At 65.1% G+C, this 134,981-nt stretch overlaps 4 protein-coding genes, 3 long non-coding RNA genes, 2 other non-coding genes and 1 pseudogene across 18 annotated transcripts; 4 read left to right on the top strand and 6 right to left on the bottom strand.

Annotated features, from left to right (window-relative positions):
* Positions 1–39,916: 39,916 nt before the first annotated feature.
* LOC132663774 (uncharacterized) lies at positions 39,917–43,037 on the bottom strand. Its single transcript, XR_013551616.2, has 2 exons — positions 42,965–43,037; positions 39,917–42,871 (listed from the first exon to the last, which is right to left on the bottom strand). It is a non-coding gene; the product is annotated as an uncharacterized LOC132663774 (long non-coding RNA).
* Positions 43,038–51,671: 8,634 nt separating this feature from the next.
* EGFL7 (EGF like domain multiple 7) lies at positions 51,672–59,228 on the top strand. 5 transcript variants are annotated; one of them, XM_060610356.3, is made up of 9 exons: positions 51,672–51,762; positions 55,343–55,464; positions 55,583–55,699; positions 56,601–56,716; positions 56,944–57,036; positions 57,176–57,340; positions 58,057–58,121; positions 58,654–58,816; positions 58,989–59,228. In XM_060610356.3, the coding sequence occupies exons 2-9, from the start codon at positions 55,385–55,387 to the stop codon at positions 59,009–59,011; spliced, it is 822 nt and encodes a 273-aa protein (XP_060466339.1). In that variant the 5' UTR covers positions 51,672–51,762; positions 55,343–55,384; the 3' UTR covers positions 59,012–59,228. The 5 variants fall into 5 exon arrangements, with proteins under 5 accessions (XP_060466339.1, XP_060466338.1, XP_060466340.1 ...); XM_060610355.3 differs by having other exon boundaries at positions 56,941–57,036; XM_060610357.3 differs by having other exon boundaries at positions 56,941–57,036; positions 58,616–58,816.
* An 829-nt stretch (positions 59,229–60,057) lies between these two features.
* On the bottom strand, positions 60,058–72,535 carry AGPAT2 (1-acylglycerol-3-phosphate O-acyltransferase 2). The gene is made up of 6 exons (XM_078436250.2): positions 72,131–72,535; positions 64,175–64,308; positions 63,587–63,762; positions 62,855–62,950; positions 61,233–61,305; positions 60,058–60,404 (listed from the first exon to the last, which is right to left on the bottom strand). Exons 1-6 carry the CDS (start codon positions 72,310–72,312, stop codon positions 60,229–60,231), a joined length of 837 nt encoding a protein of 278 aa, XP_078292376.1. The 5' UTR covers positions 72,313–72,535; the 3' UTR covers positions 60,058–60,228.
* An 8,218-nt stretch (positions 72,536–80,753) lies between these two features.
* Positions 80,754–80,876, top strand: LOC132675464 (U4 spliceosomal RNA; annotated as a pseudogene).
* A 7,887-nt stretch (positions 80,877–88,763) lies between these two features.
* On the top strand, positions 88,764–97,354 carry DIPK1B (divergent protein kinase domain 1B). Of its 3 annotated transcripts, none has more exons than XM_060610338.3 (5): positions 88,764–89,036; positions 92,351–92,485; positions 95,178–95,285; positions 95,399–95,575; positions 96,175–97,354. In XM_060610338.3, exons 1-5 carry the CDS (start codon positions 88,974–88,976, stop codon positions 96,982–96,984), a joined length of 1,293 nt encoding a protein of 430 aa, XP_060466321.1. In that variant the 5' UTR covers positions 88,764–88,973; the 3' UTR covers positions 96,985–97,354. The 3 variants fall into 3 exon arrangements, with proteins under 3 accessions (XP_060466321.1, XP_060466322.1, XP_060466320.1); XM_060610339.3 differs by lacking the exon at positions 88,764–89,036 and adding an exon at positions 90,039–90,806 and having other exon boundaries at positions 96,331–97,354; XM_060610337.3 differs by lacking the exon at positions 88,764–89,036 and adding an exon at positions 90,042–90,806.
* A 931-nt stretch (positions 97,355–98,285) lies between these two features.
* On the bottom strand, positions 98,286–101,634 carry LOC132663786 (uncharacterized). Of its 3 annotated transcripts, none has more exons than XR_009603270.2 (4): positions 100,976–101,634; positions 100,545–100,634; positions 99,734–99,845; positions 98,286–99,019 (listed from the first exon to the last, which is right to left on the bottom strand). It is a non-coding gene; the product is annotated as an uncharacterized LOC132663786 (long non-coding RNA). The 3 variants fall into 3 exon arrangements; XR_009603271.2 differs by having other exon boundaries at positions 99,734–100,634; positions 100,976–101,023; positions 101,364–101,634; XR_009603269.2 differs by having other exon boundaries at positions 99,734–100,634.
* LOC132663963 (small nucleolar RNA SNORA43) lies at positions 99,536–99,671 on the bottom strand. Its single transcript, XR_009603350.1, has one exon. It is a non-coding gene; the product is annotated as a small nucleolar RNA SNORA43 (small nucleolar RNA).
* LOC132663965 (small nucleolar RNA SNORA17) lies at positions 100,711–100,844 on the bottom strand. Its single transcript, XR_009603352.1, has one exon. It is a non-coding gene; the product is annotated as a small nucleolar RNA SNORA17 (small nucleolar RNA).
* A 3,133-nt stretch (positions 101,635–104,767) lies between the features above and the next one.
* Positions 104,768–126,212, bottom strand: LOC132663788 (uncharacterized). Of its 2 annotated transcripts, none has more exons than XM_081790984.1 (3): positions 125,803–126,212; positions 105,645–105,894; positions 104,768–105,342 (listed from the first exon to the last, which is right to left on the bottom strand). In XM_081790984.1, the coding sequence occupies exons 1-3, from the start codon at positions 125,938–125,940 to the stop codon at positions 104,786–104,788; spliced, it is 945 nt and encodes a 314-aa protein (XP_081647110.1). In that variant the 5' UTR covers positions 125,941–126,212; the 3' UTR covers positions 104,768–104,785. The 2 variants fall into 2 exon arrangements, with proteins under 2 accessions (XP_081647110.1, XP_078292378.1); XM_078436252.2 differs by lacking the exon at positions 125,803–126,212 and adding an exon at positions 106,338–106,537.
* LOC144614095 (uncharacterized) lies at positions 118,290–119,383 on the top strand. Its single transcript, XR_014136022.1, has 2 exons — positions 118,290–118,478; positions 118,785–119,383. It is a non-coding gene; the product is annotated as an uncharacterized LOC144614095 (long non-coding RNA).
* Positions 126,213–134,981: the final 8,769 nt, after the last annotated feature.

Here is a 134,981-nt window from a genome sequence, read left to right as displayed (position 1 = left end):
CGCACCCAGAATGGGAAGCGGGGATGCGCACCCAGACTTGCTCACCCTGTGCTCACAACAGTAAATCGGGGGAGGCGACCCGAGTGCCTGTCACTTTATGAATGGGTTAAAGTCACGTGTGGTCCGTCCACACCGTGGACCATCACTCAGACTTCAAAGGAGGGAGATCCCGGCACCTGCTGCGACGTGGATGAAGCTGGAGGCCGCCGTGGAGACCATTTACCGGGGTGTCTCCTCCGGGGGGGGCAGCAAGGCACCCGGGGGGCCGCCAGCGAGGGAGCCGTCTCACCCGGCGAGACCCGGCCGGAGCTGGGGTTTCGTCCTCTGTCCCCCGGGCCCTCACAGGCGTGGGGATCCTGAGAACACGAAACGATGTTGGAGAAAGCGCCTGCCTGGTCCCACGGCCGCGGCCCTGCTGAGCTCCCGAGGGACTGGTGCCACAGACGGGGCTGACTCTGTCCAGGGACAGAGAGGTCCCCCCGCTCGGGGAGCTGGGAGACCGTATCGGCTGCTCAGGCCAGCGGACCGAGTGCTCTCACCGGTGGGCAGAGCAGGGGGTCTCTTTGACCCTCTGTCTCTTCATCTGCAGGGCGGGATTAGCAACAGCACTTGGTCCACGGGCTGTGCCTCGTACGCAAGCGGTGGCTTTCACATTAGGCTGCACTGAGCACAGGTCCGTCCATGGGAGCCGGCACGACTCCTACACCGCGGGGCGCAGAGCACATTTAACAGAGTGCCGCGGCCAGCGGGCCTGCGGCAGGAGCCGAGGGCTGACGGGGCACGGGGCTGCACCCCAGCTCGGTGCCCTCTGTCCCTTCTGCCAGGCGAGGAGGGACGTTCCCAGCCCCAAGGGCGGCGGGCGCGGAGGACTGTGTTTATTTAAACCCCTCCCCACACCCGCATGCACACACGGAGTGTCCCTCCCGCCCACCCCCTGCCCCTCCCTCCTTCCAGGGCGCACAGGACATTTTGCAAGGGGTGAGACTGACAGAGCAAGGCCCTCCCTGCCACCATGTGCTGGCCCTCTGGAACAAAAGTGATCTGTACTCGAGAAAAGGCGGGGTTATGAGAAAAACTTCCCGTTACAGGGTCTTACATTTGGAGGGAAAATGCCGGGCCTCGCAGGGTCGCACCAGAGCGGTCTCCACAAAAGCCCCTTTGTCCCCCCACCCCCGCCCCAGCGCCCGACAATGGCAGAGAAAGAAATTATCTTTTCAGCAAAAGATTAAGCAGGCGTCCGAGCCCCGGGCTGGCTGGTTTCCATGAGGCTGGGGGACTGGGCGGGGGGGGGGGGGGGGGGGGGGGAGGGACAGACCCCCTCCAGGCCTAGATCCCGGTGGGTGACCCGGAGACCCCGGGGAGGCAGCGCAGCTGGGGGCAGAGGAGGGAGACCGTCGTCAGCCCTGCCGACGAGACGCCGTTGCCCCAAGTTACAGATGAGGAAACTGAGGCAGCCCGTCAGCTTCCCATGCCCCCAGGCTGGTTCTGTCAGGCGTCCCTGGGTGGAGGGGGCCCTCCCTGCCTTGGGAAAAAGGGATGATACCAGAAACAGAGGGGCTCGGGCCACCCAGGCCGGCGTCAGGTGCTGAGCCCTCCAGGGGATCAGGAAACCGGTCTGCTGTGCTCACCTGCCCGCCTGGCCCCCGCCCAGCCTCGTACCTGAAACTCCCAGTTTCAGTCTTTACTGCGTCCAAGACTGGGGGCTGGGGGCCCCGCCCCGTCCCAGCACCCACCCCCCATCGCTCCCAGGAAAGGGGTGCCAGGGGCTGGGCTCTGCCATGTGAGGCAGGTCCGCGGGGCCGCTGGGGAAACGTGTTTCCAGGAGTGGGGACCAGTCTGGACAGGCCTGGACCACCCTCAGCCCCAAAGCTGCTTCTAGAGACCGGGCCCAGTGGGGGCAGGGGGCACTTGCAGGGGAGGGGGCAGCCCCGAGCCAGCCTCTCCAGCACCAGTGGGAACCAGGGCCAGGCCGGTGCAGGGCTCCCTGGCCGCTCTCTGCTGAGGCTCCCCTGTCTGGGATGCGGGCCTTTGGGGGGGGGTCTTTGTGGGCTAGGGCAGCACTGAACTTGGTGGAGGGGCTCGGGGAGGGGGGCTGGCTCGCACCCTGCCGACCCCTGGCAGGTAGCACACGCTGCCCTCAGGCCCTCGGAGGGGAAGAAGTGGGGACCCAGGTGGTGGGGACCTGGGGGTCATCAGTGCTCCAGGACTGTAGGGGTGGGTCGTGAGGGGAGGGGTGGGGCTCGTGCGAGAGTGTGAACCTACCCCTGGCCTGGGGCTGCCCACCTGGACTTTCTCGGGTCGTCCGTCACCTCTTGCCCTCCCCCCACCCCACAGTCCTCTCCTCCAGGCCCAGCAACTTCCAGAGCAGGGTCCCGGACCATTTTGGCCAGGGAGAGCATCTGAATCCTGGGATGCCACTGCTGGCCCATTTACAGATGGGGAAACTGAGGCCCAGAGTAAGGCGGGCTGAGGGAGTGCCTGGTGAGAGCAGGTTCCTGCTGCTGGCCTCAGGGTGGACACGGGACCGTCCGGGTGAGGAGCTGGCCCCAAATGCTCACCTTCAGGCTCATGACGATAGGCGGGCGGGGCTCTCGGTCAGCAGGGCCCGGTTGTGCAGGCTGAGTCCATCCTGCCCTTTAGGACGGGCCTCTGGGGCCCGCAGGGTTCTCCAGTCCCTGCCATCACCCCGAATGCTCAGCAGAGACAGGCTCTGGCCAGGCACACGCTGTTCCCGATGAATCTCGGCAGTGGACGGGTGCCTGGGCTGGCAGGGTCATCGCCCCACCGGGCAGAGTGGCCTGGGGTCCTGGCCCCGTGAGCAAATCGGACGAAGTAAGTGGCAGGCAGGGGGGTGGGGCGCAACCCGCCCCTGCCCTCTCCCCAAGCCAGGGGCTCCCCATGTGCTTGGGGACTGCAGAACAAGCCCTGACGGATAGGAGCCGGGGGCTGAGCCTGGTGTGGCTCCTTCGGAACCGTGACCTCAGGGCAGCTCCCCTGCTTTGGGCCGAACCCTGAGAAGCAGCCTGTCCCATCTGGTCATGAGGGGTCAGTCCCGGGGACAGACAGGTCCCCACGGGAGGCTGGCCCTCCTGCCTCAAGACGAGAGCGGGGAGTGGGGGTGCAGGACAGACCAGAGGGGGTCTCGGTGCCACTCCCTGGGTGTCTCCTTGCCTTCCCCCCTCCCCCACCCCAGCCCGGAGGCCCCCGTGACGGGGGGGGGGGGGGGGGGGAGCGCGCACAGCCAGGCCCCACCCTTCCAGCTCCAGGAATACACGCCCTCCTCTCAGCTCCCCCTTCCTTCAGCTACTCTCCCACCTCACCCCTCACCCCCGCCTTCCTCGCGCAAGCCGATTGCTGGGGTCTCGCAGGGAAGACCCCACAGGGGAGGCGACCCAGCAGCCCCTGGCCCTAGAATGGGACTGCTGGGATACTGGCCTCCCGGCGTCCCCGGCCTCCAGCCCTGAGACCTGATCTTGGCACATCCCGTGGCGTTTCTGCAGATGGTGGGGCCCGGCGCCTGGAAGGCACCCCAGGACCCCGGGAAGGGGCAGCGAAGGTGGGAGCCAAGGGTGGTCCTGGGAGGGAGGGAGAGGGGTGGAGGGGCAGAGGTTCGGGGCCCAGCACCCACCCCCCTCCCTGCCAGCCTCCGTTGGGGGTGGGCAAGGTAATGGCCACTGTCCCCTCCCTGGGCCTTGGCATTCAGAGGGGTGGGGCGGGGGTCAGCTCCGAGGGGCTCGTTCGGCCACCTTAACCCTGGCAGTGAGGCGCGTGTAATGGCAGCACAGAGGGCCCTTTGTCCCGGGCCCTGTGGCCTCAATGGTAGCGGCCGGGGCCCACAGCCGCCTTTAAGGGCCATCGGGGCAGGGCAGCGCCTCCTGGCACCTTGGTGCCCCGCCTTCCCTCCGTACCCCGTGTCCCAGCCCGCTCGGGCGGCCCCACTGGGCTTCAGTTTCCCTGGGCGGCCTCCAGACCCCAGGGTGAGAGACCCCTCAAAACCCTGGAGCGGCTGGAGCGGCAGGGGGAGAGGGGGAGATGGAGACAGGGTGGAAGGGGACCGTGTGTGTTTGTGTCTGCCTGCACCCGGCAGCAGCGTGTGCCCCAGGGGAGTGCGTGTGCAAGCGAGTGTGCATGCACGTGTGCACTGGGAGAGTGGGTGCGAGGGGAGTGCTAGCGAGTGTGTGCACACACACGTGTGCCCCAGGAGAGTGCGTGTGCGAGCGAGTGTGCGTGCACGTGTGCACTGGGAGAGTGTGTGCGAGGGGAGTGCTAGCGAGTGTGTGCACACACACGTGTGCCCCAGGAGAGTGCGTGTGCGAGCGAGTGTGTGCATGCACGTGTGCACGGGGAGAGTGTGTGCGAGGGGAGTGCTAGCGAGTGTGTGCACACACACGTGTGCCCCAGGAGAGTGCGTGTGCGAGCAAGTGTGTGCATGCACGTGTGCACGGGGAGAGTGTGTGCGAGGGGAGTGCTAGCGAGTGTGTGCACACACACATGTGCCCCAGGAGAGTGCGTGTGCAAGCGAGTGTGCATGCACGTGTGCACTGGGAGAGTGTGTGCGAGGGGAGTGCTAGGGAGTATGTGCACACACACGTGTGCCCCAGGGGAGTGCGTGTGCGAGCGAGTGTGCAAGCACGTGTGCACTGGGAGAGTGGGTGTGAGAGGACTGCTAGCGAGTGTGTGTGTGCACATCCACACCAGGGAGGATGTGTCCCGCGCTCTGGTGCGGAGACACCTGCCTGGCACCTCTCCCCTCCGCCCACCCCCCTTCCTCCTGCCCTGGCATCCGCCTGTCGCGACCCATGCCGCCGGGCCGCTCCCAGTCCGGGCTCTGAGCACCTCGGACGGCTCTCTCCGCTGACAGGAGACCCCAGTGCAGCCTGACCCCAGCTTCCGGGAGGTGTGAATCGGCACCACTCTGCATCCAGGGGCTCCCGGGACCCTCAGGGCAGCCTCCAGGCTGAGGACCGACCGGGGGAGGGGGCGGGGACAGGCCCGCTCTGGCCAGGTCTCCCCGACTCACGGCCAGGGTGGGAGCTGCGGGGCACCTGCCGTCCCTCCGGGATCCAGCCTGGGGGAGTGCGGACAGAGCCTCTCCCCGGGGAGCGGGCAGCCTGGTGTGGCTCAGAGACCGAGGCCGAGCGGGGTCGGGGCCCAGAAGTCCCCTTGGATGAGGGGGCCCCAGGGCGGCTTCCGGGGGGCGCGTTTGAAAGGTGCATCGGGACCCCCAGCAGTGCTCCCGGAGCCCCTGGACTCGGGTGGACTCAGCGCCTGGGAGTCAGTCGCAGGCCCAGCGTGCCGCACGGTCGTCTGGCCGGCCGTCCACTCGCTCTGAGGACTGGCAGATGGTGGCAGAGGACAGGCCTGCCGCGTCTCCCGTGTCTCCGGGCGCCGATTTTTGGAGCTGGAGGGGTGGGGGAGGGGCGTCCCCAGAGCCCGTGGGCCGCGAGGGGCAGGCCGGGAGGGGCGGCGCACCTGCCACCAGGAGCCTGGAGACGTGGGACGAGCTCTGAAACCGGGAGGAGGCGGGGTGGGCACCCTGGGGCGGGGGGGGGGGGGCAGCATCTGCGGGGCCGGTGGTCCCAGGGGCCTCCAGGTGGGTCCCATTCTTGGCGGAAGCCACACCCCGTGCCCGCTCCTCAATGTGTCCTGGGGAGAGTCGTGGCGGCATAGACCCAGGTCTCCGGAGACACTGGGACCGGAGGACCCCTGCCCCAGCTTCCCGGCTTGCCACCACCCGCTCCCCAGCGTCCCGCGGCTTTGGGTTGAGCTGCTCCGTTTGCTTCTACGCACACCCCATCAGGGGCGGTTCTGAGTGCCTGCACCCGCCGAGTGTCCCGTCACTCCGGCTGGGTCACAGGCCCGGGAGGGTGGAGTGAGGACGGGGATCTGGACACCGCTGGTCACCCCATTTATGGAGCGCTGCCCACTTTGTGCACAGCAGCTCCCCAACCCCGCAAAAGCCCGCATTTGATCCCCCTGGTGTAGCCGGGGGTGCTGAGGCCCGGGGTAGGGGGGTCCAGCCGGCCGCCCGAGGGCACCTACCCGGCGAGGGGCAGAGCGGGGCTTGCGGCCAGGCGTAGCATCTCCCGGTGTTTGTTCTTGAAACGTGACTTCTCCTGTCCCCAGTAAAAGCCCCGGGGCCCAGGGCTCGGTCAGGTACTAGGGGTCGGCTACTGTGAGTTGGGGAAACCGAGGCCAAGGGAGACCACGGGTGACTCTAGTCCCCACAGCCAGCTGGGGGTCGCAGCTGGGGTTCGAGTCCTGAGGCCAGGCTCTCATCCGTGCTGGGGGTCCTGGTGGGGCCTGGGCCGGGCCGGGCGGGGGAGGACGGGCGTTCTGTGCTTCCTGGGGCTGTGGCCGGGCCAGAGGGCTGGAGGCCGTCCTCTGGCCCCGCATCTCCAGGCAGGGTGGTGCGGCAGTCCCGGCCTCTGAGCACCCCCGTGGGAGCCCGGAGAGCTGTGGGGGGGCTCCCGCCCCTCTCTCCAGCTGCCAGCAACCCCGGGACTTGCTTCACGTCTTTGTCCCTTCTGGGCCTCTGTTTCCCCACCTGTCAGATGGGAGGGACGCCTCTTTTCCTGGCGAGGGCCTAGCCTGAGGCCCGCGGACGCCTCCCTAGCTGGTCTGTAATCCCCTGACCCTCTGAAGATGGGGCGTGAAGTTCTGTGCTGTCGTGCACTCTCCCGGGGAGGGGGTCCCTAATGCGCATCAGCTCCTGAGGCGTCTGCGGCCCACCCCCAAGTGGCCGTGGGAGCAGCCAGGAAAGTCGGGGTTGGAACGGCCCCTGTCACCACTCCAAGGAGCTGGCAGGGTCTGGGGGCCGGGGGGATGGGGGCGCTGTGCCCCCAGTTGAGGGGGGGCTGGGGGCCTGGGCCCATGGTAGGGCACGTGGTGTGGGCCACGGTAGCTCTCGAAGGACCACGGGCTGTCCCCCACGGGATCATCCCTTCGGGCTCCAGCCTCCCTGAGCTGGGGGCTGCCCCGGGGCCAGGATTTCCTGACGGAGCGTGTATCAGGGCTCGTGGCTGGCTGGGGTCCTCGACACCGTGGCTCCCGGACAGGAAATCCGCGTCCCTGTGGGCCCCGATCCCCCAAGCCCCCAGATCAGCTGCTGGGCGGGTCCTGGGAAGGGAGGAAGGGAGCCTTATCAGCCTCCAACTGCAGGCCCTCCCGTGCTCAGGAACCTTACAGGGCTCCCCTCTGCTCACAAGAGCCAAGTGCCCCTGCGGAGAGAATCCCCCTACCCCAGCCTCACCTGTAGCCCCTCTGGACAGGGCCCCAGGGTCCCGCACGGCGCCCGACAGGCCCCACGCTTCCCTCTTCTGCACCTCCGGGCACCTCCTCCATCATCTCGGCTGGTACCCTCAGCCCCCAAAGGGCCAGGGCAATGCCTCCTCCTTCAGGAAGTCAGCAGTGACAGCTCATCCACTGATGGGCACAGCCATCAGTGGTCCTTCCGCCCATTTGTGGGGCCTGGGCTCTGAGGGTCTCTAGCAAGTCAGAACCCAGGCTGAGCGGTGAGACGTGCTTCTGCCGTCCCAGACGGGCTCAGAGAGGCGCCTGGGTGTCAACGGTGTAGGGAAACGGGGCCGGCGCATCCGGCCCTGAGGCCCCGGGGGTGCTGGGGGCGGGGGCAGGGGGCACCTCAGCAGGCTGGTCAGCCCAGGGCCTGCAGGGCCACACCACCATTTCCTCAGGATCTCGAGGTGCCCCGTCCTTCACAAGCGTGACCCAGGGCAGCCAGCAAGCACCGGGCCGCGGGCGGTCCCCCAACCTGCCCCCCACCCCCGGGCTAAGTGGCGGTGCTGGGACCTGCCCCAGGCCATCTAAGCTCTGACTGTCCACAGATGTGATCCTGTGGACTGTCTCCACGTTTGAGCTCTCCATCTGTTCACTTAACATTCACTTATTAAGCTCCACTGTATGCACCCGCTGACCCTCCTGGGGATGAAAGCCGCGGAAAGCCGAAGCCTCCGACCCGGGGACGTGGAGCCAACCAGACGCCGTGTGGACTGGTCCCTTGGCCGAGTGGGTGCCAGAGAGGCCGGAGCCGGCCCGGCCCGCCTCGGGCGGGCTGAGGAAGTTTCTGGAGGGGTGAGTGTCTGCCCAGAGCCCGGCGTGACCGGCATCGTGGAGTCAGGGCATGTGGGGGAGCCGGGGTCGGAGGGGGCGATGCACGTCTGCTCTTAGAAGTCAGGACTGGCCCAGGCAGGGTTCCGGCAAAGCCACGGGGCTGGCGGTCCGAGTGGCTGACCAGGCGCTTCCGTGACCAGGCAGAGGGTCAGAGCCCCGCTCCCACCTCAGAGGACACGGCTCTCCCAGCTACCCGCCCACAGCGGGCCTCAGTCTCCCTCAGCCCGGCCGACCCCGCCCTGAGGTCCTTAACCCCCAAACTCGCTGCGCTCCTGGGCCCTTGCAAGGCGTGGGGACCCCCCGCCTGGGGCCGCCCGCAAACCCGTCCTTCCCCTGCCCCCGCCCCCCTCATCTGAAAAACGTCTCTCCTTCTGTCGACGCACGCACCCCCAAGTCTTCCATTCACCTCCTTCCCAGGGAGGCCAGGTGGTGCAAGGCCCCCACTCGACACCCCTCTGTCCCTCGCCCTCCTCCTCTGCTCTCCTGGTCCTCCCCGCTGGGCCCGGGCCTGGGGGCCGTGGTGTTCTCTACCAGCTCCCCGGTGCTCCATCCTGCAAGGTTGAGCAGATCGATAGCCGACTGCCTTCGGAAGTAAGGAGGGGCCCGGGGGCAGTTCTGGCAGCTAGAGTGACTTCCCCTTTCAGGGCCCTGTCCCGGCCAGCGGCCCACCCCCGCTCCTGCCCCTGGGCGGCTGAAGCTGGAGGGGCTGTGGGCAGGGCACGCTCCAGGGGTCCCTGGGACAATCCACTGTGCCCTCGCTCTGACGGGGGAGGGCCCGCTTTCCTGGCAGTGCTGCGGGGACAGGCCTGGGGAGGCCAGGAAGGAACTTGCTGTCAGAGGAAGGGGACACGCCTGGCACTTGCCCCTCATGGCAAGGGGTGGGGGAGTTAGGGCTGCCTGGAGCGGGCAGGAGCCCCAGTCCAGGCCCTCCTCCTGGCCTCGCGCTGGTCAAAAGGGCCTCGTCCTGTCGCCAGCGGCATGGGTAGACCACTCCCCAGGGCTCTGGATGTCCGGTTCTGGGTGCTGGGCTTGGGTCCGGGCAACGGAAGATGCGAGAAATGATATGTGCGTGCGCCCACAAGGGACTGCTGGGCGGGCACACACCTCCCCTCCCACCCCCATAACAGGTCATTCCCTGAAGTGATGTATTGTAGGTGACCTCACACTGTGCTGGCAGGCACCGTTGTCCCTGAAACAAGGAGCCAGGCCCCGCACTCCGGAGCACTACAGGAATAGGCGGGAATTCACCCCAGTCCTTCCCCAGTCCCGGCTTCAGCGTTCCCTGCAGAGACCCGGCTCAGGTGGCCCCTCCAGGAAGGGCTGCAGGACGCCCCTGAGAGCATCTCCTCCATAGGACTGCCTCTGTTTTCTCCTCGGTGTCACCTCCCTCAGAGCAGAGCCCGGCCCAGTGTGGATACTGCAAGAATCTGAACTGAGTAAATTGAGAAGTGGATGGATGGTGGATGTGGATGGACAGATGATGGATGGATGGATGGATAGATGGGTGGATGGATGGATGGGTGGGTGGATGGGTGGATGGGTGGATGGGTGGGTGGATGGATGGATGGATGGATGGGAGGATGGATGGGGAAATGGACAGATGGATGGATGGATGGGCAGATGGGTGGATGGATAGATGGATGGATGGATGGATGGATGGATGGGCAGATGGATGGATGGATGGATGGATGGATGGATGGGTGGATGGATGGGAGGATGGATGGGGAAATGGACGGATGGATGGATGGATGGGCAGATGGGTGGATGGATAGATGGATGGATGGGCGTATGGATGGATGGATGGGAGGATGGATGGATGGATGGATGGATGGATGGGAGGATGGATGGATGGATGGATGGATGGATGGATGGATGGGCAGATGGATGGATGGATGGATGGATGGGCAGATGGGTGGATGGATAGATGGATGGATGGGCGTATGGATGGATGGATGGGAGGATGGATGGATGGATGGATGGATGGATGGATGAGCAGATGGATGGATGGATGGATGGATGGATGGATGGATGGATGGGCGTATGGATGGATGGATGGATGGATGGATGGATGGATGGGTGTATGGATGGATGGATGGATGGATGGATGGATGGGCAGATGGATGGATGGATGGATGGATGGGCGTATGGATGGATAGATGGATGGATGGATGGGTGGATGGATGGGCGTATGGATGGATGGATGGGAGGATGGATGGATGGATGGATGGATGGATGGATGGGCAGATGGATGGATGGATGGATGGATGGGCAGATGGGTGGATACTCTCCTCTGGACTGCACAGACCAGTGGGAGAGGAGGACAGTCACTAGGATTTATGCTTAGTGTGGTCAATGCTATGATGGGGTGCACAGGGATGGAGGAGTGCACAACATGCACTCGGGTGGGGGTCCAGGAAGGCCCCGCGGAAGCCCCCATCCTGGGTGAGACCTGAGAGATGGGTAAGAGGTAGCAGAGATAAGGAGTATTTGGGCAGGGGGCTCAGCACAGGCAAGGACCCCGACTTTAGGCAGAAAGGGTAAATCGGGAGTGGCTGGAGCTCGGGCCCGCAGCCCAACCTTCCGGCCCGTTCTCCTCGTCGACCCAGGATCCCCTTGTTGACTCGGCCGTTGGCCTCCTTCCCTGGCACAGGCCCTGCCCGCCAGAGGTGGGGGGACGGGGCTGTCGGTACGTCCTGGCCCCACGCCAGCCCTTGGATGGGAGGCTGGGCTCCAGGCCCTGTCTTCTGATCTGTCCGGGCAGGGACGTTCTGGCCTGCAGAGGTGAGGGTGGGAGCCCCATCCGGTCCCCACATCTGCTCACCCTCGCCTGAGCCCAGCCCCCTCCAGCTGCAGCCCAGTGTGGGGGGCAGCTGGGCCCGGGCCAGGATGGAGGTTACCGGCACAGCCCTGGGACCCTGGCCTCCTGTGGGTGCCCCGTTCCCTGGGGAAGGAAGCTCACCAGGGTTTGGCCACGATTCGGCCTAAAGCTCCAGGGGTCCCCACCCCACCCTTCATTCTCCAGAAGCAAGAGCTGGACGCCGGGTGGCAGGGTGCTGCTGAGGGACAAAGGGAGCACTCCCAGGCCCTGAGGTTACCCCAAGGATCCCCGAGACCACCGAACAGCAGCGAGGGAAGGGCCCCCCGGCCCCCCGCTACGCGGTCATGAAACGGGTGGGCGGCCCTGGGGGTGCAGATCCAGCCATCCGCCCCCCAGGGGTGGGGGCCAGGGAGGCGCAGAGCCCAGAGACCCTGCCCGGGGTCCTCTCTGGGGGGCCGGGCCAGCCGTGCCCTGGGCGTCCGCAGCTGGGTTTGCTCCGCGTGTGTGTGAGAGAGTGAAACCACCCTCTCTAATTATACCCCTGGACCTTCTCATCCCGCCTCCGCAGACCTTCCCACTTCAAAGGCCATTGGCTCCTAGTCAGGGAGGGAAAGTTTCTGGGTGTCCACGAACCTCCCCTCCACCTGGGAGCATCGGTCCCTGGCTGCCCGTCTCTGGAGCTCTCACCCTTCCAGGAACAGGCCTCCAGGGCCTGGGGGCTCTGACCCAGGCCCCAGCTTACCGGGCTGCGGAGCGGTGCCGGTGGGGCGGGCGCTCACCTCAGGACCCCAGCCGGGCTCCTCTGGCCCTGGGCGGGGCGGGGCTATTCCGGCCCAGGGACACAGGGGTGGGAGCCTGGTCCCCTCACCTGCTCCTTCTGTGTCTCTGGCTTCAGCCTCTCTCCGACCCTGAGCAGCCCCCCCCGAGCAGCCCCACCTGAGGCGCAGGCCCCGGAACCTCTGCTCTCTGGAGCCCGTGGCCCCGGTGCGGCGAGCCCCCTACCTGCTCGTGGCACTTCTGAGTCTAGGTCCGTTCTGAGTTTGCTTACGAGCCCGGGCTGCCCTCAGGGCCCGTGCCACAGACACACAGAACAGGCACCTCCAAGACCACACGGCCACCTAGGGCCGGCGGAGGGGGCCCTGCTGCCCGAGGCCGGAGCCGGCCTGGAAGTAGGAGGCAGGGGCCAAGCGACAGGGGCGGGCCGGGTCGCAGGCTCCGGGCGGGGTGCCCAGAGGATGCCCAGGTGGGCAGCTGCTCCTGATGGAGTGTGGGGGGGAGGGAGAGCCCGGGTTCCCAGGCCGGGGATCAAAGCAGGTGGAAATGGCGGCTAATTATAGAGGGAGCCAACACGCACCTGGGGAGGCTCTGTGGGCAGGGCCGAGATGGTGACGTCCCTGCCCTGGGGGCAGCTGGACAGTCCCCCGTGGACCGTGCAGCTGGCAGGTTCCCACGGGGCCCAGCCCATGGGCCTGGGATGCCAAGAAGAGAACGCCAGGCGTGGGTGTGGGGAGAACGCCAGGGTGCGAAGGCCTGCTAGGTGGCGTTAATAGAGGTCCAGTGTCCAGAATGAAGGAGGTGATTCCCTCTTTACGCTGCACGGACCGTGCAGGCTCAATCCTGCTTGTGCTGTAGGCTTGGTCCCAAGCGCGCTGGCCAGGAGGCCTCCCCCAACCCGGAGCCATCCCCCCGCCCCCACCGGCGGCTTCTAGGCTGCTGCTCCCAGCGTCTTTCTGCCCACCTTAGAGCTGCCTGCTGGCCTGGCCTCCGTGTGTGGGGCTGCCCGACAAGGTGTATGTTCAGTGTTGGCTCAGTTGAGACAAACAAACCCTTCCCGTGAGGCATCCTCCTCCAGGAGGAAGGAAGGAAGGGAGGAAGGAAGGGCTCCCAGACCCTTCAGGCCTTGAAAGTGGGCCCGGCCTCGCCGGTCCCCCCACACCGTGCCCTGAGGCCTTGAGACCAGCTTCTTCCAGGGCTCCAGTCAAACTCCGAGCGTAAGAGCTTGACTCCAAAGGGACCTTTGTCTCAGCCTGGCTGCTGCAGCGTGGCCTGGCCCTCTCCTGATCCACCTGCCCCTGTGCCCCGAGGCTGGGGCGGGAGGTGGAGGAACAGGTAAGGCCTGGCGGGTCCCTCCTCCGGTGTCTCTTTCCTTTTCCTCTTCTGTGCCTTTTATCCCTGTCTCTGGATGTTCCTATGCACCCCCCCCCCTTCTCTCTCTGGCACCGGCCCCTCCCCCTGAGCAAACAGAAGCCACGGGGTCTCGGCGAGAGGATGGTGCCAAATGGGCCGATGCTCTCCTGGTGCGGCCCCGCACAGCTGGGCAGAATCGGCAAATGGTTCGTGTGGTCGGGGCCTCCCTCCCGCTCCGGCCGCCCCTCCCCCGGCTCCCAGCCCCCCACGGAGCCCTTCCACGCCCCCCACCCCGTCCCCGGGCTGCAGAGGGCAGTGTGCACAGCGGCTGGTGACCAAGAATCAGGCGCCCCTGCTCTGAGGGGGTGTCCTGGGGATGGGCAGGGTCTCCCGGCCTCCGACGGAGCCCATTCCCGGCCCCATCGAGGGGACCCAAGGCCTCCCAGGCGGGGCCACCAGCAGGCAGGCAGAGGGGCCAGGGGGCTGGCGACTCCCCAGCACCGGCCCCGGCCTCTCCCTGCAGCTGCCCCTTGAGGGCATTCCAGGGAAATGCCCAGAACGCCAGGGCCCCACCCTGCAGGCTCGTCCCAGCCACCTGACGTCCGGGTCACCCTCCTCTGCAAGGGATGGCCCCCAATGCCCACTGCCTGTCCTTTCTCAGATCCTTCTCCCCTGTCGAGGGGGCCTTCTTTGTGGGGCTGCTTTCCACCAACCACGCTGAGAGCTGTGTGCCCACCTGCTAAGGGTCCCTTGAGCCGTGGGCCGGCCCTGGGTCCCTAGTGACTGTGTGGGGCGGGAGGTGGGGAGCAGCCTGTCCAGCAACACAGTAGGACACGGTGGCCTGGCCCGGGGAGCTGGGTGTCTTGGCCCCTCATCCAGCACATCTCTCCTGGGTCTCTGCCTTCTCAGGCCCCTGTGAGGTGCTGGGGCGTCCGGGGAACCGAGCACTCCGATCCCACGGAGCTCTGAGTGTGGGGTGGTGGCCACAGCATCGTGGGAGCGGAGGGGGCAGGCAGCAGGTTGCAGTCAAGGGCAGCAACTGTTAGCTGCCCCATAATAGCAGGGCCGGCCAGGGTACCTTGTGCTCCAGTGGAACAGGCCCCTGGCCTTCCTGGCGCCCAGGGCTGACCAGAGGGGCTAAGGCACCGTCACAGTGTGGGGGTCCGGGGTGCATCCAGCCCGGCCTCTCCTCGGCTGGCGTGTGCCCGGGAGAAGTGAGGACACGCGTGCACAAGGCCCCAGTCACCGCAGCCCAAAAGTGGGACCACTGTGCGGGATAAACGGACACGCTCGGCCCGCGCGGTGGGGTCTTACTCAGCCAGGGAAGGGATGGCCCCGGAGGGCGTCGCGCGGAGCGAAGGAAGCCGCTCACAAAGAGCACGGTGTGTGCATGTGATCGCATCTGCACGAAATGTCAGGACGGTTGGATCCGCAGAGGCGGAGGGTAGCTCGGGGTTCCTTAGGGCGGGGGTGGGGGGAGACAGCCAGAGGACTCGGATTTCTCCTTGAGCCGAAGAAAATGCTCCAAAATTGATTGCGGTGATGCCTGCCGGTGTTTGTGAACGCACCGCAGTCGTTGACTCGAGCACTTTAAGTGGGGAAATCGTATGCCACGTGAACTCCATCTCGATAAAGCTGTTAAAACAACAGCAAAGACGCGCGAGGGTCCCGGGGACCTCCCACGGGGGCGGGCGTCTGTCCTCTTCGTTGCCACCGTGGTCCCTACGGTGGGCTAGGGTGGGGGGGCCGTGGGAGGCCAAATGGGCCGGGGAGGGGGTCGGCCCAGGGCCGGGCTCCGGTTTGCCGCGGGAGGCCCGGGCCCTGCTCCCGACCTGGCCAGAGGCCTCCTCCCCTCCTGCCCTTCTCAGAGCCTTCCCAGAAGGATGTTTTTCCAGGGACCTGCTGAGCAAACGGCATTTGGACTGTGGCCTGGAAGCCTCGTGGGGAGGGACCCCGCATCCCCGCCCCATCTAGGAGTGGCCTGCTTCCTCTGGACACTCAGATCTGGCCGGAGCCTGGCCCTGCTGCTTCTCGGCCCCTCTGAGCCGTGGGATCCCAGGGCTGCCGGTCCCATGGGCTATCCCGGGTGTCAGCGAGGCTGCGTGCAGGGCCCGAGCCCCCGGGTGGCAGTGTTTTTATCACTAGAAGGGCCCGGGAGGGGCTCGGGCGGAACCTCATGTGGTCCTCCTGGGGACGGCCTGGGACCCTGGCTCAGTAGGAAGGGCCAGTGTGCAGAGCTGGGGAGGTCCAGGGCAGCGCGGCCTCAGCCTGAGGCCTTGAGACCAGCTTCTTCCAGGGCTCCAGCCAAACTCTGAGCGTAAGAGCTTGACTCCAAAGGTCCCTTTGGAGCCTGGAGGCTCAGAGAGCACAGCCCAGCGGCCCAGGAGGGCAGGAGGCCTCCTGGCGGGCATCTCGTCACACCCCTGGGCCCCCCTTCTGCTCCCCCGGCCCCCGGCCCCTAATTATAACCACACTTCCCACAGCTAGCCCCGGCTCGGCCGAGCTCCACGCCATCCGGATCTGGTTGGGGGGCGGGGGGAGTTTTCCCAGAAACGGGACTGTGAGTCACCAGCCAGCCCAGGAAGTGGCCGCCTCCTGTCCAGCCAGCTGACAACTAGGCCTCGATTTGGACCGTAGAGTGAGAGGCCGTTCACACTTGACCTCAGAGTTGACCGAGAGCCTCCTGCACCCGGGAGCTCCTCGTAGGCGGGCTCGCCAGGCAGCAGCGGGTTGATCTGCGGGAGCGGCAGGCCCTGGGGGCAGGAGAGGGCCCCGGGGACCCCTGGGGGGATGTGGGAGGAAGGGCCTTCCCAAGGGGACCAGCTGGTGGGGAGCACTGAGGTCAGAGCAGACAAAGCCCAGAAGAGAGGCCCAGTGGCTGAGCTAGACTGCTTCCCAGGCTGAAATTCGGGGACCACCACGGCGGAGCCCAGGCCTTCTTCAGCTCCGGCGACCAGAGCAGCCCAGGGCCCCGCTCTCCCGGCACTCGAGGCCCCTCCACTCCTGTCCTGCGGCCAAGCTTCCCCTGAGCACCCTCCTCCGGCCCTACCTCGGGACCTTGCCCAGTCTCTCCCGCTCCCGGGAACGTGTCCTTTGGCTCCGGGCAGCCTCAGTGTGCCCGGGGAGACTGAGGCCCATCGGTCCGAGGGGTCCCTCCACAAGGCTGACCCCTGCTTGCCTCACCAGCCCAGGCATCCCCGTGTCCCGAACCTGGCCGCAGGGCGGGGGTCTGCACATCCTCCCGGTGTCCCGGGAGCACACCCCTCCACCCCGCTTTCCAGAGCCCCAGCCTGGGGTGTGGGGCGCCTGGCAACCCCTGCATCCTCTCAGCACCCCCCCCCCACCCCACCCACCGGGGCAAGAATTTCTCCATCACATGCCTGGCCTTGGCTCTCCCTCCAGAGGGGATGGCGGTGGGAAAATGTCGAGGGGCTTGGCTCTCCCCCCACCATGTTCCTGAAGGCCAGGGAAGTGAGTCCTCCCCGACCCCCAGCCGACGGCAAATTCCAGAGCCCCCTCCCTTCCTCCCCAGCTGAGTTATCCTTCCCGATGGAGCCGATTTCCTCGGCTCAGGCCCTCCTCCCGCGCCTGCCTCCAGAAAGACCAATTAAGACTGAAGCGGGGCCGGGTCGCAGGCCAGCTCCTGTGTTTCCAGCTGTGCAAACATTCTGCTCCCCGCAGGGCGACGAGTGGGGGGGCTCTGGACCCAACTCCTGGCTGTTGGGCGGTGGCCAGGGTGGGGGATTAGGAGCCGGGGGCTCGGGCCCCCTCCTGCCTGCAGTAGCCTGGACTCCATCCTGCCCTGTCCCGACGGGGATTTGTCACCGTGGTTGGATTTAAGCGGTGGCCAGAGAGGGTGGCATGGGGAGACCCTCAGGGCTGTCGGGGGTGAGGGCGAGAGCTCTGGGCCACCACGAGGGTGCAGAGGAGCGGGGAGAGTGACAGGATTTGGATCTGGCCGTGTCCCCGCGCTCCCCCCCCCCCCCCCACCGGACCCAGGCAGGCCCGGGAGACACGGTCCCTGAGGAGGGAGGCCAGAGTGATGGAGCGTGGGGCTCTGAGCCCAGGACAGCACCCGAGGCGGAGAGCGGACACGTCCGCCCGTGCCTGTGGGTCTGCGGGCTCTTCTGGAACGGGGCCCTCACCAGGCGAGCTGCTGGTGCAGAAGGAACGGCCAGTATCTCAGGCAGGCGCGGGGACCGGAGCGGGTCCAGAGCCGGTCTCCTCTGGGAGGGTTTAGGAGCTGAAGGTGCCAGGACAGTGGTTCCTGAGCCCCCGAGGAAGGAGGCGGGGCAGCTGGCTCGAGGACTCGACGAGCCCAGGGTTCGGGGCTGGGGTCGCTGGGAGAGGCAGCCCCACTGGTGGAGTCAGCCCACGGGGAGCCGGCTCCGGGTGGGTCTGTGCTGGGGCTGCCGTGTGGACGAGCTGCGGGGTTCAGGAACGAGCCCCCGGCCCCGGTGCTGGCTGTCGGCGAGCTTCGCGGTGGGGGGGGGGGGGGGGGTGGGGGCTGGTTGGAGCCGTGGGACTTTGGTGTGAGTCTCGGTGCCTCGCGGAGACCGTGAGTGACAAAGGGACCTCGGGAGAGGAGGCCCCGTGCGGCTGGGTGACCTTCCGCGAGTCTGCCTCTCTGGTCCCGAGAGCCTCACCTGTGAGCTGGGGGCAGCTGTTCATAAAGGGGATTGTGGACAAGAGGAGGCTCCCCTATCAGGAGCATTTGCCGGATTAGGGGTTATCAGGGGTCTCCCCAAAACAGCTGGCGTCTGAGCCTGGCCCCGGTGCTCGGCTGCTCCCTGGATGGGGCCGAGCGGGAGCGAACCCGCGAGGGCTGGAGACAGGTGCAGAGCCAGCCAGGAAGGGCTGGGTAGAGCACCGCGTTGCAGGGCAGTCAACTCCCCGCCAGCCGCCAGCCGAAACGGGAGAAAGGACACGGGGGCCCAGGCCTGCCCGGCCCGAGGCAACACACTTCTGTGGCTGCCCCGGCCCCCCCTGCCAGGGGCCCGGGATGGGAACTCCCGGGCGGGGGTGGGGGGGGCGAGGGCGAGAGTGGGGTGCTAGTCTGCCTGGCTAATTACTGCGGGAGAGGCGTGGGAGAGGGTCTGGTCGGAACGGGGATTCATTCTTTCAAAGGAAAAGATGCTGTGAACTCAGGTTTATTGTCGGGCAAGATGCGTAGGACCCGCTGTAAAATGGGAGGAAGAAAGGCGGCCGCGTCCAGGGCGGCCTGGCTCTGTGGGAACCGTGCCGGGCGGCCGGGGGGCAGGGGCAGGGGGCGGCCGTGCCAGCGGCGGGACCTCTGTTTCCCCTCTTCCCGCCTCCGCGTCTGCCCGTCCGTCTACCCTGAGCAGGTACGGCCTGGCTGTTCTGCAATGAGGCACCTTGAGCTGCCAGCAGGAAACCCCCACACAGTACCGTCTGTCCTGCTTCAGCAGCAGGTCCTCACCGGGTGACCCTCCCCTCGGGGAGCTCCCAGGCCAGAGCCCTCCCCCTGCACGCTGACCCAACAACGTGAGCACCCTCACCCCTTCTGCGGGTGAAGAAACCGAGGGGATCGGCAAGTATATAGGGAGGGCCTGATGTGCACCGAGTCCAGCGGAGAAAGGCGAGGAAGAGCCTGCTGTCCCCAAACTGCCCCCGAGGGGCTACTGCTGGGTGGGGCGAGGCCCAGCGTGGCTGTGAGCCGAGGGTAGCAGCAGGTAGGGCAGGGGTCCCCTTCTAGGGAGGCTGAGACCCCTTCTAGGTGGTGTGGTCCAAGAGGGCTTCCTGGAGGAGGAGGAAGAATTTCGGGGGCCCCTGGAGGCTGGACGTCTCTTTGTGGACCCTAGTTTCCTCCCCTGTGAGATGAGAAAAGAGGCCTGTCTTATTTGCTGCATGCGATTTTTATAGAAAGGAGCAGATGTGCCCCTGGACAAGACGGCAGAAGAGGCTCTTCCCCCCGTGTGCCTCTGTTACGCCATTTGCAAAACGGACCCCGGAGTCATCGTATCCCAGTGACGGCCGGCAACCTAGAGGCCGAGCCCTGGGCGGACCAAGGCTGGCTGGTGCCAGGCACCACCCCTGGCCTGTCTCGCGGAGCCCGGGAGGCAGCTTCGGGGACTCGCCAAGGGCTCGTGACACCGGGCCGTCAGAGGTCTGCACCCCGACGAGGCCCCGGCCGGGAGAGCCGGTCTCTGCTCACTTCCCGTAAGGCCGACGGCGACGGCGAAGCAAAGAGGAAGTGGGGCCCGGTGCAATTCGGTCCTTCGTGTCTGCGATCTCGGGAGCTTGTGAAATGAATGGGGGCCGGAAAACCGGCTGCCTGTGGTGCCTCACGCAACGAGCGGGCCCAGGGGTCACCCAGGAGGCGAGCCGCGGCCACGGGTCACCCCCCCACCCGGCTGTGGCCTGGGCCGGCCAACGGGATCCCAGCGTCTTTGGCTCTGCTGGCCGCGGAGGCCCGTGCCCGCCCCAGCTTCAGCGCCCCCCCACGCCGGGCTCCCGGGGGCCAGGCCATCCCCCACCCACACGTGCGGCCACCGTCCTCCCTCTGAGGGAGGCCTGCCCCGGTCACGTTGCCCTTGCTGCCTGGATACCCCCTGTGCCCCCAGGAGTGACGGTCCCTCCAGAGGACAGCCCTGGAGAGGGGGTGCAGGGGCTGCGGACTAGCACCCGAGGCCCCCCTGGGCCCAGGCTAGGTTGGGCCTGGGGTTGGGAGGGGCTGTTTGAGACCTAGTTATCCAGGCTCCCTGACGGGGTGCTGGACACAGAGCCCAGAGCCCCCAGCCCAGACGGTCACCAGGGGCTGCTGCGTGACCTCACTCGGCCCAGCTTGGGCACTGGGGCGGGGTGCCCCAGGCGTTCCCGGCCCGCCCGATGCCCGCTATCTAGGGCAGCCGCGCCCGGCCGGAGATAGCTGTCCAGAGCAGAGATAGGCTGGGAACGCAGAGGCGAGGCCGGGCCGCTAGAAGGGCTGAGGGCGCTGGGAGGCCAGGGCGGCAGCAGAGCGAGGGCTTGTGGGGCAGAGAGCAGGGCCCAGCCCGGAGCGTGGCATCTGGCCGCCTGCCTGGGGAGCCCTCCTCCGCGACCCTGGCACCGGCCGTCGCTGCTCTGGCCACACCGTCCACAGGCCTGGCCGGTGCTCCGTCCGGGAGGGAGCTGCGGGGGACTGGGGACATCGCGCTCCCACGGCGCCGCCCCCACGGGCGCTCCCGCCGAGCAGCTCTGCCCGGACCGCTGGCTCGAGCCGGTGCCCGAGGCAGGGTCTCGTCCGTGCCAAGGCCAGCGTGGGACTTGTGCCCCGCGGAGGGGGAAGGCGACGCCTGTCACACGCCCGCCCGGAGCCCCGGGGGCCTGGCCTGGGCTTCGAGAGAGCGGAGCGGGGCCTGCCCGACTCCCAGGGGAGGATCCCAGAAAGCCCCTCTTCCCACGCAGAGGGCCCGCAGGGCCCCCACCTCCACCCACCCCGCTGCCGCTCTCGCTACCCTGGAATGTGTGCTGTGGCAGAAACCCCCAAATCGAATTCAGGCCCCAACATGCCCCCCCCGACGTCCCAGGCTCGTCTCCCTGGGAAGGGCAGCCGGTGGGGACAAGGCCTCAGGGAGACCCGTGCGCTCTCGGGGGAGACTCAGTGCGCACTGTCTTAGCCTGCCTCCCAGGAAAAGGCACTGGTCGCACGGACCCCCTGCCCTGAGGCCCCCCGGGCCCCACAAAGGCTGGGTCCCACCGGGGGGTAGGGTGTGAAAGAAGGGATCTGGGTCTGAAGCAGCCCCACTCCTACACCTCAGTCTCACCACCTGCGAATCAGACATCTGCCCAAGAACCTCGCCATCTAGACGCCTCGGGCGGGCACCCCCAGCCTCGGGTGAGGGGGGCAGCCTGTGGCTTCCCTGCCTTCTCCGGCACCGGCCCCCCACATTCGGGACCCACGCGTTTGTCTCCTGGGAACAGGCTTTCAGGTGGGGCCCATGGGAGAGGGACCCCGGGTGCACCGGGTTCTGCCCGGGCATGTCCAGGAAGCTTCTCCAGGACAGGTGAGATCAGAGCTGGGGAGAAGCGGCAGGTGTGGGTGGGTGAATGCGAGTCAGGGGCCCCCAGGACTTTCCGACCAGAGGCCCAGCCTCGCTGGCCCTTCCTGCTCCTCCTGGGCGGAGAGACAGGCGGCCTGGTGCCCCTGGCTTCCTGTTTCCAGACCTGTCCATCGCGGGTGGGACCGCTGACAGGGGCCTTCCTTCCTCTACTTGCAGATGGAGAAGGAACAGAGGAGACCGGAGATAACCAAGCCCTGGGCCCCCTCCCTGCGGGGGCGGGGGGGCTGCTGGGCAGGGTCCCCACAGGTGGGCTCAGTGGAGGAGGGGAGCCGTCCCTCCACACCGGGGCCAGGTGTGCTGGCCAGGTGCTGCTCTCCCCACCGAACCTGGCAGGGTCGCCCTGTGTGATTGTGCAGGTTGCGCACTGCTAACAGGACTGGCGGCCCCGCCTACATGAGGCATCTTCCTAAAGTGCTTTCTAGAGTGGCTCGGACCCGGCGCGGCAACCCCCACCCCCTGCTGCCTGCTCCCCTGCTCATCCGAAGGGCTCCTCTGTCCCGGCCCCACCCACCATGGCTCTCCCCTGGTATCAGTTTCCCTGCACGTAGGCCCTGCCGGCTCTGCTCCCCCGCTGCTTCTGCTGCCTCTCCTGGGCTTCGGTCACATTGTGCTGCCTGGTCCCGGGTGAGACATCTCTCCCCTCTGACCCCGGGACCGGGGTGAGGAGCACCCAGGTCCAGGGGGGCCTCTGGGCAGGGCCCAGCACAGTCCAAGGGCGGAGGACCACGCACTGATGGAGGGGTTCCCCTACGTCAGCCCCTGCCCTGGGTCCCTGAGGCCCCCTGCCACCGTCCTGTGGGGACAGAGCCGAGACTTTCTGTGCAGGGGCCTAGGTGTCCCCATGACCCCAACCTGGGCCGTGTCCACCCACACACGGGTGCAAACCCTGCCCTGACTCCCAGCTACATCTCTGCCCTCGGCCCCCACTCCCCTCATGCAGGGCCTGGACCGCCTCTTCCAGGGAGCCCCCTGGGGTTCCTGGGCAGAGCCCATGTGTCTCCCAGGGTTGCGGGAGTCCTGAGGGGCCTCTGTGGGGCCTAACTGGGCTCTTGAGACATTTGAGGCCTAGGGGACATGGCACGCCCTCCACCGGGGTCCCACTATGGGGCGGCCGTGCTCGCTGACGCCGCCGGGCTCTCGGGTCTGCCCGGCCCATCCTCCCAGGCAGCTCAGAGTTCGGAGAGCGGGCACATGCCCGGGCAGGGCCCTCTGCGGCTGGCAGAGAGCTCCGAGAGCGGCACTCCTATCCCCCCACTGGCTCATGCCCCCTCAGGGGTCAGCGTTCAGGGAGGTGCCCACCCGCAGGTCACACCCACCTGGCTCCGGGCCCCCTCTTCCTTTCTCCCTCCCTGCCTCCAGCAAACCAGGGATGCCAAAAGGACCCGGCGCCACTCAGGACACAGAGACTGGACCTCGGTGCCCCTGGGCCCCAAGGGACCACCGAGGAGCTGACGGCCCTCTCTCTTCCCCTCGTGTTGGGGAGCAGGGACCTCTCGAGGGACGCCCCTTAGGCCTGCACACCTGTCCCCAGGGGCCAGCCCAGCTTCGACTTCGGGGACCCTGGCCAGGGAGGAAATGCTCTGGCGACTGGCCTCTCTGCAGACCTTGGCCAGACGGGGCCAAATTGCCCGCTTCAGGCTCCTGGTGGAGAGGGCACCGAACACCTGCTGAGCGCAGCTTCTCAGGGCGGGGGCGGGGGCGGGGGCAGCTGCAGCCGGGGGCCGGGCCCGGAGGGGCCGCGATGACAGCGGCCCGCAGGCCGGATCCTGGAAGGGCCGGGGCTGGGGCTGGCCTCCCCTGGGCACAGGGAGGGTGGGGACCTGCTGGTAGCCACAGCCCGGCCACCTGCCACACCACCCGCCTCAGCTCAGTATTTTCTCACGCTCGGAGCTGGCAGCGGGGAGCCCGCCAGGCCGGGACTTGTCCGCCTGATCCCGGGAAGGTGGGCGAGGCTTTCCTCTGGGCCCCGGGGGCAGGGGCCAACGCAAGTCCAGACGCGGCCTGGGACGGGGGGGTAGGTTTGCAACACCGGCTGAGCAGCTGCCCAGGCCGGCCCACGCGGGCACGCGTCCCGGCCCGCCCGGCTCGCCCTGGCACCCGCCCCTGCCGGCGAGGGCAGGGGACACGAGCCGGCAGGGGGGAGAGACGTTCCCATCCTCCCTAGATTGGATCCAGGCACCTGGGCCAAGGCCCTGCCCCTCGCTGGCCCTCAGTTTCTCCCCTTTGAAACTGAGGATCGTTGATCGAGGCCGGTCGGGACGCCTCCGTGCGGTGATGCGCGCACCGGGCTCGGCACCTCGTCAGAGCTGCGGTGCGGTCACCTTGCTGACCTCAGATTTCTGCTCCGGAGGGTGGGAGGCTGGGACCGGCCACCGTGGCGCTGCGGGGAGCCTCCCACAAGAAAACCACGTGCTTAAGGTCCTCATCCTCCTGGTGTCCTGGCTGTGCCCTTTTGGGACATAAAGTGAGGCATTCCTAAGGGCCCCCCTGGGATGAGCTGGGGGCGCAGAGGCCTGTGGCCTCTGATCCCTGGGCCTCACGCAGCCCCGGGCTGAGATGTGGGATCCATCTGGCCAGAGCCTGGGGGCTTCCCCTGCCAATGGGGCCCCTGTGCCCGTCACCAGCCAGTCCTTCAGGAGCAGCCGATCCCTCTGGTGACAGACCGTGATCCCTGAGCAAACCCATTTCATTTGAGGTCAGGCCAGCACGTGGGTCTCTGTGCACCCCACCAGGTCCCAGGGCCGGTCTGTGGCTCCTCTCTGGGCACCGCCCCTGCAGGGCTAGTGGGGACCCAGGCCAGCGGAAGCTTCCAGGCACCCCTGGCTGGGCAGACTTGGCACAGTGAGTGTTCCGTCTCGCCCGCCTGCCTCACCGGGCAGGAAGGTGGGCACCGGGACACGGGCCTCTGGGAAAGGGGACCCCACAGGCTCAAAGCTGCTTCTGCAAGAGTCTCGGCTGTCGTCAGAGGCTGGGAGGGTGAGACGCGGGTCCCCCGGGAGGCGGCCCCATGACACCCCACTGCTCTCCGGCACCCCCCGGGCAGGCGTGGGAATGTGACTAGCAGGAATAAGCCTGCCCCCCGGGACTCAGCTGCTGGGCCCCGGCCAGGAACGCTCTGATCCAAAGAGGAAGCGAAGGGCCCTACGGCAACTCGGCGTGAGCCCCTGGGGGCAGACACCGGCGGATCCCGGGCTGAGCCCCGATCCCAGCCACATACTGAGTCGTCACCCCAGGGACACACTGACCCTTGACCGTAGCCACGGGCTGATCCCTGACCCCAGTCACAACTTGACTCATCACCCCGACCACAGACTGAGCCCCGACCTCGGTCATGGACTGATCTCCAGTCCCCGCTGTGGAGTGAACCCTGACTCCTACCAGGCCCCCGTTCCCGGGTGCAGACTGACCCTGGCTCCGAACAGAGTCCCGGCTTCATCCTCGCGGGTCTCAAACTGCACCTTCACCCCCTTCCGGGCTGTTTGCGTCCTCACCCCCAGACCGAGACCACCCTGGGCTGCATTAGCAGAGGCCAAGCCCCAGAGTCCAGAAGGCGACAGTCTAGTCTGCTGGGTGCTATGTCCCCTCCTGGTCCTGCACTTTCAAAGGGGACTCAGACCAGCTAGAGTGGAGTGCAGGGGGCAGACCGGAGTCCAGAGGGAGCGGGGGCTGGGGGGTGAGGAGGTGAGAGGCTTGGGCCCCCCCCCCCGGGACCCACTGTTTGCTAAGTACTCTCTGTGTATCTTCCTGGCAGGGGGGTGGAGAGTGCCCGCCTGGCTTTTCGGAAGGGGAACCTGGCTAGACAGGGTCGGTGGTTTGCGGATGTGCACGTCACGTGACCCAAGTCGGTCTGACCCAAAGCCCGAAGCCCGGACAGTCAGCTGCTTGCCGGAGACAGACCTCGGCCCCGTCCTGCACAGACACCTGCTGTGGGGGCAGGGGCCGCCCTGAGTGGACGGGCTGCCTTCAGGGGAGGGAGGTGCAAGCAGAGACCAGCGGGCTGGGGAGTCCGAGCCAGGCCCGGTCCCCGGGGGTCAGCCCGGGCTCTTAGGTCCTCTCGGCCACCAGCTTCGGCTCCCTGGACCTCCCAGGGTCCAGACTGGGAATCCTGCGCTTGGGGGGGTGGGGGGGGGGGCGGCAGGGGAGAAGCTGTGTATTCGCGGCCCTGATCTCTGTGCCTTATCGCTGCCTGTTTGCCCATCGAGAGTTCAAACACGGCAGAGGTCACAGGGGGTGTAGGGAGAGGCTGACAATATTTGCTCAGTCTCTCCCAGCAGTGTTACAAATAGCAAGGGGCGTCTCAGCTTGGGGGGGATCCCCCACGGGCACCAGATGCCAGGTGGTGTTCCTGAGTGTTGACATTCCCCAGCTCCAAGGTTGGCTTCCCATAGCGATGGACCACGAGGGCGCGGCTGGAGGGGCTCTTTCTCACAGGAAAGCCCTGAGAAGTGGCCACACCCCACGCCGTCCCAGCTGGCACCTGGACGGTGGGAAAATCCCCTTGGAGCATCCGGGGCCTGGGCCGGCCATCAGGTCCCGGCCCCCCACCACCCCCCGCCCCGTGCTGCCACCAGCACTGTCTAGGGCCGGGGCAGAGAGGTCCCTGGAGGAGGCCGGGTCCAGCCCAGGCCAGTGCCCATCCAGGGCTCCGTGCTCTAGGCAGTGTACTCTGGGGGGTAAGGCACTGGAAGGTTCTGCGAGCTTGGGCGGTGTGTAACCTGTGCAGCCTCAGTGTCCCGGCTGTTCAGTGGGGTCCTTACGGGCCCCACACCACGTAAGTGTGGGGAGACTGAGCCCGGCAGACGCTCGCCACCTCACCCCCACAGGCTGCCCCGGCCCCGAGCCCATGCCCTCTCCCCGAGGCACCCTCAGCAGGCCAGCCCCCAGCCACTCCACAGCTGCTTTTCCTTCTGGGTTTACTGGGCCTTAATCATCATCACCCAGTTTATGTGGCCTCTGGGTGGCTTCAAAGCCCTCCTGGTACCAGCAGCATAGGGAGCCCTCTCAGTGCCCCCAGGGACGGGCGTCTGCCTGTCGCTCCTCGAGGCCGATGGAGCCCTGGGGCCGGCTCACAGGCTTTAGCGTTAAGGGAGCCAAGGAGTGAGTCAGGGACCCGCCTGTGCTCAGGGCCTCGGAGGGCCAGGGGGGCCCCCACACCCCCGTCACAGCTGGCGCCGCGTGGGGCCTGGGCCAGGCTCACAGGTCTGGGCAAGCGGGCCGGTCCCAGGCAAGGGAGCCGGCGTGGCCAGCGTGGGGCTGGGCAGCTCAGGGCCAGGCTACAGCGAGACCCGGGCGCACCCCTACGTCAGTGAAAACCAAAAATAGTAAAGTAGTGAAAATGAGGACTTTACGGCTGCGTTGGTCTCAGAATAAATATATTAATGTCATATGCGAAAGCGTTTTCTTGTCCTAAAGGCTTCATATTTTTTTCTCCCGATTTTGAAAGACACTAAAACATGACCGCGAGCCCCTGAAAGTCTCTTGGGCCCTGGTCCTTGGTCTTGGGGACTTGGGGGTGCAGAGCGGGGGGGGCCACCTGGGCTGGGGGTCAGGGAAGCAGCTCAGAAGGTGTGACAGCAGAAGCAAGACCCAGATTGGAGAGGAGCCGCGAGGGAGGAGAGCGGCTCCGGGTGGGGCCTCTCGGGGAGCCACCTTCTCCCGGGGCTGGGATTGCTTGAGGGGAGGGGGGGGGACGCAGGGGACCCAGGGGGGTTAAGCAGGAGGCCGCTGGACAGGTGGGGGTGGGGGGTGAGGGTGGGGGGCCCAGGTCACAACCCAAAGTCGGGGCGGATGCTTCCGCAGGTGTTGGGGGTGAGGCAGGGGTCCCCGCAGGAAAGGGGCTGGCTGCCGCTGAGGGGGAGATCAGGAGGCTGGCTTAGCCCCAAGCCTCACTTTCTACACCTGCACAGTGAACAGTTGGGCCAGAGGGGCTTCGGAGAGGCTCCCGATGGCTCACGGGAGGAACCGGGCCCGCGGTGGGGGAGGCGGCGGTTATCTGGGCTGAAGGGCCTTCGCCCAGCATTCCAGGAGGAAGATGGGGTGAGGGTAGGGGCAGGGCGCCTCGCCGTACCCCCCACCCCTGCACTGAGGCCTCCCAGCTGCAGAGCTCTGCCTACCCTCTGCCCGCCCCTCCTGGGGCTTGCCTCCCAAGGCCCAGCAGCCCGCCCCTCCCCCGCATGCAAGCCCCTCCCCTCCCCCTCCCCCCTCCCCCCTCCCCCCTCTGGCTCCTTTGGCCAAACTGCCATCAATCAGGCCGCAGGCAGCACCTGCCGGTCTCTTTCCCACGTTCCCCTGCCTGCCCCGCCTCCCTCGGGACCCAGGGGAGCACCGACACCCAGCAGCCCCTTGAGGACCCCGAGGCAGGACTGACCAGGCCTGGAGGCTGCAGGAGAGCCCCCGACCCGAACAGTTACCAGGAGAAGCCAGGCCCTGCACAGCCTGGCCTGGAACTAGCAACCCATTTCACAGAAGAGAAAACTAGGGCTCCCCCGGTCTCCCCTGTCCTTGGCTTTGCACCTGCAGGGGAGAGGGACACAGGTGGGAGAGGGCCGGAGACCCCGGACGGACGGGGGTGGTGAGGAGGGGGGCTCCTTGTGCTCACTGAGATGTGCTTAGGGGAGCTGGGCAGGTGGGAAGGGGCTGTGCCTGCTTCAGGGCTGTCTGTTCTGGGGTTCCCTGCATCCTGTTGGGGGGACCCCGGGGCTAGCCCAGGCACTGCTCCAGCCAGCTCCCTACTCTGCACCCGTGTTTCCCAGGCAGCCCTGATCCTAAGCACAGACTGGGCCACCCGGGGTCCGGCCCTCAAAAGCTTTCCAGCAGCTTTTTTCTTGGCAAACAAAGGCCCTGCTGACCCTATGCTGCTGCTCTAATTTGGGGGACCGGGGCTGGCATATCCCACCCCCCGCCCACCTTTGCAAGACAGAAGCACTCCTTAGCCTGCGAGGCCCTTCCTCCTCAGGGCTCCCCAAACCCCAATTCACCCCACCCGACCAGGGGCCTGAGCACCGCAGGGAGGAGGGAGAGTGTTGGCTCCCTCAGGCCTGGCCTCCTCCCCAGAGCCCCAGCCCTATCTCCCTCCCCAGGGACAAAGCTCCCAGCCACTGGCCACGGAAGACTGGGATCCCCACCTGCTCTGCCCCTCCTGAGCCCTAAGCTCCCAGACTCCCCTCTCTGCCCATCATCTCTCCAGCTCCGCCCTGCCTGGGCGGGTCCCACTGCCCCCCTCCCCCAGACCAGGGGGAGGGTCCCCGTGCTCTGGTGTCTGCCTCTCACCTGGCAGGTGCACCCTGGGTCCTTGCCCTCAGGCTTGTCCCTCCCAGCCCCCAGCCCCTCCCCCGAGGGTGATTTTAGTAAGACTGTGGGTCGTGAAAACAGCTCAGCGAGGCCTGGCAGCGCCCCCACACTTCAGATAGCTCTTGGGGCTCAGCCCTCCGCCCAGAGGAACAGTCTCTTCCTGCAGAGCCCTCCCCATCGCAGCCCTGCACCTGCCCACAGGATCTGTTCCCCAAGCTCCAGACGCCACCTGGTGGGCCAAGTTGACACTGCGGGGGCTCCTTCTCCTCAACCCTTGATAGCCATGTGGAGGCTGGGGAGAGGAGGGGTTCAAGGAGGAGAGGGGACCGGAGGGGAGGGGGTCAGGCGGGGAGGGGCTGAGATGAGGAGGTGGCTCAGGAGGGGAGGGGCCCAGATAAGAGGGATCAGAGGAATCCTGTGAGACGTGGATAGTTTGAGGAGCCTTAGGCACACACACACACACACACACACACACACACACATGCACACACGGCTGTTCCTGGGCCGCACTGCCCACCCATACTCTACTTCCCCACCACAAACCCCTGACTACGGGCAGCTCAGCTTCAGCTGCCCAATCCCAGAGAACCTGCTAAGGGTGCCCTGGGGGTGGAGGCCATGTGGGTTATGGGAACCCCAAGGTCTGGATGACGGCAGAGCCTGGTGAGACAGGGACCCCTTGCTCAGACAGTCTGAGGCAGGGACTTGCAACCCTGGATTCCACGTCTGGCTGCCCCCGCAGCCCCACTGCAGGAGGAAGGGGACCCAGGACCCTCTCCCCAGACAAAGCCTGGTCCAGAGTCAGGACCCCGGACAGAGCGCAGACCTGCCCCTCCTGGGGACCCAGGATAATCAGAACAGCCTCATATTTATTAAAGAGATCCCATTCATCATTTAAAATCTCGCCTCAGGGGCGCCTGGGTGGCTCAGTCGGTTAGGCGTCCGACTTCGGCTCAGGTCACGATCTCGCGGTCCGCGAGTTCGAGCCCCACGTCAGGCTCTGGGCTGATGGCTCGGAGCCTGGAGCCTGCTTCCGGTTCTGTGTCTCCCTCTCTCTCTGACCCTCCCCCGTTCATGCTCTGTCTCTCTCTGTCTCAAAAAATAAATTAAAAACATTAAAAAAAAATTAAAAAAATAAATAAAATCTCGCCTCAAAGAAAACTCGTCCAGATGGCTTCGCCGGTGAATGCGACCAAACATTCACGGAAGAAACATCGATTCTACACCGACCGTAACAGAAAATAAAATTCAGTGAGGCCACCATATCCCAAGACCAAAATCAGACAAGACACCACAAGAAAAGAAAATTGTAGGCCAATGTCTTTCATATACATGGACACAAAAATCTTTTAACAAAGTATTGGTAAATCGAATTGACCAATCTATAAAAACGGTTCTACACTTTGACCGGGAGGAGTTTATCCAGGGAATGCGAGGCTGGTTCAACATTCTAAAACCGATGAGCGGTGCCTGGGTGGCTCAGTCGGTTGAGCATCCAACTTTGGCTCAGGTCATGATTTCATGGTCTGTGGGTTCGAGCCCCGCGCCGGGCTCTGTGCTGACAGCTCGGGGCCTGGAGTCTGCTTCAGAGTCTGTGTCTCCCTCTCTCTCTGCCCCTCTCGTGCTCACACTCTGTCTCTCAAAAATAAATAATAAAAACATTAAAACAAATAAAAGATACAGAAAACCGATGAAAGTAACCACTCTATTGATAACCAAGAAAATCTGTGTGATGTAATTGACGGATGAGCAAAGACATTTGACGAAACGCGGCACCACTCACGGTAAGAATCAAAAGACATGGTGCCGTATGCAGACCCTCCCTCAAAAGACAGAGACAGCTGCTGGAACTAATAAGAAAATTTAGTAGGGTTGAGGAGTAAAGGGTCGGTTCAGAGAAATCAATTACACGACGCATTGGGATGCGGCCTTTAATTCATTTTTGTTTAAGTTTATTTATTTGTTTATTTTGAGGGAGAGAGAATGTGTGGGGCAGAGAGAGAGGGAGGCACAGGATCCGAAGTGGGCTCCAGGCTCTGAGCAGTCAGCACAGAGCCTGACGCGGGGTTCGAACTCACGGACCGGGAGATCATGACCTGAGCCAAAGTCGGACTTAACTGAGCTTAACCGACTGAGCCACCCAGGCACACCTTTATTTGAGATTTTTGTTTGTTTGTTTGTTTGTTTATTTTTGAGAGAGACAGAAACAGAATGAGAGTGGGTTGGGCAGAGAGAGGGAGGCACAGAGAGGGAGGCACAGAACCCGAAGCAGGCTCCAGGCTTGAGCAGTCAGCACAGAGCCCGACGCAGGGCTCGAACTCACAGACCGTGAGATCATGACCTGAGCCGAAGTCGGACGCTTAACTGACTGAGCCACCCAGGTGCCCCTTGATGTAGTTTAACAAACATTGTTTTTATTTTTACATTTATTTATTTTTGAGAGACAGAGAGAGAGAGAGAGAGCACAGCAAGGGAGGGGCAGAGAGAGAGAGGGAGACACAGATTCCAAAGCAGGCTCCAGGCTCCGAGCGGTCAGCACACAGCCCAACGCGGGGCTCGAACCCACGAACCGCGAGATCATGACCTGAGCTGAAATCAAGAGTCGGACGCTTAACCGACTGAGCCACCCAGGCGTCCCAGAAAGTGACATTTTACAACATTTTACATTTTACAGCGACCAAAACATCACATACATAGGAACTAAAATAATATATATATATATATATATATATATATATATATATATATATAAAACAACAACCAGAGAAGAATTTCAAATAGAAAACTTTACTGAAGGTAGGAAGGCCTCAGATGTTAGAGAGAGAGATTAGAAAACTCTGTATTTCTAAGATAATAAAAAACAGACAACCCAATTTTTTGAAGCGAGCAAAATATCTGAGTGGGCGTTTCACAAGAAGAGAGGTGCAAATGGCCGGTGACTCACGGAAGGTGCCGGACACGGGTGGTCATGGGGGTAATGCAAATTAACTCACGGTGGGGTCCCAGCACGCGCCCGGTGGCGGAGCTGAAATCCACAGGCTGGCAAGGCCGCCTCGCGGTAAGGAGGGTGAGCTCCGGAGTGCACAGATTTTGCCGGCGGGAGCCTAAAATGACACACCCACTCACGGACTCCTTGGGAGATTCTTACTGAGTTCGGTAAGAACTGAGGGTCTGCCCCAGTGGGCCTGCCCCAAACCCCGAGCGGCTCAGCTCCCCGGCATGCGTCCCAGAGAAATGAAACCACGTCGCTGCAACGCTTACCTGCTTCGGCGTAGCAAATCGCCACGGGCTTGGCGGCTGAAAGCAGTACCCGCTGCTTAGCTCACGGGTCTGTGGGTCCGAAGTCCCGTGTGGCACCGGACTCACAAGGGCGCCATCCAAGGCCAGCCGGGCCGGGCTTACCCGGAGGCTCGGGGAACAGTCGGCTTCCACGCGCGTTCAGGTTGTGACCAAAGCCGGCCTTTGCTTTTAGGACCCAGGCCCCCGTTTCCTTGCTGGTTGCTGCTGTGCTCCTACAGGCCACCCTCGTTCCGCGGCTGATGCACCCTCTGTATTTAAAGCAGCACAGAGCTCTTCTCTGGCTCCCCTCCCCGCCTGCAGAGAAAACCCTCTGCTCGTAAGGAAACCGTGTGATGAGATTATTCTCACCCGGACGACCTCCTCTGTCCCCGTGATGCAATTTGATGATAGGAGTAACCCCCACCGCGCTCAGGACGGAGGGTTCAAGGGCCGGCGCTAGAATCGGCCTCCCACAGTCACCGACAGCCTGTGCGAGAATGTTCCGGGAAGCCAAGGCACAGAAGCCCTCGAAATGTCCGTCGGCAGGTGAGCAGCTCGGCACACGCACCACGGCCGCTCAGGGGACGGACTCGGCACCGAAAAGGACCTTAACGGGGATGAGCGCCCAGGACTGCCCCGCGGGACGACAGGGTAGCGGCTCGGGAGCCACCGCACGGGATCCTGACACTGTTGTCTCTGTTGGAGCGGGGGAGGGGGGTGCTGGCATGACCCGTGTCGCGAAGGGTCACCACAGCGCACTCACATCAGCCGCGTGTAAACGCAGGGGTCCTGCGGGCGTCCGTGCACATCCACCTCCCCGCTCTGCCGGAGAGAGGGCCTAGAAGCGCGAGTCCCCAACCGCGACTGGCACACCCGCACCCCGACCTCGTGTCCAGGGGCGATGCCCGGTGTGCCCCCGACACGGCAGGGCGACGAGGGCACCTCGGCTCCGGGGTCTCCCACACTCCCGCCCCGGTCCCGGCACGAGGAACACATCAGACAGATCCCAGCTGAGGGCCGTTCTGCGAACCGCCTGGCCCGACCTTCCCGGAACCGACAAGGTGGTCAACACCAAGGGACTCCGTCCCCGCCCGGAGCGGCTGCCTGCAGTGGGGGTTCTGGGGGGGACCCTGGGACAGAGGAGGATGCAGGTAAAAACGGAGAAGATCCGAATCAAGTTCCAACTTAGAGTGATGACAACGTATCAGCGTCCAGTCCTCGGTCTCAGCCAACGCCCCACACAGTCGCGGGGGCACTGGGGGGCGGCGTGCGGGGGCTGGACCGTCTTCGACGCTCTGGCGTGAGTCCGAACCAATTCTTAAGAAAGTCCACTTACACGCTGACAGCGCAGGCTGCGGCCACGCGGGGCGCACAGGGGCGGCGGCGAAGGGGGCACCTTCCTGAAACCCACACCCCGCTCCTCACGGATGGAAAAACGTCAAGATGAAATTCCGCTGGGGATGCCGAGGGCTCGTCTTCCTTTCTGGAGACGCTCAGGACGGGGTTCGGGTCTGTTTTGAAAACTGTCCTCGTGGGTCGCCCTGGAAGTGTCCTGCATCCGTTTGGTGCCTGCGTGGGCCCACGTGGTCTCCCTCCGTGGTAGGGGGCCCCCTTTCTCCCCGGGGGGATGCCTTCTGTGTCTCTACTTAAGTTTTTAAAAAATTACCATTTCTAATTGTGGTGAAATACACATGACGTAACATTGACCGTCTTAACTGCTTTTAAGGGCGCAGGTTAGGGGCGTCGAGGGCATTCACGCTGTCATGCGGCCATCCCCCCCCGTCCGTCCCCAGAACGTGTTCATCTTCCCAGACGGGACTCTGTCCCATTACACTCGGGCCCTCCCCTCCCCCAGTCCCCACCCCCCCCCATGTCTGTGGGTCCCTCCCCTCCCCCAGTCCCCACCTCACCCCGTCCCTGTATCTGTGGGTGCCTCCTCTCCCCCAGCATCCACTCCCCCACCCCATGTCTGTGGGTCCCTCCCCTCCCCCAGCCCCCCCCCACACCCCCCCGTGTCTGTGGGTCCGACTCCTCCAGGGCCATTACTGTGTCAGTCAGGGTTCTCCCGAGAAACAGAAATGTATTATAAGGGGTTCATGCACCTACGAAGGCTGACAAGTCCCCGGGTCTGCAGGTGAGTCGGCAGGAATGAGAAACGAGGTTTCATTTCAAGGCCGAAGGCAGTCAGGCCGGAGGCGTTCTCTCCTGCTCAGGACACGTCCACTGATGCGGTGACGCCCACCCACATCAGGGAGGGCATCTACTCATCTGCTGATTTACACGCTGCTCTCAGCCAGAAAACTCTCACAGAAGCAGCCAGAATCCTATCTGGCCAGATATCGGGCATCCAAGCGAAGCTGACCGGGCACGTGAGGAAGCGGGCGGGCAGGCGTGTGCTAAAGCGGCCATGGCCCCAGCCCGCCAGAGTGGACGCGGGCGTCACAGCGGGGCAGCGGAGGGGGGCGCAGGGTGGGCTGTCGCGGGTTTCCATGGGTTCAGTGTCAGGTGGGACCACTTCGCACCGTCAAACCCCCGGAGGTAGGTGCTGGCGACGGCGTAGAGGATGCGGGAAATCGCCTGCAGCTTCCCCAGAAAAGAAAAACCGCAATCACCACGGGACCCAGCAATTCCGCTCCCTGACGTGCACCCAGAAGTGTTAAAAGCAAGGTGTTGGACACCTGAGTGAACAGTCGCGCCCACAGCAGCCAAGAGGTGGAAACAACCCAGATGCCCGTCAATGGCAAACGGAGAAGCAAGCGTGGTCGACCCGCCGTGGACCCGGCGTGGACCCCCCTCAGCCGTAGCTCAGGCGCGGATGCCCCCAGAGGACACGCGCTCCGTGAGAACGGCCAGACGCCAGGGACGAACGCCGTAGGATCCGCTCACCTGCGACCCTGGGGCGGCCGGACCCACGGACACAGAGGGGGAGCTGGGGGCTGGGGGCTCCTATCTGCCCGACGAGCGGTCCCGGGACGGAGGGCGGCCACTCGCGGGGCGCCCCTGAACTGCACGCGTCAAACGCTCGGATGGTGGACGTGATGCTCTGTATCGTTCAGCACAGTAAAGGAGGGAGAGGGAAAGAAAATTCCAGATGCGGGGAGGGGGCGGGGGGAGGGGAGGGGGCCGGTGGGACCAGGGGGAGCCTGGGGGGGGGGTCCGTGTGTAACAGGGCAGAGTCCAGTCTGGGAAGACAGACGCGTTCTGGGGACGGACGGAGGGGGAGGGGGCGGCTGCCCGACGCCCCTGAATCGCGCCCTCAGAAGCAGCTAAGACGGCAACTGCTGTGTCACGTGTGTCTCACCACCAACGTTGCAGGGACACCTCAGCTCTGCGGGGGGACATCGCCGCGTGCCGCGGCCACAGCCCGGGGTCCGGACGTCACTGCTGCAGCAGACAGGGAGGGCCCCGTGACCTTGACCTAGCTCGCCGGTGGCAACAGCCTCAAGATGGCTGGTCTCCCAAATTTCGATCCGGGTTCGCCGACCGGGAGCCAGGACGGCGGTAAGGCTTCCTTCGCCGCTCGTCGCTCAAAGCCATTTTGTTCCCCAAAGCCTGTCTCCTGGGGCCTTGGTCCCCCTGTCCCCTCTGCAGCCGTCACCCCGAAGCCCGAGGCTCACCTGTGATCCTGGGACTTCTTTTCCCCGTCACCTCGGGAACGCCCCCGTGGGTTTTCCACCTGTGAGTTCCGGAAACTTAGAGCCAGTCCCCCTGGAAGGGACACGACCTGTCGGGGTGGAATCTCCCACCCGGCAGCAAACTGCATCCCCTGGAAGCATTTGGCCGGCGTTGGCCGGGCACTTGGGGGAGCCGTGAAGATGCCGGGTCCAGCCTTCTGCCCTTCCTGCTCCTGCTGTGTCCCCTGTGACCGGGCACGGCCCAGCGTGGCCCCCATGTGATGGACAGCAGACCCTGAGTGCTGTCACAGAGCGAGTGGACAGAAGAGGGCAGCTACCAGGGCCAGCGCCAGAGGCCCCGGGGGCCCAGAGCCGTGGAGCCCCAGCCACCCCCGGCTCCCCCATGGGCCCTGGGGCTGACGCGCTCCCAAGACGCTGAGATCCAGCCAGCTGGGACGCTTGCAGGTGGCGGGACCTCAGGCAGGGGGTGTGGCACGGCTCCGGGAAGCCTCTCAGGTGAGCTCCCTGGGAGGGGGCCCTGGCCCTTCGCGGTGGAGAGGGGGTGGCCCACGTGCAAAGGGAGGGTTCTCGCAAATACAAGGAACTGAACTTGGCTTTCTGGACCCCTGTCCATCCTTTAAGCACATTTGGGAAGCAGCAACACACAGGGCTGCCCTGGACAGTTGCACAGGTTGGCAAGGAAATGTGCCTGGCCATACGTTTCCCACACTCGGGGTCCCAGGCCTGCCCAAAGCCCGGTCCAGGGTTGGGGTGGTGCTGGCTGTACCCACCAGGCCAGGGCGGGTTCCAGCCTGGCCCACGCGGTGGAACACCGCCGCCCGGTGGTCAGCGGGTGAACGGCATGGGGCCCCGCCCACCCGCTCCTCGCAGATTACTGTGGGAGCAGCAGCAGGGCCCGTGGGGACTACCAGGATGAAAACCGGGAAGGGGTCCCTCCCAGGCTCCGCTCAGAGCCGTCCCTGCCCCCCACCCTTCCTCCGGGCCCGGAGGGACAGGAATGGACGGGCCACCCTGAGTGTCAACACAGGGCAGGAAGGCCTGGGTGTCCCTGAGTGCCAGGCCCTGTGTCTGGGGTGTGGGCTGAGACCCCTGCTCCCAGTGAGCCCCCCAGCATGGAGATGGGAGCCAGATGTCACGTAAGCCCCTGATGCTTCCCCAGGGGTGTGGTCACAGAGGTGAGCAGACGGCAGGGGGCAGGACACAGGGCTCCCGGGGACACCCTGGGTGCTCCCCGGAGCGGCCCAGATGGATGGTATCAGCAAGGGAGGCTGGAAAACACCAGGGACTTCCTCTGACCTCTCGGGTCAGCAGCAAGGCATCCAGCCAGACGGGTCCCGAGTGCGGACGTGCTCTGGACACAAGTGCTGGGCCCGTCCTGGGCCCCGTGCACACCCCATCCGCCAGCTCAGCGCGTGGCTGAGGCCAGCACCACTGGAGCCGATGCCCTGGCCTCATGGGATGGGGAATCAGGCACCCTGGGCCCGGCAATCCTCGGGGACCTAGCTGACCGCTGCAGCAGCCGAATCCTGGGCCGGGGCCCTCCCTCTCTGCTCCGTGGGTCACAGGCCCCAGCCGGGACCACCAGGAGGGACTCTCACAGCCAGACACTGGCCTAATGCTGCCCATGGCATGGCCTGATCCTGGGTGAGGGCACAGAGGTCACATCCCATAGCAGAGCCAGGACCTGAGCCCCAAGACCAGTCTCTCCCTGTTCCCATGCCTCGAGTGACTGATCAGCCCCTCTCCACCCAGGAGAAGCCTGGGATCAGAGACATGTAAGCATCTGGGGGCTTTCCTGGAGCCCTTCCTGCCCTATGCGGAAATGGGGGACCCTGCCGCGGGCTCTGGGTGCCTTCAAGTGGCCCGTGTCATCGGGGCAGCCTGCATGACCACGGAGGCCCCGGGCAGTGACCACCGGACTCTGCTCCCCGTGGCGGTGGACCATACCTTGTCAGGTCCCACCGGGATGGGGACTCTCTACCCTGGCCTCACCCTGGCACCCTCCAGGAGCTCGAAAAGTCCCCGCTGCCAGGCCCCTGACCCTAAGGTCAGGTTCCCCAGGCACCAGAACTGAGAAACTTCTCTGTACGCTGGTCTGTTCATTCTGGAAATGGGAGTAATTAACCGAGCTCGGCTTACACGATTACAGGTTTACATGCCTTGTCTGAAGACAAGGCCTCAGCCCGGCCACAGAGGCACCCAGGAGAGACTCTTGCCCATTTCACAGAAGGGAAGCCTGAGGCTCCAGACTGACTTAGCCGCCGCCTGGGGCCTGGAGCCCGGGACCTGGGGCCATTGGGTGTGTGGGGGAGGGGCGGAGCAACCCTCCAACCCAGGGTCCGGTGCCGGGGAGGGCGGGGGGTGCAGTCACACCCAACTCTGGGTTTAACATGCTGGGGAGATGGTGACAGTTGTTCGCCTGGTCTTGACGAGCCCCAGAGGACCAGCAGTGTCCTCCCCGAAGCGCCCCCCAACCCCGCCTGCTCCTGTGTCCTCCCGGGCAGTGGTGGGGTGGGAGAGGGTCTTGTGGGTTTTGTGGGCAACGGGACAAATGCTGGGGTCTCGCTGGGAGGCCTGCGCAGCTGAAGCTCTGGGGATGGCTCTGAAGGCTGGGCCTGGCCCCCCTCCTCAGAGTGCGGCAGCCCTCCCGCAGATTTCGTGCCACACTCGGTGGGCAGAAGGTCCCAGAAGCCGATCATGAAGGACCAGTGACCTGGCTGGTCTGGGTCCCCCATTCTCCCCAGCCTGATGTCCCGCAGGCCCGCGCTGGGGTGGGCGGGGTGCTGTGAGCGATGACTGCCACCAGCTCGGCCTCAACCTGCCCCGCGTCCACCAGGGGGCAGCGGGGGCCTGGGCCGGGGCTGGACGGCAGGGGCAGGAGGCTGGCATGGCCGGGACACTCAGGCTGTGGCACCACAGAGCCCACAGCGCCTGCCCCCAGGGGTGGTGAGAAGGGTCCGCAGGACAAGGCCCCCTGTACCCCCACCCCCACGCCGACCGTGGGTCCTGGTGGGAACACCGCCGAGCCCCGTCCCCCGCGGCCTGCAGCAGCGACCTCCTCGAATCTGTTCATCAGGACACGCTTTTTGCCGAGAAAACACAGCGTGCAGATCCCCGGGGAGTGTGGTGGGCTACAGTGTGTGGTGACCCCCCCCGGGGAAGCCCCACCTGCCTGTGCTCATCCCCCCCCCCCCCCCCCCCCCCCGCCCCGGGCCGCACAGTCCCAGCGGGGCCCGAGCACGAGCAAGGACCTGGTCGGCCACAGTCTCGGGACTGCAGGGCCTTTCGATGGCCCGGGGCGCCTGCCAGACGGGGAGAACATTAGCTGTCACGTCACAGCACGCGGCAGGCAGAGAGAAGAATGCTCACGCTTCCTCCAATCTCCGTCCGGAGCCCCGGAGGCCAGGGGGCCTGCGCCGGCTGCCCCCACCGCCTCACCCCTGCCAGCCTCCCCTCGCCCCTGCACAGCGCCCGGCGGGGTGGCCGGGCGCAGGCAGGAAGGCGGGCAGAGAGGAGCGTTTCCGCAGAGACCCTGCGGCCCGGCGGGTGCGGGCCTGATAAGGGCCCACATGGCCAGCCGCACGTCCGCCTTTTGTCCCCGGCCCCGGTCAGCCTTTCCTGCTGGGGCGGGAGGACCAGGGCCCGGTGGTGGCCCTCCTCCCCCTCCCCCTCTGCCTCCCCCTCCGCCTCCTCTCCGCCCCTGTGCTCAGAGGCCTGGGGGAGTTTGGGGCCCCGGGTGGCAAGGGCTCCTGGCCCAGCCGGGACCAAGCTGGCCACGGCCACCGAGGCTTCCTTCCTGCCCGGCTCCCCCGCCCTGGGGCCAGTGCTCTCTCTCAGCTCTCAAGGAGCAGGGGAGTGGGTCCCCACCCCTCCCAGCGCCTCTGTGCACAGTGTTCCTGTGGTTCAGGCCTATCCAGGAGGCCCCCAGGAGCAGAGGCTGCCCGTGTCCCCGCTTGAGGTCCCAGGGAAGCTCGGGCCTGGCTCAGCCTTTGTGCTGACCCCCGGGGACCCAGCTCCCAAGCCACTCTACCTGCCATCTGACCTAAAATGACCTCGTCATCATGAGTCTGACAACGGGCAGAGGGGACTGTTAGCCGTGCCCCACTGCCCACAGTGACCACAACCCTTGGCCGCACAGCAGGTCTGGTAAACGGGCTGTGGAGGACCTCGGGCCCCAGAAGTGATCTCTCCCAGCTCCGGGAGCTGCCCCTGGCTGGGGAAAGGGCACGAGGGTGAGCACTGGGCCGCGGAGGGCGCTGCAGACCGAGCCGGGAGGGCGGGGGCCGCACCAGGCCCCCCCGGGAGCGTGGGACAGAGGGCCTGGGCCCAGGAGATGCGCCCTCCTGGGCTGGGGTCCCCCCAAATATGCCCCCCGTGTCTCGTGGGGTGAGAGCCAGTCCCCGGATACCTCTCAGGCCATCGGCACAGCCCGGCGGGCAGCCGCTCTGAGGCTCCGGCAGGGCCCCACCCGCCTGCGGGTGATTCTTTTCGTTTCCAGCTTCATCGAGATGAAGTCCACGTGCCTAGCAGCTCACCGTGAGAGTGTACGAGCCTGGGGGCTGGTATATTCCATTAAAAATTTTTTTAACGTGTATTTATTTTTGAGAGAGAGAGAGCGACAGAGTGCGAGCGGGGGAGGAGCAGAGAGAGAGAGAGAGAGAGGGAGACACAGAATCGGAAGCGGGCTCCAGGCTCCCAGCTGTCAGCCCAGAGCCCGACGCGGGGCTCGAACCCACAGACCGCGAGATCATGACCTGAGCCGAAGTCGGACACGTAACCGGCTGAGCCCCCCGGGCGCCCCTGGCACGTTCCATTATGAATTCTCTCAAGTCGTGGGAGCGCGTACACGACACAGGTTGGCCGCATTGGTTGCACTCACACCGCTGTGCGGCCCCTACGGGCATCTGGCCCCCAAAATGCATCGTCTTGCCAGCCTGAGGCTCCGCACCCAGCAAGCGGGCCGCCCGGCCCCCGGCCCCCCACCCGCACCAACGCACCAACGCCCTTCCTATGTGCACGTCGTTGAGGCCCATCCACGTGGCGGTGCGTGTGGGCGCTTCAGGCCGTTTTGTGCCTGAACAATATCCTGTGGTGTGGCAATGCCACCTCGCCAACCCGCACATCGGTGGGCGCACAGGTGGCTGTCGTGAACTGTAGCCACGGGCGGCAGGTGTCCGACCATCCGTCTTCCAGTGCCCGCCGTCAGCGCCTTCCTGCGCGGACCCAGGAGCGGACAGGCTGTGCCGCGTGGTATTTCCGTGTTTACTCTTGGGGACACCGTAAGTGAGCCACTTCTGTTACAAACCGCGGTCACCGTACCGCGGAATCCCACTTGGCGGCGGGCGGGCACCCGTCCTGGGCCCGCACACGGCACGGACACGAAACTGTGTGCTCGGGACGGTAGGGCGGCGAGCACACCGCGTGGGAGACGGAACGGCAGGTGCGTGCCATTACACGTCTGTCCAAACCCACGGGACGGACGGCCCCGTGCACACTCCGGGCTCTGCGTGACGACCACGCGTCCGTGTGGGTCCGCGACAAGTGCAGCACCTGGTGGGGTGTCTGGCAGGGAGCCCGCCGTGAGGGCAGGGGCCCACGGGCAAACGCGGTGCTTTCCTCTCAATATTGCCATGAACCCAAAAGCGCGGTAAAAAATAGTCTTGTGGGAAGTGTACGTGTCCTGTTGTAAGTGTTGAACGTAACTCAGCCCCCAGCACGCTTGACCTCGAGGACGCGCTGGCCTGGCGGGAGCCGCTCTGTGCAGGCCCGTGCACCCTCGCCCCTGTGGACGGCGGGGCGTCGCGGGCACGCAGGAGCCCTGCAAACGCCAGGCGGTGGGACGCGAGACGCACCGCTTTCTCGTCGGCTTTCGTGCTTCCGATCCAACGGCTCTTTCAAAACCAGCACGTATCACTTCACGGCCCTGACGATACACAGAAAACATCTATTTCCATTTTGGAGCGGCAAAATACAATCCCAGTCGGTGACGCGTGGCCCAGAGAGACCTTCCTGTCCCCTCCCAGCCACAGGCCAGCTGGCTTCTCCGCCCCTGGAGGGATCACGTCCTCTCAGCCTCCCGGGGCAGAAGCCTCGTCCCTGACCTGTGTCCTCCCGCAGGGGCGCTGGGCCCGGCTGGACCACGACTCCGGGCATCAGCCCAGTGAGGAAGGTGCTCCCCTCCCTTCTGGATACTGGTCCTTTAAAGTGGGGGGGGGAGCTGAGTGGGGCGAGGTTCGGGGCGCTCCTGTACCCCCTGAGTCTGACCCACTAAGATCCCGTGGACATCGGCACAGACTACAGCCCTGAGCCCTCTACGCTTCGCCCTACGAACCTGGCGGAGCCTCCTGGCTGGGCCACGGTGGGAGTGGGGCGTCCCTTCCTGACCACAGAGCGGGGTGTGCCTTGGGCATGATGGCCAGCTGTGGCCCACGTCCCGAACACCCCGCCAGCCCAGCCTTCCGTGGGGAGGTGGCCATGGTCCGCCCAGAGACAACAGGCCGGCGGGGCTCTCAGGGCCACCAGGGGGGCTTGGCGCTCACGCAAAGCAGCCTTCCCAGCCCTCCCAGGGCCACACATGGCCGCCTGGACCACAGCCCGAGCAAGGCGTTTCCGGCTATTGTGCAGAACGGGGTTGGCTCAGGAAGCTGCGATCCCCAGGCGGGCCCGGGGGTGGGGGTGGGGGGCCACCACGGGCTGCAGGGCATCCTGGCTGAGGGTCTGGCTGGCGTCCTCGGGGCCAGGATGGCGGTCTGAGGCAGTGCCACCGACCTCTCAGACTCAGGGCGGCCCCCACACCTGGTACCTGCTCACAAGCTGCCACCACGATCGCCAGGCTGGAGGGAGGCCTGACTCCAATCCCCTCCCTTCCCAGGGAAGGACACCGGGCCACCTTCCCAAGGTCACGCCCGGGGGCGAGTGACCCCGGAACAGTGGTGGGTGTTGGTGGAGAACATGCAGGGGGTCAAGGACACCGGGAACCCAGGCACGGGGCGCCTGCTCACCAGGGAGCACTCTGATCCTAGAACGCGCTTGGGAGGCAGCGAGCGGGTGCCGGCCACGTGGAGGCCTCGGGGGGCCTGGACTCTAAGCCCAGCTCTGCCGTGTGCCAGATGGCCTCGAGGGGCGCTTGCCTCTCCGGACCCCAGTCCACTCCTGGCACAGCGGAGGTCAAAGGGGAACCCTAAGATTTAGCTTGGGGCGTCTGATCATTACCATTACGGCCCGAGGACACTGGAAAGGATGGGGGCTTGCCCAGGACTGGCCTGGACCCCAAGAATCCGGAACACCTGCATCTCCAAGGGGCTCCAGGGCCGGGTCTGGGACAGCATCCTGGGGGGTCCCTTTGACTCCCGGCTCCACGTCTGCAGAAAGGCGACAGCCCACAGGCCGAGTGACGTCCCGAGAGAGCCTTCTGGGGCTGAGCTTCGAGCCGGCCCGGAGGAGGCCACGAGCTCCACGCCATAGGTGCCCTTCCTATGCCGTCCCAGGGTCCCCGTAGGACCTCAGTGGCTCCTCTGGCCTTCCTGGGGCTGGGCAGAGGAGTGTGATCACAGAGGCAGAAGGGGGCAGAAGGGGGCACAGAGCCACCACCCGATCCCATGACCCCACGCCCAGGTCTGTACCTGAGAGAAGTGAGCGTCCGCGTCCACGGAAAAATCTGGGCGGGCGTTCGCAGGGTTCACGACAGCCAGAGGGTAGAAACGACCCGACGTCTGCCGGCTGAGGAACAGACAGGACGAGGCAGACCCACACCGGGCGGCACGGACACGCGCCACGGAACCCACGAGCCTGGCACGTGCTGAGAAGCCCGACGCAAGGGCCACACAGCATGGGATCCCACTCGTGTGAAACTCCAGAACGGGCACGTCTGGACACGGAAGGCACAGCGGGGATGGGACGGGAGGGCTCCGGGGGCGACCGCTCAAAGCTCCAGGCTGGTTTCGAAGCAAGGGAAGGGCTCTGAGATCGGCCGTGATGGCGGCCGCTGGGCGTTGTCACCAGACGACGCTCCGCAGACTTGCACCGTTGGAGAGAGGGCGCCGTGCGCCGTGCGACTTACGGCTCCGTGGGCCCGCGCCAGAGACGCCACGCTGACCCATGGGGCTGAGGAGTCACGGCCCCCCTGGACCCGGCCTGAGATCGCGCCGCCAGGGGCCCAGAGCCAGGCCTGGCACGGCGCCCGTTCGCTGCTGCCCTCCCTCCGCCTCCGCCAGGCGTGTTTTCCCTTAACGGCAGGGCGCGAGGTGGTACGTTGAGGCAGGGGGCGTGAGGGGAGGCATTTCTCCTCGCGTTCTGGGCCTGGGGCCCCTCCGGGGACGACCAGCAGCCCTGACCACACAGGCGCTGGTGTGCCTTCCCCACACCGCACGGCCCCCAGGCCAGGCTCTTCCCCCCTGGACCTCGGTTTACCCATAGGGGAGAGGAGGGCACAGCTGGATGGACCCTAAGGGGCCAGGAGCCCCGACACCCGGGGGCCACAGTGGGCCTCGCGCCCCCTCCCCCCAGCAGCAGGGCACTGGAGCTTTTCATCAGGAAAGACCCAGACTAAATTTACGCGGGGCCCCCACACGGCTGGGAGAGGTCAGGCGGGCCCCCCACCCTGGCTGCTTGCTTGACGCAGTTCCCCTTTCCCTCGGGGGGGCCCCATTGTTCCTGCAGCCTGGCTCGCAATCTGCCCGCACACTCACTTCCTGTTTCCTGGCTGAGAGGAAGCAGAGATTTCTGGCCTCTTTCCTTTCTCTCTTTACGTTTTTAAGGATATTGAAAAATAATGATACTCACAGGCACCTTTGGAGCTGAGGTCGTGGACGGGGGATGCTGGAGACGCTTCGAGGCCACCCACCCGGACTCCGCACTTGGGGTCACGGGCCCCCTGGGGACCTGGTGGAAGCTGCCGACCCCTCCTCCCCCCACCCTGGGAAGGCCCAGCACAAACCACCCAACTTGGTGGAGTTCGGAGGCCTCTGGATCCCCCCCCCCAAGGGCCCCCAGACCCTCCACACTCTGATCTGACACATGGGGAAACTGAGGCAGGGAAGCCTTCCAGCTTCTAATGCCCTTGCCTTCACTGGCGCCCGTGACAACCCCGAAGGTGTCACGGTGTCCCTGGGGAGGGGACTCTGATGCCCCTCCTAGCAGCCTCAGCTTCCCCTGGCCGCTGGGACAATAGGCAGTCACAGATGACGTACCAGGAGCCTGCCTGGGGACAGAGACCGGCTCATCTGTCCCTCACGGCCCCTACACCCCTGCCTGCCCACGCCCCGGGAGAGCTTCAGCTCTGGGTCAGAGGTCAGGCTTTTCCCGCGCCAGTCTCTGTGGCCCCGAGAGGTCATTCCTCCATAAAGGGGGTCGGATCCCGGCCCGGAGCTGGCAGGGCAGGCGTGAGAGCCCACGAGGACCCACGTGCACGCGGCGTGGTGCCAAAGGGCCTCAGTTGTCCTTCTCGTCGGCTTCAGAGGGCCTGGCTCCCTCTCTCCCTGGTGGGCAGGGCGGGGACAGGATGGCCCCCTCAGGCAGGGCTGAACGGTCACCCACCTCCATCAACCTGCCCCCCTTCTCAGGAGCTTCCCTTTCCGTCCCGGGAGATAAAGTGTTTTTTCCTCTCGGCGTTAACGGCCGCCCCATCCGCCGGGCTTCGCAAATTGCAGGCCGACTGCGAGTGGGGCTTCCGTCCGGGGAGCCAGGCCGGGGGTGGGGGTCCGGGGCAAGCCCCCTTCCTCAGCCCCCACGAAAGAGGGAGCCCCAAGGGGGTGGGGGCTGCCCCCAGGGCCCAGAGGAGCCCGCACTGGGACAAACCCTGGCCAGGGGGCCAAGCACCCCGAAGGTGACCCTCGAGGGCCTGGCCGCAGTACTGGGGGGAGGCGGGAGGGGTCTTGGATTCTGCCAGGGGCTCTCCCTGCTCAGCAAGAGGCTCTGGCAGTTGGGCCCTGACCACAAATGCCCGCCCTGTGAGCCTCCAGGCAGGATCTAGTGCCCACCTCGTGGCCATGGTCAGCACCTGGACCCCCACCTGGCCAACAGCCCTTGCACTACGGAGGTGGGTGTTTCCTGGAGGCTCCTGGCAGCGGGAACACAGAGCACAGCCACAGCAGAAGTTGCACAGGGGGACCCCTAAGCCCACTCCCGCTCCCCAGCGGGCTGCCCCTTCTCTCTCCACCGCCCAGACCCACTCAGTGCCCTGGGACGTCCACCGTGCCCGCAGCTTGCAGACTGCTGGGCCCGCCGAAGCCCGGAGCTCGGCGCCCTGGGGGCTGTGCTGCTCCCCGAGAGTCCTGTGCCTGGCTTTCACCCTGCCTCGGTGTCTCCACTACAGGATGAGTCTTTCTCCCTCCGTTAAAGGAATAATAATCCAGCGATACCACAGCAAAACCATCAGAGTGTGCCAAGAGGGCATGAGGCACCGGGTACCCTGGCACTGGGGGAGTGACCAGGAGTTCTGCTGGGCAGTCCCTGGTGTTACAGGTCTCCCCGGACCAGCGGGTCCCCCAAGACAGTCCCAGGGACAGGCGCCCGGGAGCCACGCCGGAAGGCGGGCACAGAGACCACCAAAGCAGCACCACGGGTAAGATCCAGGGCCGGCGGTGTGCGTGGCCTGCTCTGTTCTCCCTGCGGAACACGGAGCTGCCCAGAGGGTGGGCACACCGCCGCACCGGCCACACAGCAGCACCAGCCGCCCACAGACGTGCCACGGAGCGGGAGAGGCCAACACCACTCGGGCACCGTGCGGCGCCGTGGACTTGAAACTCCATGAAAGCAGGCGGAACCACGCCGTGGGCGCCTGGGGCGGACTCGGGGCCTCTCTTGGAGGGGTGCTGGCTGCCCGTGCTCCCCATGGTGCGCATCTTTCTGTGAGGACGCACGTGTGCAGCAGCCCGGGGGGGGGGGGGGGCGTCTGGGTGGGCTTGTGATGGGTGGCCCGCATGGCCTCTCCCTGCCCTTTGCGCACCTGCTAGGGGGCCAGCTCCATCCCCGTGTGAGCGGCACAAATGAGGTCCCGCTCGGCAGCATGGAGCTGGCGCTCAGGGAGGGGCATCGGGACACGAGTGAGGGATCAGACCTGGTCCGAGTGTGCTGGGAAGCCTTCTGTTGTGCTTTACAGGACGTCACACGATCTGATGTCACCCTTCACAAAGCTCCCTAAAAACCGGGGTGGGGGACAGGGCTACCCCGTGGGCCGAGGAGGAGGTCACCCAGGTAAGAAGCATGGTGGCCTGGACCAGAATGGGGCAGTGGCAGGAGGGACGTGTTCTGAAGGCACAGCCCGTGGGGGTCTATGGGAACGAAGGACGGGGCAAAGGTGGCATCCTGGGCCTCCGGCCTGAGCAGTGGTGGACGGGCCGCAGGAAGGGTATCGTGACGGCGTGGGCAGTCCCCAGGAAGTGGGGCCCCGGGGGGCAGGGAGAAGGGACCAAGCGTCCCCCAAGGGTGTCCCGCTGCTCAGGCCCCCCTGGGCCCCACGACCAGGGCTTTCATTTCCCACTGGCTGCCCCCGGCTGCCTCCGATGCATCATCTGAAGGCTATTTCGTGAGTGCCGTGCACGGTGCCTGGCACGGGGGGGGTTCCAGCAGGCAGGCCGAGCGGGGGCCCGTGGGCAGTGGGGTGGAGGACGGAGCACTGAAGACCCCAGGCTCCCTAGAAAACGTCAGGTTCCCTTCGAGACCTTGCCCAGCTCAGGCATCGACGGCTCACCCGGCCTGGGGGTGCCCAGCCCCCACCGGGGACAGACAGGTCACCGGGCTCCGCGCATCCCTTGGTGAAGGCTCGGCACATCTGGCGAGAAGCTGGACCCCGCCGTGGTGACAGAGTCACCCTATCCCGAGGCCAGAGGCTGCTCCGGGGGTAAACAGGAAGGCCCATCTCTCCTCTGCTCTGCGCTCTCGTCCCTCCTTCCTGCAGCCCTGGTCACACGCCTCGCCCGGTGCCCCTCGGCCTCAAGCCGCCTGAGCCGGCCTCTGCTGGGGGCTCGGTCTACCCTCTCCAGGGGCTGCAGAGACCGAAAGCTCGGTGGTGAGGGGTCCCGGGAGCTCCTGGCTGACCTATGCCACGCCCCACTGCCTGACCGGCACGCTCAGGGAAGGTAAGGCAGCAAGACCCCTTTCCAACCAACTTCAGAACTTTCAGGCAGACTGGGAGGCAGCTGCAAGGATCCAGCTCTGCTGTGCCTGGGGTGGGTGGGGGAAACTGAGGCCCAGAGTCTCCAGCAATGGAAAGCAAGCTTTCTCCAGCCTTGGATGCCATGCCGGAAGCCGGCCAGGCTCCAGGCCCAGGTCTCTGAGCTGGCTAGGTCTGCCCGGGACCCACCCTGCTCTCAGGGGATATGGGCCTGGGGCACAGGAACAGTGACTCCTCTCAAAGATGACTCCGTGAGGGCAGGCTGTGTGTTTCGTGAGTCTCCACGGGTGGCATCGGGGGTGGGAGGAGAGGCCGGGTGGGGGTGGGGGTGGAGGGAGCCCCAGCCCACCCCTCCAGGAGGCCTCCTTCCACCCATCCATCACTCCGGGGCGGCCGTGGGGCAGAAGGCACGCCTCGCCCCTCTCCAGGCCCCCCGGGGCCTCCCGGAGTTCCCCCACACCCGTCTCCTTCCTTCCCGTCCCTAACGGGCCGTGTTAGGGCAGGACCCCAGCCCTCCTCCTGTGTCTGCCCCTGAGGCTCCGGGATCCTGAGAGTGGAGGGCACGGCGGGGTTTACATGACAAGTCAGGGCGAACCTGGGCCCTTAGCGCCTGGACCCAAGGCCTCCTTTCCTTAGACCGGTTCCGATCTCAGCTCAGGGAGGGGCTGGAGGCAGGGCAGTGGGGGCTACAGAACAGGTGGGCAGCAGGCAGAGCCTGGGCCCCACCCTGGCTGGCACCCAGGGGCCAGGGAGCCCGGCTTTCTTTCCTCTCCCCATGTTTGTTTGTATTGTACTTCTGTGCTCTGCGGCATCCTTCCAGAAAGTTCCCTAACAAGCCCAAGCTTTAAAGGGAAAGCTGAGCCATTAACCATTCCCATAATTGGCTAATTAGCTACACCCAAAGTCAGCACCCCCCTCTCGCCCCCCACCCCCACCCCCCACTCCCCGCACTGACAGGGAAGGTCTGAGGGTGGGGGGCTGACCCCCTGAGGGAGCGGGGAGGCAGTCGTGGAGAAAAGAAAGGCAGAAGGAAGGAGCCGACCAGTCCTGCCCCGTTCCGGCCCTGCTCTGTCCCACTGTTCACCTGGCGCAAGTCTCCCTCCCCTGGGTCTCAGTTTCCCCATATGTACACAAAACGGGGCCGGATGCAGCCAACCCTGATGTCTGCTGGTCTCCCACCCAGGGGCTTGGAGCACATCTCCGGGTGGGGGTCTGGGTGCGGTGGGCCGCGGGGGCGCCTCTCTCACGCTCTGTAGAGTACATTCAGCCATTGCTGAATATGGGGCGAATGTGGGGGAGGGACGGCGCGGGCGGGTGGGGGGACAGGGAGGAGGGTTTCGGCTGCCAGCTCCAGCCTCGGGGCGGGAGGGGGGGCACCACCGAGAAAGGCCCCCCAGTCCTGTGGCTGCAGCGGACCCTGCCCCAACCGTGGGGGTGGGGAGGAGGCCGGTCGCTCTGGGGGAATTTTCCAAGCTGCCCTCCACCTGCCCCTCTTGGCCAGGACATCCAGCTGGGTGGGGCCGGAGGGAGGTAAGGGCCAGCAGAGGCGCTCAAGGCCAGAGAAATGAGGGTGTTCCAGGCTGCGGGCGGGAAGTGGCCGACCCTGGAGCAAGGCTCGAACCCCCAGGACAGCTAGGGTTTGGAGTGGCCCTGCGTGATCAGGGACCCTCTGCCAACTGTGTGGTCTGGGTGTGTCCTCAGCGGCTGCCCAGCCCCGCCTTGGGCACCCACGCACCCCGATCACAGCAACTGATGCCCAATCTGTGGGTCCCCAGCACCACCTAAATGAGGAAACAGGGTCAGTCCGGGGGGCTGAGGGCTGAACCCCCTGGCCAAACCGAGGAAGCACCCCCTTTGGCCGCCCAAAGGTTCCTGCATTCCTCCATTTCCACCCTCACCCCTCCCAACCCTCAGCCTTCTGGAGGCCGAAGGGGGCAGGAGGGCCAGGGGACACGCTTTCCCTGCCCCCAAGAGAGGCCCCGTGCTGGCACAGCTCCAGGACTGGGGGCTCACTGCCCCTTGGGGTGGCTTTCCTGGAGAAGGCTTCGAGCTGATGACTGTCCCTCCCTGTCACTCCTACCGAGCCACGCTGGGTCCCCGGGACACATCGAATGGGCTGCTCTCTGACTACCGGCCTACCTTGCCCATCCCCAGGTCTCTTCTGGCTGGGTGTCCCCGCCCGGGGCTGTGGGCCCTGCCTCCCACCCTGTGACACGCACATCTGGGGGTGCGGGTACACGCCCTAGGGGAGAGTCCAGGGGCACAGAACAAACAGTCCCTTCTGCAGAGCTGCAGGAACGTGGCCTGCGGTCCCACCAGGTGGCTGGGCCCAGGGCCTTCCCAGCCAGGTCCTCTGCCACACACAGGGACCAGTGGGTCCCAGGGTCGCCAGCCGGGCCTGAGGCTGGTCTCCAGCTGCTTCAGAGTTAGAGGTCCCGGGGGACGACTCCCCCACCCCTGCCCACAGTTCGACCAGGCCACCCCCTTGACGGCCCCCGCCTGCCCCTGGGCCTCCTGTTTATTCGCTGACAGCTCCCTGTTATCAGCGGGGAACACACACAGGAAGTCCGGCCGGGAAGGGCCCATCCCAATCCTGATTTACACGGGACGGTGCATAAAAAGCCGCCCTTCCTTGCCCGGGAGGAGCCTCCCTGCCCTGACGGCTGCCCGCAGAGCCGAGAGGGAAGCTCCAGGGGGCAGGCCAGGCAGGCGGCCTCCCGAGGTGCCTCGGGGCGGCAGGACAGGGCTGGGGTCCACCTCTGGCCCCCGGAGGCAGCGATGGTGGCCACGGCCAAGCCCAGGCCTGGGCAATATCAGGTACGGCAGGGGTGACGTCGGGGGGGGGGGGGGCAGGGAGCGGGCCCCGCTGACCACAGCAGCCGTCGGCTGGCGTGCACCCGTGTCACCTCTGAGCTTCAGCCGCCACCTCGTTTCTTCCCGATCGGTGCCATTCCCAACGCATGGAGGGCACCCGGGCCCCTGGGCCGAGGGCGCCCGCTACTGGGTGGCCCAGTCTAGATGGACTCTGGGGCCCCGGCTTGAACCCTTGGCCCTGGGTAGCCGAGCCTCTGCTGTGACCCCTGAAAGGAGAAGCCAAATGTGGCCTGTGCCCCCCACCCTCCACACACCCTCCTTCTGGCTGACTCTGCTGTCCTGGAAAAGCCCCCCGCCCCCGAGACTGGCTCAGCCCTCCTCTCAGGGAGCCTGGGGGCCCGGGGGCATCCTCAGGGGTGGGCAGGCACTCCCGAGGCAGGTCTGGGAGGGGAGGCGGAGGGGGCACTGGGCTCACAGGGAGGAGCCCCAAAGCAAAAGTGAACATGGGACCAGAAGGAGCCCCCCGCTTCCTGCCAGGCTGGCTTCAGGAGCAGGGCTGGGGGGCCTCAGGCAGAGAGAGGCTGAGGGGGGCCTGTTTTTCCTCTACCCCCTCCACCCAGAGGGCCCGAGTCCCCACCCAAAGACCTCAGCCCACGTGGAGGCCCCTCTGGCTTTGGCCGCTCTGTTGTCCCACGGCCCCATCAGCAGTGTGTCTGACGAACCCCCATTTCTCAGAGGAAGAAGCAGAGAACGAGGCCTCAGCCCGGGTTACCAGCAGAGTGAGGACCAGAGGACCCAGCCAGGCTGCAGGGGCCAAAGGGTCAGGGACAGGATGGGGGCAGGGGACAGGGCAGGGAAGGCCTCCCCAGGCCTGGCTCTTAACTCTTTACCGCTTGGGTCTGAGCGAGGGCTGCCGGCTTGGGTATGGGGGCCGGGAGACCTGAAATCCTTCCGCAGCAGGACCCCTCTGTCACCCTCTATATCCCAGTGGCAGCTGCCCCCACTGCCCTCAGACTACCTGCCAGAGGCTTCCGGGGCCCTCTTGTTCTGGGGGCTTCTGTTCAGGCACGTGGGGTCCCTCCCTTCCTTTAGCCCCCCCAGAGTGGGCCATGCTCAGACACCCCACAGCCACTGGCTCTGCAAGGAGCCCTCGCCGCGCCCAGGAGTTTGCAGGACCCTCCCCCAGCAGCCTGCCCGCGGGGACCCAAGGCCGGTCTGTCTCTAGGCTGACGGTGGGAGCACAGGCAGAACTGGAAAGACGCATCTGGCTTCAGCCATCACGGGGGTAGAGTCTGTTAGGGCAAATGCAGGCTGAGGCCCCACAGGGGCAAGGAGCCTGGCCCCCTTCCCAGTCGGGGTGACCAAGGTTGTGCGCCAACCCACGCTATGTCTCTGACCTGCAGACCTCAGCAGGAGGGAAGCACGGGCAGCCCCCGCCACCCGGAAGAGCGGCTGCCACGCGAGCCCAGGGGATGACGGAGCCCCCTCCTCCAGGTGAGCCCACAGCAAGCTTCTGGGCAGCAGCAGGGGTCTGGCTGTGCCTGGGAATGTGTTCCACACACACGTGCACTTAGGTGACCAGGGCCCGGGCTCTGCTTCAAGCGCCCCCCCCCAGCCCCCACCGTGCCTCGCGCATGATGATGGCCGTGACAATCGTGGTACAGAAATGACCCACTAATACCAGCTCTCCCAGGTGGGGCGTATCTACACCCGGTTCCGGCTGCGTGAGCCACGTCTTGCACTGGGCACTGCTGCCCCTGGGGCTGCCTTAGTCTCATTACAAATGCAGAAACGGAGCCCGGGAGTCCCCGCTGGTGACGGTGGGATTCGGGTGCGGGGGCTCCCTGGGGGCCTGAGGAACACTCAGGGGTGGTCCTGACTGTCCTGAACGGAGGGGGGTGCCCAGTGGGGGTCCCGCAGGCCCCCTAACCTGGCACTCTGGTCGGGAGGGTCGCTGAGTGTCACACTCAGGATCCAGCCGGGCTCCGGTCTAAGTACGGGGTCTCCGGGCCACCGGGGTCATTATGTCCACCCCGCGTGGGGCTGCAGGGTAGCGGCCAGCTTCAATCAGCCCCGGTGCCTAGCGAGCTGGCCACCCCGTTGGGACGGCCATCCCCAGCGTCTGGGGCTCAGCCTGCGGGGTCGAGGGCTCCCCACGCGGCCTCCCGGCTGGCTGGCGTCGCGGTCCTGCGTCCCCTGCGGCCGCGCGCCCCGCCGCGGGGCCTCGGAGCGGGCTCGGGAGGGGCGGCGCGCCGCGGCGGGTGCGCGTCCGAAGCCCCGGGTTCGGGCTGACTCACCGCCGTGCCCGGGGTGGGGGGTGGGGGGCGCCCTGGCCGCGGGCCTCAGTGTCCCCATCTGCGCAATGGGGGCGGGCGCGGGGCCTCGGGGCCCACCCGGGGCGTGCCGGGGGCGGGGGCGGGGCGGGGCGGAGGGCGGGGCCGGGGCCCCTCGGCGCGGCGGCGGCGGCGGCGGCGGCGGCGGTGGCGGCGGCGGCGCGTGCGCGCCCGGCTCGGGCGGTGAGTGCGGAGGGAGCGGGCGCCGGGCCGGGGGGCGCGGGGAGCGCCGAGGGCGGGGTCTGCGCGCTGGGGCGGGGGAGGTCGGGGGCCCTGGCGCGCGCGGAGCTGGGGGGCGACGCGGAGCGACCGCGGGGAGTCGAGAGGTGAGCGGGCCGGGGGCGCCGGGGCTGCCGCGCGGGGACGCGACCCCCGGCCCTGCCCGGATCCTGCGCCGGGTCCGGAGAATGGGCCCGGCGGCCTCGGGAAAGGGCGCCCCCTGCCGGTAACAGGCGACGAGCCGGGCCGCGCGGGGGCCCGAGGGGGGCGGGGGGCGTCGCAGCCCCTCACCCGCGTCTGGGCCCCGAGCGTCGCCCCCCACCCCGACCCAGGGCCTGACTCAGGGCCTCGCGGGCCCCAGACCCCGTGTCTCTCCCTCCTCACCCCCACCCCCCGCGGGGCCGGCGTGCAGGGGGAGGGGAGGCAAGGGGCAGGCGGCTGAGAGGACGCTTCCCCGGTGCCCCGTCACCCCGCCTTTCCGCCCTCCCAGGGTCCTAATGTCCAGGGCACCCCTCTCGGTGGAAGGGGGACCCAGGGCCGTCGCTTTGCGGCGAGTCGGGCCCCTCCCTCTGCGGACCCAGCCCTCCCCCGGGTGGGCGCTGCGGGGATGCCGCGCAGGCAGGTGGGAGGGAAGTGGGCTGGGCTCACGCTGACCCTCCGGGAGGGTGGGACGTTATCGCTTCGCAACCTGAGTCGCTGCGGCCACCCCCGCCCTGGCTCCTCCGCCCCAGCTGGGCTGTCACCGCGAAGGGAAATGACATTCTGCCAGCCTAGCACAGGCCAGGCAGCACCCTCGGCCTCCCCCAGCCCGGGAGGAAACATGACTTCAAACACTGACTCTCCTCTTTTAAAGCATGAGCAGGGGAGGTGCTGGGGCGGCTGTGTGTGGGGGGGCAGTTACATCTGCAAGAACTGAGCCCCGCCCCCCCACCAGGCACCTAGCCCGGGGGGGGGGGGGGGGGGGGGGGGAGAGGGGGGGGCACAGGGTCTGTGGGCCCCTGGTGGGCTCCTGCCCAGCTCTCTGACCCACCTCTGCCTTCCCAGGGCCTGGCCTGCTCCCCAATGCCACCTGCTCCCATCCTCTCCTGCTTGCCTAGACCTCCAGGAGTGCGCCCCCTAACGGTGTGCTGTGCTCCCCCCCCCAGGGTCCACTCCCGAGCTCCTCCTCCCTGGCTCTGACAGGACATGCCCCTGCCCACAGACTGCTGAGAAGCACCACACAGCCCCCCAGACTAAGTCCCAGCACCTCGGCTTCCCCCTGCCCTCCCCGCTTGGCCACCGACCAAGAGCAGGGGTGCGGGAAGAAAGGACTCTCGTCCGGCTGCCTCCCCGCCCCACGTGGGTCCGTGTGACGCAGGGGGGAACAGAGCGCCGACCCCACTCCCAGCCGACGGTGCAGACCAGCTGTGGTAGCACTCTCCCCTCGGGGTGGGGCTCTGCAGGCCTCACTCTTTATGGGACCAGCTGTCAGAGCCAGAGAAGGGGCCTCTGAGACCCTCGTGGTGTCCCAGAGAAGGGGGCGACCTACCCCGATTCTACCTCCTGCCCCCACAGAAGTTCAGCCTTTTCCTGTGTGCTTTCCTGCTGAATGCCCCGTAGGGCCAGGGGCTGCCCACCTGGGTGGGACCCAGCCCCTTGGGGGCCTCGGGTGGGGTGCCTGGAGCATGGGGGCGGGGAGCTCCCCGTCTACCCAGACGCTTGGCTGCACACATAGGTGGTAACCCCCCCAGACCGCACGGCGCCCTCAGCATGTTGTAGACCAGTAATTCTGGGCTGGGGTTTCTCACATTCCCAGGAATGCTCTCCCAGCCTCCTTGACTTCCATCCACAGCACAGAGGGATGGCCTCTGGCTCCACTGGCATGTGGGAAGGGCTCCTCCAGTGCCCCCCGACCCGCTGTCCTGGGGTCCCTGGGCCAGACCGGTCAGACCCCAGTGTAGGAGTGACCCCCTCCTATACGCAGGCTCTGCCCCGTTCTCAGGGCTCCCGCATGGCTCCCGCATGCTGAGCGCCTGCACCCTCATTGCCCCCCCCGACGGCTGGCTCCCCATTTGGCAGATGAGGACACTGAGGGCCCGAGGGCCAAGCCAGCTGGGCTGGGTTCCAGCTCTGCTCACTAACGCCCCGTGTGCAGACTGAGATTGGTACTGTCCTGCCAGGACAAGGAGGGCGCTAGCCAGGGTGTTAGAACGGGTGCAGAGGCTCCCCTGGGCCCCCACCTTCCCAGGTGAACTTTGCTGGAGCCGCAGACACCTTCACGGTTCACCCAGACCAACGTGCCTCCGCCCCCACCGTGAGGGTGCCGGCTTCTGGTCCTGGGCCCCTGTGACTGGCAAAGGGCCGGCCTCACCCGCTGAGACAGGTTGGGGGAGGACGGGGCTGGCACTGGCCTTGGGGCTCTCCTGCTGGCGAAGTGGCTGCGTGGGACGGGTGTCACAGACCCAGGGTGCCGTCGCCCGCAGAGGTACGGGCTCAAGGAGGGGTCCGCAGAGGGACTTAGGGGGTTGTGCCTTGTGCTCCAGGCCACCGTCAGGAGAAGGCCAACCCGCTGGGACGCACGGGCCATGTGTGACTCCAGGGAGCTGCTTCTGGGGTGGCTCCTGGTGCTGGCAGTGGGTGGCACTGAGCACATCTTCCGGCCTGGGTGAGTCAGCCCTCTGGCCACTGCAGGGGGGCGGGGTGGGCACAGGAGCCCTCGGCCCCTCCCCAGGGTCTGGGCTCCGGGAGCCCCGGGCTGATACGCTGCTCCCCCGCCTCTGTAGCCGCAGGGTGTGTGCCATCGGGGCTCCCAGGGGCCCCGAGTCTGAGTCTTTTGTGCAGCGGGCGTACCAGCCCTACCTCACCACCTGTGACGGGCACCGAGCCTGCAGCACCTACCGGTGAGTGCCCCCCGCTCCCGGCAGGGCCCCCATCTGCCACACGTAAACCCTGAGGCCCAGGAGGGCGGGTCGCCCCAAGCTGGGAAACCCGGGCCCGGAGGGGTCAAAGGACTCACTGAGTGGACGGCAGAGGCCGGCGTCCCTGTCAACTTGGGCCGGTCCTGGTCCCGGGCCGTGGCTGTGGTTAAGCTCAGACATCATCTCCTCCCTGCCCGCCCCCCCATCTCCGGAGGGGGTCACCCATCTTGCCTGCTCCCCTCTGCTTTCAGGGGGGCTCACCCGCTCCCGGCATGGCTGGCTACAAGTTCTTACCGCTTGAGATGCCTGCCTCCCCGACACCTGCCTCGGAGCCCCAGTGGGTCCCCCTCTCCCCGTGACAGCCCCAGTGGTCACCAGACAGAGACCCTGCCCCCACACACCCAGGACATCCCAGTGGCCAGCACGAGGGGGCGTGTCTCCCGTCTTCGGCTGGCAACTTGCCTTAAAAAAGATTTTGCTTTCTGCGGGGGTTCTCAAAGACCTCCCTGTGGGATATCCCTGCACCCCCAGCTGGCCAAGAAGGTGGGGGCAGTGTGGGTGGGGCCCAGGCTGAGACCCTGAGATGCACGCCCAGTGAGGGGTGGGGCCCTGTCCCCTGCACCTGCCACTGGGCAGGCCGGCCAAGGAGGGGCTGGCAAAGCCCCACTCGGGAGTCACCCCTTCCTGGGCCTGCTCGGAGCGGGGCTGGGCGTCCAGGATCCCAGGCCGCAGGTGGTTCCTGCACTGGGGGCTTGAGCGGTGCTGGCCCAGGAGGGCACCCTCAGCATCCAGGGGCCCGGCGCCCAGGGAGGGAAGGCCGGCGAAGAGCTGGGAGGACCAGCCCGGGTCTGCTGACGCCCCACTGCCCCCGCACACCCCGCAGGACCATCTACAGGACTGCCTACCGTCGCAGCCCCGGGCCGGCCTCCACCAGGCCTCGCTACGCTTGCTGCCCCGGCTGGAAGAGGACCAGTGGACTCCCCAGGGCCTGTGGAGCAGGTGAGAGGTGCAGGGCCCCACAGCACCCAGTCAGCCAGTTAGCCAACTGCTCCTGCGGCCTGGTCGTGCCACACCCCATCCCCCTTTCCAGACCCCGGGCAGAGCACCTGTTGCTTTCGCCTGAGTGGAGCGCCTCCTTGCTGCACGGCGCCCCTTCCCCGGCTGCCACCCCTGCAGGGCCCTGGGGCCCCCCCTCAGTCCGTGACAGGCCTCTCCCTCAACAGCAGTATGCCAGCCCCCGTGCCAGAACGGAGGGAGCTGTGTCCGGCCCGGTCACTGTCACTGCCCTCCAGGATGGCAGGGTGACACCTGCCAGACAGGTGAGGCTGGCTCCCGTCCCTCCGGAGGGGAAGGGTCCTGTGGACACCACCCTGGGTGTCCCGGGTGGCCTGCCGACTGGCGGGTGTTAAGGGGGCTCAGTGTGGGTGCCCCTCCCTGCCCACACCCCTCTTCCCGCAGACGTGGACGAATGCAGTACCGGACGGGGCCCCTGCCCCCAGCACTGCATCAACACCGCGGGCAGTTACTGGTGCCGGTGTCAGGAGGGGCACAGCCCGTCCGCAGATGGTGCCCTCTGCCTGCCCAAGAGAGGGACCCCCCGGCTAGCCCCGAACCCCACAACAGGTAAGCTTCCCCCTTGCCCCCGCCCACGTCCTTGCCGCTGTGCTGGGAGGTGGGACAGGGAGGGCCCGAGAGGGGGCTGGGCGTCACCCTGCCGATCTGTGCCCGCCACCGTGGGGGCAGCCAGCCCCGGGCGGCAGGCCATCTCCCTGACCCGGGCAGAAGTGGGGGGTCTTCCCCAGGGGAAAGGCGGGTGGCCGTCCCCCCCGGCGCATCACGGAACGGGTTGCCGAGAGGGGGCCTCATCTCAGCTGAGAGAGCGGAAGAAGGCCCCCACCCCGCGTCTTCTCCGCGGCCCCTGCCCGGGCAGCCAGGAGACCCACACCTCCGCTGCCGACGGGACATTATTACTTTTGGTACGCGCTGTGACACTTCAAACTCGTACCGTGAGTAATAATGCGCTGTCGGCAGCCTGGCACCAGGAGCGCAGTGTGGACCTCGGCCCGGACCGCTCAGCACCGCGGGGCCCCTGGCACAGCGTGGGGGCCGGGACGGGGGGGCACCGAGGTGTGCGGAGGTGGTCTGCGGGCCCGCCTGGGCGCCTGCCGTAGGGGTGGGCTCGCGACGGCAGCTGGGTCTGTGACCGCTGGGGCTTGAGCCCCCGTCTCCAGACCCGTGCCCCACGCTCGGCGGAGGCCGGGAGGTCTCCCGGGGGAGGTGAGGAGCCAGCCTGGGGTGTGGGGCTGGGCCTGCCCGACTCAGCACCGGGATCTCCCCAGGACCAGACGGCACAGTCGAGGAGGAGGTGCGGAGGCTTCGGTCAAGGGTGGACGTGCTGGAACAGGTGAGGCCTGGGCCGGGACCCCCCCCCCCCGCCCCCCGGTTGTCTCCCGTCACGTAGCTCAGACCCTCAGAGTGGTCGCGGGGTTCGGTGGGGGTGGTCCCGGGAAGGAGGCCTCCTGGGTACTGATGGCCAGGGCCTGGCAGGGGCAGCGGGCTGATGCCGGGGAGCCCCAGGGGAGGAGGGACCATGCTTGGCCACGCCCCCTCAGGCGGGCAGAGGGCCCGAGCCCAGGTCCACCCCTACCCTCGTCCCTGCCGTCTTTCCATGGGCCCGTTGGCTCGATGACCCCTGGAAAGCTCTGGTCCACCCCTCCTAGATCCCCTGACCCGGGACCCTGGGCCTTGGGGACCGTCACTGGACTGGCCCATGTGGTGTCCCCCGGTGCCCCCCTGTCTGGCCCTCCCGGCCCAGAAGCTCCCTCGGGCGAATACCCAGGGCCCTGCAGAGCTGGGTGTGGGCGTCGGCAGGCCTTACCGGCCAGTGCTCCCTAACAGCTGCGGAGCAGAGAGGGTACCTTCTGCCTGCCCCACAGAAGCTGCAGCTGGTGCTGGCCCCGCTGCATAGCCTGGCCTCGAGGGCCCTGGAGCACGGGCTCCCCGACCCCGGCAGCCTCCTGGCTCACTCCTTCCAGCAGCTGGACCGCATCGACTCCCTGAGTGAGCAGATCTCCTTCCTGGAGGAGCAGCTGGGGTCCTGTGAGTGCCAGGGTCCCGGTGCCCACCTCCCCACCCACGGAGCTCCCTGGGAGCCTGAGGGCTCTGGGGGCTGGGGCCAGAGGGCGGGGTGGGGCAGCCCTGCCCGGGGCGGGGGTGGGGGGAGGTGGTGGGGGGCACTGACCTCTGACCTCAGCCCTTCACCCGCCCACAGGTTCCTGCAAGAAGGAGCTGTGACGGGTTCCCGGCTCTGGCTCCCGAGAGCCGGTCACCACGGTGCTGGGTGGGGCGGGATTCGTTCCTCCTAGCTATGAATCCAGCCTCCGCCTGGCCGGCACCTCTGCACCCCCACCAGCGGGCCCATGGCGGAGGGAAGGTACGAGGGTCTTTGTCGCTGGGCAGCACATCGGGGGGCCCCTTGTGATCTGTGTCAGAATAAAGTGAAGGTTCAGGAGCCGCTGTGTCCTTGGTGGATCGTGGAGGGCATTCTGAAGCTGCCTGGGGGGAGGGGACGCCTGCTGCCTGGGGGGAGGGAAAGGTGGCAGCCGTGGGGCAGGGCAGGGGGCTGCAGCCACACGGCCCCTCTCTACAGCCTCCTATAGAGGGTCCCGGTCCTCCCTCTGCGGCAGGGGCCGGAGCAGGTGATTTCCGGGAAGGCGAAACTAGCCTCTAGGTGGCAAGTTGGCTTTACCCCCAGGGGGCAAAGAGCAGATCTTCAGCCTCCTTCCCCAGATCCCCGGGACGCCCACAGCCCAGTTAGGTGGACACCGCCACCCACGGAAGACAGCAATGCAGGCTGATCGTGGGCCTGGCCCCTGGAGCAGGGAGGCAGAGGCTCCCACGCTAGGCGCACGGGAGCCGAGGGCTGTGGCGTCCCGCCCGCCCCCCGAGTGATCACAAGTCACCAGGCGCTTGCGAGAGTTCTTTTATAAAAAACGGAATGCGGTGCCCGGGCGGCCGCCCTGCTCCCCAAGGCCAGTGGAGCAAGGACCTCTGCTTTCTGGCTCTCCGTGAGGCCCTGGTTGCACAGGACCAGGCGTCTGGCCCCCACCTAGAGTCCCGTTTCTCCCGGAGGGCCCGCCCTGCACCCCGCTTCTGCACCCCGCAGGCCCAGGCAGGAGGGTAAAGTGTCTCAGCGCCGGCCATCCACCCTGCGGCCGCCAGCCCGTCTGGGCCCAGGCCTGCTCCCAGATCCTCCGGGAGGCCCAAGGGTGGGCTCCGTGAGGAGGGTCCAGCTGACTCTCCTGGGGGACATCGGAGGCCTGGATCCGAGGCCCGTTGCAGGAAGCAATGGCCTGCATCCGGGGCCAAACCAAAGCTGGGAGAACCCCATAGGAGCAGGACACAGTGACATTTAGCAGCTGGGGCAGGGGAGGAGGTCCCTCGGTCCATTCTCCGGTCAGGCCCTGCCCCCGGTCGGCCCCGTCCTGCACCCAGGTCCTTCCCCGCTTCGGCTACTGGGCGGGCTGGGAACCAGGCCCTGCAGTGGCCCCGTTCTCCTGGGGTGTCTTGGAGATGCGGAGGAAGGTGGTCCTCATGGCCTGGTGGCAGCTATCCATAAGCTTGGGGACATCAGCGACGGTGAGGCCACTGGTGGGGACGGCATCCAGCACCTCCACCCTGATCGTTCCTGTTGGGGGGAGGGCATCAGTGGCCTGGGGGCCCCCGCCAGCGCCTGCTGTCCGGGCGCCCGTGTCGCGGCCTCTCTTGGCTCCCGCGCCGCCCGCGCCCCCTTCCTCCTGCTCCTCGGCCGCCCACTGGCCTTCCCTGGAGCCTCCCAAGGCCCCACCAGGCTGGGTTCTTTCCTGGACACCCTGGTCTCAGATGGTTGGTTTTTAACGGAGAATAAGTGACACAACCAAAGCTCCAAGGTACGCGCTCTGCAGGTTCTGACGGCTCTAGGCGCCCCTACCAGCCCCGCCAAGCTGAACACTTCTGCGCCCTCCCGGGCACCCACACCCGCCATCGCGCTCTCATCCCCCGTGATGGTTTAGGTGGTCGGGAGTCTCACATCTGGGGGCGGGACACAGCAAGGCTCCTCCCCCCACTGCCCTTCAACCTTTGGCCCCACCCTCCCACCCAGGCACCGGGTACCCACACTTAGGGTCTGGAAGGAAGGGTAGCGGCCCCGAGTTCCCTGGCTGGTGGGCGCAGGGGTACCTGGGAGGCCGCTGCCCAGCCTGGGCCTGTGTGTGTGAACTCGGGCACCTACCCCACCCTCTGCCAGCCTCCGTGTCCTCATCTGGGAAATGGGCCCACTACTGCCCACCTCAGCTCGTGGCTGGGATTCCAGATTCCCACCTGCCTTCTCCACTCACCACATGATCACGGAGGGGCAGGGTCTGGCCTAGAGGAATCTCCCAGAGACGGGAACTATCCCACTGGGGTTCTGGGTGTCCTACGGCCGAGGGTGCTATGCCCGAGTGTGGGGACCGGTGGAGGAGGGGGGGCCCACTACCTGAGGTGAAGAACTTCGTCTTGTAGTTGTAGAAGGAGGAGAAGCTGGAGTAAACCACGGGGATGATAGGCACCTGTGGACAGGAAGCCACGGTGCCTGAGGACACACAGGAGCCCACCCCCGCCCACACGGAGCCCCAAGAATGAGCCACTGGGGAGCCCTGCCTGGCCACCCGCTTGCCTTCGGCCTGAGGAGGTCCTGGGAGTGCCATGGCCGCAGGACAGACGTGCTGACCTGCCTCAGGGCCCTTCTGCATACTGACCCCTGGGCGGGGGACACCTTTCGCGCCCTGGGTGGCCCAGAGTTCCGTAAACGCATCCCACATATCTTCACTCAAGCATTCCTTTCCACCAGGAAGCCTCCTGGGCTGGCACACGTCCTTATGATACACATCGGTGCCCCTACGGTCCTGATGGCCCAGGGGAGGGGCGGTGGGGGGGGGGGGGGTCAGGGTCCTGTCCAGTTTAGCAGGAGGTTACTGAGGTCTTTGGGCCCACCCCTCCCCCATCCCGGTGCAGCTCTAACCAGGGGAGAGGACAGGGGAAGATGCCCAACCTCCTGGCTGAGGCCGTCTTCCCCCCAGCTCTGCCACACCTCAGTGTCCCCTCTCTCACCACCCCTCTCTCCCATGCCACCAGCCCAGGGAAGTGACATCGGCCCCAGGCATGTGGCAGGGGTGACTTCCACCTCCCAGCTGGAGGGGCCGCAGGTCCAGGGCTTGAAAGAGCCTTGCTGAGGCATTGCCGCGCTCCGGGCCCCTCGGCCCCATGCACCCAGCACATCCGGGGTGTGAGCTGGGAGCCCCTGCGAGCCGTGCTCGGGGCCAGACACCAGGGGGCGCCAGAGGCCAGCCGGCACAGGTGGAGATCAGGAGAGCAGACCCCTGCCCGGCCACCTCCCAGACCCCAACTGGGCAGGAGGACAGCCCCTTCCCCTGACCCCAGACGATGACTTTCGCCTACACGAACACCCTTCCCCTGACCCCAGACGATGACTTTCCCCTACACAAACACCCTCCAACAGGGCGTGGGACAGGGTGCCTGTTCCCCACCAGGAGACCCTGCCCTGCCGACAGATGCGCCCCCAGTTCTCCCGGCATCACCCCAAAGCCCCTCTCAGACAAACTGCACCTCGGGGCAGAGCACAACGGCCCAGCGCAGAGCTCGCAGCTCGCTCTCTCCAGGGCCGCCTCTGGCTCTGCCCAGCCCTGCCCCTCTGGACCCGCTGGTGCCCCCAAAATCCCACTCCAGCCAGCGGTTCTGCAGGACCCAACGAGCACTCGGCCTTCCCGGGCGCTCAGCAAACAGGCCCGCCGCCTCTGCCTTCTACGCCGACCCCGGCCTCCCTGCGGGGGCCCCTCGCCTGGCCAGCTCCAACCCGGGGGTGCTGGAGCTCCAGGCACGGGCGCCCCGGTGACAAGCGTGAGTCCCACTGCCCACTGGACCCGATCAGCCACCAGCCCTAGTGCTCAGAGTGGGTGAAGAGGCCCGAAGAAATGCCCTCCGTCACGGGTCAGGAAGCAGGTGCCGAGGGGCGGTGGCCAGGCAGTCGCCTTCCGCCTGAAGCCGACCGGGACCCGCTTCCCTGCCCCCCTCCCCGGAGAGGGCGCTGCCCTGGCGTACCTGGGCCTGGATCGCCAGGTAGAAGGCACCCTTCTTGAAAGGTAGCAGGTCCCCGTTGTCGTTCCTCGTGCCCTCAGGGTAGACCCACACCTTGAGCTGCAGGGGAGAGAGGGGCGGCTGGAGCGGAACCTCACAGCCCGTCCCCTCCAAAGGAGCCCCGCTCCTCGGCCGAGACCACCGCCGCTAACGCGTAGGCACTGCTCCCGACGGGCCGTTCTGCACGACAACGTGGCAGCCTGTGCGGTGCCGAGCAGGCCCGAGCCCCACGTTCACACTGTCCCTGACCACGCACTTGTCCACGGGAGCCATCACGCCCACACTCACTCTGTCCCTGACCATGCACTTGTCCACGGGAGCCATCATGCCCACACTCACTCTGTCCCTGACCACGCGATTGCCCACGGGAGCCATCACGCCAACACTCACTCTGTCCCTGACCACGCACTTGTCCACGGCGGCCATCACGCCCACACTCACTCTGTCCCTGACCACGCAGTTGTCCCCGGCGGCCATCACGCCCACACTCACTCTGTCCCTGACCACGCACTTGTCCCCGGCGGCCATCACGCCCACACTCACTCTGTCCCTGACCACGCACTTGTCCCCGGCGGCCATCAAGCCCACACTCACTCTGTCCCTGACCACGCACTTGCCCCCTGCGGCCATCAAGCCCACACTCACTCTGTCCCTGACCACGCACTTGTCCCCGGCGGCCACCCCGCCCACACTCACATTCTCCCTGACCATGCGCTCGCCCACGTCGGCCATCACGGTCATGGCGGTCCTGGAGCGCTGCCGGTTGATGAAGAAGACACCCCCGAGGTACATGATCAGGCCCACAGGCCCCGTGAAGAGCAGCTCCCGCTTGGCAATCTGCACGCAGCGCTTGGGTAGGGCCTCCATAAGGCCTGCAGGTGGCCATGGGACACCAGGCAGGTGGAGGCCGTGCTCAGAGCCTGGCAGCCATCTTTCCCAAGGAGGAGAGCGCCGGCCCCGTGCCTCGACCACCAACAGGCCCGGGCCCATCGTGCCTTCCCACTAGCCACCCCTGCCTCCTGCCTGCAAAGGGAGGGAGCGAAGCGGCACTCCCAGCCGTCAGCGCCCCATGCGCAGCGTCAGGCACATGCAGTTTTGTGTGGCTGCAGGGAGGCACGGGTCCCGCTGGCCCGGGTCCGCATCCCCTCGCCCGCCGGCTCATCCGGGCCCGGGCTCTACCTCCCTGAAGCATCTCCCCCACAGAGACCGGGGCAGGGTCCTGGGCTGGGCCTGCAGCTGGGAAGGGCCAGCTCTCCCACCAGCCCCTCCGCGGCCCCGCCTTACCCATCATGTCCAGGATGCTCTGGTGGTTAGAAATGATGACACACGGGTGGTCCACCTCCAGCTTCTGGCGGCCCTTTATGTCAAAGCGAAGGCCGAACATGTACTTGAAGGTCCGGACAAACCAACTGATGATGCTAAAGAGAGACGGCATCATTGAGCAGGGCCCCGCTGGCAGGGGCCCCGAGATCCCCACGGCAGACGGAGCCCCGGCTTGCCCTCTGTCTGGCAAAGGGGAGGGCGCCCACTTCCACATCTGCTTTCCAGGGACCTGCCCGTGTGACCCCGCCCTCACCCAGACACCCCTGCTTGCTCAGCCAAGTGGGGGACTCAGCTGGAAGGAGGCTGGAGGCTGAGAGCCCCCAGGGCCAGCCTGGGTCTGGTTCCTGGCTGTGTCAGCGACTAAAAACCCAACGTGGAGGGGCGCCTGGCTGGCTCAGTCGGCGGAACGTGCCCCTCTTGATCTCAGGGTTGTGGGTTCGAGCCCCACGTTGGGTGTAGAGATTACTTATAAAATTTAAAAAATAATAATTATAGGGGTGCCTGGGCGGCTCAGTCGGTTAAGCGTCCGACTTCGGCTCAGGTCGCGATCTCGCGGTTCGTGGGTTCGAGCCCCGCGTCGGGCTCTGTGCCAACAGCTCAGAGCCTGGAGGCGGCTTCAGATTCTGTGTCTCCCTCTCTCTGCCCCTCCCCTGCTCACACTCTGTCTCTCTCTCTTTCTCTCTGGAAGGTAAATAAACATTAAAAACTTCCCGAGGGCACAGGCGAGAGAGGAAGGGAGCCAGGACGCACACAGGCCTGGGACACCACCCGCCCCCGCCCCCGCGGGTAGCTGCTCTGGAGCATCGGGGACCCTCAGGGGCCGCCTCCAAGCAGCATGTGGCAGGTGTGAGTGGGTATGTCTGTGGGGATGTGTCTGCAGGTGCTGGCGGGCCTTGGAGAACACAGGGAGGCAGAGTGGCCTGGGACGCTTTGCTCGTACCCCGGAAGGGACCCATCAGGGGTCCTGGGGGTGACAGAGCCCAAGGCGTGAGGCTCAGTGTCATGTCAACTCCTTGCAGGGCCCCTGGGTCTTTCCCATCCCCTGCGGGGGGGGGGGGGGGGGCAGGCGACTAAACATGTGCCCCCACGGACCCAAGGGTTCCTGACCCAGAAGTGTCTCCTTCTCCCCGAAGGTTCGGGCGCCCTCCAGCCCCTGAGTTAGCGGAGGCCGTCCATGGTCTTGATGGGAAGGGAGGGATTTCCCGCTTTATACAGAAGGGTGAAGTAACCGCCCAAGGCCCAGGGATGGCTGTCAGGAGAGCAGAGACTCAGCGCTGGACTCAAATCGTCGTAAAACACACATGACCTAAAATGTACTGTCTCAACTGCCGTTAAGCACACACAGCCCAGCGGCATCGTGCACATTCACATCCCAGGACAACCTCACCCTCCAGACCCAACTCTGTCCCACTGAACACGGACCCTCCCCTCCCCCCGCTCCCTCCCACTCCCTGTGTCTGTGGGTCTGACTCCTCCGGGGCCCCCTGTGAGCTGAGGCTTCAGGGCTGGCCGTGCGTCTGCAAGCTGTGTCTCACCCAGCTGCCCCGTGTTGCAGAGGGGGACACTGAGCCCCAGGGAGGCGCAGCAGCTAACGTGGGGCTGCTGGGCGAGGTGATTAGGCCACCTCCCTCCCCGGACCTGCCAGCCTCGGCCAGCTCAGGCCACGCCTGCCCGTACATCCCTTCCCGCTCCGGGGCTGCACTAGCCAGCTGCTGGCCTTCCACGGGCCCCAGTTTCTCATCTACAAAGACCACTTCTCGGTCACTGTGAGGACCGAGGGGACAAGGAGGGGTCACGAGCAGGTGCTTCGCAAAGAGGAACGATGGAAATGGCCAGTAAACAGGCAAAAGCCTCTGTTTCACCAGCGGTCAGAGCGAAGCACATGGGAACGAGAACCCTGGCTGCATCTAGAGGGGAATCGGCATCAGCCCTCGGGCGGCTGGCACAGCCAGGCCTGGAGGGCAGGTCGGCATTGCCCGGCAATGGGAAATTGCCACCAGGAAGTCGGGTGCCTCTCCCGGGATCGGATCCTGAGGCCGGCCCTGCGCCCCTCCAGGGTGGTCCGAATCAGAAAACGGCAGCCGTCCAGGTGTCCCCCGCCCCAGGGAGAGGTGGATTCGCGGGGCGCTGGGCAGGGCAGCCAGGGAGACCCCCACTCACTCGGGGCACCTCCCACCGCCGCACAGGGTCTCAGGCCACACCTGCAAGTGCACGGCGTTCTCTCTGGTAGAGCCACTCGCCCGCTTCTGTCTCCCTTTGTATCTCTCTGTCTCCCTCTCTTTAAAAATAGAGGTAAAATACACGTGACATAAAACTCATCACCTTAGTCGTTCTTAAACGTCCAGCTCGGTAGCAATGACACACCCCCACTGAGATGTGGCCGTCCCCGGCGTCTGCCTGTCTCCAGGACTTCTCTCCCTTTTCTGCCAGGATTTCTTTTTGTATCTACTGGAAGGCATTGGCTGCGGACTGGTTTTTCCAGAACTGCAGGGAATATCGTGTGCGGACCTCAAGCAGCGTGCTGGGCGCGCGCGCGCACACACACACACACACACACACACACACGCACCACGACACTCGGCAGCTGCCGTGACCCGGGCAGGCTGCCAAAGCAAGGTGCACGCTGGGATTGGAGGAGGCACCGGTGCGTCCCCGGGGACACAGTATAGTCTCTGGAGGCAGCGCGCCCCCACCTCTCCCTCTCCTGACGTCACGTCACGTCGCGTTCCAAGGTTTTCCGTAAAAGCGGTGAGCGAGGTGAACGTTTTAAGAGTATCTCAACGTGAAGGAAGCAAAGCGAGGACGCTTCCGGGTGCCCCCCGCGCGCCTCCAGGGACAGAAAGCGGGGCTCCCCCCACCCCCGGAGAGCAGTGGCAGGTGGGCACGCCCCTCCCCCACGCCTCGCACGTGCCAAGCACTGTGCCGAGGGCCTGATGGGAACCCTCACGTTCGGCTCAGACAGTAGCCCCTCGAGGTGGGCACGCCCGGGTCCACCCCACGGAGGTGGGAGTCCAGGCTCAGCAGTGAAGCCGCCTGCCCATGGTCACAGCGCAGGGACGCCAGGTGGGCCGGGACCCACTCTTAACCCGGTTTTCGGAAAACAAGCAGAAGACGCCAGGCAAAGGGCAAGCAGGAGGCGGGGGTGAAGACTCGGGATTGCAAGACCGAATTCCAGAAGCTGCTGTGAGGCCTCCCTCCCCTCCCTGAGGCTCTGTAGACGCCACCCAGGCAGAAGTGACGCTGTCCCCACTCGGCCAGCCCAAAGCAGCCGCCATTGTCCTGAGCCCAGCCCCACTGGGCCCTTCCGGCAGCCAGCCGCAGAGCGTAGGGGGGCCGCCCTCTTGGGAGCCAGGTGTCCCTGGTGCTGGCCCCGGGGACTCGGCCGCACAGCTCTGGGGGCTGTTCTCCATCCCTAGCCCCCAACTCCGTGACCCCACCTCCCCAGGTGGAGCCCAGGTGGCCTGGTAGGTGCCCGCTGCCAGGTGGGTGACAGGTGCCATCTTTCCACCTCATGGCGCGTGGCCCCCGGGAGCAGGATGGTTCGTCGGACAGATAGATGGGCTGTCCTGGCCCTTCCTGGATCTTTCTCAGGAGCCCTCTACCCAACCCAGAACCACCTAGAACCTCTGAGCACTAGGACGCCACAGATCCTTCCAGTGCCCCAGGGGAGCCCAGGCTCCTCAGACCTTCTGCACTTAGCCTGAGGACACGTGGGGCCTTCGCAAGCTCTAGGTGAGGCAGATCCGGATCCTGGCTCCCTTCTCTGGCCATGACTTTGGGCGATGCACCTGACCTCACTAAGTATTCACGTCTGCCTGTGAAAGGGGAAGGGTGTGGACCTTGAGCCCAGGAGGCTGCGACCCTGGGAGCAACTGAAAAGTGAAATGTGGTGTTGCAAGCAGGTAAGAATCCAAAGGGGATGAGAGTGAGAGCCTCCCCCTGCCCCCCGCCCCCCCCCCCCCCCCCCCCCAGCCAGCACTGTGCTCCAGCAGCTGGAAGGAAGTTCAAGGCCAGCCCCAGGCTGCCTGCTGACCTCTGCCCCCAGCCCCGGACTTGGGGGCGGGAGGTGCACCAGCCCGCAGCCTAACCCTCTGGGTTTGCACCCGTCGCCCCCCCCCCCCCCCGCCGCCACCCCGAGAGCAAGGTCTCGGAGGGTTCATCTGGGGGACAGCCCTGCCAGGAAGGCAGCATGGAGCCATCGATCTGCTCAGGGGACAGGAGGCTCCAGAGAGGCCACCTGGCAGGGCAGGAATGTTTTCCACGTGTGCGACGTGTCGGAGCACAAGGAGGGGACAGGGGCCGGGTGGGGTGGGGTTTCCAGCCTGTGCAGCAGGACGCCCAGAGGTGTTAGGAGGGGCTGTGTTAGGAGGTGTTAGGAGGGGCTGTGTGGGAATGGGGTGCACACCAGGGGGCTGGAAGGAGGGGGGGCCGGCAAGCTCTTAGTCCCCAGGCAGGGTCTCCAGGGCTCCGAGCAGCACATCCAGGGAAGGACACTGCCCCTGGCCGTCCTACCCCAAGAAAAACAAAGGCAGACCTTCCTGCAACACTAGGACCCCCAGCCAGCGCCCATGTGCCACATGAGTTCCTGACTGCACCGTGCCCCCCTCCGTGCACCCCTGCAGGACCACCGAGCGGCTGGCTAAGAGGCTGGGCTGTTCTGGGTTCAAACCCTGACTGGCATCAATAAGCCCCCGGTCTCCGGCCGAAACAACGCATCGGCTGCACAAACCGTGCCTCGCTGCCCCCACCCCCCACCTCCTCGAAGCTAAGAGCTATGCCACCTGGGTCCTGACAGTTCGGATGGACGCAGAAGCACGCGGGCCAACCCCCAGCGGCCCTGCCACAGCAGCGGCATCCCGGACCCCGAGAACGGCGGAGCCACGGGCCGGAGGGGCCGGAAGATTTCCGTGGACCTGGGCGGCCCGGCTCTGGTCTCCCTCGATGCACAAAAGAGTAAAGCCTCTTGGTTAAGCGGCTCTTACCAGGATCTCCTGACCCTGCGGCGGAACCTACTTCTCCACAGGCGGCACAGAAAAGCTTTATTTTTCTCTCTGTCAAATGGGTGTATTAAGGGCCTCTCCTCCCAGGATGGGGAAGACGACCTAATAACTCCACCCACCCCAGCCAACAGGGCACAATCGGCCTGGGAGGAGTTCTTAGTCTCAGCCCCCAGCCGGGCCGGGGTCTCCTCAGCTCTTCTGTTCCCATCACTGTTCCCTGCACCCTGTGAACTTGAGTCCAACAGGCAAAGGTTCCCTGGGGAGCTCCTTGGCAGAGCAGGGCTGCCCCCCCCCCCGTCCCCCCCAGGGCTCCAGCGCCCAGAGCCTGGCATCCAGCCCCGCAGAGCTGGGTGGGCACGGAGGGAAAAGACAAAACACGCTCTTGGGAGTCATTCCCAGCGGGTCGGCACCCCAGTTCCGCCATGTCTAACTCCGGGACCCTGGGCGGCCACCTCCCCCGCCCCCCCCGCACTGTGCAGGCCTTATACCTGCGGGTGTCGGTCACACCCCGGACTCCTCAGCAGTTAAGTGAGGCACAGGATAACACCCGTCCCCACAGTGGAGGTACAGCAGCCCACGGGAGACGGGAGTAGAGGCTGTGGCCTCAGGCAAGGTGGCCTCTTCCAGAAGTCAGGGCGGGGCTGGAGAGCAGAGCAGCCAGGCACCCAGGGTGCTCAGGGGTCCAGGACAAGCTGGTGAGTGAAGACGCGGCATGTCCCAGCCCCACGGGGGCCTGCGGTGAGGGGGCAGGGAGCCTGTGCGCTCCGTCCCTCTGGCACCCCCGCTCCAGCCTCCCGGGTCCCGTCCTGGGGCAACCCCCCCCACCCCGCCCCTTCGGGGAACTCCTCCTCACAGCATGCCCCACCAGTGCCCCCACTATTGCCAGGGGCTCACATCCCTGTGACCCACCCCTGTGGGACCTGACGATCCAGGGGAAGGAGGCTGTGGTCTCTCCCTGGGGAGAACACAGCACCTGCCGTTACCTGGCAGTATCCTGGGGTGCCCCCCCCCCCCACCCCGCGCAGAGCCTGGATCCGGGGCTGCCCTAGGGAGGGGAGGGCAGCAGGAAGCCCCCCCCCCCCCCACCATCAGAGCCTCTACAGTCCTGAGGAGGACACCCGAGTGGGCCAGAATCTCAGGCCACTGGGACTAAGGAGAGCAGACCCAAGCCGGGGGGGCGGGGCCAAGGGCAGGCCCAGTCCTAGTGTGACCAGCCTGCCAGGTCCAGTCACCAAGTCAGAAAGGAGACTGGTGGCTTCTGATGTGACCCCTGGGAGGCAGCTTTGAAGTCTGAGTCAGTCCTTTTAAAAGACAAGAAAGCTGCTTCTAAAGAGGCCACCTGATGACACAAGGTGGGGGGAGGGGAGGGCCACCTCCCTGCCTCCTGTCGCTTCTGAAAACCTGCTCTGGGCCCAGCTCTCCCGCCTGCCCCCCCCCCCCTTGCCCCGGGACAGCTCGGCCCGGGGCTCCCCCCGCCTCAGAACCAGAGGTGCCATCCCCTGGCCCGGCTCTTGCCAGGCAGCACCACCTCCAAGAAGCCCCCCGGCCCGTGGGTCCCTGAACCCACACCTCTCCTCCTGCGCCCAGTGGAGGCCCCTGCAAGGGGCCGGGCCGTCACAGGCGTTTGCAGCCTCAGGCACCCCTGCCCTGGAGTGGTGGGGGCCCAGCTTTGGGAACCCACCCCCAAAGGAGGCCCTGCCCTTCCCTCCCCACGAGGGAAGACGGCCCGGAAGGGCCACCCCCGGGCTGTCCCTGGGGTCTGCACTCCCGTGGACGCCTGTCTGGGCTCTGGTGGCGGTGGGCGGGGGACCAGAGACCCACTGAGCGCCCTCCAGTCCCAGTCCTCGCCTACTCCGGGTACCACGGGAAGCCACCACCCCCGAAAGACAGGGCCTGAGGACCCACAAAGTGTGGGCCGGCCCCGGCAGCCTGGATGGACAAGGACAGAGGTGGGAGCAAGCCAGCAACCCTCACCAACTGCCCTGTAACCACACAGGGGGCAGGGACCTCAGAGACCAAATATCCTCACGGCAGGTCACAGCCAAGAGGCTGTTGCAAAAGCCACGGACAGAAATGGTAGCAAAAGCCACGCCTGGGATCCCACAGGGCAGGAGGACGCCCCTGCTCAGGCAGCCTTGCCCCCCCTTAGCCTCTGGCCCGGAGAGGCCCCCACCTGACCTCCCCTCCCCACCCCACCCCGCCAGCCCGCAGCAGCACCGCCCGGCTCCCAGAGTTGTCCAGAGAAAAGTTCCAGGCGCCACTCCCTTCCTTCCCCAGGCTTGAGGCCGGACCCCGGGGCCCAAGCTACCCTTCCTTCCCACCAGAGAGCCTGGTACCTTAGAAGAAGGGAACGGAGGGGAGGTGTCGGAGCACAGGTGCGTTCAGGGGGCGGAGGCAGGAGGAGGTGCGGAGGGGACAGGGGCGCCGCAGACTCCACGGCGCTCCGGCGAAGCCCACCCCGGGGCCGGCCCCGCAGCCCGCGGGTGAAGCAGGAGCGCGCCGCTCCCAGCGGGCCCGGCGTCCTTCCGCGCCCGGAGCCGCTCGGCCCCCCGCCGCCCCCCGCCGCCCCCCGGCGTCCCCCGGCGCGTCCCGCGCGTCCCGCGGGCCCTTGGCGGGGCGGAAGGACGCGGCGGCGCGGGAGACCCAGACCTCCGAGGCGGCCGCCCCCGGGCGCGGGGGGAGGGGGGGGCTGGGGAGGGGCGGGGGAGGGCTCCCGGGCGCGGCGACGTTGTGACGCGGGGCCCCCCGCGCCCCCGCGCGCCCGCCGGGGAGCCCCGAGAGGCGCGGGCGGGGCAGGAAGGAGGGACAGGAGAGAAGAAAGTTAGGGAAGCGGAAGCGGGCGGCGGCCGGCGCTCCGCCCCACCCGGGGCTGTCCCCGAGCCCCCCTCCCCGGCCCCCGAGCCCCCGGCCCCCTTGCCTCAAGTTCTCCACCGTCCGGCCGCCGTGCCGCAGCAGGCAGATGACCGCGGCCAGGGTGGACCCCGACACGCAGAGCGCGCAGTACAGGGAGACCTTGGCGTAGAACCGGGCCGAGCGGCTCAGCTGCACCAGCAGCAGCAGCAGCAGCAGAGCCCCCGTCAGCCACGGCCAGAGCCCCATGGCCCCGCCGCGCCCCGACGGCGCCCGCCTCGGCTCCCCTGCGCGAAGGCGACCTGCGGGCTGGCGGCAGCTGGCGGGCTCCCGCCGCGCCCGCGCCTCTTATTGCGAGGGCGCAGGGGCGGGGCGGAGAGGGCAGCGAGCGCGCCCAGGAAGCGGCTAGGTGAGGCGCGCCCGCCCCGCCCCGCCCCGTCCCGCCCCGTCCCGCCCCGCCCCGTCCCGTCACACTCCCCCGGGTCGCGCGGCTCCGGGCGGCGCGGCCCCCGTCCCAGCCCCGCAGCCGCGCAGCCCGGTGGCCTGGACCCCGACACCGCCGCCCGGCCCCCACCCCACCCCCGCTCTGCCGGCCGCCCCGCCCCTCCTCGTGTCCCCCCACATCCCCGCTGCCCCTTAGCCCGGAACCGGAGCTCCAAAGGCGACCCAAGGACGCCACGGCCCTGGCGGCCCGGTGGCCGAACAACCGCGCCCCAGTGACTAACGGCCGCCTGGGCCATCTGCGCCTTCGGGTCCCCTCTGGCAGTTGCAGGGAGACCCGGCTGGCCGGCCGTCGGGCGTTCTCTTTCTACGGGCCTGGTGGGCGCACCGCGGAGGCCGTAGGGATGGGGCGGGTTTCTGGGCGGGGCTGGGGGGGGGGGTGTCTGCTTTGCGTGCCAGGAACAGTGTGTCACCGCTCACCCACTGTTGGTGCGCCGCCAGGAGCAGATATCAGGCGACTGCGTTCACATCAGCTCAGCGATCAGCCAGCCTGGCGGCATCGGTGCCCTTAGCGTTGGCTCGGGGTAGAGGGAGGGGCCCCCGCCTGGGCGCCCAGATGACCGCTGCGGTGGCCAACAGGTCCCACAGAGCAGGCTGAGGTTGTAAGGCCACGTCTCCTTCCCGTGCTTCTGTCCTGGGTGGCCAGGGTGCTGTGTCTCCTGCAATTTCCGGAACGCACTCGTATGCCTGGCAAGGGCACGGAGAACAATCTTAGAGGTCCCTTGGGTGTTTCAGATGCTGAGGCAACCTGCCACCGACACAGTCTCCTGGCACCCACCCCCCAAACTGGCCTGTTTTCGCTCAAAATACGAAAGCTTCGCTCTTAGGATGAATGGGGAGCTCTGGCTCCAAGGGAGGTGGGGTTCCCTGTGTGGGTGCGGTGGCCCATTCCCAGGTGGCCCTAGCATTTCAGCCGCCTTACACCTGTCAGTACCTGGGAGAGAATCCTGGTTCCGTCTCGTTCCCAGTCTGAGGGGCCACCACTTCGTGTCAGTGTCCACAGCCCGGCTGGCGTCTCCCTGTGTCCACAGGCTGGAGGACTCACCTCCCCCTGGGCAGACGGCACCAGGACAGGAGGAGAGGACACAGCTGGGTGGGAAAGGGTCCCCTGCATCCGGGGGTGGGGCAGGGAGCCGGCGCTCCGGGGCAAGTGCATCCCCATCTTACAGATGGAAAACAGCCTCCCAGAGGTAGGGGTTGCCCAGCCAGGAAGTGACAGGGAGGGAGACTGGTCCCGGCCGCTGTGTCCCACACCTGCTGCCCGGAGGATACCACGTGCTGGGGGGGGAGGGGGGGCGCGGGGGGGCTGCCCCGTCGTCTTCTTCCGGCTCCCAGGGGTGGTGGTTCCGGACCCAGTGCCAGGTCCTCATCGAGACACAGAGGCTGGTGCCCACTTTCACCTTCTTCCCAGTCTCATCCTGGGGAAGCATCGCAAGAAAAGAAAAGGCTCTTCCTCGGATAGGAAAGGGGAAGCGGGGCGGGGGCTGGCGAGAGGTCTGCCGGGGGTGGGGGGGGGGGCTGAAAGACATACTCAGTCCTGTAACGTCCTATTTGGAAAGCTAACAAAACCTTTTTGTTTCCAGAAAGTGAAACCCCAGAGAATCTTCTGGGTTGGTGGAGATGCTGAGAAAAGAGATGTTCTCTAAAATCAGTGATTCCCACGTAGGTGGGGACTGGCAGGGCTCCCCTCAGGTTCCTCCCCAGAGCATGGCCAGAGCAGGGACACTCTGGTTTGACTTGCCAAGTGCCCCGAGTTCCCGCGGCGGCCCAGGTGACCCGGCCATGAGTCTGCCCTGGTCCCTGCTGGGTAACAGCTGGGAGCCCTCCTGGGCATTTGCTGGGACTAAGCCAGACAGCACATGACACCAGGTGACATAATCAAGGCTGGGTTGGCACCCCCTCCCGAGGCCCGAGTGAGCCCGCAGCCAAAGGGAGGGGACGTCACTGGGCGCCAGGTGCTGGTGCAGGGGGAGAGGGAGCGGGCGGCCCCGGGGACCTGCGGGGTCCCACAGGCAGAGCCACAGAGGCCAGGCCGCCCACAGCCTCCTTCCTCCGGGGCAGGGTGGGGCCCTGTGGTCTGCGTGTCTCTCTTGGGTTGGGTGGCATGCCTGGAGGGAAGGGCCAAGGCTCTCCGCTTCTGGAAGCCAAGATAAAGTGAGCACTGTGTGACCCCTCCTCACCACTTGGCAGCTGGGACAGGGGTGGGGCACCTAACCTTCGAAGTCCCAAGATTTGGCTTCACACCCAAGTTACCCAGTGCGCCAGAACCTCAATTTCCTAGTCTGTAAAATGGGGACACTAACCCCACCTAGCACGGCTGGGATGAAATGAGCACGTGGCCCAGGCTGGCCCAGCAGGGGCCACTCCTGACTTTGCCTCTTGTGTCTGGAGAGACCTGCCCTGGGGGGAAGTAAGGGGGAGGGGGGCAGGACGAAAGCCCAGGAGGGGGGTGTCTCAGAGATCACGCAGCATCAGGGAAGCGGGCTAGGGAGCAGCTGGTTGCATAGGGGGGCAGGGGCAGGAGGTGGGTGGCGGAGCCCCCCATGAGCGCCCTGTCACCTCTGGGGGGCACCTCCTGGGGAGAAGGCCCAAGGGAGCCGGGCCTCTGGCGGGATGGGAAGAAGGGAAGTAGCCTGGGGAGCCCGGCCCGCATGAGGCGGGGGCGGTCCCAGGGGGCCCGGCTGGCGTGGGGAGGGGGGCCCGAGGGGCCTGCACAAGCCAGGCCGGGCTGCCCCGGGGCGCTCAGGCTGAGCTCGCCTAGGCCGACATGTTTTCAGGCCTCTCGCGCACACCATGCCAGCCTGCCACCTGTAAATAAAGCAGCCTGTGAATCTTTCATGGGCTTGTACTTAAAAATAGATGAGATGAGGCCTCTGGGCCCAATTCCCAGGTCTCTGCAGTGGGCAGGGCCAGGGCCGCGGGGAGGCGGGGAGGGAGGGCGAGGGCTGCCGGCCAGGGCACGTGGAGCCTGGGACGTGCGGCCCCGGACTCAGGCACCAAAGGGCAAAACCACCATCTGGATGTGGTTTCCGGAGCGCCTGGGTCACAGGCTGGGAGGAGGGTCTGGGAGCCGCAGAGCGACGGCCAGCGAGACCCCTCTCCTCCCCAGAGGGATTTCTGGCTGGGACGTGAAGGGACAAAAGGGGACAGAGGGAAAGGTGGAGAGGTAGGGGGACACCGCTGGACAGCGCAGGGGAGAGGAGGCCCCACGAGGAGCCAGGGCTGGGCCCCCCACGTGGCAGCCCCCACGCGGCCCCCGCAGCCGTGACAAGCGTGTCTGACCCCTGCGCTTGGGTCAGCAGCCCACGTGAAGCTCCACGAGCCGCCAGAGCCTCGGGTCTCAGATGAGTCCTCGCAGGTGGCCTCGCCCGGCCCCCTCCCCGGACACACAGGCACACAGGGACCCAAGAAGGCATCCCCGGGACCCCGGCCAGCAACACGGAGCCCAGAGCCAGACCCAGGTGGCCCCCGTGGCCCCCAGGTGACTTGGGACCAGCCCTTCCTTCCTCGGTTTCCTGATCTGTGCACCGTGGGCCAGGATGGGCGCCCGGGGGCCCGTGAGGCCGCGTGTGAGACACCAGGCCTGCGGGCCTCTCCTCCTCGGACAGGCTGCCTTCTGGTCAGCTCACCCTTGGCCCAGCTGGCATCCAGACTCCATCAGCTGCCCCAGCACACCCCAGGCCGGCCCACCCGCTGCCCTCTGCCCTGCCCCGCCCGCTCCTGGCTTTGGCTGCTGGCTGCGGGGCTGCGTCTCGGGGCCAAGGAGCCTCGGAGGAGCCCTGGCCCGCTCTGTTGCCCTCTCACTGCTGGGGAGAGAGGAGCCAACGAGCGGTAGAGAAGGGGCGGGGGGCTGGGGGGGGCCCTCCATTCTGAAGGCCGGCATCCTGCCTCTGGCACGGGCTGGGGGTCAGTGAGGTAGGTTGCAAGGAGGCCCGAGGGAAGGCCCGGGGGACCGGGAGCGGGAGAGCGGAAGGCTGTGCCCTGCCCACCAGGCCCTGTGCACCCTTTCGGGAAGTATGCTGAATTCCCGCAGCCCTGAAGTCAGGGGGTCTGCTCCCCTCCACCGGACTGTGGCCAGGCGGGTGTCTGTCTCCCGAGCCACGCCGGAGGCACCTTGCGCACCCAATCTGGAGACTTAGACTCACCAGTTTGGAGGCAGGGGCCCAGCTCTGCAGAGACCTGGGCCTGAGTTCCACCCAGCGTCACTGGCTGGCGGCTCTTCCGCCTGTGGGCCACCGATGGTCCGGGCCCAGCGGGGCCCGGGAGATGGGGCCTCACCTTCCGTGGGTCCCCCTGCCGGTGCCTCGGTCCCAGAGCCATGTGCCCGGGGTGGCCAGGGCCCCCCGACCTCTGCGCCACACCAGGCCCCCAGCGCCTCAGCCTCTCTGTGCAGCTGCCCCTTCCATCCCCGGGGCTTGAGAGCGGCAGCACCCCACCCCCCCCCACCCCCCCCCACCCCCCCCCCCGCCCCCTACCTCACCGGTTTTTGGTGAGCAAATGAATGAATGAGGCAGTGAGGGGATGACGGGATAGAGGAATCCTCCCTCAGGAGCCCAGAGGGAGAGCGCGTGTGCTGAGTGGAGCCTGTCAGCTCACGGAATACCAGACGGGGGACAATCGGGGACACTGTCCATAGAAAGACACCAAGGAGCTCTGGAGGTCAGGGCGGCTGGCAGGAGCGGTCGATGTGTGTCTGTGCAGGCAGAGTGGCCAGCACAGCGATGGCCCCGCGGGTATCCAGACACGAGAACGCAACGGTCGCGGACATGGACCGAGCACCGCTGACCTGCACGCAGGCCTCAGGTACCGCCGTCTGTCCCTCGGCTCTCCAGTTTCTCCGTGGAGACCCCGCCCCACGAGGCTGGGGGTCCGACCGCTGTCTCTGCCCGCGCAGGCGCACTTGCTCAGATAAGGGGGCGGGGTTCTAGCCCTCGAGGGGTGGAAAGTGAGTCAGAGCCCCTAGCTCCGTTCGTGAACCCAGTTAAAGTCCAGGTGAATTCATGGTGTAAACATAACCAAGGAAACTCCTGCGGGAGCACAGGGGCCATGGTGGAGGCGGAAGCCTGGCCGGTGGAGAGGACTCTGGGTGAAGAGAGAAGCAGACACTGCTCGGGACCACGCGGCACAGTATGCAGGCCCGGAGAGTGTCAGAACGCTAATTACGACTGCAGCTGACCTTTCCAGAACAACCGGATCTGGCCTTTGACCTCCGGCCACCGCGCACTTCACCACCTGGAGGCCTGGACCAATGAGTCCTGAATCCTGCCGCCTCGAGTGAGCGGTCAGAGAGAGGCAAGGTCCCCCAGTTCAGCCCCACCTCACCCTGCCTCTGCCTGGATGCCAGCCGGGACGACTGCCAACATCCACCTGAGTCACCGCTCAGGGCAGGTGTGGCCTCCCGGTGGCCCATCCGGACACAGTCACTGAGCTGATGAGCTTGGAACCAGAGCTGCAGCCCCGCCCTGGCTCCCTCTGCTTGCGGGCTGCTGTCGGTGCGGTCCCCGGAGGTAGGGTCGCCAGGTCTAGCAAATAAAAGCACGGGACGCTGTAGGAGTTGGATTTCAGATAAACAGGGACTACTTTCTCAGCCCAAGTATGTCCCGTGTCATATTTGGAACATATCTCTACTAAAAAACGTTGTCTTTCTGAAATTCAGGTCGAACCGGGCGCCCGGTGTTTTATCTGGCGACCCCTCCCCCAGACTGGAGCCGCAGCCCCTGCGCCCGCCCCTGGGTTCTCGGGCGTTCTCGGGCGTCCTCGGCCTCTGCCAAGCGCCGGGCAGCGCTGCCCTCTAGCGGACGGACCCCGGGAGGGCGGAGGCAGGCCGGAAGGCGGGGCCAGGGCCAGGGGGAGGAGCTCCGAGAGGCCACGCCCCCGAGGGAAGAGCACACACCCGGGGATCAACCCGAGCGGCCCGCCAGCGCCGCGCCCGCCGCGCTGCCCAGTCACCCCCTCCCCCCACCCCCCGGGCTGCAAGCAGGGTGGGCTCTGGCTGGTGCCCGCCCTGGTGGCCCGCCCGGAGGCCCCCAGACGGTGCTTGGCGGGTGGGTTGCCGGCACTCGCGGCTCTGTCGGGACGAGACTGCGGAGGGGCCTTTCCGTGCTCTTTTATGATCCTGCGCTCCGATGCGCGTGCACGGCTTCCCGTGTGTGGCGGGACAGAGCTCAGTCTGGGAAGGTGGGGAGTCACGGAGGGGACGGCTGCCCGACAGCGTGAAAGCGCCAGACGCCTCCCAACTGTGCCCTTGACAACAGTTAAGAGGACAAGTCCTACGTTCTGTGTATCTTGAACCAGGAACAGTAATAATTAAAAAGGCAGTGGGTTTGGGGTACCGGGGTGGTTCAGTCGGTCGAGCATCCGTCTGTTGGATTCCGCTCGGGTCATGATCTCGCGGGGGGGGTGGGTTCCAGCCCCGCGTTGGGCTCTGGGCTGACAGTGTGGGGCCTCCTTGGGATCCTCTCCTTCTCCCTCCCTCTGCCCCCGTCCCCCTCCTTCTCACGTGTGCCCTCTCGGTCTCTCAAAATAAATAATGAGCGAAAAATAAAGAAAAAGTAAAACAAAGAAACCAAAAAGGCAGCGGGTCACCCCGCGGCCGCAGGGGCCCTTCCTTCCCCACTCCCATCCCAACACGACCAGCTCAAAGTCTGCCTGTGTGTTTGGCTTGGGACATGGTTTTGGGAGTCCTGGAGTCCTGCCGGTGGGGGGGCGGGGGCTGCAGGGGAGGAAATGTAAGTGAAAGTGGGGGTACAGTCTCCTTTACAAGGACTGCCGCACCTCGTGTCTGCCCCGAACAGGTTGTAACATCGACACCGTTTCCTCGTTGAACAGTGACTCAGAGAACATCTGCCCCCCCCCACAGCGGCCAAAGGTTGCTGTCCCCCAGGAGGCAGCCCGGGACAGCCTCGGGATCAGAACTGGTTGGGAGGCCAGAGGTCAGTGGCTAGGGGCCAGAGGTTGGGAAATGAGACGGAGGCACAGAGACAGAGAGAGACAGGGCGTCCTGGCCAGGTCTCCTGACTGGTGCCTCGCCTCCTAGATTCCCTTAGATGTCCTCTAGGCCTGCAGTCTGGAGCCCCCTCCTCCAGGGGGCCCTCTGGAACTTCGCCACCAGGTGCACCTCTCCTGCGCACTCGTCTGTCTTAGCCACCAGGCAAGTAGGTCGTCCACGGCAAGTGCAGGGCCGGGTGGAATTCACACGTGCGTCCCGAGCACCTGCTCGTGGCTTCTTAGTGACGGCCGGCACGGAGTTCCAAGCACAACAGGAGATTACCAAGTAGGTGCTGCTGGGGAGTTGGAGCACGAGGTGAGGCGGGAGCACGAGTGAGTTGATTTCATGTTCTCTTGACCTTCCTCGGTGGGAATCCTGTCCCTCTAAATCAGGGATGCTGGGAGAGACCGCAGCTGTGCGGGCGGGAGCCAGGGCCCCTGCCCTCGGGGCTCGCCTTGCACCTGCCCCGACAGAGCCCAGTTTGTTCCTCAGAGGCGGGGAAGCTCCTGGGAGTCATGTGAGCTCAGCTGCAGGGGCTCCTGCGTCCAGCAGTGGAGGACGGCGGCCGCCCAAAAAGCCGTGTCCACATCCTCACCCCGGTGCCTGGGAATGGGACCTTATTTGGAAAAAGGGGTCTCTGCAGATGTCTTGAATTACGGATCCTGACATGAGCGGGTCACCCTGGATTATCTGGGGGGGGGGGTTCCCTAAAGCCAGTGATCACCATCCTCATAGGAGAGGCACAGAGGACAGACAGGCAGACACAGGGTGAGGCCACGGGACTCGAGCGAGGGGGCCACAGCCCAGGAGAGCCCGGAGACAGCAGGAGCCGAAGGAGGCAGGAAGCACCCTCCCCGAGAGCACCCGAGGGTGAGCACGGCCCTGCCCACACCTGCATTCTGGACTTCCAGCCTCAGAACACTGAGAATAAAGTTCTGCTAGGTTTTTAAAAAAATTTTTTTAATGTTTATTTATTTTTGAGAGAGGGAGAGAGAGAGTGGGAGTGGGAGAAGGGCAGAGAGAGAGGGAGACACAGAATCCAAAGCAGGCTCCGGGCTCCGAGCCATCAGCACAGAGCCTGACGCAGGGCTTGAACCCACAGACCGCGAGATCACGACCTGAGCCAAAATCAAGAGTCGGTCGCTCAACGCTCAACAGACGGAGCCCCCCAGGCGCCCCTGAGCAATTCTCCTTAAACTGGAGCTTTGTGCAGGGGCAGCATTGTAGCCAAGGTTTATCCGGGACACGATTATTGCTAATTGAAAACTTTCCCCGGGGCACCAGGCTGGCTCGGGTCAGTGGAACATCCGACTCTTGACCTCAGGGGCATGAGTTGGAGCCCCACGCTGGGCATGGAGCCGACTCTGGAAAACAATGCCTTTTGGATTCTTTGTAACTTGTTTTTGTCTCAGAATATTCTCCCCACGGAAGATGCATCCGATTCCAAAAGTGTCCTGTGTCCTCCACCCCCCAGGAACCCTCTCCTCGGGGTCCTCTCGCACCCCAAGATACAGCAGGCTAAGACAGAGAACGGACCCACGGTCAGAGATTCAGGAGAAGCCCGGTGATGCGATTACGGCTGAGGGTCCCTGTGACCTTGTGCCAAAACGTCAGCCAGGCTCAGGGTCCTTCGAAGACTTGACTGGGGCTGGGGGATTCACAGGCCGCCAGCTGCTGCTGGCCGCGGGCAGGACGCCTGGGCTCCAGGCCACACTGACCGCCTGCCTGGCCAGGCTGCTTCAGTGTCCTCACTGCCTGGGTGGCGGCTTCCCCAGGGCGAGGGGTCTGAGACAGCAAGGTATATGCCAACACCCCCACTGTGCCAGGAGGTGGGGTCTTTGGGGGCCCCCTGGGGGCCTGGCCACCATGGCCACGTGGGAATAAAACCACTGCGGGAGACACTGAGGTCAGACCCAGGGCAGAACTTTCTTACTGTAGCACCAAACCCTGGAACCTTCCGGGTCTCTGGGTCCCTGCCGCACGCCACAGTCCCTTCACGACTCTCACGGGGGCTCTACGTGGGGGATGATTCCTCGGCGCCTAACGGATGGCCGACCTGGGTCTCCGAGGGGGTGAGCAACCCCTCAGAGCCACTCGCTGTAGGCCCGGAACCTTCTTTCTGATTCCACGTCTCAGCCTTCAGCCACCCTCTGATGCCACTGCCCACAGCATCTTGGGTGTCATGAGTGGTGGTCACAGCCACCAGCCTGCCCCGCCGTGGCTATCTCTGTCCCTCCCTCCACTCCCCGCCCCACCCCTGCCCGCATCCCGACCCCCTGCTGGTCTTGCAGGAGCTTCTCCAGGGATGCAGAGGTCGCCAGGTCCCAGGCAGAGGCAGACTTGGCCCTGGGTGCAGGGAGTGGGGGGTCCAGAGGAGAGCCCGACATGGATTGGGTGTGGGGGTCAGGGTCTGACGGGGAGTCCCAGCATTCAGGGGGCCCGGTGGCCTGTCAGACAGGGAGGGGGGGCCTCTGTACAGTGGGACCCATCCAAAAGGGGTTGCCTGGGCAGGGAGGGGGGTGCTGCATGGGAGTCCTGGCAGGGGACAGCGTTCACAAAGCGCGAGGCAGGCAAGAGCAGGTGCCTTCTGGGACTGCAGGAACGGTGGGCTGAGGGGCGGCTCACAGAATAAGGTCAGTCCTTGGCCCCAGAGGACCGTGCCACCCGGAGGGAGAAGCAGTGGGCTAACCGCCCCCTCCACCAGGATGGCACCCTCGGAGTTTTCATAGTTAGGGGCCCCTGGCGGTGGCCAGGCGGGGCCCTGCCGAGCATTTATCATGGGAAACACCTAAAGCCTTTGACCTGCAGGTACCGGGGCGAAAGTTAATCATTAAGGAATGGGGCACAGATTCAGCCAGAAGTCCACTCACCCAGCCTTGATGCAGGAAGGAGAAAGGTCAGACAACCCTAAACACCCACCAGGAGGCAACGGGTTACGTAAATCAGGGCGCCTTCAGGCAACAGAACATTGTGTCACCCTGGAAATGGCGCGGGGGCCCTGGGCTCTCAGACCCGAGCTTGGCCCGTTCTAACGGAGAAGCGTGTGCCCCAGGGTCCCGGAGGAGGTCTGCCCCAGGACCCAGGGGCCGCGGAGGTGCCCCTCGGGAAGTCCAAGGCGCTGAGGAAAACCAGTCTTTCTGGGGCCCAAGGGAAGCCTGTCTTTACCACGACGGTTAGACCATCTCTGTGATGTAGCATCAGAATGAACACACAGCATTTCGGACTTCACTGCCAACTGCGGGTCCCCGAGAATGGGACTGAGGACTCTGGTTCTACTGAGAGAAGCAGGTCAGGGAGCAGTGGGGGGGGGGGGGGGGGACGTGCAGGTGCACACAACAGCGGTGGGGGGGGGGGGGCTGAACCGCACTCCATCCACACGCACGCGTGCAAACAGCACTCGCGGCTGACACGACAGGCGCCCGCTTCTCCGGGTTCCGGAGCCAGGACGCTGGAGGTCAGGGTCGGCTCCTGGTGAGAACTCCCCGGGCTTGCAGACAGCCGCCTTCTCTGGGTGCGCGCACCTGTGGGGAGAGGTGGGGAGACAGAGACGGGGAGAGAACCGGGGGCACTAACCCCGTCACCCCCAGGCCCCCCCCCAGCAGCATCACCTGGGGGGTTAGAGCTCAAGCTGTGGAGCTGGGGACGGGATTCGGGCCACAGTAAGGCTTCCCCCCTTTTACGAAAAGCGGTCACAGGTACAGTCGGCTAAAGATGAGCTAACTACACACGGGAGGTTTACACGCACACATACACACGCGCCCCTTAAAAAAGTCCCAGAAAATCACAGGGAGGTTTGCCAAAGTATCCCCCTGTGGCACCCCCAAAATCATCACCGTGGGGACAGCCACAGCCATGCTTATTCTGGGTCGGTCTGTCGCGGCCACGTGATTCTCTGCGGGTTCCCGGTGGCCCTCTCTGCCAGAGTCAGGCCGGGAGGCCGGTGCCTCTGCGGGACAGAGCTGGACCCAGGCCCCCGCCCTGGGCTTCTAGCTGCCCCCTGGGCCGGGAGAGAGTCACCCGAGCCAGGGGCCGGGACTTCCTACCTCCCTCGCGCCCCCTTCCTAAGGAATAAAGCCAACTTTTGGTCACTTAAAAATGCCGAAATACATACGGGTCATTACAAAGCGGACAGGGGCCCCCTCCTTCTCCCAGCCCATCCCCCAAGGGGAGCGCGGTTAACCAGCCTGCTTCCAAACACAAACACGCACGCGTTACGCGGGTGCGGCCGCACGCACACCACGGGCTCGCCGCCCACGCACACGGAGGCACGCACGTCTGTTAGTCACAAACACGGTATCGTTGCACACGGACTGCTTTGCGATTTGCTTTTGTGGTTGTAGCGGGTTGATCGGTGCCCCCACGCGGCAGTTATGTCCACCTGGAACCCGAGTGTGACCTTTGTGATCTTGGCAGAGGTGCTCGAGGATCTCGAGGGGAGATCGCCCCGGATCACCTGGACGGGCCCTGCTCCCAGCCGCTGCCCTTGCAAGAGGAGAGGACACCGCGGGGACCGGGCTGGGGCCCGGATAACTCCTGCCCCTGGCCCCCATCCCCTGCAGACAGAGATGGCCCGCGCCTGGGGAGGTGGCCCTGAGCTCCTGCCGGTATCCAAACCGTCCTGCCCCCCCCCCCCCACACCTGGAGGGGTCGCCCTGGGGCCCTGAGGACTCCCAAACTTCCTCCCCTCTCCAGAAGGCCCCCCCCCTGAGAAAGTGACCCTCCTCCCTGCGTGCCTGGAGCCCCCCCCCTGCTGGGGAGGTGGCCCCCCAGACGAGCCCCTTCCCCCCCCCCCCCACCTGGAGGGGTCGCCCTGGGGCCCTGAGGACTCCCAAGCTTCCTCCCCTTTCCAGAAGCCCCCCCCCCAACTGAGAAAGTGACCCTCCTCCCTGCGTGCCTGGAGCCCCCACCCCTGCTGGGGAGGTGGCCCCCCAGACGAGCCCCTTCCCCCCTCCCCTTATCCCAGTGGGAGCGAGCCCTCTGGGCCACGCACTCACTGGCCGTTGGTCTGTGCCCCGTCCACGGTGATCCTGGGCCCTCCGGGCTGAAGTTCCACATCCAGAGCCCTCGTCAAGGGCCCTCAGGACCCCGTGCCAGCTGAGACCTCCAACCTCACACCTGCTGTTTCATACCTGTCCGTTGCCTCTGGGCCTCTGCATACTCTGTTCCTCTGCTGGAACCACACTCCTGCCCGGCCGCCCCCGTCCCTCATCCTGGAGGTCCCAGACATCACCCTCCCCGGGCCTGGCCTGGGTCCCCACCACGTGCTGGGCTCCTCATTCTCACCCCTCCCAGAACACCCACCTGAAGGGGATGACGTGGCCCCTGACCTCGGTCCAAAGGTCAGCGGGGCCCAGGGCAGTGGGATGGGTTATCCCTGGAAGGGCAGTCTTCCCCGGAACCATTTTCCCTGTGACATACTTGCGCTCAAGACTACGGGGTACCAGCACCCGGGAGTTTTAGTCAGACGTGTGACTATCCAGAGGAAGACGACGTTTCCCAGCCATCTTTGCAGCAAATAAGGTCATGTGACTAAGCTTACAGGCACTTGAACAGAAGTGATAGATTATTTCCAGGTCCTTAAAGGGAGAGGCATGCTTTTCACTTCTTTGCTCTTCCTCCGTGCTGGAGTGTGGAGGTGATGGCTGGAGCTATGGCAGCCATTTTTGACCACAAGACAGAAACCATGTCTTGAGGACTGCAGCACAGAAGGCAGGAGTTTAAGTTCCTGACAACAGGGGTTCTCAGCCCTTGGATGCTTACCCTCTGAGCACAATATGAGAGATAAATAAACTTTTCTCCTGATTAAGCCACTTTTATTTCAGGGTCCCTTGGTGAAACCTGTTATGCTTCATGAATTCTTGGGCCTGTGATGTAGACGATGTAACTACTCGGTCTGTGTAGTGAGTTGGATAGTGTCCCCCCAGACTCATATCCACTTGGAATCTCAGAATGTGGCCTATTTGGAAATAGAGTCTTTGAAGGCCAGGTGTGAAGACGCAAAGACAGAGAGGGGACACACAGGGGGACGGCCGCCATGTGACAATGCAGGGGAGGGACGGCGGCGATGCAGCCACAGGCCAAGAAGCACCAAGGATGCGGGAGAAGCAGGAAGGACCCTCCCCCAGAGCCTCCCCAGGGATGCCCCCCACCCCCCCGCCCCCGTTTCAGACTTCCGGTCTCCACAGCCGGGGCCGAATCGGTTCCTTTGTCTTCAGCGGGTCCGTCTGTGATACTTTGTTACAGCAGGCAGTTATGCCCTAGGAAACCAATATGGTTTGCAGGGTGTTCTGGTGTTTTTTTGCTCTTTTGCAAAATTACAGATTAATGACGCCCCTTCTGGGTGCCGTGGACTGTAGGAATAAATGACAGCTGCTGACCGTGTGAGGCCACTTGTGCTCGCTCACGGCGGGCGCCTGCTCTCTCACCCCACCCACCAGAACTCATCTGCGAAGCAGCCGGCGCTTCCCAGTCGGCCACGGGCCGCCGTTGCCACGGGGATCCATCACGGCGACACCCCGTGTCACCGATGGGATGCAACACACGGGACTTTGCACTGACGCAGACCTGGTCACCGCACACCAGACCCGACTCCTGCCCAGGGCTGGCTCACCGATGGGGGGGGCGGGGTAGGCGGACACCGCCTGGGCGGGCGACCCTAGCTCCTGGCAAATGACTCCATCAGACTTGGACCCTCCCTCGGGCTATGCATCTCGCCTCTGACCTCACCCCTGCGCTGATTCTCCAAGCCAAGGAGCTGAGGGGCCGTGGGTTTCGCCTGCAATCTGCAAGGTGGTTCTTTCATCACAAAGGACGCCCCGTGGTGGGCCGGGGCTCGAGGTGGCTGGGCCCTCCACGCGTCCTGCCGTGGTGTTGCTGACCCTTCCCCAGGGTTCGCTTATGAGGATTTCTGGCTCCACCTCTGTGCCCTCTTCCGGCCTGAGCACCAGGGCTGCCCCCAGACAGGCACACGTCTGCTTGATCCCCTCCTGGGTAATGACCAGGACGAAACGGTGGGGGTGGGGCCGCATAGGTCTTCTTCGGATATTCAGTATTCTACCCTGACCCTCCTGAGCAGGATGCTTTGTCTTTCCTCCCAGGGCACCCTCTGGCCGGCCGGGGGACCCATGGGACGCAAAGTTGATTCTGGTCGAACAACCTGGACCCCCCAGCGCGACTGTCCAGGCCCTAGACCCAAGGATAACCTGGTTGAGGACACTGGGTGCCTGCAGAAATTGCTGGCGATCTGCTCGCTGCGATTTTCTGGAACACCAGCCTCCAGGGTGCCGGGGACAGCCGTGCACTGTGTCTCACTGGGAGCACTCCACTGCAAAACCACGCAGGAGTTCATCTTTTCAACAAATGTGTTCGAACAACTAGATAGCCATGTGCAAAAAAGCCCAACAAAGAAAAATCCCAAAACACAGAACCAAAAACCAAACTACTCCCTGGATCTATCTCCTGCACCACGTACAAAAGTTAGCTCTAATGCTAGCACTGACGTACATGTAAAACTTAATACAGTAACTCCCCCTCACCCCCATCCATAGGGGATACATCCCAAGACCCCCCAGTGGATGTGGATGGTACTGAACCTTACACGTACAGACCTATGTTAAAGTTTCATTCGTAAATCAGGGGCTGAAACAGAGAAACAGTAACTAAAAGTTGGATGGCTGTAGCAATATGCCGTAATAAAGTAACAGGGCTGCGGGCTCTCTGTCACAACATCTCACTGCCCTGAGGCTGCCCGTCTCCTGAGGCTCTGGGAGGATGAGGTGCCCACGTGATGGGATGAAGGCGGCCAGATCTGCCAGAAGGAAGGTCACGTGGTTCTGGACCCCGGCGACCCGGGGGGTAAGCGGCAGACACAGCTGTTGCAAAACCTCTAGAAGAAAACCCAGATGTTTGCACTGCTCAGTTAGGCAAAGATTTCTTAGATGTGACAGACGTGAAATGCACAAACCACAGGAGGAAAAAATGGGTCACTTGGACTTCGTCGACCTCAGGAGCTTGCGCTCTTTTATGTTACTTAATTTCCTTTTTTTGGGATCTTGCGCTCTTTGAAAGACACTCAAGGGAAACAGAAGACAAGCCACAGACGGGGAGAAAATCTTTGCAGATCACCTGTTTGATAACGTAGCGGCAACGATGATACCAAGGACTCTCAAAGCTCAATGACAAGGAAACAACACAGTAAAAAAGAAAATAGGGAAAAATACATTTAAAAACATACACGTTTTAGCAGGGAAGCCATACGGGTGGTTAAGAAGCTCGTGAGAAAAAAATGTTCGGCATCGTCAGTCGACAGGGAAATGCGGGTCCAGCCACAAAGAGACACCGCGGCGCGCTCGCCAGCGCGGCCAGAGCTCCCGCTCCCGCCAGCAGGTGCCGCGAGGACCAGGACCCGGGGCGACGCCCCGCTGACCCCAGCCCGGCGGAGTCCGGGCTCACATCTCTGCCAGCCTCCTCCACGCGGGAAGGGAAAACGCACCCTCTCACAAAACCCAAGGCGACGTTGAAGGCAGCCGGGCCCCCGCCCCTGCCCCCCGCCCCCCACGTCCGCGGGAGCGCCGACCGAGCCCGGCACCGGTGCGGGCGCGCGGCTCCGCGGGCACACGGGCGCTCAGTGAATTTCTGGCTTCTGCCGGCGACACGCCAGACCCCAAGGCTGTCCCTGCCCTCTTCCGTTTATGGGCCGCGGGGGCGGCGATCAGGGCCGGGGCTGCGGGGGCTCGAAGGGAGGGGGCCCGCTGGTGGGGGCGCTGCGGGGCTGCACGCAGACACCCCGGCGGAACCGCGCACAGAGAAGGGCGCACTCACCGCGTTCCCTGAAAACTGGAAGAAGCGGGCCAAGGCTCGCACTGCGTCCGTCCATCCCTCCTCCAGGCCCGCCGGGTGGCTGGCGCCGGACGCCCCCTCCGCGCCCCCACGCGTCCGACCCTCCCCAGGGCGCCCTGCCGGCGGCCGGCTCGTCCCTCCGCCCGGCGGGGCCGCCGCAGCTCGCGGTGACGGCTCGCGGTGACAGCCCCGCCGCCAAAGCCCGGGGGTGCGGGGCCGGGGCGGGGCCGCGGGTGCCCCCTCCGCCATCCGCCCCTCCCCCGCTAGCCCCCCCCCTCCCCTCCCCGCCGCTCCCCGGCGCTCCTCCCCTCCTCCCCCCGCCCGCGGCTCTCTCCCGGCGCCCCTCCCCTCCTCCTCCCGCGCCCCCGCCCCCGCCCCTCGCCCGCGCCCGCGCCCGCGCTCGCGCTCGCGGCCCCGCCCGGGCCGACCGGCGGAGTGCGCCCTCGCGTGGACGTGGACGTGGACGCGGGCGCGGGCGCGGGCGCGGGCGCGCGGGGAGGCGGCGGCGGAGGGCGGCCGTTGCGGGCCGGCCCGCGGGGCTGAGGCCGAGCCGAGCCGGGCCCGCGCCCGCGGGGGGCCCACCATGCGGCGGCTGCGGCGCCTGGCGCACCTGGCGCTCTTCTGCCCCTTCTCCAAGGGCCTGCAGGTAGGCGCCCCCCACCCCCCTCCCCCGGCCTCCGTGCCGCCCGCGGGCTGGGAGGGGCTGGGGTCGGGACGTCGCGGGCCGGCGGGGGCTGCGGGGTGGCCGCCCCGGCCCGCGGGGCCGCAGAAGCCCCTCCCCCACGGGCGGGACCCCTCCCCCACCCCCCTTCCCAGAGGCCCGGAAACCGCGCCGAGTCCGCGCCGGCCCCTCACTTGGAAGAGGTGAGGTTGGTTTTCCTGTTGTGGAAAACTTGGGACCCGCAGAAACGCCGTCAGAAGGACATAACCTCCCCGTGGGTCGTCTCCCAGCCGGCTTGACCTCAGGGGTGTGCCCTGACCCCACCATGACCTTGGACGAGTCTCCGTCCCCGCCAGGGGGCCCGCTGTCTGCGGGGGGGGGGGGGGAAGCGCAGGCTGCCTTGGGAACCTCGGTGGGAAGCCTGTCACCGCTGCTTTGGGTGGTCGGGGCCAGGCCCACCCCCGAGACCGAAATGCACCTGCCCTCCGCAGCCCTGTTCGGAGCAGCCCACACCTCCCTGGCCTCTGCAGGCCGTCCTGGGGCAAGAGGGTCCCTGCCGTGGTGCGCCCTTGGCCCCGGCCTGGCTGTCCTCCCGTCCCCTCCGGGAAGAAGCCTGGGAGTCAGGAAACATTCGGGTTTTGTGTCTGTGGGGGACGCCCTCCCTGCCCACCTGGGCCTCAGGGTGCATCCTGGTCTCCACCCAGCCCTGGGCAAGATGGGAGCTGAGGGGTCTGAGGGCGCACCCCCAGGCCTGGGAAGTGGGGTGTGCCCTCCCCGCCCCCCCCCCCCCCCCACTCCATCCTGAGGGAGGGGCCTTGACCAGGTTGCTGCAGAGGAGGCCCAGAGCTTGACCTAGGTACTGGGATGGTCTGGTTCCCAGGGGTTGGAGCCAGCCCCGCCCACCTGCTATTAAGGGGCCACATTCAGAGCCTCAGTCTCCCTGTCCGTGAAACATCCTTCTGGGCTAGAGGTAAGGGTTGGTGCCATGGTGCGCGTGGGGTGCTGGTGCATGGGTGACGTGGCTGTTACTGACCCCTGAGTGATTCTCCTTACTCCCCAAGTGGCTTGATTAGGAACTGAGGCCAGGTGGGATCGGGGAGCTGCATGGGACTCGCCCAAGAGTAAGCCTGTCCTGCCCCAGGGGCTCACTCGCTGGTGGGAGACGGGACGCTTGGAGGGCAGGCACGGCTCCTAGAGGAAGGACCCATGTAACCCATCCAGGACCCGGTGCGTGGGGACTGCATACTGGGAGAGCGTGGAGGGAGTCTGGCAGGGCTGAGGAGCTCTCTGTGCTGGGCCCTGCAGGCAGGCTCCTGGGCCCGCGGTCACCCCGTGTGCCTGGGTCCGCCCCGGGTCCCCCCAGGCCCAGCGCTGCTCCGGCCTGCCCTCCTCCTACCCATCAACCTCTGACCCCTGCCGCCAGCCTTCAGGGCCCTCTGGGAGCTGAATGCCCACCCAAGGCCCTGCTCCCACCACCTCACGGCATTGTGCGCCGCCGGCCGGAAGTCTTCTGACCTTGTCCTGCCACAGCGACACCCCCCCCAGCTCCCGGCCCCCCATCCACTGTTTCTCTGCTTTCCTGTTTTTCATTTTGAACAAATGTGACGGAAGCAGATGTGGTGGCAGGGACAAGGAGGGCTGAGGCCCAAGCCTTCCTGTTCTTCCCTGGTCCTTGCTGCCCCTCAGCGGCCCCTGGAGCTCCCCGGGGCCCTCCTGCCGCAGCCCCTCCCAGGGCGGGAGCCAGGGAATCGGGAGGTGAGGCCCCCACCCTGTCCTCACTGGAGAGCCGGTGGCCCTGTCTCTCAGCGCCAGCCCCAGCCTTCAGCTAGCCGGGACCCCGGACTAAGAGGACTGGAGCTGCCGCCCTGGGGCACGTAGTGTGGCTGGAGGGAGGTGGGGGGGGCACGGGGACCTGAAGCTCTGGGCCCTCCTGCTCTCCTGGCCCCCTGGGTCCCAGCCCTTTTCTCTGGGGTTCACCCCCCCCCCCCCCGCCCCGACTGAGACATTGGTAACCCCATCCCCTCCGTTGGCTGCTCTAGGACGGTGGTCTGGGAGGCCTGTGATCTGCCAGGGCAGGGGGTGGGGCTGGGAGGTGGTGTCCCTGGAACCCAGGGGTTTGGGAGCTGGGTGGGACACCGAACCCTCAGCCCACCTGCTTGTGCAAGGGTCTGGGGCCCTCATGTCCTGCGATTCTGTTCATCAGCTGGGGAAACCTGGCAGAGGGGGCTGAACCCCCACACCCCAGACATCTGTCCCCCGCCCACCCCAGACATCTGGGACAGGGCCTCTGGCAGTGGGGGCAGGGGCTATTTATCTTATTTATGGTTTACTGTGGGAAAATACACACCATGTGAAGTTTAGTATCTTAACCATTTTTGAGGGCACAGTTCAGGGGCGTCAGGCACATTCACGCGGTCGTGCAGCCGTCCCCCCATCTGTCCCCAGAACGTGTTCATCTTCCCAGACTGGACTCTGCCCCGTTATACACAGGCCCTCCCCTCCCCGCCACACCTGTGGATCTGACTTCTCCAGGGCCTCCTGTGAGTGGATCCTGTAGGACTTGTCCTTCTGTGACAGGCTCATCTGAGGACAGTGATCTCAAGGTTCATCCGTGTTGTAGCCTGTGTTGGGATTCCCTGCCTTTTAAAGCGCGGATGACGTTCCACGGTGTGGACGGACCCTGTTTTGTTTCCCCCCTCACCGGTCGGTCGACCCTTGGGTTGTGTCTCTCTTCGGCCCTCGGGACAATGCGGCCGTTCTCGTGGGTGTGCGAGGTCGTGTCCCTTCCAGGCTCCCCGGGTGGGGGCTGCTGAGACCCCGCCCCCTGTGCCAGCGCCCCCCAGCCCCGTCCCCCGTGCTGGCCCTGGCCCAGCTGAACTGCCCACCGGTCAGAGGACAGGGTGCACGGGTGGTGATTTTCCACCTCGACCTTGTGCAGAGGTTACAACGTCGTCATGAAATGAGGGCAAGACGGGAGAGAATTTGTCAAAAAAGGTCTTTATTCGTCAAAGTAGACTTGCCTCCTCTAGGTGTCCCTTCGGTTTGAAATTTGTTTTTGCCTGCCTGCGTGATTTAAAAGTCTGGGAGCACCGGGCAGCGGCCCCCAGCCTGGAGTGGGTGCACCGAGGGCGGAGGGAGACTGGGAGGAGAGACGTAGGGAGTGCCCCCGGGCGGTGGGCAGCTTTGGAAGCCGGAGCCGGGCAGGGTGCTGGCCCCGGGGGTGGGGGGTGGGGTCGGCCGGGGTCCGTGGAGGGGGAGGTAAACGCACCCCGAACGTGGCGCTTCCTCTCTCCCCCCAGGGCCGGCTCCCGGGCCTCCGGGTCAAGTACGTCTTCCTGGTGTGGCTGGGCATCTTTGTGGGCAGCTGGCTGGTGTATGTGCACTACTCGACCTACGCGGAGCTCTGCCGCGGGCACGTCTGCCAGGTGGTTATCGTAAGTGTCACCTCGTGGGCTGGCGCGGGGCCGGGGGCGGCATGCCCTGGACCCTCAAGACGCCAGCAGGGTGGGCTTTCAGGTGGGCCCAGGAGCGCCGTGCAAAGCCGTCTCTGGCTGGCTGCGGAAGAGACGGGGTGGCGGGGAGGGGGGGACCGTGGGGACGCCAGTGCAGGTGTGCAGGACGGCACGGGCTGGCGGCTGGGCGCATTCACAGAGGTCTGGGGGGAGGCCTTTCAGCAGGGAGACTGGGATGGACAGTGTGGGTGGCCTCGAGGGCCCCTCGCTAAGGGAGGCTGTGAGGCATGGTCCTCAGAGCCTCCCGTGGGGGGGGGGGGCAGTCACTGCCTGTGGCCTCAGGGAACGTGACGTGTGAGCCACTCATGAGCGTGTATGTTTGTGGGTGCGCGTGGGAGGGGAGGGGCGTGACGAGCTTGCGTGTGCTCATACACGTGAAGGCACGCAGACTCGTGTGTGCACGCCTAGCTCATGTCCTGCTTCTGTGGACACTCGGTGACTCGGGCGGGAGGTAGGGGCCGCGCCAGCCCACGGGGCACCGACAAGCCCCAGGCTCTTCTGACCCCCCTCGGCACCCTGCCTGGCCTTCTCCCGGGCAGTCTGGAGCCCCTGGCGAGCGGGTGGCCAGGGTACTGCCGCCCCCTCGATGGGCCTGCAGGACCCACCCTGGAGCATCAGGAACTCGGGGCTCTGCACCTGCCCCACCGCAGCCGGGCAGCCTGGAAGATGAAGGGGGCCTTGTCTCCGGCGGGGGGGGGGGGGGGTCCTGTGTGGGGCTGAAGCTGGCCACGGGAGGGCTCAGGCAGGCCAGCTCTGGCCCAGAGCCCCCAACTGGGAAGACGTGGCAGTGGGGAGGGAGTGGGGGGTCCGGAGGTGGCAGAACCCATGTGATGGGGTTTTCAAGAGTGTTGGTTAAGCACCTCCTCAGGACAGGCCAACACCGGGCCCCGAGGACACGGTGTCCAAGCTGGGGGAACGGCTTTCCCATTTCCTGCCTGTTCTCGGTGGCCTCCAGGAGCCAGGCCTGAGCTGGGCACCAGACACAGGGCTCTGCCCTCACGGTCCAGGGGGTCCAGGGACACACAAGTGCAGACGGGGGGCGGGGGGGCTCTGGGTGGGGAGAGGCCCTGCTGTGTGGACAGCTCGGTGGGGCTGGGGAGGGCCAGGATGGGCCCGGGGAGCCAGGTGCAGGGCAGGCGACCTGGGGCCCTGGGAGGCCTGTGGTGAGGGTTGTGGAGGGCTGTGGGGGGATGCAGGGTGGCTGGGGTGAGGGTGGTGGGTGGGGCAGGGAGATCGGGCAGGAGGTGAGGGTTGGGGATCTGGCCTAGGGGTACAGGGAGCAGCCAGCCAGAGGGTCCGCTGGGGGACCAGCAGGGGACTGCCCCTCTCCCAACAAGGGGGACTGTAGCTCCTCCATCCCCCCACCCTCCCCCAGGGTCTCTCGGCTGCTGAGCGCCTGGCCCTCAGTCCACGAGGACGTTTCTGCCTCGTGGGGATATCTTCTGTCTCGCACAGGCCCCACAGCGTGTGCACGACCACGCGGCAGGGCCACGGGCAGGAGTTCGGGTCAGGTTCTCCGCGGCCCCTGGCTGTCTGGTCGGTACTAGCCTTGAGCCCCTGCCGCGGCCCGTGTGCAGGTGGGAAGCAGGCTGGGAGGCGAGGCGACACGCTGCCCCCTCAGCCTCTGTGGGAGCCCCTCCCCGGGCCCAGAGGGCAGTGCGCCCCCGCCCACCCACCTCCAAGGCTCTGCAGTTCCGTGGGGTTCTGGGGGGTCACACCCCTCGTGGCGGAGGGCGTCCCTACGAGGTGGGCGAATGGGATCTTCTTACTTTCCTTTTGCCATCTTGATGACGGCATCGTTTGCGTGGCGCCGCAGCACGGACCCTCCTTCCCAGCTCCCCGAGCTGAGCCACGGCCTCTGGGTTTTGTCCCGGGGCCTGCCCGCCCTCCCCCCCCCCCCCCCCCCCCCCCCCGCACTTTGGGCGCCTCGCTCTCCTTCCTCCAAGCCCGGCTCGGCAAGGGCCTGGGCTCCATGGCAACGGTGAGGCACTTCCAGGAATGCACCCCACAAGCTCCAGTGCTCCAGATGGCCGCACCTCCTGCCTGGGGGGGGGGGAAGGGCCGCACTCCGTCACCGCTAAGCTTTCCCACCCTCCTCAGGGTCAGCCCAGACCCCCGGGCTTCAGGGGGCCGCAAAGGAGGGGGCCCAACCTGGTCATCGCTGCGAGCGGCTGACTGGCTGTGGGTCTGGCTAAGCCCCGGGTGACGGACACGGGGAGGGGCCGCGCCAGTGCCCCCAGCTGGCCCCCAGGCTCCCTGTACGCCGCCCTCGGGGCAGAGGCGGGGCCCACGCCAGGGAGCAGCAGACTCCCAGACCTGGCAGGTGGGGGGGGCTGGGTGGCGGGGGGCAGCTCTCAGGCCGCGGTGAGCAGAGGCCCTTGCCAGCTGCTCCGGGTGGTGCCTGGGCCCTCCGCTGAGCCTCAGGTGTGGCCGGAGGCTGCAGTGGTGGTGCCCTCCCAGAGGGGGTGTGGCTTGAGAACCAGGGGGCACCTGGCAGGTGTGGTGGGGCCTCGAGCTGCCCACCCGGGGTGCCCCACGTGGATGATGGGGTGAGGACTCGGCCTGGGGAGGGGCCCCGCCTCCTCAGGCCGCTCCCTGGTGTCCCCACCCGCAGTGTGACCAGTACCGCAAGGGCATCATCTCCGGCTCCATCTGCCAGGACTTGTGCAACTTGCACAAGGTGGAGTGGAGGGCCTGCCTCTCCTCTGTTCCCGGCCGGCAGGTAAGCCCAGCGGGGTCGCAGGGTCGGGTGTGGGGCAGGCCCTCCGCTGTCATTCCCCCCCCCCCCCCCCCCGCCCCGACGTCTGCACAGAGGGCTCCTCTGGCCCCACCCAGGTATACAGCGGGCTGTGGCAGGGCAAGGAGGTGACCATCAAGTGTGGCATCGACGAGGGCCTCGACTCCAAGGCCAGGTCGGACGCGGCCCCCCGGCAGGAGCTGGTACTGTTTGACAAGCCCACACGGGGCACCTCGATTAAGGAGTTCCGAGAGATGACCCTCAGTTTTCTCAAGGTCAGTTGGCTCCTGCGAGTTGGGTGTGGAGTTGACCCCAGGAATGTGTGCACAGGGCAGGAGGCAGGCTGGGTCGGGGCCGTACCCACCAGACAGGGGTCTGGCTAACCTCGGCTGCAAGCAGACGCTTGCTCAGGGGGCCACCCCCTGGGTGCAGAGGACCCCTTCCCTGGCCCGGGGCATCTGTGGGGGGAGCAGGGAGCTGTGTGTGCATGGAAGGTGGGGGTGGGTGGGAGCAGATGAGAAGCCGCCGGCCCAGCACACCTCTCACCTGTGTGCCGAGGTGCCCACTCCCAAGCTCCCTGAGCACCAGTGGAGACCAGAAAGCCCCAGGAACAGCTCCTGGAGAAATGAAGGTGTGCCAGTGGCCAGGGAGGGCTCCCAGGAGGTGGTGAGAGGTCTTCCCACATCCCTGGGCCGTCCCCTCCTGCTCGTGTGCGCTTGGACGGGCTCTCCCAAGCTGGCCGATGCACGGGGTCCCAGGGGCTGAACCAAGTAGGTCAAGGCTGGCGTCCTGCCAGCCTAGAAACCCACCATGAGGTCAAGCCCGCGGGCCCCAAAATGACTCGGTTTCCCTCTCCCTTGGTCTCCGATGTCAGGCGAACCTGGGGGACCTGCCGTCCCTGCCGGCGCTGGTTGGGCGGGTCCTGCTCATGGCGGACTTCAACAAGGACAGCAGGGTGTCCCTGGCGGAGGCCAAGTCGGTGTGGGCCCTGCTGCAGCGGAACGAGTTTCTGCTGCTGCTGTCCCTGCAGGAGGACCACGCCTCCAGGCTGCTGGGCTCCTGTGGGGACCTCTATGTCACCGAGGGCGTCCCACACGGCTCCTGGCACGGGGCCGCTCTCCCGCCCCTCCTGCGCCCGCTGCTGCCCTCCGCCCTGCACACGGCCCTCCAGCAGTGGCTGGGGCCCGCGTGGCCCTGGAGGGCCAAGATCGCCATCGGGCTCCTGGAGTTCGTGGAGGAGCTTTTCCACGGGGCCTACGGGACCTTCTACATGTGCGAGACCACGCTGGCCAACGTGGGCTACACGGCCAAGTACGACTTCAAGATGGCCGACCTGCAGCAGGTGGCGCCCGAGGCCGCCGTGCGCCGCTTCCTGCGGGGCCGCCACTGCGAGCACAGCGCGGACTGCACGTACGGCCGGGACTGCAGGGCCCCTTGCGACAAGCTCATGCGCCAGTGCAAGGGCGACCTCATCCAGCCCAACCTGGCCAAGGTGTGCGAGCTGCTGCGGGACTACCTGCTGCCCGGCGCCCCCGCCGACCTGCGCGAGGAGCTGGGCAAGCAGCTGCGCACCTGCACCACGCTGAGCGGGCTGGCCAGCCAGGTGGAGGCGCACCACTCCCTGGTGCTGAGCCACCTCAAGACCCTGCTCTGGAAGGAGATCTCCAACACCAAGTACTCCTGATGGCGCCGCCCTCCCGCCCACCAGGGGGCGCCCGGGGCCCTAGCGAGCCACTCCCCCCTCTTCACCCTGCCGGGCCAGCTCTGCCTGCCGAAGAGGCCCGGGCCAGGACCGAGGCAGGGAGGGGGCCTGGCCAAGCGGCCGGTCTGCACAGAAGCCCGGGAGGTGGTGTGGAGCCCTTCCCCCACCCCCCGCCTTCCCAGCTCTCCAGACCCCACGACCAGAGGGGCTGTTGAGCTGGACCGGGAGGCTGGGGTGGGGGCGGGGGAGCAGGACGGGAGTACCCGGAGCCTGACCACCAGGGGCTGAAGGACCCTCCCAAGGTTTTGTTACCTTTAAGGACTCGTGATGTAAATAAACAGCTTTTCTGTGAGTGCCCCGGAGTCCTTTACCCTGGACCCTAGACCGGCTGTCAGCCACCCGGGCTCAGAAGTGGGGGCTGCGGACGGAAGACACGTGGCCCCCAGGGTCTAGCTGTGGGAAAAGGCCTCAGTGGGCATCGCGCTGGGGTCTCCTAGAGCCCAGCCACATCCTGGGGGGGGTGGCGGTGGGGGCAGGAGCGGTGGGGATGGGACCGAGACTGCTGAGGTTACGGCGCAATGGCAAAGGTGCTCTGGGAAGAAGCGTGGAGCCCAGCTCTGCACGGCTACTGGCGAGCAGCCCATTTTCTGGCTCCAGACCACCCCTCCTGCGGTGCCGGGCTCACAGAACACACTGGAGGAATTTGGTGGATTTCAGTGAACCCCAGCGTGGAAAACCCACTATCTGGGAGAGTCTAGCATTTTCCCTGCCCCTCCCCAAAGAGAAGCTGCAGGAGCCTGGCACCACTCCCCGCCCCTCGGGGTCCCCACTGTTGAGGAGCCCAGGCCTGTGCAAGGAACGGAGAATCTGCAGGCTGCCACCTGCCCCACAGAAGGGGCAGGAGCCAGCCCCAGGGTGCGAGCAGGTGGCTCCCTCTCTCGTCCTGGGGTCACGGCTTCAAGACCTCTACACAGTAATTGGGGACTGACTTGGCGAGCTGGGGTAAGCACACCTCCCTGCCCCAGGTCACTGGGGACAACTCCCGAGGCCGTGGGCTTTTGCAGGCTGAACTCCAAGGGGTTATTTAAAACCCTGCCTGGGAAGTGACTCAGGAACTTGGGGCGGACACCCCAGCCCACGCCCTTCTCTAAATGTCACCCGGTCAAACAACCAGGTGGCAGCTCAGCGGAGCAAAGCCGCCCCACCCCCATACCCACCGGTGCGTGCGCCCACCCACCCCGTCGCCACGGGGCCTCCGCTAAGCAGACTGAGGAGAAGCCAAGTCAAGACGGCTTATTCAAGACCGATTTAGTCTCGAGTTTTGCCAACAGAGCAACAGTTTTATTGAAACATAAAAGCATTAAATCCTTCAGCTTACTTCACCACCGTTTGCTTAAAACTGTTCCCAATTCCGGCCGTCCTACCGCGTTTTCAGTGTTAGTTCTTAGCACCCGTCCTACCTTAGTTGAAATAACTTCTCCCCGTCCGGACTTTCCTCCCTTGTGTGCGGGGGAAACAGTCCGCACGCGGCACAAGCAGCAGTTTAGAATCACGGACTCCAGGCAGTTCGAAACCTCTGCTGCCGAAGCCTTTGCTCCCCGAGGGACGCAGTGGCCGAGGAGGAAGAATGAGGACCCGAGACCCCCGCGCGGGGCGGCCTCCGAGCGGGGGCTCCTCCTCTGAAAGCAGAGGCGAGGCTGCTCTGCCAACAATCACTGCATCAAAAGTGGAGGCCCTGGCCCCCCGATGGATCTTGACCCCTTGTCTCTGCTCTCAATCACGTTTACTTTTCTTGGAGTTTTTGCAGTCAGAGGGGGCTCAATTAACAGTTCAACACTCCCCGCCTCGCCCCGCAGACCCACAACACAGGACCGCTTTCCAACACGCCAACACTGTGCACAAGCGTTTCAAAAAGCAATGCAAAATACCTTGCTACTTCTCTGCTTTGTATCAGGGAGTGTCTCACCCTGAGCGGACGGCCTGGATCTCGCCTGGCTGGGCCGGCTGGGCTCTCCACCTGAAAACAAGGCAGGACAGCCCTCGTCACAACCGCTACCCGAGTGCCGTTTACCAAGACCGCCCCCCTCCACTCGCCAGCGCGCTGGTCTGGAGGGTCACGCGTAGGGTTCTAGGTGGCACTGCGGCGTCTCCTTGGCAGGACAAAGCCAGGTGTGGCCCTCTGGTGTTCCCCCACCCGCCCTCCAGGCCCGCCTCCTGCTCTGCGGTCTCAAGGGTCCTTAGAGCAGGGTGTGGGGGCGCAGGGCTTAGAAGCCCCAGCCACTCGTAGCAGCCGGGAGTGCAAAACACACACGCCCAAAGGCCTCCAGAAAGCCCTCCCCAGACAGACCTACAGAACGATCGCTTCCAAGAGGGAGGCCCTCTCCTGGTCAGTCCCAGTGGTCCAAAGGCCGGCCACATGCTCACCTCCATGCGCCGCCCCCCCCCCCCCATGACGAGGGTCATCTTACACACGAGAACCCGAAGAGCAAAGCGGCTGGTGCCCTGCTCGGCGTTCCCGGCTAGAAGCCCGGAGACATGTTCGGCTACAAACCATTCTTAGTGCCCACGGTTCTGAGCACTGAGCGTAGAAATAGCCGCTTCCTCTTTGCCCCAACGTCACAGGTGCAGCAGAGAAGCTGTGTCTGTGGTGCCGGGAGGCCCGGCGTCTGAGGGGCACAGCCACCCCCCCCCCCCGACCCCCAGCGAGAAGGCGGGGGGGGTAACACCTCACCTGGTGGGGCCAGCGTCTCCTCTCCACCTCGGTCTGGACGGTGACGGTGTTATTCTGGCCCACGTGCACAGGCTGGCAGTCCCCTTCCTTCCTGGATTAAGGAACAAATACCCTGACCCCCAAAAATCACCGTGTAAAGTTGGCCGCCATTATTACCGTTACCAAGTCAGACACCAGCCTCTACCTCTGCAGGACTGTGACAGCCGTCTGGCGAGGCGCGTGGCACGGAGGCGCTTTCGAGCGGTCTCTCGTCCTGCCCGTCACTCGTGTTTACAACCCCGGCTGCTACGGACGAGGTGATCCTTTTTAACTTTTCTGCAGTCACCTTTAGGAGCCCCAACGGGCAGCCCGCACTGGCGCCTTAGTGCCCGATGTAGCCGGGGGGACCGCAGTGCAGCCGGAGGGCCTTCCTTCCTGAGGGGTTGCTGCCCGCCCCCACTCCCCCCCCGCCCCCCGAAAGCTACTAACCAACGGACCAGAAAGCCACAAACCAGGGGACGGGCCAGGAAGCAGTGCCCTGCAATTCCTAAAACTGGAGAAAGCCAGGATGGCCGGCCCGTGCCACGGTCTCCGCATTGTCAGAACCCTGCAACTTGACCGCTTGAGTTTCTGGCTGCGCAGCGCATCCAACTTGCTTCAGGAGGCAGAGCACGCTGACGCTCTGACCCAGAGTCATTTGAAGCAGGTTAACGGTTAGGTGCCGGTGCTCGGTCTCCCCCAAAGGAAACTTCAGGTGCCTTCATTGTTTTCATCCCCTGGGATGGGGAACCCTCAGCCCTTCAGCAGGTCAGCCTACCTGAAATCCACTCACCTCTTCTGCTCATCCCTGCTTGTCGGCGACCCACTCCTACCTCCTGCTGTCAAAGGCCGGACCGCCTCACCAACCGAGGCCACCCAAGAGCTGCGACACAACGGAAGGGCTTTCACACGAGGCTCCAGGGTGCCAGGAAGCACATCTACGATCTAGCTCCCCGTCCGCTGTCAGACTATTAATCATCCAGACGTTCTGCAGCCCGAACGCTGGGCGTAGACAAGCCTCCCTTCTCTCTGCCGCCGAATGACACAAATGTGACACAAACGCAGCCACACCTGCAACGCCTCTGGGGGCAGTGAGCTCTGTGCCGGGAACACCAGCAATTCAAGGGTTATTCCCCTGACCACGCGGACGGTGGACTGGCCCCGATCAGAAAACCACATCACACGTCGGGGCGGCCTTGTTCCAGCGCCTCCGTGTCGACTCACCTGAGACCCCAGGACGCCCTCCCAGGTGCTCGGTCTCTAGCAAACTCCCTAGAGAAAAAGGAAAGCAGCCCTTTCTAAAACCCCAGCGAACCCACAAGGAGCCACTTCTCGTGGGCTGTTCCGCTTGCATTCGGCGTCCAGAGACCCTGCCACCAGGCCTACGCGTGGCCAGGAACCCCCAAAACCCATTTACCGTCCCCCTCCCCGGTCCCCGCCTAACTCGAGTGTGGAAAACTAAGGTCACTGGCTGGCCGCGTATGGAGCCCGCGGACCAGGTCTAGGAATGCCTGTTCCCACCGGGCCCCCGGCTAAGCAGCGGCATTCACACCACCGCGCTTCGGAAGCCGCCTTTCGGCCACACCCGACCAGGGAATGAGGGGCAGCCGACCCGCTTTTTAAAGCAAAAACAACGCGTGGCCAGAGGCGGGAGGCCACTTTCTACGGGTCTCAACCCGCGAGGGAGGGCGGCGGGCGCTCAGCAAGGTCCGGACCCGCCCGGCGCCTGGCCCGGGGCCCGCCGTCCCTCCCGCGGCCGGCCCGGCACCGGGGGCGCACGGCCGCAGCTCGGGTCACGGCTGCCGAGGCCCTGGCGGGGCGGCGGGCGCCCGGGGCTCCGGGCACCAGGCCGCGCGCACCACGCGGAGACGCCGCCACCGCCCGGAAAGGACGCGCGCACGCGCGACGCGCCTTTTATAGTGCGTACGGCGGCCCGCGAGGGCCAAACCGCGCCGTCCCCAGCACGCCGCCGCAGCGCCCCCTAGCGGAGTCTTCCGGCCTCTGCTGCCGCCTGTCGCTCCCCGGGAGCCGTCCCCAGAGACAGCCAGGCCCCACCGGCTGGAGCTCCCACTCTCTGCCGGCGCCCCCGGCTCGGTCCGCTGCGGGCGGCAGCCCCGGGTCCTCCTCCTGGAGAGTGCGAGCCTGCGAAACGGAGATCCGGTGACCTACGTCCCGTGGGGGGGCAGGATTGCAGGAATCGATCTGTGCAAAGCACCTGTCCCGCACCCCGAGAGCGGCCCCGAACCTGGGGCCTCCTCTCTGCGAGGCTAGGCTGAGCCTCTGCCGGGCGGCGGGGGGTGACCCTCAGGAGGATCCCCTGCGGGGAGCGCCGCCTTCACCCCCTCGGCGGGGGTCTCCTGGGCTCGGCCTCTCGCCGAGCGGGGCGGGGCCTCTAGGGCACCAGGCAGCGCCCCTCTGCTTCCTCCTGCACCTGGAAGCTTCTGGGGTCGGGTCGGGAAGGACCCTCCAGGGATTCATTAGCCTCCTGGTGCTTCTCCCCAGCTAACAAATTACCGCTAACTGGGGCCGATGGGGCGTGGCCTGTGGAGCCGGGGTCAAGTCAGGGTAAGTTACTGCTGGGGACTGAGGACAGATCCACGAAGAATGCTACCGTGCCCTGGGGGCAGAGTGGGGAGTCCCAGGGTGCCCCCAGACCTGGCCCGCCCCAGGCATGTACATTTTTGCCGCAAGCTCGATTTGGCTGTGAGCGCTCTGGGCAGCTCTGGGCAGCTCTGGGCTGCTTTGGGGAAGGAAGTACACCCTCCCCGCTCCCCATTTACCTACAGCCTGCGGGAGGCTCCGCCCAGTGGGAGGGACCAGCCAACTCCAGCTGGAGGCCTAACTCTGAGGAAAAGAGGAGTTTCTTACGCTCTGGCCACTCGGATCCAGTGCTCCAGCACCCCGGCCCTGTGCCCGGCCGTCACACTCTGGTCTTCGAAGCAGCAGGCCACGCTGTTGACCTGGGTGACCGTGGCACTGACCGTGGGAGCCAGCTGCCCGTTTCCCTTTTTGTCCCACTGGGACCAGATGGAGCCCAGGTGGTGGCAGGGTGCCACCTTCTCAAACAGCATCTAGGGATCAGGGGGAGTGCCAGCAGGCCTTGCCACATCCCAGAGCTTGGCACCCATGGTCCCCCCAGTTCCAGGGAGGGTCCCTGCTCAGAGCTTGAGCTCAGGAAGCTGAAGACATACCTCAAGAGTAGGGGAAGCCCTGGGTTTGTTCCTGCCCACCGAGAACACCCCACACAGGATGACCGGGACCCCACACTGGCCGAAAGGGAAGCGGCATGCCACTTCCTCCAAGCACCAGAAGGCAGCTCCTACCGCCCGCCTGGAGGGGGCAGGGCCATCCTTGCACCCCCCTCCCCACCAGTCCCCTGCTCAGCGGCACACTTCCTGTGGCAGCTGCACTGAGGGCTGCGTTTCTGTCTCCCATGTAGTCAGGTTCACATCAACTGCCTGATCGGTGCTGTGGCCTGAGAGCCTCTTGGGCAGATGCGAGGAAGGCGAGCCGTGGAGCCCCCTCGGTCCCCAAACGGGCCAGATCCCATCCAGCTTTACATCTGTTTTGCCTTCTGGAATGGTCACAGCCCATCCGAGCGGATGCACGGGGAGTGTCCTGTCCACAGTCGGACGATAACCGAGGCCCCAGGGTTAACAACCTTGCCCAGGCCGCCCGGTTCGCAACGGTGGAGCCGGGACTGGGACCACGGAACGGCGGGTCTGGGCCGCCGATGCCAGAAGGAGGCTCCCCTGCGTCCCCGTATCCAGCTCAGGTGCTCGCTGCGTCCAGCAGCCTGGCTGGGAGGGGACCCCTGGCAGTGAGGCTTCTCTTCACTCACTCCGGTCTCTGCAGCCCCAGGAAAAGGCTGGAGGGCCTTTGCTGGTGGAGCTGGCTTTGGGCTGGCAGGTCACATCCTGGACACAGACAATGGGTCTTACAGGAGATGACCCCTAGGTCTCCCACTCCGCACGTAGAGACCTCACACCCACTCTACTGCTCAACTCATTTCTCTCCCCAACGTGGACCAGAACCAAGGGTCCCATCACTGTTCCCAATCCCTTATGTCCACCACTGCTATGATGAACACCCCCAAAACAACACCTTTGAGAAACTGCGCCAGGGTTTCTCTGCTGATCCTGGGACCAGCCCTGCTGGGGGAGGGTCTGCGCCTGCGGCATGGATGGGAGCTGCGCTCTGTTGTCCCAGAGAGGGGAGCCTGTCACACTTCTCGCTGGGGATCGGCTGGGGCCTCTGCTTCCTCACGTGTCACCTGGGCTGCCGGTCCCCAGACCAGAAACCTGCCCCTCTGAAGGTGACCACCGCTGCCTCCCTTGGGTTTCACTTGCCCGAGTCCCTCCCCGGGACGCCCCGCATCTCTGATGCCTGCTCCCATGGGGGTCGCCTCCCTTGGACTGGGACGGGTCTGGCCTCCATCCCGGGGAACACACTGGCTTTGGTGCATTATTTGGCACAGAGGCCTGTGGACCTTCTGGCCCTGGGTCGTGAGGGATGCTCTCCCGTCTGTGTTGTGACCGTCCAGCCTTATGCATCTCCCAGTTTGTGATTGGGCCACGGGAGGACCAGCCCTGTCCTGGCTGGCGTCAGGCTGTGGTGTCACAGCATGCACAGGGGTCTCCACCCCAAGACCATTGTCACCGAAGGGGCCTCCATATTCCCACCTAATCTTTAATCCATTGCGATTTCAATATCAAAGGAGAAAGAGTCTATTTCAAACGAACACAAAGTATGAAAATGAATCTTTCTCGTCTGAAAAGTTGCTTCAGACCCAAAGGTATCTCTGGCGAGATTCCACTTGAAGGAAACCTCCAGAGTAGGTAACAGAACACGGAGAGAAAGCAGACTGGGGGTTCCCAGGGGCTGGCGGGGGCACGAATGGGGAGTGAGGGCTCGGGGTACACGGTGACCCTTGGGGACCGAGATTTTCTGCAACAATATTCTGTGGCATGGTTCACAGCGTCGTGAGTGTACCCCGTGCTCAGGAATTGCACAACGTAAAACAAACAAAAATTTTTATTGAAGATTAATGTGGATTATAAGGAAACAATGAGCAAATAAAGTAACAGCTAAACAGAAGAGGAGAGAAAGGATAAGGTAGAAGAGGAAGAGACATTCTGGTGGGGGGTCATGGTCCGGGAATGGAACAACAATTAGATATAGAAGAAACACCCCGTGAGAGCCTTCAGGCCCTTCATTTGTGGCTGGCATCCATGTGGGAGCAAGGGCAGTGGCAGGGGCGGGGGCAGGAGTGGGGAGAAGGGCAGTGACAGGGGTGGGGGCAGGAGTGGGGAGAAGGGCATTGGGAGGGGCAGGGAGAAGGGCAGTGACAGGAAGAGAGTTGGGAGCAGCAGCGGGAACTGTGAAAGCAGCAGAGGCAAGAGCAGAAGCGGGACCCAGCTGACTCTGCTCAGGTGCCTGCTGTCCCAGCACAGGTCCCAGGTCACCTGCTGGCTCTCCGGCCCCTGCAGGAGTCGCCCCAGACTCCACCCCTGCCTGCAGAGACGCCGAGGACCCCGATGCCGTTGGGCCGGGCTCTGGAGCCACACCGGCTTCTGGTCCTGCCCCGGACTCTTGAGAAGGAAACAGAGTAACGGTTGCAGCGGCTCCAAGGCCTCAGCATGAGAGGAGGGAAGGTCCCCCCCCACCCAGTGCCAGCCTCTCCAGGGGCCTTTGCAGAGACACAACTCACCCCAGAGCCTCCCCGAGAAGCCATGGCCAGAAACCCACACCAGGACCTCTGCCCCCTGCAGTCCGCAGCCCGGGCTCTCAGTCTCTGCTCCTGACCCCACACCAGCCCCCGGGGGCTCCTCCCTGGGTGGCCCAGCACCGCCCTGGTCCCATGAACACACATCTCCCACCCCAGCCTTCTCACCCTCAGGCTCTGGCTCCGGGGGCTCTGGGTCCTGATCCCAGGACCCGTGAACCAGGACCCTGTCTGGGGGCTGGGGCGGTGAAGGAGGCCTTCCTAGGCTATCTCCAGGCTCTGCTTCCCAAGACCTCTGTGTGGCCACTCTCTCCCTGGGTCCAGGGTGGCCCTCCTGGGCGACGGGGCACACGCACAACTCTCTACGGCAGGTATAATGGGATTCGGCCAGACGTTTCCCGATTTCATCGGTTGATTTCTGTAAAGACAGTGACCCACGGCCGTCCCAGAGACATCACAGCCGTGCCCGGCCATCCTCAGTGTCCTTCCACCCTCTCCACCTGTGGCTCCCAGATTGGACACAGACCTGAATGTGCACAGACCTGCCCCTGGGACACAGTGACATCCACCAGCAGGGCTCGGGATGAACCTTGGGGACAAGAGGGCCACCCCAGCACACCCTGTCCCTCCATTCCAGCCTTGACGGGGATGTGAGCCTGACCCGCCCACCAGGCATCTGACCCTTCATCAGCCTGCACCAGCTCGGGTGGGCCCTCTACACACGACCCCTCCTTCCACACAGACACACACAGACACACACACACACACACACACACACACACGGGAGGGGATGTGGGCTGCACAGGTCAGATCAGTGCAGTGTCGGGCTAGACTGGCTGTCTCTGGGTCTCCCAGTGTTACCTTTGGGTCCTTGCGAGCTAGAGACCTGAGGCGTCCTGTGCACGACCTGACCCACTGTCTCCAGGGTCGGGAAGCTTCGCGGCCAGGGGCTCCCCTGAGCCGGCAGCCGCGGGACAGGGGCACACAACAGGAGAACATGTTCGTCAGGCAAAGGTGTCCCAACGAATGAGCCCTGTTGGGCGCTGTCTCCAGAAGGTGGGTGCCTGGTGACCCGGGTTGTGAGTTCAATTGGGCTTTGTGACCAGAGAGGTGAGGTCACTTCCTGTGGCCACCTTACCCGGCTTCCTCCTCCCACAGGAGCCCCTCCCAGGCTGCAAGGGCTCCCCTCCACCCCATGCCCTGTCCCTACAGTGACACCAACACAGCCCAGACACGTCCCCGTGAGGCCTGGAGCGGCCGGTGCCACGGCTTTGGGGCCACAGAGCTGGGTTCAGACCTGGGATTTCCTCCTGACCAGTGCTGGGACCCTGCACAGACCCCGTGCCTCCCGGGGCCCCCCGGTCTCCCCGTCTGCACAGTGAGGTCCTTGTGGCATCTACTTGTAGGGGCGCCATCAGGGAGACACCTGTAGACACGTCCCGTGCCTGCTATCCCAAGAGGCTCGTGGGCACACGTGGCCGTGGAAGGATGAGGAAGGGGTGCGCCTGGCACGGAACATAGGAGAGGGCCGAGTGGAGTCTCCTTGAGGTCATGGCCTCCTGCTCAGCCCAGACCCTGGTGTGTGCCGACCCCTAGGGCACCTGGACCCCAGCTTCCGGCCGGGCTCGGGGACGGACACCAGAATGTGTCCCTGTGTCCTGTAGCTCTACACAACTCACCCTGTCCCTCCCGGTCACCCTTGACCTGGGGTGTGGACATGACCCTCCCATCAGCCTGCTCCTGCTCTGGGTGGGTTCCCCCCCACGTCCCATCCTTACAAACACACACGACCTCACACACACTCACAGACACAGGGAGGCTCATGCGACTCACCAGTCGGATCAGGGCCGTGTCAGGCTAGACCGGCCAGTCCTGGGCCTCCCGGTGTCACCTTTGCGTCCCTCCGGGCACATGACCACAGCCTTCGGGGGTGAGACCTGACCCACCGTCTGCAGGTGGGAAAAGGCTCTCCCTGTGGGCTTTCCTGAGACCACAGCCTCGAGATATCAGGACACAGCATGAGAACACGTCGCGCATTCGAAGGTCTCCAACCACGGGAGCTGAGTGGGGTGCTTCTCTAGAATGGGGGTGCCTGTGATACACACGGGGGCATCTGGGGATCCCCTGGCCATCGGCCTGGCGTGGCTCCCCTCATGGGCATGTTCCCTGGAGACAAGGTCCCCGCCCCACACCTCTTGTCTCCCCCCACCCCTGTCACCTCCAGGGTCCACTCATCCTTTGACCCCCACGCGGGTGGTTAGTTACTGGGGGGCGGGGGACCATGTTTCCATGCAACTGCGTGGACCTGTGCCCACTCGGGGATGCCCAGAGGAAAGGACCCCACACGGGATGGGTTCAGTGGTCCTCCAGGATCTTAGAGGCTCTCATTCCCTCGAAAACCCCCTGGGAAAGTGAAGCCCTGGCCTAGGACCCGAAACCTCCCCCAGCCCCTCTAGGCTCTGCTCACCTGCTGGGTCCCCGGCCAGTCCCTGCCTCTTCTGGCCTCAGTTTCCTGACTGTTCCATGAGTGCTTGGAGGAGGGGCTTCACCAGTCCGGCTAGAGTGGCCCCTGGCTCCCACCTTTGGGCAGGATGGGGCGCGGGAGCCTCGGGGGCGGGGAGGCGCTCCCACCAAAGGTCGAGGCAGGTGGAGTCTGGGCAGGTGCACGGGGACCATGGGACTGCGCGCACGGGACCACCTCGCGGCAGGAGCCCACGACACCTGGGGTCGCACGTATCCGATCTCCGACGCCCGCTCAGTGACCCTCATATCCTCTTAGGCCTGGGCCCACGGCCACTCCACCCAGGCAGGGCGGCTGGACGCAGTGGGTATGGAGACACGGGGGCAAGAGGGAAATGAGACACACCCCCACCCTGCTGACCTGGCCCCCACACTCCACTCCGCTGTTCATGCGGGTGCGTGGCTGAGCCAGGAGGAGGGGGAGGTGGACACCAGCCCTGGGGTCTCTGGGGGGGACTGGAAAGACAGTCCGGTCCCTGGGGTGCCTGGAGATACTGGGAGGTCAGCCAAGGCATTGGGGTCTCCAGGAGGGACCGGGAGGACAAACCAGGCCCTGGAGTCTCCAGGAAGGACTGGGAGGACATCCTGGGACCTGGGGCTCCTGGGGGGACCTGGAGGACAGCCTGGGCCCTGGGGTCACTGGGAGGGGGACCGGGAGGACAGTCCAGGCCCTGAGGTCTCTGGGAAGGAAAGGGCTCCAAACTGAGACTCACAAGCTGCCCAAGCAACTTCCTGCCGAGTTTTCAGTGAAACCGCCTCTCAGAGTATATGGTGAACTCGGGGGCTCACACATTCAAGTGCAGAGTCACAGCCAGGATAACCCGCTGACCCCCTACCATCGCCAGGGAAATAGTCACGGGGAAGAGCTCTCTGGGCTGGGGGAGCGCTCCTCCCATTTCTCCTGGCCTGGGGGAACCCCAGAGAACGTCTCCATTGTTCTCTTTCCCTCCAAGGGAGGAGCTGCCCCGAGCACCCCTGCACCCTGGGTGTCCCCGCCCCCCGGGTCCCCACTGCTGAGAAAGAGGCCACAGTGACCTGTGTCCGGAGTCTGGTCGGCCACCGCTCCTGCGGCCATGCCAGGCCCTGGTGGCTGGATGGAAAGGCTGGATGGCTTTGGGGGCGGGCCTCACTGGCGTCCCCTCTCCCCTTCCCCACTGCGGTCTGCGATCCGGGCCCTGTACGGGTGCTCCATCCGTCACCGGTACCTGCCTTGTTCCTGCCATGGGAGTGATCGCCCTGCATCACCCATTTCACAGAGCAGGAGAGTGAGGCCCAGAGAAGGGAGGCAGGTGTTTCTGGGCACAGGGCTGGTCAGCAGAGAGCTGGAAAACCACCTCCGGAGCCCCCGCCGGCCCGGCACGGACCCCCCGAGCCGAGGGCGAGCCTTCCCCTTCTGCCTGGCCACTCATTCTTCCCAGACCTTGACGGTGGCCTGTTCCTTTTGGCCACAGGTATTGCTGGCTGAGCAGGAGGGAGTCCAGCTGGTAGGACAGGTGTAGCTACAGGGCACAGGGACACCTGTGAGCTACCAGGAGCCACATTGTGGGCTCTGTCCCCGAGCCTGCCCGGCAGCTGGGGTCCAGGTGCCCTAGGGATCAGCACACACCTGGGTCTGGGCTGAGCAGGAGGCCATGACCTCGAGGAGCCTCCACTCGGCCCTCTCCTGGCTCCTGCCCGGTCTCACCTGTCCTCCCTGAGGGGCTCCAGGGCCCGGATTCAGGCCCCTGATGGCTGCTCGGGCTCCAGCCGCGAAAGATGTAGAGCCTCTGGAGCCGCGGAGTTCTTGGGGCTGGAGGGAGAGCCGGCCACCGACGGGGCCTCGGCTGGGGAGGATGCGGGCCTCGTGGGATGAAGAGGGGGCCGGGACCCGGTCCCGGGGTCGCGGCTCATGTATACAAAGGGCTGAAATCACTGAGTGCCCGGGGGATAGCCAGTTAAAGTAGCCCCCTGACACTTGGTCATCCTGGAGGTGGCCCCCGGCCTCCCCGGGCAGCTTGCCACCCTCTGACTGCTCACAGGGCTGCAGCCAGGCACAGGCGGGACCTCTGTCCATCCAACGCCCTGCCAGGAAGACAAGGCAGAAGGAGGAAAGGAGAAGGGCAAGGGGCAGACCGACTTCTCCCTGCCCTGAGTCGGCCTCCACTGCTGCCTCCAGGAGTCCTGGCCCAGCCCCTGAGATGCTCGGGGGTCCCTATCCACCCCGTCCCTGTGAGGCTGTGACCTCTGGGCATCTCCAGAAAGGCGCGTGCACACACACACACATTCTGACTGTCCAACTGGAGATCAGAGGGGAGTCCACACTGGGAGGGGGTGGGTAATACGGGGGAAAGAAGAGAACGGCTGGAGGCAGTGGGGCCATGGGGCAGGGACATCAGGATTCCTGGCAATAGCCCGGGACCCACAGCATAGGGAGGGACACATGCCGGCTGAGGTCAGGGGGTGTCCAAGGTGTCCAGGAGGATTGGCAGGAACTAGGGAAGACGGGGTCTGGGGTCCTGTGTGTACCACGCTGGGCCCCTGGAGCTGGGAAGTGTGGACGGGGCTACAGCACAGAAGGACTCAGCTTCCTCCTCCTAAACTGGGCTGTGTAGACAGTGTCCCAAGTGTCCCACAGGCTCATAGACGACTCTGTGTCCTGGGATCTTCATCCCTGGCCCTGTGTTCTCCCCTCCTGGGAAAATGCTTCCTACTCCCTCAAGGTCCTTCTGAGCAGAGGGCAGCCTGGGAGCTTGGAGGACCGAGGACTTGGGTTTGCAGCACTTGGCCAAGCAGCGGACCCTGGTGTGGGGACTGAGGTCAAGACCCTCCTTTTCAGAGCCCCGGGCCTCATTAGGAAGGGCTTCCAGAGGCAGTGCCTTGGCTGGGGTGAGGAAGCCTTAGGAATGAACGGAGCACCGGGACGGGAGAGGTGGAACGGGGACAAGGGAGGCTTCTGAAGTCCTCACATCGCCCCTGGAGCCCGCAGGTCCTGCCCCTGTGCCCCCCTAGGGCCAGGGAGGGCTGCTGCCTTGACTACACCCAAACAAAGGTGTGTGTTTTGTTTTCTGGTTTCCCTGCCTGGGGCTGTCATGCCGGTGCTGACCACCAGGGGGCAGGCTGTGTCCACTGTGCTCAGGGAAGCCTCTGGAGCGGGAAGGGACGCTCAGGGGTCAAGCTGGGCGTCCCCTGCCCCCACCCCAACATGTACCTCTTACTATTAGTCTGCATGTCCACAGCGTGAGCTGCTCAGAGGCAGGTAGGGACTCTGAGATCCTCTCTGGACGCATTCAGCTCCTGTGCCTCTCACCCTGAGCAGGGGCTGTGTTGGGCCCGGGGGCCGGAGTCAAAGGTCCCACGAGGTCCCAGCCCTCCAGGAGCTCACAGCCCAGAGGGGGAGGTGGGTCAAAGCACAAGAGTGAATCCGTGTGAAAGGAAAGACCAACACTGTCGGGACATGAAGCAGGGTGAAGGAGGGCGGCCAGGGGCCCCTTGGTAGGGGCGGGTCTCACAGGCTTCCAGGGTGGCCCTGATGCTGGGACCCAGAATTACAAGAGGAGTCAGTCCCACAAACGTCTGCAAGCAGTGTGCTGCGGGGACGAGCAAAGCTGCACAGAGGGTTTGTCTGGAGAGGAGCTGAGGAGGAGCCAGTGTGGCCGGAGAGAGCTCGGGAGGGAGGAGGGCGGGCCCAGCCCCCAGCCTGGAGGATGGACTGTTGTCTATGCTGGGGGACACATTCACCTTACTTGGACCACCTCACACTTTCTGTACCAGTCTGCCGGCTCGGCTCGGCTGGGAGCCTCAGCCCCACGGTCACCCAGGAGGCCAGGGCTGCAGCCTCAGCTGAGGCTCGACTGGGGCAGGGTCCGCCTCCAAGACCGCGACCGGGCACGTGCTCTTGGCAGGATTCGGCCGGGACTGGGGGGTCTCAGGACTTCTGTGTCTCAGCCCGGAACCTCTGCAGGTTCTTGGCACTGGGCCTCCTGGGGCAGCTCATATTATCTGCTCTTGCTTCGTCAGAGAGAGACACACACAGACACACACACTGACACAGAGACAGAGAATGGACCCGGGAGAAAAGGAACCCGGAGAAACCACAGGCTTTCATGAACCACCTTGGAAGCCACACCCATCGTTATATTCTCTTCCTCAGAACCGGTCACTCGGGCCTTCCACCGGGGAGGGGAGGGTTTGTCACAAGGATACAAGAGGCTGTGTTAGTAAAAGAGGACACATGTCAGAGAGAGAGACCCCTGTGCGTGCTGTGACACCACAGGCTGACGCCAGCCAGGACACGGTCGGTCCTCCCGTGGCCCAATGAGAAACCCGGAGATGCAGAAGGCCGGATGGTCACACCACAGAGGGGAGAGCATCCCTCACAACCCAGGGTCAGAATGGTTCACAGGCCTCTGGGCCAAATTTTGCACCAAAGCCAGTGCTTTCCCCGGGATGGAGACCAGACCCGTCCCAGTCCAAGGGAGGGGGCCCCCACGGGAGCAGGCGTCAGAGATGCGGGGCGTCCCGGGGAGGGACTCGGGGAAGTGAGACCCGAGGGAGGCAGCGGTGGTCTCTTCAGACGGGCAGGTTTCTGGTCTGGGGACCGGCAGCCCAGGTGAAAACGTGAGGAAGCAGAGGTCCCCAGAGACAGGTTTGACGGGCTCCCGTCTCCGGGAGAGAGTCCTCAGGCAGAGAGGAGGGACCGGGGGCTCCAGGGGGACGCGGCCAGCCTGAGGGGAACCAGCCCCTCTGGCTGCAGGTGCGCTCAGGTGGCAGAGGGGACCTGAACGGGACAGCAGTGCGTGGCTGGCCTCGCTTTCCCCATCCAAGGCCAATGTCCTCTGCACCCCTTGCCACTCTGTCCCTTGTGTCAAAGCAAAGTGGTCTCTTCACTCAGGTTCCCTGGTGCCCGTTCAGGACAAGGATGCCTCCCGGTAAGAAAGACGAGAACCTGTGGGGCTCACCCATCCCGGGGACCCTGGCAGACAAGCCGGCACTCAGCCTGTGGACCACGGCCCTCTCCTGCCCCCACCGGCACCGTCTGCCCTCTGTCCGCTGATCCCCACCTCTCAGGAGACAAATCCAGCTCGAGGACAGCCTTGGGGACGGCCTGGGAAGCGCTGAGTGGAAGGACAAGTGAGGGAAGACACAAGGGGTGTTCTCGACTCCCAAATCTGACGACCCAAGTCTAGGAGGAGAGAGGAAGATGGGAGGAAATGCAGGGTGTGCATTTTCATGTCTTCCTAACAGGAGAGGTGGGTGGGTGACCCAGGGACTCGGGCGGAGACCTGACGCCTTCAAGGGAGCCGGGAGGAGGATCCGAGAGAACCAGAGCAAACCCACAAAAGCACAGGGGCGGCGGGAGGTGCCGGAGACATATGTGTGCGGGTCCTCCAGGGCCCCCACCCTTCGCTCTATGTGTGTGTGTGTGCGTGTGTGTGTGTGTGTGTGTGTGTGTGTGTGTGTGTGAGTGTGTACAATGGTTAAAAACCTTGGTGAATATGGCTTACGTGTCTTCTTAGGGTGAGGAGGGCCATGGGGACGACGCTCCCCCTTGCTGGCTGTGGCCCAGAGCCCCTGGGTGGGGTCCGGGGCTCGCTTTTGGGATCCAGGTGCGTGCACACAGCGGGGAGCAGACAGGGTGCTGAGGGCAGGCATGGACGCATCCACACAGGAACAAGGACAGAAGCGGTTTCTGCTCTGGGGGGTGGGGCAGAGGCTCTTAGGTCTTGTGCTTGGATTTGGGGAACTGGGGCTGCCAAGGCACAGCTGTCCCCGTGACGCCCCCTCAGGGCGCCCGAGTCCACCTGCCCCTGGGGGAGCACCTGCGACCCTCCTCTCTGCCTGAGGGCTCTGTCCTGCCCCAGGGGCGCCTCCTCTCCTGCCCGCCGGGGCCAGCCTGCCACCTGGGAGCACAGGTACCCCGCATGCCCTGGGGACAGGGCCGGTCCTGGTAGGACACCGTCTCCCAGCGGACTTGAGCGCCAGGCCGCCACGGTGCTCCCCCTCCTCCTCCGGGCTGCGTGGGTCCAAGTCCTCCTCTGCTCAGGGACCACCCTCTGTCCAGGCTCCACACGCTGGCACTTGAGGCAGGTCGTCTGGACCTTCTGGACTCGTGCTTCCTTGTCGGGAACGTGAGCAGAGGCCTCCCTCCCAGACTCGCCAGAGGGGACACGGCCAGGAACATTCAGACCCTGCAAAGGAAGATGCCACGTGGGGGACCTATCGGGTCGTGCTCCCTGAAGAGGTCACGGTGCTCGGCACACGGCAGGGACCTGAGATCGCCGGGTGATTTAGGCAAGGAGGGAGGGAAGGAGGGAGGGAGTGACACCACAGAAGCGGGGTCCACACCAGGTCAGGTCAGAGGGTGTCACAGCTCGGGCCCTGGAAGGGGGCACGGGACACGTCCTTCTGTCCCTCCAGCGCTGACCTGCCTCCACGTGGGACCTGTTGACCTCCTGGATCGTCTCCACCTCCTCCGCAAACAACGCTGAGTGTTCCCAGAAGGGGGACAGCGAGCAGGGGCCAAGGAGGGGCTTCCGGAATCCAGTGCCCTGGGGGACTCTGGGACAGACTTCCAGGTGGCCCTTTATGTCCTCCAGGCACCAGGCCACGATTCCATCTCATCTCTCAGGGAATGTGCCAACCCATCTAGAAGGCCCGTTACGTCCCCATGTCACAGATGGGGACACCGAGGCTAATAGCACAGCCTGGGTCACAAGTAAGACGAGCTGGGTCAGGAAGCCCATCTCCTTGACTTTGGATTGTCCTACCCGCGGGCCTGCATCTTGGCATCCTGGGGTTCAGGATCCCTCTTCCTGGGGGACCCCACCACCCGCTGAGGGCTCCCCCTGAACTCAGGGGAGCAGAGCTGACCAACCTGCCTGGGGCCCCACATGGGGCTAGGGAAAGGCCAACCGGGGCTCTGTGGGCTCTCCCAGTACTGGGCTAGCTGGTCCCCTGCAGGACAAGGACTTCTCGCTGGGGATTGCCTGGGGCCTCTGCTTCCTCACATTGTCACCTGGGCTGCTGGGCCCCAGACCAGAAACCTGCCCGTCTGAAGGTGACCACCACTGCCTCCCTCGGGTCTCACTTGCCAGAGTCCCACCCCAGGACGCCCTGCATCTCTGATGCCTGTTCCCATGGGGGTTGCCTCCCGTTGGACTGGGACGGGTCTGGTCTCCATCCCGGGGAACGCACTGGCTTTGGTGCATTGTTTGGTCCAGAGGCCTGTGAACTTTTCTGGCCCTGGGTTGTGAGGGATGCTCTCCCCGCTGCAGTGTGACCGTCCAGCCTTCTGCATCTCCCGGTTTCTGTTTGGGCCACGGGAGGACCAGCCGTGTCCCGGCTGGCGTCAGGCTGTGGTGTCACAGCACAAAAAGGGGTCTCCAAGATTGTCCCCATTTTTACTAAAAGGGACCCAGTTTTACATCTAATCTTTAATCCATAGGGGAATTTCCCTTTCAAATAGCAAAAATGTTATTTCATTCAAGACAAGGCACCTGTTGTGAGATTCCACTTATAGGAAGCATCCAGGGTAAGGAATGGAACAGGGAGAGAAAGCAGATTAGGGCTTCCCGGGTTCTGGGTGAGGGGATGAACGGGGAGTGAGGGCTCCGGGTACATGGTGTCCCTTGGGGACTGAGATATTCTGCAACGATATTCTGTGGTGTTTGCACAGTGTTGTGAGTGGACTCAGTGCTCAGGAATTGTCAAGGTCTGGGAAGAATGAGTGGCCAGGCAGAAGGGGAAGGCTCGCCCTCGGCTCGGGGGGTCCCTGCCGGGCCGGCGGGGGCTCCGGAGGTGGTATTCCAGCGCTCTGCTGACCAGCCCTGTGCCCAGAAACACCTGCCTCCCTTCTCTGGGCCTCACTCTCCTGCTCTGTGAAATGGGTGATGCAGGGCGATCACTCCCATGGCAGGAACAAGGCAGGTACCGGTGACGGATGGAGCACCCGTACAGGGCCCGGATCGCAGACCGCAGTGGGGAAGGGGAGAGGGGACGCCAGTGAGGCCCGCCCCCAAAGCCATCCAGCCTTTCCATCCAGCCACCAGGGCCTGGCATGGCCGCAGGAGCGGTGGCCGACCAGACTCCGGACACAGGTCACTGTGGCCTCTTTCTCAGCAGTGGGGACCTGGGGGTGGGGACATCCAGGGTGCAGGGGTGCTCGGGGCAGCTCCTCCCTTGGAGGGAAAGAGAACAATGGAGACGTTCTCTGGGGTCCCCCCAGGCCAGGAGAAATGGGAGGAGCCCTCCCACAGCCCAGACAGCTCTTCCCTGGACTATTTTCCTGGCGAGGGTAGGGGGTCAGCGGGTTATACTGGCTGTAAACAGTGAGTCTACACTTGAATGTGTGAGCCCCCGAATTCACCATATACACTGAAAGGAGGTTTCACAGAAAACTCGGCAGGAACTTGCTTCGGCAGCTTGTGAGTCTCAATTTGGAGCCCTGTCCTTCCCAGAGACCCCAGGGCCTGGACTGTCCTCCCAGTCCCCCCCCCCCGAGACCCCAGGGCCCGGGCTGTCCTCCCAGTTCCCCCCAGAGACCCCAGGGCCCGGGCTGTCCTCCCGGTCCTTCCCAGAGACATCGGGCTTCAGCTCAGCCTCAGCCGCCACACGCCCCGGGGCAGCCTTGGGCCCTCACGAGCTCTGTCTCTCAGGGTCCGCAAGCACAGCTCCTCACTGCCCCTGACCCCCCAGCCGGCGGGCGACACCGCATCACCGGTGCCGGCCTGGACGTGACGATCAGCAGCTTGGACGAGAGCATCCGCCGAGCTGGCAGGGGCACGTCCCTTGGTCCCCTCTCCGAGACCTCTCCGGGTAGGGACCTCACTTGAACAATGCCTCTGACAGGAGACCATCTCTGGACCTGCCGGGGAATCCAGCCCCGGGAGGAGGCGGCGACCTGCTCTGCTCTACAGAGGAGGAGACTGAGGCAACATCATCCTCCCAGGCCGGTGCCTGGGAATCCATGCTTGCCTGGGGGCAAATACCAAGCCCGCGAGCTCCCTCCACATCTAGGATGCCGTGGCTCTGAATACATTGCCTGGTCTCCGTCCCTGAGCCTGGCCAGAAGCTGGGGTCCAGGTGCCCTAGGGGTCGGCACACACCAGGGTCTGGGCTGAGCAGGAGGCCATGACCTCAAGGAGACTCCACTCGGACCTCTCCTGTGTTCCGTGCCAGGCCCACCCTTCCTCATCCTTCCACGGCCACGTGTGCCCACGAGCCTCATGGGATAGCAGGCACGGGACGTGTCTACAGGTGGCTCCCTGATGGCGCCCCTACAAGTAGATGCCACAAGGACCCCACTGTGCAGACGGGGAGACCGGGGGGCCCCGGGAGGCACAGGGTCTGAGCGGGTCCCAGCACTGGTCAGGGGGAAAACCCAGGTCTGAACCCAGCGCTGTGGCCCCAAAGCCGTGGCACCGGCGGCACCAGGCCTCGCGGGGACGTGTCTGGGCTGTGTTGGTGTCACTGTAGGGACAGGGCATGGGGTGGAGGGGAGCCCTTTGCAGCCTGGGAGGGGCTCTTGTAGGAGCAGGAAGCCGGGTAAGGGGACCCCAGGAAGTGACCTCACCTCTCTGGTCACAGAGGCCAATGGAACTCACAACCCAGGTCACCAGGCACCCGCATTCTGGAGACAGCGCCCGACTGGGCTCATTCGTTGGGACACCTTCGCCTGACGAACATGTTCTCCTGTTGTGTGCCCGTGTCCCGCGGCTGCCGGCTCAGGGGAGCCCGCGGCCGCGACCCTTCCCGACCCTGGAGACAGTGGGTCAGGTCGTGCACTGGACGCCTCAGGTCTCTAGCTCGCAGGGACCCAAAGGTAACACAGGGAGACCCAGAGACATCCAGTCCAGCCCGACACCGCTCTGATCTGACCTGTGCGGCCCCATGTCCCCCCCCGTGTGTGTGTGTGTGTGTGTGTGTGTGTGTGCGAGGAAGGAGGGGTCATGTGTGGAGGGCCCACCTGAGCAGGTGCAGGCTGATGAAGGGGTCAGATGCCTGGTGGGCGGGTCAGGCTCACACCCCCGTCAAGGCTGAACGGCAGGGACAGGGTGTGCTGGGGTGGCCCTCTTGTCCCCAAGGTTCATCCAGAGCCCTGCTGGTGGATGTCACTGTGTCCCAGGCGCAGGGCTGTGCACACTCAGGTCTGTGTCCGATCTGAGAGCTGCAGGGGGAGAGGGCAGAAGAACACTGAGGATGGCCGGGCGAGGATGTGATGTCTCAGGGCCATCCTCGGGTCACTGTCTTTACAGAAATCAACTGATGGAATTGGGAAACGTCTGGCCGAATCCCGATACACCAGCCTTACAGAGTTGTGCGTGTGCCCCGTCGCCCAGGAGGGCCACCCTGGACCCAGGGAGAGAGTGGCTGCAGGGAGGTCTTGGGAAGCAGAGCCTGGAGATGACCTGGGAAGGCCTCCTTCACCGCCCTGGCCCCTCCACAGGGTCCTGGTTCACCGGTCCTGGGATCAGGACCCGGAGCCCCCGGAGCCAGAGCCCGAGGGTGAGAAGGCTGGGGTGGGAGATGTGTGTTCACGGGGTCGGGGCGGTGCTGGGCCACCCAGGGAGGAGCCCCCGGGGGCTGGTGTGGGGCCAGGAGCAGAGACTGAGAGCCCCGGGCTGCGGACTGAAGGGGGGCAGAGGTCCTGGTGTGGGTTCCCGGCCACGGTTTCTCGCGGAGGCTCTGGGGTGAGTTGTGTGTCTGCAAAGGCCCCTGGAGCGGCCGGCGCTGGGTAGGGTGGGGGACCTTCCCTCCTCTCACCCTGAGGCCTTGGAGCCACTGCAACCATCACTCTGTTTCCTTCTCAAGAGTCCGGGGCAGGAGCAGAAGCCGGTGCGGCTCCAAATCCTGGCCCAACAGCATCGGGGGCCTCCGGGGCTCTGCAGGCAGGCGTGGTGCCTGGAATGACTCCAGCAGGGGCCGGAGAGCCAGCAGGTGACCTGGGACCTGTGCGGGGACAGCGGGCACCTGAGCAGAGTCAGCTGGGTCCTGCTTCTGCTCTTGCCTCTGCTGCTGTCACAGTTCCCGCTGCTGCTCCCAACTCTGTTCCTGTCACTGCCCTTCTCCCCGCCCCTCCCAATGCCCTTCTCCCCACTCCTGCCCCTGCCCCTGTCACTGCCCTTCTCCCCGCCCCTCCCAATGCCCTTCTCCCCGCCCCTGCCCCCGCCCCTGCCACTGCCCTTGCTCCCACATGGATGCCAGCCACAAATGAAGGGCCTGAAGACTCTCACGGGGTGTTTCTTCTATATCTAATTGTTGTTCCATTCCCGGACCATGACCCCCCACCAGAATGTCTCTTCCTCTTCTCCCTTATCCTTTCTCTCCTCTTCTATTTAGCTGTTACTTTATTTGTTCATTGTTTCTTTATAATCCACATTAATCTTCAATAAAAATTTTTGTTTGTTTTACATTGTGCAATTCCTGAGCACTGGGTACGCTCACAACGCTGTGAACCACGCAACAGAATTTTGTTGTAGAATATCTCAGTCCCCAAGGGTCACCGTGTACCCGGAGCCCTCACTCCCCATTCGTGCCCCCGCCAGCCCCTGGGAACCCCCAGTCTGCTTTCTCTCCGTGTTCTGTTACCTACTCTGGAGGTTTCCGTCAAGTGGAATCTCGCCAGAGATACCTTTGGGTCTGAACCAACTTTTCAGACGGGACAGATTCATTTTCGTACTTTGTGTTCATTTGAAATAGACTCTTTCTCATTTGATATTGAAATCACAATGGATTAAAGATTAGGTGGGAAAATGGAGGCCCCTTCGGTGACAATGGTCTTTGGGTGGAGACCCCTGTGCGTGCTGTGACACCACAGCCTGACGCCAGCCAGGACAGGGCCGGTCCTCCCGTGGCCCAAACAGAAACCAGGAGATGCAGAAGGCTGGACGGTCACACCACAGAGGGGTGAGCATCCCTCACGACCCAGGGCCAGAAGATTCACAGGCCTCTGGGCCAAATAATGCTCCAAAGCCAGTGTGTTCCCCGGGATGGAGGCCAGACTCGTCCCAGTCCAAGGGAGGTGGCCCCCACGGGAGCAGGCGTCAGAGATGCGGGGCGTCCCGGGGAGGGACTCGGGCAAGTGAGACCCGAGGGAGGCAGCGGTGGTCACCTTCAGACGGGCAGGTTTCTGGTCTGGGGACCGGCAGCCTAGGTGTCCACGTGAGGAAGCAGAGGCCCCAGCCGATCCCCAGCGAGAAGTCCTCGTCCTGCAGGGGACCGGCTGGCCCAGTACTGGGAGAGCCCCCAGAGCCCCGGTCGGCCCTTCCCCAGCCCCCATGCCAGGCCCCAAGCAGGTTGGTCAGCTCTGCTCCCCTGAGTTCGGGGGGGGGGGGCCCTCGGCAGGTGGTGGGGTTCCCCAGGAAGAGGGACCCTGAGCCCCAGGATGCCAAGATGCAGGCCTGTGCGTAGGACAATCCAAAGTCAAGGAGATGGGCTTCCTGACCCAGCTCGTCTTACTTGTGACCCAGGCTGTGCTATTAGCCTCGGTGTCCCCATCTGTGACATGGGGACATAACGGGCCTTCTAGATGGGTGGGCACATTCCCTGAGAGATGAGGTGGAATCGTGGCCTGGTGCCTGGAGGACATAAAGGGCCACCTGGAAAGCTGTCCCAGAGTCCCCCAGGGCACTGGATTCCGGAAGCCCCTCCTTGGCCCCTGCCCGCTGTCCCCCTTCTGGGAACACTCAGCGTTGTTTGCAGAGGAGGTGGAGACGATCCAGGAGGTCAACAGTCCCACGTGGAGGAAGGTCAGCGCTGGAGGGACAGACGGACATGTCCCGTGCCCCCTTCCAGGGCCCGAGGTGTGACACCCTCTGACCTGACCTGGTGTGGACCCCGCTTCTGTGGTTTCACTCCCTCCCTCCTTCCCTCCTTCCTTCCCTCCTTCCTTCCTTCCCTCCTTCCCTAATTCAGCCGGGGATCTCAGGTGCCTGCCGTGTGCCGAGCACTGTGACCTCATCAATGAACACAACTCTACAGGATACCCCACGTGGCATCTTCCTTTGCAGGGTCTGAATCTTCCTGCGCTGTGTCCCCTCTGGCGAATCTGCGAGGGAGGCCGCTGCACATGTCCCTGCAAGGAAGCACGAGTCCAGAAGGTCCAGACCACCTGCCCCAGGTCCCAGCCTGTGGAGCCTGAACGGCAAGGCGGCCCCAACCCCCACAGTGGATGAGGGAGGCTGGACCTTCGTCCCTCCCAGCCTTCTCCAAAGTGCAAGGCCTTCTCTCCAGCCCAGGGTGAGCCTGCTGGGCACACAGGCCCCTCCGAACATGCCCTCGTTCACATGTGGGCCTGGGCCCCTCGCCCCACCCTCAGCTCCTCTGCCGGATGCAGGGGGAGCCCTCTCCTCTCCCTGGGTCTGCTCCTGGGGTCCCGGCCTGCTGGTCTCAGAAGCGCTTGCCGATTTGCTCCCCATGACCAGCGTGGGTTCAGGGACAGGATGGGGGCTGTGGGTCGAGGCCTGGACTTAGCGAGTGCGGGACGATGGGATTTGGCGAAAGAATGACCTGCAGGTTCAGCTGGACCGTAGACTGAGCAACCAGACTGCATACCCACTGGTCCCCCCTGAGCGCACAGGACAACAAGGAACAGAGGAGCAGAGACCCGGAGGGACAGGCTTGGCCCAGCGCTCACCTGCCCTTACGGTTTTAAACCTCAGCTATATGGGGGCGGGCGTATGCTGTCCCGACGGTACCTAAGGCAGAAGCCCTGTGTGGCAAACACAGGACAGAGCTGCTCAGGGTGACACCGGGATGAGGCGTGGACTCCCCGAACGTCCACGACCCCTAGAGGCCCGACCCCCAATCCCAGAAGCACAGCTTGACGAGCCCATGAGGAACCCATCGCTTCTTTTTATAGCGGGAAACACCGAGGTTTTGTCCAAGGTCACCCAGAACGTCGAGGGCAGGGCCCGTGGCAGGTGGCCTGAGACCTGGCATCTGTCCACAGAGACACGTGTCCTGTTGTCGCCCAGTCCCGGTACCGAGGCCCCGCGGGGCCTGACACGGATGTCTGGGTCTACCCTGAGCTCTCCAGAGCCGTCTGCTGGGCTCCCGGGAAAACGCTGGCCCTTGCTCCAGACAGAAGGTTCTGCCCTCCGGTAACAAATGGGAGGTGCATGCACTCACTGGGCTAGAGGCCCTGCCTCCACCTGCCCTTGGAGATGAAGGTCTGGGGAGCCCTGTTCCTGCTCCTTCCAGGGTTCTAAGACATGCTCGACCACGTAGCCCCTCCTTCCTGGGAGACATTCCCGGGCCTCCTCCGGGATCTCAGGCGGAGGTCACAGCCAGGGATCAAGCGGGAGGATCTGGGTGGTAGGGAGGTCGAGGACGGAGTTTGGAGGCCAGGGCTCCCGGTCCAGCTTGGCCGCTTAGTCTTTCCTTTCACACGGATTTGCTCTTGTGCTTTGACCGACCTCCCACTCGGCTGTGAGCTCCTGGAGGGCTGGGACCTCGCGGGACCTTTGACTCCGGCCCCCGGGGCCCAACAGCCCCTGCTCAGGGTGAGAGGCACAGGGGCTGAATGCGTCCAGAGGGGATCTCAGTGTCCCTACCTGCCTCTGAGCAGCTCACGCTGTGGACATGCAGACTAATAGTAAGAGGTACATGTTGGGGTGGGGGCAGGGGACGCCCAGCTTGACCCCTGAGCGTCCCTTCTCGCTCCAGAGGCTTCCCTGAGCACAGTGGACACAGCCCGCCCTCTGGTGGTCGGCACCGGCATGACAGCCCCAGGCAGGGAAACCAGAAAACAAAACACACACCTTTGTTGGGGTGTAGTCAAGGCAGCAGCCCTCCCTGGCCCTAGAGGGGCACAGGGGCAGGACCTGCAGGCTCCAGGGGCGATGTGAGGACTTCAGAAGCCTCCCTTGGCCCCCGTTCCACCTCTCCCGTCCCGGTGCCACGTTCACTCCTAAGGCTTCCTCACCCCAGCCAGGGCACTGCCTTTGGAAGCCCTTCCTAATGAGGCCCCAGGGCTCCGACAAGGAGGGTCTTGACCTCGGTCCCCACACCAGGGTCCATGCTCGGCCACGTGCTGCCCATCCAGGTCCTCGGTCCTCCAAGCCCCCAGGCTGCCCTCCGCTCAGAAGGACCTTGAGGGAGGAGAAAGCATTTTCCCAGGACCAGGAGCATCTTGGGGCAGGGGTGGAGGTCCAGGGCCAGCAGACAAGCCTGTGGGACCCTTGGGACATCACGTCTATGCAGCCCAATTTACACAGGAGGAAGCTGAGGCCTGTCGTGTAGCCCCCTCCCACTAGCGGGGTGTCTCCTTCTAGCTCCAGGCTTGTGGTGGACACAGGACCCCAGACCCAGTCTTCTCCGGGTGCCCCGGGGAAGTGCCCAGCCCAGGCAGCCCCCTGGGTACCCTGGAGACCTCGCTGGCCATCAGGCTGGCACGTCTCCCCACCCCACGTATGAGCCCTGGTCATGCTGCCAGCCCACTGGGCGCCCCTGCCCCGTGGCAGAGCTGCCTCCAGTCCCCTTCTTCTTGCCCCGGTGTCACCTCCCCCCTCCAGGGTGTACTCCCCTTGAGCCGCTGCCGGGTGGTCAGTGTGAGTGTGTGTCTGTGTGTGTGTGCGTGTGCCTGTGTGTGTGTCTGTGTGTGTGTGTTTGTGTGTGTGCGCGTGTGGTTGCCTGTACGGTCTGGGGACATCCAGATATAACAGCCCCACCTCGTACGGGGTTGATAGGGATCTGACGGGATCTCAGGGGTCTCATTCCCAGGGCGAACCCCAGGGGAGGGCTGAGTTTGGCCTAGGACGGAGACCCCCACTGCTTGGACTCTGCCCACCTCACGTATCCTGGGCCGGTCCCTGGCCTCAGTCTCCCACCTGGCCCTGAGGTTGGGCGTGGAGTGACGTCAGCGTGGACAGGGCCCAGGCTCTCCTCCTGGGTGGATGGAGAGGAGATGGGCCAGGCACACAGGCCTCCCTAGCAAAGGGCAGCTGGGTCTCGTGTCCTCGGCCTGGCACGGCTGTGTGCCCTCCCCGGGGGGCTCCGTGCCTCTGATCCCGTGTGCACCCTGCCTCCAGACCGCTGCCCTGTAACCCCAAATCCTGTGAGCCCTCGGATCAGCCTCACCCCAGCCAGTGGGCTGCAGACTTGAGGGCCGGGTGGGTTGGACACACGGGTACACGAGGGTCGCCGAATGTACCTACACCGTCCCAGCTGTCACAGACCCTAGGCTCCCCTGGCCAGGGTCCAGCTGGGTGCCTGGGTTTTCTGTACTCAGTGGGAATCAGATTTTACAGCAGCTTGAAAACCACGTTTAGGGTTTGAAACCCTTGGGGACCGAGATATTCTGCAGCAAAATTCTGTGGTGTGGTTCACGGAGTCGTGAGCGTACCCCGTGCTGAGGAATTGCACAACGTAAAATAAATAAATTTTTATTGAAGATTAATGTGGATTTTAAACAAACCATGAACAAATAATGTACCACCTAAAAAGTAGAGGAGAGAAAGGATAGGGAGAAGAGGAAGAGTCATTCTGGTGGCGGGGTCGGCGACTGGGACTGGAGCAACAATTAGAAATACAATAAACACCCCTCGAAGGCCTTTGGGCCCTTGATTTGTGGCCGGAATCCATACGGGAACAAGGGCGGTGGCAGGAACGGTGTCGGGAGCAGAAGCAGGACCCAGCTGATTCTGTTCAGGTGCCCGCTGTCACAGCACAGGTCCCAGGTCACCTGCTGGCTCTCCGGCCCCTGCAGGAGTCACCCCAGACTCCACCCCTGCCTGCAGAGACGCCGAGGACCCGGATGCCCTTGGGTCGGGCTCTGGAGCTGCACCGGCTTCTGGTCCTGCCCCGGACTCTTGAGAAGGAAACAGAGTGATGGTTGCAGCGGCTCCAAGGCCTCAGGGTGAGAGGAGGGAAGGCTCCCCCCCCACCTCCACCCAGCGACGGCCTCTCCAAGGGCCTTTGCAGACACACAACTCACCCCAGAGCCTCCCCGAGAAGCCGTGGCCAGGAACCCACACCAGGACATCTGCCCCCGCAGTCCGCAGCCCAGGCTCTCAGTCTCTGCTCCTGGCCCCACACGAGCCCCCGGGCGCTCCTCCCTGGGTGGCCCAGCACCGCCCTGGTCCCATGAACACACATCTCCCACCCCAGCCTTCTCACCCTCGGGCTCTGGCTCCGGGGGCTCCGGGTCCTGATCCCAGGACCCGTGAACCAGGACCCTGTATGGGGGGGGGGGGGCCGGGGCGGTGAAGGAGGCCTTCCCAGGTCATCTCCAGGCTCTGCTTCCCAAGACCTCCCTGCAGCCACTCTCTCCCTGGGTCCAGGGTGGCCCTCCTGGGCGACGGGGCACACGCACAACTCTGTAGGGCTGGTGTATCGGGATTCGGCCAGACGTTTCCCAATTTCATCAGTTGATTTCTGTAAAGACAGTGACCCGAGGATGGCCCGGAGACATCACAGCCCCGGCCGGCCATCCTCAGTGTCCTTCCACCCTCTCCACCTATGGCTCCCAGATTGGACACAGACCTGAGTGTGCATAGACCTGCACCTGGGACACAGTTGCATCCACCTACAGGGCTCGGGATGAACATCGGGGACAAGAGGGCCACCCCAGCACTCCCTGTCCCTCCCAACCAGCCTTGACCGAGTGTGAGCCTGACCCGCCCACCAGGCATCTGACCCCTTCATCAGCCTGCACCTGCTCGGGTGGGCCATCCACACTCGACCCCTCCTTCCACACAGACACACACACACACAGACACACACACACACACACACACACACACACACACACGGGGGGACATGGGACCGCACAGGTCAGATCAGAGCGGTGTCGGGCTGGACCGGCTGTCTCTGGGTCTCCCTGTGTTACCTTTGGGTCCCTGCGAGCTAGAGACCTGAGGCGTCCAGTGCACGACCTGACCCACTGTCTCCAGGGTCGGGAAGGGTCGCGGCCACGGGCTCCCCTGAGCCGGCAGCCGCGGGACATGGGCACACAACAGGAGAACATGTTCGTCAGGCGAAGGTGTCCCAACGAATGAGCCCAGTCGGGCGCTGTCTCCAGAACGTGGGTGCCTGGTGACCCGGGTTGTGAGTTCAATTGGGGTCTGTGACCAGGGAGGTGAGGTCACTTCCTGGGGTCCCCTTACCCGGCTTCCTGCTCCTACAAGAGCCCCTCCCAGGCTGCAAAGGGCTCCCCTCCACCCCATGCCCTGTCCCTACAGTGACACCAACACAGCCCAGACACGTCCCCGCGAGGCCTGGTGCAGCCGGTGCCACGGCTTTGGGGCCACAGACCTGGGTTCAGACCTGGGATGTCCTCCTGACCAGTGCTGAGACCCTGCACAGACCCCGTGCCTCCTGGGGCCCCCCAGTATCCCCATCTGCACAGTGGGTTCCTTGTGGCATCTACTTGTAGGGGCGCCATCAGGGAGCCACCTGTAGACACGTCTCGTGCCTGCTATCCCAAGAGGCTCGTGGGCACACGTGGCCGTGGAAGGATGAGGAAGGGTGGGCCTGGCACGGAACACAGGAGAGGTCCGAGTGGAGTCTCCTTGAGGTCATGGCCTCCTGCTCAGCCCAGACCCTGGTGTGTGCCGACCCCTAGGGCACCTGGACCCCAGCTTCCGGCCGGGCTCGGGGACGGACACCAGAATGTGTCCCTGTGTCCTGTAGCTCTACACAACTCACCCTGTCCCTCCCGGTCACCCTTGACCTGGGGTGTGGACATGACCCTCCCATCAGCCTGCTCCTGCTCTGGGTGGGTTCCCCCCCACGTCCCATCCTTACAAACACACACAGCCTCACACACACTCACAGACACAGGGAGGCTCGTGCGACTCACCAGTCGGATCAGGGCCGTGTCAGGCTAGACCGGCCAGTCCTGGGCCTCCCGGTGTCACCTTTGCGTCCCTCCGGGCACATGACCACAGCCTTCGGGGGTGAGACCTGACCCACCGTCTGCAGGTGGGAAAAGGCTCTCCCTGTGGGCTTTCCTGAGACCACAGCCTCGAGATATCAGGACACAGCATGAGAACACGTCGCGCATTCGAAGGTCTCCAACCACGGGAGCTGAGTGGGGTGCTTCTCTAGAATGGGGGTGCCTGTGATACACACGGGGGCATCTTGGGGATCCCCTGGCCATCGGCCTGCCGTGGCTCCCCTCATGGGCATGTTCCCTGGAGACAAGGTCCCCGCCCCACACCTCTTGTCTCCCCCCACCCCTGTCACCTCCAGGGTCCACTCATCCTTTGACCCCCACGCGGGTGGTTAGTTACTGGGGGGCGGGGGACCGTGTTTCCATGCAACTGCGTGGACCTGTGCCCACTCGGGGATGCCCAGAGGAAAGGACCCCACACGGGATGGGTTCAGTGGTCCTCCAGGATCTTAGAGGCTCTCATTCCCTCGAAAACCCCCTGGGAAAGTGAAGCCCTGGCCTAGGACCCGAAACCTCCCCCAGCCCCTCTAGGCTCTGCTCACCTGCTGGGTCCCCGGCCAGTCCCTGCCTCTTCTGGCCTCAGTTTCCTGACTGTTCCATGAGTGCTTGGAGGAGGGGCTTCACCAGTCCGGCTAGAGTGGCCCCTGGCTCCCACCTTTGGGCAGGATGGGGCGCGGGAGCCTCGGGGGCGGGGAGGCGCTCCCACCAAAGGTCGAGGCAGGTGGAGCCTGGGCAGGTGCACGGGGACCACGGGACTGTGCGCACGGGACCACCTCGCGGCAGGAGCCCACGACACCTGGGGTCGCACGTATCCGATCTCCGACGCCCGCTCAGTGACCCTCATATCCTCTTAGGCCTGGGCCCACGGCCACTCCACCCAGGCAGGGCGGCTGGACGCAGTGGGTATGGAGACACGGGGGCAAGAGGGAAACGAGACACACCCCCACCCTGCTGACCTGGCCCCCACACTCCACTCCGCTGTTCATGCGGGCGCGTGGCTGAGCCAGGAGGAGGGGGAGGTGGACACCAGCCCTGGGGTCTCTGGGGGGGACTGGAAAGACAGTCCGGTCCCTGGGGTGCGTGGAGATACTGGGAGGTCAGCCAAGGCATTGGGGTCTCCAGGAGGGACCAGGAGGACAAACCAGGCCCTGGAGTCTCCAGGAAGGACTGGGAGGACATCCTGGGACCTGGGGCTCCTGGGGGGACCTGGAGGACAGCCTGGGCCCTGGGGTCACTGGGAGGGGGACCGGGAGGACAGTCCAGGCCCTGAGGTCTCTGGGAAGGAAAGGGCTCCAAACTGAGACTCACAAGCTGCCCAAGCAACTTCCTGCCGAGTTTTCAGTGAAACCGCCTCTCAGAGTATATGGTGAACTCGGGGGCTCACACATTCAAGTGCAGAGTCACAGCCAGGATAACCCGCTGACCCCCTACCATCGCCAGGGAAATAGTCACGGGGAAGAGCTCTCTGGGCTGGGGGAGCGCTCCTCCCATTTCTCCTGGCCTGGGGGAACCCCAGAGAACGTCTCCATTGTTCTCTTTCCCTCCAAGGGAGGAGCTGCCCCGAGCACCCCTGCACCCTGGGTGTCCCCGCCCCCCGGGTCCCCACTGCTGAGAAAGAGGCCACAGTGACCTGTGTCCGGAGTCTGGTCGGCCACCGCTCCTGCGGCCATGCCAGGCCCTGGTGGCTGGATGGAAAGGCTGGATGGCTTTGGGGGCGGGCCTCACTGGCGTCCCCTCTCCCCTTCCCCACTGCGGTCTGCGATCCGGGCCCTGTACGGGTGCTCCATCCGTCACCGGTACCTGCCTTGTTCCTGCCATGGGAGTGATCGCCCTGCATCACCCATTTCACAGAGCAGGAGAGTGAGGCCCAGAGAAGGGAGGCAGGTGTTTCTGGGCACAGGGCTGGTCAGCAGAGAGCTGGAAAACCACCTCCGGAGCCCCCGCCGGCCCGGCACGGACCCCCCGAGCCGAGGGCGAGCCTTCCCCTTCTGCCTGGCCACTCATTCTTCCCAGACCTTGACGGTGGCCTGTTCCTTTTGGCCACAGGTATTGCTGGCTGAGCAGGAGGGAGTCCAGCTGGTAGGACAGGTGTAGCTACAGGGCACAGGGACACCTGTGAGCTACCAGGAGCCACATTGTGGGCTCTGTCCCCGAGCCTGCCCGGCAGCTGGGGTCCAGGTGCCCTAGGGATCAGCACACACCTGGGTCTGGGCTGAGCAGGAGGCCATGACCTCGAGGAGCCTCCACTCGGCCCTCTCCTGGCTCCTGCCCGGTCTCACCTGTCCTCCCTGAGGGGCTCCAGGGCCCGGATTCAGGCCCCTGATGGCTGCTCGGGCTCCAGCCATGAAAGATGTAGAGCCTCTGGAGCCGCGGAGTTCTTGGGGCTGGAGGGAGAGCCGGCCACCGACGGGGCCTCGGCTGGGGAGGATGCGGGCCTCGTGGGATGAAGAGGGGGCCGGGACCCGGTCCCGGGGTCGCGGCTCATGTATACAAAGGGCTGAAATCACTGAGTGCCCGGGGGATAGCCAGTTAAAGTAGCCCCCTGACACTTGGTCATCCTGGAGGTGGCCCCCGGCCTCCCCGGGCAGCTTGCCACCCTCTGACTGCTCACAGGGCTTCAGCCAGGCACAGGCGGGACCTCTGTCCATCCAACGCCCTGCCAGGAAGACAAGGCAGAAGGAGGAAAGGAGAAGGGCAAGGGGCAGACCGACTTCTCCCTGCCCTGAGTCGGCCTCCACTGCTGCCTCCAGGAGTCCTGGCCCAGCCCCTGAGATGCTCGGGGGTCCCTATCCACCCCGTCCCTGTGAGGCTGTGACCTCTGGGCATCTCCAGAAAGGCGCGTGCACACACACACACATTCTGACTGTCCAACTGGAGATCAGAGGGGAGTCCACACTGGGAGGGGGTGGGTAATACGGGGGAAAGAAGAGAACGGCTGGAGGCAGTGGGGCCATGGGGCAGGGACATCAGGATTCCTGGCAATAGCCCGGGACCCACAGCATAGGGAGGGACACATGCCGGCTGAGGTCAGGGGGTGTCCAAGGTGTCCAGGAGGATTGGCAGGAACTAGGGAAGACGGGGTCTGGGGTCCTGTGTGTACCACGCTGGGCCCCTGGAGCTGGGAAGTGTGGACGGGGCTACAGCACAGAAGGACTCAGCTTCCTCCTCCTAAACTGGGCTGTGTAGACAGTGTCCCAAGTGTCCCACAGGCTCATAGACGACTCTGTGTCCTGGGATCTTCATCCCTGGCCCTGTGTTCTCCCCTCCTGGGAAAATGCTTCCTACTCCCTCAAGGTCCTTCTGAGCAGAGGGCAGCCTGGGAGCTTGGAGGACCGAGGACTTGGGTTTGCAGCACTTGGCCAAGCAGCGGACCCTGGTGTGGGGACTGAGGTCAAGACCCTCCTTTTCAGAGCCCCGGGCCTCATTAGGAAGGGCTTCCAGAGGCAGTGCCTTGGCTGGGGTGAGGAAGCCTTAGGAGTGAACGGGGCACCGGGACGGGAGAGGTGGAACGGGGACAAGGGAGGCTTCTGAAGTCCTCACATCGCCCCTGGAGCCCGCAGGTCCTGCCCCTGTGCCCCCCTAGGGCCAGGGAGGGCTGCTGCCTTGACTACACCCAAACGAAGGTGTGTGTTTTGTTTTCTGGTTTCCCTGCCTGGGGCTGTCATGCCGGTGCTGACCACCAGGGGGCAGGCTGTGTCCACTGTGCTCAGGGAAGCCTCTGGAGCGGGAAGGGACGCTCAGGGGTCAAGCTGGGCGTCCCCTGCCCCCACCCCAACATGTACCTCTTACTATTAGTCTGCATGTCCACAGCGTGAGCTGCTCAGAGGCAGGTAGGGACTCTGAGATCCTCTCTGGACGCATTCAGCTCCTGTGCCTCTCACCCTGAGCAGGGGCTGTGTTGGGCCCGGGGGCCAGAGTCAAAGGTCCCACGAGGTCCCAGCCCTCCAGGAGCTCACAGCCCAGAGGGGGAGGTGGGTCAAAGCACAAGAGTGAATCCGTGTGAAAGGAAAGACCAACACTGTCGGGACATGAAGCAGGGTGAAGGAGGGCGGCCAGGGGCCCCTTGGTAGGGGCGGGTCTCACAGGCTTCCAGGGTGGCCCTGATGCTGGGACCCAGAATTACAAGAGGAGTCAGTCCCACAAACGTCTGCAAGCAGTGTGCTGCGGGGACGAGCAAAGCTGCACAGAGGGTTTGTCTGGAGAGGAGCTGAGGAGGAGCCAGTGTGGCCGGAGAGAGCTCGGGAGGGAGGAGGGCGGGCCCAGCCCCCAGCCTGGAGGATGGACTGTTGTCTATGCTGGGGGACACATTCACCTTACTTGGACCACCTCACACTTTCTGTACCAGTCTCCCGGCTCGGCTCGGCTGGGAGCCTCAGCCCCACGGTCACCCAGGAGGCCAGGGCTGCAGCCTCAGCTGAGGCTCGACTGGGGCAGGGTCCGCCTCCAAGACCGCGACCGGGCACGTGCTCTTGGCAGGATTCGGCCGGGACTGGGGGGTCTCAGGACTTCTGTGTCTCAGCCCGGAACCTCTGCAGGTTCTTGGCACTCGGCCTCCTGGGGCAGCTCATATTATCTGCTCTTGCTTCGTCAGAGAGAGACACACACAGACACACACACTGACACAGAGACAGAGAATGGACCCGGGAGAAAAGGAACCCGGAGAAACCACAGGCTTTCATGAACCACCTTGGAAGCCATACCCATCGTTATATTCTCTTCCTCAGAACCGGTCACTCGGGCCTTCCACCGGGGAGGGGAGGGTTTGTCACAAGGATACAAGAGGCTGTGTTAGTAAAAGAGGACACATGTCAGAGAGAGAGACCCCTGTGCGTGCTGTGACACCACAGGCTGACGCCAGCCAGGACACGGTCGGTCCTCCCGTGGCCCAATGAGAAACCCGGAGATGCAGAAGGCCGGATGGTCACACAATAGAGGGGAGAACATCCCTCACAACCCAGGGTCAGAATGGTTCACAGGCCTCTGGGCCAAATTTTGCACCAAAGCCAGTGCTTTCCCCGGGATGGAGACCAGACCCGTCCCAGTCCAAGGGAGGGGGCCCCCACGGGAGCAGGCGTCAGAGATGCGGGGCGTCCCGGGGAGGGACTCGGGCAAGTGAGACCCGAGGGAGGCAGCGGTGGTCTCTTCAGACGGGCAGGTTTCTGGTCTGGGGACCGGCAGCCCAGGTGAAAACGTGAGGAAGCAGAGGTCCCCAGAGACAGGTTTGACGGGCTCCCGTCTCCGGGAGAGAGTCCTCAGGCAGAGAGGAGGGACCGGGGGCTCCAGGGGGACGCGGCCAGCCTGAGGGGAACCAGCCCCTCTGGCTGCAGGTGCGCTCAGGTGGCAGAGGGGACCTGAACGGGACAGCAGTGCGTGGCTGGCCTCGCTTTCCCCATCCAAGGCCAATGTCCTCTGCACCCCTTGCCACTCTGTCCCTTGTGTCAAAGCAAAGTGGTCTCTTCACTCAGGTTCCCTGGTGCCCGTTCAGGACAAGGATGCCTCCCGGTAAGAAAGACGAGAACCTGTGGGGCTCACCCATCCCGGGGACCCTGGCAGACAAGCCGGCACTCAGCCTGTGGACCACGGCCCTCTCCTGCCCCCACCAGCACCGTCTGCCCTCTGTCCGCTGATCCCCACCTCTCAGGAGACAAATCCAGCTCGAGGACAGCCTTGGGGACGGCCTGGGAAGCGCTGAGTGGAAGGACAAGTGAGGGAAGACACAAGGGGTGTTCTCGACTCCCAAATCTGACGACCCAAGTCTAGGAGGAGAGAGGAAGATGGGAGGAAATGCAGGGTGTGCATTTTCATGTCTTCCTAACAGGAGAGGTGGGTGGGTGACCCAGGGACTCGGGCGGAGACCTGACGCCTTCAAGGGAGCCGGGAGGAGGATCCGAGAGAACCAGAGCAAACCCACAAAAGCACAGGGGCGGCGGGAGGTGCCGGAGACATATGTGTGCGGGTCCTCCAGGGCCCCCACCCTTCGCTCTATGTGTGCGTGTGTGCGTGTGTGCGTGTGTGTGTGTGTGTGTGTGTGTGAGTGTGTACAATGGTTAAAAACCTTGGTGAATATGGCTTACGTGTCTTCTTAGGGTGAGGAGGGCCATGGGGACGACGCTCCCCCTTGCTGGCTGTGGCCCAGAGCCCCTGGGTGGGGTCCGGGGCTCGCTTTTGGGATCCAGGTGCGTGCACACAGCGGGGAGCAGACAGGGTGCTGAGGGCAGGCATGGACGCGTCCACACAGGAACAAGGACAGAAGCGGTTTCTGCTCTGGGGGGTGGGGCAGAGGCTCTTAGGTCTTGTGCTTGGATTTGGGGAACTGGGGCTGCCAAGGCACAGCTGTCCCCGTGACGCCCCCTCAGGGCGCCCGAGTCCACCTGCCCCTGGGGGAGCACCTGCGACCCTCCTCTCTGCCTGAGGGCTCTGTCCTGCCCCAGGGGCGCCTCCTCTCCTGCCCGCCGGGGCCAGCCTGCCACCTGGGAGCACAGGTACCCCGCATGCCCTGGGGACAGGGCCGGTCCTGGTAGGACACCGTCTCCCAGCGGACTTGAGCGCCAGGCCGCCACGGTGCTCCCCCTCCTCCTCCGGGCTGCGTGGGTCCAAGTCCTCCTCTGCTCAGGGACCACCCTCTGTCCAGGCTCCACACGCTGGCACTTGAGGCAGGTCGTCTGGACCTTCTGGACTCGTGCTTCCTTGTCGGGAACGTGAGCAGAGGCCTCCCTCCCAGACTCGCCAGAGGGGACACGGCCAGGAACATTCAGACCCTGCAAAGGAAGATGCCACGTGGGGGACCTATCGGGTCGTGCTCCCTGAAGAGGTCACGGTGCTCGGCACACGGCAGGGACCTGAGATCGCCGGGTGATTTAGGCAAGGAGGGAGGGAAGGAGGGAGGGAGTGAAACCACAGAAGCGGGGTCCACACCAGGTCAGGTCAGAGGGTGTCACAGCTCGGGCCCTGGAAGGGGGCACGGGACACGTCCTTCTGTCCCTCCAGCGCTGACCTGCCTCCACGTGGGACCTGTTGACCTCCTGGATCGTCTCCACCTCCTCCGCAAACAACGCTGAGTGTTCCCAGAAGGGGGACAGCGAGCAGGGGCCAAGGAGGGGCTTCCGGAATCCAGTGCCCTGGGGGACTCTGGGACAGACTTCCAGGTGGCCCTTTATGTCCTCCAGGCACCAGGCCACGATTCCATCTCATCTCTCAGGGAATGTGCCAACCCATCTAGAAGGCCCGTTACGTCCCCATGTCACAGATGGGGACACCGAGGCTAATAGCACAGCCTGGGTCACAAGTAAGACGAGCTGGGTCAGGAAGCCCATCTCCTTGACTTTGGATTGTCCTACCCGCGGGCCTGCATCTTGGCATCCTGGGGTTCAGGATCCCTCTTCCTGGGGGACCCCACCACCCGCTGAGGGCTCCCCCTGAACTCAGGGGAGCAGAGCTGACCAACCTGCCTGGGGCCCCACATGGGGCTAGGGAAAGGCCAACCGGGGCTCTGTGGGCTCTCCCAGTACTGGGCTAGCTGGTCCCCTGCAGGACAAGGACTTCTCGCTGGGGATTGCCTGGGGCCTCTGCTTCCTCACATTGTCACCTGGGCTGCTGGGCCCCAGACCAGAAACCTGCCCGTCTGAAGGTGACCACCACTGCCTCCCTCGGGTCTCACTTGCCAGAGTCCCACCCCAGGACGCCCTGCATCTCTGATGCCTGTTCCCATGGGGGTTGCCTCCCGTTGGACTGGGACGGGTCTGGTCTCCATCCCGGGGAACGCACTGGCTTTGGTGCATTGTTTGGTCCAGAGGCCTGTGAACTTTTCTGGCCCTGGGTTGTGAGGGATGCTCTCCCCGCTGCAGTGTGACCGTCCAGCCTTCTGCATCTCCCGGTTTCTGTTTGGGCCACGGGAGGACCAGCCGTGTCCCGGCTGGCGTCAGGCTGTGGTGTCACAGCACAAAAAGGGGTCTCCAAGATTGTCCCCATTTTTACTAAAAGGGACCCAGTTTTACATCTAATCTTTAATCCATAGGGGAATTTCCCTTTCAAATAGCAAAAATGTTATTTCATTCAAGACAAGGCACCTGTTGTGAGATTCCACTTATAGGAAGCATCCAGGGTAAGGAATGGAA

Source organism: Panthera onca, chromosome D4 (genome assembly GCF_046562875.1).
Source record: "Panthera onca isolate mPanOnc1 chromosome D4, mPanOnc1 haplotype 2, whole genome shotgun sequence".
Lineage (NCBI taxonomy): Eukaryota > Metazoa > Chordata > Mammalia > Carnivora > Felidae > Panthera > Panthera onca.
The sequence above is the reverse complement of the archived record's forward strand: the minus strand, read 5'-3'. Positions and strand labels throughout refer to the sequence as shown.

Bases quoted from the DNA above. Each gene is read 5' to 3' on its own strand.
- EGFL7 (XM_060610355.3), top strand. From the start codon at position 55,385: ATGTGTGACTCCAGGGAGCTGCTTCTGGGGTGGCTCCTGGTGCTGGCA. The intron at 55,465-55,582 runs GTGAGTCAGCCC...CCGCCTCTGTAG, and splicing joins GAGCACATCTTCCGGCCTGG to CCGCAGGGTGTGTGCCATCG. The intron at 57,341-58,056 runs GTAAGCTTCCCC...GGATCTCCCCAG, and splicing joins AGCCCCGAACCCCACAACAG to GACCAGACGGCACAGTCGAG.
- AGPAT2 (XM_078436250.2), bottom strand. From the start codon at position 72,312: ATGGGGCTCTGGCCGTGGCTGACGGGGGCTCTGCTGCTGCTGCTGCTG. The intron at 63,763-64,174 runs GTAAGGCGGGGC...GGCCACCTGCAG, and splicing joins GAGCATCCTGGACATGATGG to GCCTTATGGAGGCCCTACCC. The intron at 61,306-62,854 runs GTACGCCAGGGC...TCCTGTCCACAG, and splicing joins ACCTGGCGATCCAGGCCCAG to GTGCCTATCATCCCCGTGGT.
- DIPK1B (XM_060610337.3), top strand. From the start codon at position 90,666: ATGTGGTGGCAGGGACAAGGAGGGCTGAGGCCCAAGCCTTCCTGTTCT. The intron at 90,807-92,350 runs GTGAGGCCCCCA...CTCTCCCCCCAG, and splicing joins GGGAGCCAGGGAATCGGGAG to GGCCGGCTCCCGGGCCTCCG. The intron at 95,576-96,174 runs GTCAGTTGGCTC...CTCCGATGTCAG, and splicing joins TGACCCTCAGTTTTCTCAAG to GCGAACCTGGGGGACCTGCC.
- LOC132663788 (XM_081790984.1), bottom strand. From the start codon at position 125,940: ATGTTCTCCTGTTGTGTGCCCATGTCCCGCGGCTGCCGGCTCAGGGGA. The intron at 105,895-125,802 runs GTAACACAGGGA...CTGTCTTTACAG, and splicing joins TAGCTCGCAGGGACCCAAAG to AAATCAACCGATGAAATCGG. The intron at 105,343-105,644 runs GTGAGAAGGCTG...TTCCTTCTCAAG, and splicing joins CCCGGAGCCAGAGCCTGAGG to AGTCCGGGGCAGGACCAGAA.